This window comes from Camelina sativa, chromosome 10 (genome assembly GCF_030686135.1).
Source record: "Camelina sativa cultivar CO46 ecotype springtype chromosome 10, ASM3068613v1".
Lineage (NCBI taxonomy): Eukaryota > Viridiplantae > Streptophyta > Magnoliopsida > Brassicales > Brassicaceae > Camelina > Camelina sativa.
Genome location: NC_141889.1, coordinates 15,035,781 through 15,177,904, shown reverse-complemented (window position 1 = coordinate 15,177,904; position 142,124 = coordinate 15,035,781). Strand labels below are relative to the sequence as shown.

The window sequence follows — 142,124 nt, the reverse complement described above, 5'->3', positions numbered from 1 at the left end:
ACCTGAACGCCCTTTATATATAGTCTTTCTTTGTGTATAATTATTATATAATCTTCTCAACTTGGGTTCGTGGTTGGCACTTCCAAAAATATATTAGAGGACGTGCTAAGTTGTTTGTTTAAAGATTAGTGGTTTATGGGAAAATATGAAATTTTATTAGATTCTCCTGCAACCTTCAGTTTCATTTGTTTACATATTCTTTTGTTTGATGAATTTAATCGACTCAAATAATTAGAAGAACAAAAAATATATGTTGGTTTATGATTATATAAGCTATAATGAATATATGTTGAATTCATATCTTCAAGTGTCCGCGAGGAGATTGTCCATGTGCGTTGTATCCTCTTATATGTTGAACATCGATATGATATTCATATCCGCGGTATACCGCGAGATTATATTTTTAAAATTTTAAATATTTAAAATACGTATATTACATTTGTTTGTTATTTTGCTGTTGTTTTATTAATTTTTAAATTATATACCTATAACTATTTATTGAATTTACGAGACGATTTTAATGTTCATATATGATTTTAAATAAAAAGGTTAAGTTTTTTTTTAATATAAATGTTACTATGTTATCTAAGTTTTGACCCGCGGTACACCGCTTGATTGTGTTTTTATATGTAGAATAATATAGAAATATGTGAGAAGTAATAGTTATTTTATGTGTTTAATGTATCTAAAATTATTTTTTTTCATTTTCAATTTTTCAATTAAAATTCATTGTTATAAAAGTAAACATATCATGTTACTATGCATTGCATCTATATATATAGATATACTAGGTTTTACCCCGTGGTACACCAGAGATCTATTATTTTTGTTGATATGATACTTTAATCGTTTTGAGGTGCTTGTATGGTTTTGAGGTGCTTGTAGATGGTGAATTGCATCTATATATATACTGTTAACGGTTGTATGTAAAGTTTTGTAGAAACTCTTGATTTGCAAGTTTAGAATATACATTTTACGATTTGGTTAGTTATGATTTAGGATTGAATGATATGTTATTATGATTCTCAATTGATATTATTGGATTAATAGTGTATATTTAAAGCTAATAAGATCTTACGAAATATGCAATCATTTATTAAACAACTTAGATATTTCCTAAGATGTACTCATCTTGAATTAGTTGCTATATCATAGGGATGTGATTAAGAAGACGTGATTACATAATTTGTGTTATCAATTCTTTTTGTCAAACTCGGCCCTAGAAATTCGTCTTGCAAATTAGATCTTTCATAAGATACAATGGGCATTAATTGGCAATAATTGACATTAATTGGATGTAAATAAGTACGCTATGGATTAAAAACGGGCCCAAAATATTTGGCAACCTTAAGGAGGATCCGAATAATTATACCGGTTATAATTTTAGTTAAAAACCAGACCCGAAGTTGGCAAAAAGTGATGACACCCTATTGTACTCCAAAAATGTATTCCGAGCTCTATATGTATATATACTTGTTTGGTTACAAATATAGTAAGACAATTTTAAAAATATATATCCGTTTATAAAAATTCAAATCACATCATATACTGAAAAAATCTAAAATTTTATTAACTTTCTGTATTAAATAACAATTAAAATAATGAAATATAAGATTTAAATAAAAGTGAAAGGAGAATTATATTTTAATCTAACATATAGATTTAAATTAGGTAGATAGATTTTAGGAAATTAATATTATCAAATAAAGAAGATAAGAAATAATTGTGTTTGGTTGTAAGAATTGTAGAGAATTTAGTTGAGACTTATTTGGATACAAAGATAAGAGACGATGACACAAAAATGTACTTCAAAAATGTTAAGATATATATATATATATATATATATATATATATATGGTGTTTAAAAGAGAATAGCAATTAATTTAGCCGAGATAATTTAGGGAAACTATATTATCACCTTCAATAAATGTAGAAAATATTAAATGAAAACTATTAATTAAGCCGAGATAATTTAGGGAAACTAACAGATTTTTCTTTAAAGATCTATTAAAATAGGTTTGAAGATTTTTATGGAATTAAAAATTTAATGTGTAGAGTTATTTGTGAAAAAATTGATATGTATAGATGTTGTCCAGCTATTTATGGCAATAAACGTATCAAATTAGGTAGATTTAAATAGTTCCATTAATTGGGTTTCTATGAAATGTTATTTTAGGAAAATTGTTAGGGGTTAATGTTGTAAATAAAACATATTAAATAAGCAAAACTTGAAGGGCATAAACCAAAATGTATTTCAAAAATAATAATATAGATAACAATTAATTTAGCCGAGATAATTTAGGCAAACTATATTATCACCTTCAATAAATGTAGAAAATATTAAATGGAAACTATTAATTAAGCCTAGATAATTTAGGAAAACTAACAGATTTATTCTCTAAAGATCTATTAAAATATGTTTGAAGATTTATATGGGATTCAAAATTTAATGTGTAGAGTTGCCGTAGAAAAATCGAACTATATAGATGTTGTCCAGCGATTTATGGCAATAAACATATCAAATTAGGTAGTTTTAAATAGTTCCAATAATTGAGTTTCTACGAAATATTGTTTTAGGAAAATTGTTAGGGGTTAATGTTGTAAATAAAACATATTAAATAAGCAAAACTTGAAGGGCATAAACTAAAATGTACTTCAAAAATAATAATATAGATTCTTATAAAAGAAACAAAAAAAGAATGTGACAAACGATAATTTTATTGCTGTATCATATGTTTTTTTTCTTTTAACACAACGGATCAACAAGTTTATAAGATTCTTGTGAGAGTTTGTGAGTTTTGAAGGCGTTTTTGGAGAGATCTTGCTGTGAGAGTGAAGATCCAAGGTTAGGAACGTGGTGGGAAGGTTTCTGTGGTGGTAGCTTCGTCCTTTGGGCTTAGATCTCTTTGTTGGCTAAGGTGAGTGCATGACCATGGCTTATCTAAGCTAATATCTCTGTTTCTGTGATATTGTGTGTTGTTTGGTTGTTTGTTTTTGGTTGTTTATGAGTTTTTCGTAGCTCCTCAGGCTTGCATTTGTTCCTGGGATTGTGTGGGACGGAGAGGAGAAGTTTGGAGGCGAGATTCGGAGGTTCTGTTCGAAGGAAATCACTGCTCGACAGTGGTGTCGATCGACACTAACGCGAGGACGGCTCGGGAACTTAGCGAGTGTCGGTCGACACCATGTGGAGGTGTCGGTCGACACCGTTAGGGTTTCGGAGATGTCGAGCAGGTGTCGGTCGACACCAGATGTCCAGTGTCGGTCGACACCTTCTGGTATCGGTCGACACCATTCTGACAGTAACCGGATCGTGTCGGGTCACTTGTTCATGTTCCTGGTTTGTTTTATTGTTGTTGTTTGTGGCATGAGAGATCTTATTGCTTGTGTGTATAGCCCAGTAGATGAAAGGATTGTCTCACTGAGTATTTACCAAATACTCATGCATCTCAATTTGTGTTTGTGGTGCAGGTAAAGGCAAAGTGTGATCGTGGAATCAAAGCAATGAAGAGGAAGATGTTCTAGGGACTCGATTGGATGTTGTCTGGCATTGCTAGTTGCTAGAGTTGGGTCTTTAGAACTTATTAGGTTGTCGGTTCCTTGGTTTCCTTTTGTTCGACATTGAAATGGTTAGGATTGGTTGTTGGTTATTCTATTATGGATTAATATTGGATTATTGGTTCAGTTGGTTATTGTTATTCCGCTGTTGTTTGTGATTGTGGTTAGATGTCTAGTGGCTATGGGACCACTAGTCATAATTTTTTATATTATTATTATTTATTATTAAAAAAACGGGTCAGGTTGTTTCAGATTCTCACAAAGACCAGGGATAGATTATGAGAAGACATACTCCCCTATGATGGATGCAACGACTTTTAGTTTTTTTAATAAGTCTGGCTATAAGAGCAAAACTTGATTTGCGGCTAATTGATGTAGTGACTGCATATTTATATGGTCCACTGGATAATGAGATTTATATGAGATTACCAGAGGGTATTGAGCTCAAAGATAAGAGTGGTTCTCGAGAACAATACTACATAAGGCTAAACAAATCCCTTTATGGACTGAAACAAAGTGGGCGTATGTAGTACAATAGACTAAGTGAGTACCTAGCCAAAGAAGGCTATAAGAATGATCCCATCAGTCCATGTATTTTTATAAAGAAGTTTGCAAACAAAGGGTTTGTAATCATAACAATATATGTGGATGATTTGAATATCCTAGGAACCTCTGGGAAAATCGCCCAAACAGTTGAACATTTAAAGAAAGAGTTTGAAATGAACGACCTAGGTAAAACTAAGTTCTGTTTGGGATTGCAGCTTGAGTACATAAATGATGGAATCCTTGTGCATCAAATGGCATATACTGAAAAGGTACTCAAGAGATTTAATATGGACCAGGCTCACCCATTGCCTAGCCCAATGGTTGTGAGAATTTTAAATTTGGATAATGATCCATTTGGTCCAAGGAAGGACGATGAAGAAATTCTCAGTCCGGAAGTGCCATACCTCAGTGCTATAGGAGCGTTAATGTTTTTGGCTAGCCACAGTAGACCAGACATTTGTTTTGCCGTGAACCTCCTAGCAAGATTTAGTTCTTGTCCGACCCAAAGACACTGGAACGGTATCAAACATGTGTTGCGTTACCTACAAGAAACATTAGATTTCGGTTTATTTTATACTAACCTTAACAAAGAAGGTTTAGTTGGTTTTGCTGATGCAGGTTACCTATTGGAACCATATAATGCTAGGTCTCAAACCGGCTATGTGTTTATGAACGGTGGTACAGCAATTTCATGACGTTCAATGAAGCAAACCATTGCGGCCACTTCATCTAATCATGCAGAGATTTTGGCTATGCATAAAGCCAACCGTGAGTGTTTGGTTGAGATCGATGACTCAACATATTAGGACAGATTGTGGCATGGCCGATAACAAGGAACCAACCGTCATATATGAAGACAATAAAGCTTGCATCGCACAGCTCAAGGAAGGATATATCAAGGAAGATCGGACGAAGCACATTTTACCGAAGTTCTTCTTCACACATGAAATACAAAAGGCCGGAGAAGTTCAAGTGCTACAAGTTCCGTCTTGCGACAATTCAGCCGATTTATTCACCAAGTCATTACCGACATCGACATTCAAGAAGCTCACAGACCAGATTAGAATGCAGAGACTTAAGGACTTTTAGTGAAGCTTGGAACAGGGGGAGTAATACGTGTTGTACTCTTTTTCCTTCACCATGGTTTTGTCCCAATGGGTTTTCCTGGTAAGGTTTTAATGAGGCAGCATCCCCAAGCGTATTATAGTGATTCCTTAGCATTTGCACGGTTATGTCATCCAAGGGGGAGTGTTGTAAATCAATTAGGATGAATCTCCATAACCGGCCCATTCATATGTCCAAGTCCATAAGGCCCATCGGCCACCTCCTCTTATTCTAAGTCAGTTTAGGAAATCCATGGTACTTAGGACTTTATCCTTTACTATATAATGTACTTATTCGATTGATCATTAATAAGAAGAAGAGAATACAACCTTTTGTTTCTCTAAACTTTAACAACACATTTAACTTTGTTTCTTTGTTTTGATTTGTACAGGTATTGGAGGGAGAAGATCTTTGAGATGGAATTTTAAAATTGAATGTGTAGAGTAACTACATGTTAATCGTCATTAGGTTTTTTCCAAAATCGGTGGAGTGGTAGCAAATATTAGTGATGATATTTGTTATTTTGGAAAATAATTTATTTGTTTAATGAATATTTATTGATTAGTTGTTAGGTTGTTTCCAAAAAGAGGGAAATTAGATATTTTTGAGAAAGGAATATAGTAAATCTTGTAGCAATCGTTGGTTTTGTAAAATTTTGTTTTTATTTTTCATTTTTAAAAACACAATGGCATAATTATAAATAAGTTTCAACTTCAGGATTTATTTGCTAAATGCCTCCAAAAATGTATAAATAGAATGGTGTTTCTGAATAAATTACTTTGTTTGGTGCAAAAATATGAAACTATTTGTTTATATAGATGTGAATGTTTAATATTGTTGGAATTAATAATTAATTGTATAATTACGTTAATCCTCAGCCTAATTTTAAGAAAGTTATCCATTTTTTGTAGTATTATTAATATAAATTTTAAATATGTAAACAATTTTGTAATTTCGAATTTTATTACAAATATACATAGAATTTTCTCATAACTATCTCTCTTTTTTTTTTTTTCATTTTCTTATGATTATCATTTATCATTTTTAATAATATTAAAATAATTTATTTGTTTTACACATGGTAAAATATCTAGTCGAGAATGTTTACATTTGTCGCCATTATGTGAGTGAACTTTGGAAAAAAAATTTATATAATAAGATAACCAAATTTTAATTGTTATCATCGAATAGTAAAACATATATATTAAAAATTTCGAGTCAATTGGGACAAGTATCAAACAAAAAAATTCATAAAAAATAATGCCAATTTATTTTGGTTAAATAAAAAACATAAAAAGATAGTAAAACAAAGGAACAAAATCATAAGAAGCAAGAAAAAAAAAACAAAAAGTAAAATATTAGAATCATATTTATTGTTGATGAAACCATTCAAAATCAATAGTATGGCGTCTTTGAGACATATGGTGGTGGTGGAGACTTGTACGTGACCTTTGGAGAAGGAGAGTAATATGGTGGAGGTGGTGAACTGTAGACATATGGTGGTGGGGGAGATTTGTAGGTGACCTTGGGAGAAGGAGAATAGTATGGTGGGGGTGGTGAGCTGTAGACGTATGGTGGTGGGGGAGATTTGTAGGCAACCTTGGGAGAAGGAGAGTAGTATGGTGGAGGTGGTGAGCTGTAGACGTATGGTGGTGGGGGAGATTTGTAGGTAACCTTTGGAGAAGGAGAATAGTATGGTGGAGGTGGTGAGTTGTAAACGTATGGAGGTGGGGGAGATTTGTAGTCAACCTTGGGAGAAGGAGAGTAGTATGGTGGAGGGGGTGAGCTGTAGACGTAAGGTGGTGGGGGAGATATGTAGTCTACCTTGGGAGAAGGAGAGTAGTATGGTGGAGGGGGTGAGCTGTAGACGTATGGTGGTGGGGGAGATTTGTAGTCTACCTTGGGAGAAGGAGAGTAGTATGGTGGAGGGGGTGAGCTGTAGACGTATGGTGGTGGGGGAGATTTGTAGTCTACCTTGGGAGAAGGAGAGTAGTATGGTGGAGGTGGTGAGCTGTAGACGTATGGTGGTGGGGGAGACTTGTAGTCAACCTTGGGAGAAGGAGAGTAGTATGGTGGAGGGGGTGAGCTGTAGACGTATGGTGGTGGGGGAGACTTGTAGTCTACCTTGGGAGAAGGAGAGTAGTATGGTGGAGGTGGTGAGCTGTAGACGTATGGTGGTGGGGGAGACTTGTAGTCTACCTTGGGAGAAGGAGAGTAGTATGGTGGAGGTGGTGAGCTGTAGACGTATGGTGGTGGGGGAGACTTGTAGTCTACCTTGGGAGAAGGAGAGTAGTACGGTGGAGGTGGTGAGCTGTAGATGTATGGAGGTGGGGGAGACTTGTAGTCAACCTTAGGAGAAGGAGAGTAATAAGTTGGTGGGGGTGGAGAACTGTAAACGTATGGTTTTGGTTGTGGTGTGTACTTAGGACCTTGTCTTCTATATTGTGGTGAAGGTGGTGGGGATGCAGAGTAGTATGGGGAATACTTTTTTGGTGGGTAAGGTGATTTGTGTTCATGGCTTGGAGTATTGTATTGTGGTGCTTGCGGGGATGAGTAAGGGTGTGATGTCACTGTAGCCGCAATGGCACTTAGAACCACAACATAAACCATGCAGTGCCCTAATCCCATCGTTCTTGAGGATCCCATCACTGCTCTTTTAATTTGTTTCTTTGTTTTTTGGTTATGATATACTTGAACCTGAACGCCCTTTATATATAGTCTTTCTTTGTGTATAATTATTATATAATCTTCTCAACTTGGGTTCGTGGTTGGCACTTCCAAAAATATATTAGAGGACGTGCTAAGTTGTTTGTTTAAAGATTAGCGGTTTATGGGAAAATATGAAATTTTATTAGATTCTCCTGCAACCTTCAATTTCATTTGTTTACATATTCTTTTGTTTGATGAATTTAATCGACTCAAATAATTAGAAGAACAAAAAATATATGTTGGTTTATGATTATATAAGCTATAATGAAAATCTGTGTTTCATAACATTAATGTGACATCGATATGATATTCATATTCTTATAAAAGAAAAAAAAAAGAATGTGACAAACGATAATTTTGATCAACAAGTTTATAAGATTCTCATGATTATAAAAATATGAGGCCAAGTGGTTACGAGAACATTGCCGTGTCATGCTTATTGTGTTCAATGTATTAGCATCAAAATTCCACACACAACCAATATGACATTATATATGATTCCCTCATATGTATATACTTTTGAGACATTTATGAAATATATCGTGAAGTTGAAACTTATTTACAAGCATACCATTATTTACAAGCATACCATTGACATTAAATAATTAATTTAATAAACAAATTAATTTTACTTATATCTAACTTTTTTTATAGAAACTAAGTGTTTTAAAAGGTAATAAACATAATTGCAAATGTATACAGATTTTATTTCCTTATTTGATAAGGAGGTGAATGAATAAGTTCACCATTGGAAGCAAACCCGTGAACCCATGTATTGTTCTTTACTTGATAAAAATTTGAAAAATTGATTTGATAAAAAGTGACTTTTAGCCTCACATACTATATTTTATTTTCACGGGTTTCGTCTAATGAGTTTTTGCAAATTTAAAATCTTTAAACATGTTGCATGATTCGACTATAGAACCAACACTAAAACTATTAGTTTATTTTATGTACTATAGATTTGTAGTCATAGTTTGGAAAATTAACTTATAAATTATTTAGTATATGAACTACAAAATATTACACACACTTCTTAATATTCCAAAAAATAAAAAAATTGTATACACATAAAAATATAAACTAACATACCATATAGACATATACCTCTATTTAATTATAAAAACAAAAGTAAGTGTTTTAAAAATTTATATTCTATCTAATAACAAATATAATGTAATTAAATTCTAAATTGTATAAAATATAAGAAGAAGAAGAAAAAACATTCTAAACAAAATTATAAATTAATTAATTGAGAATTTGAAAACTAAATATATTAAAAATTATTATTTAAAATATAATAATTTATAATTTAGTTCTGCGGTGTACCGCGGGTGAAAACAAGTTTTCTGCATTATCTTCAAATAATCTAAGGGTTGGGATTCGAAAAACAACAGTGCTGATCGGAAAAAATAATAAATGATGGCATCCTTTCGCTCTGATGGCGATTTTCTGGGCGATTTTCATCTTCGAATTCGCCCTCCTCCTTCTCCGATTTGGAGTTTCTGTCCGACAAACAAATCTTTCGATGGGAATTGTTTTGGCGGTTTTAATCTGTTTCAGTTAATTGATAACAGTTTTTTCCCGTTTTTCTCGTTGGTTAACTGCTCGGGAAAACCGCCATGGCAACGACCTTATAAATATCGACAACAATCGAAGCAATTGCCACAACCAAATCTCCTTTCACTCGTCCTTCTCTTCTCTCCACCAAGAAATATGAGTGATTACATCCGCAAGAACATGCAGAATCTCGATTTGGGTATCAATGATGCCCCAATCCCCCTTCCACCAGAACTCTGTGGAAACGCAGTAAATTCGAATCGTTTCTCTCTGATTGTCACGATTCTCAATCCGAAGAAGCAGAACCTCCGTCCAATCTCAAGTCAAATGCCCAAGATATGGGGTTTCTCGGATTCGTGCCGTGGCCGTATTCTGGGTAATGGGAAAGTTCTTTTCATCTTCAAAACAGAGGAGACATTAAACCTGGTGCTCCGCCGCGGTCCATGGGCTTTCAATGACTGGATGGTAACCGTTCATCGATGGTACCCCAACATCTCAGATGAAGAATTGAAGTTCATTCCTTTCTGGATTCAGGTACGTGACATACCGGTACAGTATCTCACATCCGCTATGGTTAATTACATAGGAAGGAGAATAGGCCCTGTTGCTGATGTTGATTTTGATGAGAATGGGAATCTGGTAGAGTTTGCTAGGATTTGTATCAATTGGAATGTAGATTTGCCTTTAAGATTCCAGAGGAATTTTCAATTTGCTGGAGGAGAAAACACAGTGCTAAAGTTTCGCTATGAGCGTCTGAAGAATTTCTGTTCAAAATGTGGTATGCTCAACCATGATGCGAAGGATTGTCCCCTGAACCATGATGATTTCTCTGATGACGATGCACCAAATGATGACCCCGCACATGACGATGGACCGAGTGACAATGACCCTGATGACCAGGATCATGAACACAACTACACCACTAACATGTTCGACTCTCCAACAACTACCCTTCAGACAATAGCACCAGACGGTTACATCCCTGGACTCCAAAAGATGAGTCAATCCAAAGAGTTCTTGATCACAGAATCCGATGTATCCTCTTCTCCAAGTGTCTTTGAAGACACTGACTTAACTGCAGAGAGACTTCGCTACCTGCTAATGAAGTTCAATAAGGGTAAGAACATCGCATCTAATGGTGAGGCTTCCGACGTTATGGCTTGTGAGATAGCAATTGGCAATATAAACAAGAGGAAGAATTCAGACGTGGAACTCTACTATCAGCAATGCGAAGCTCAAGAGGATTTAGCGGTCCTGAGCCAGATCAAGAAACGAGGAAGGGTGGAATCTGAGGGATCCTGCAGCGATCAGATGACGAACGGAGCCGCGGGGGGGGGGGGGGGGCCGGTTCCCCCAATGCCTCCATGAGAGTCGTCTCCTGGAACTGTCAGGGCATCTGTTCGCCGCTGACTCAATGTAGATTGAAACGTTTATGTCGTATTTTACAACCCCATGTTCTTTTCTTGTGTGAAACTCTAAACTCTTGTTCTATTGTTCATGACTTTGCTTATGTATTAGGATTTAATAATGTTGTAACTCAACCCCCCGTGGTCGAAGTGGTGGTTTAGCCATGATGTGGGTAGATAATGTTACCTTATCAACCTTGTACAAAGATGATCGTATCATTGATACTCACATCAAACATAATAATAATGCTTTCTATTTTTCTGGCGTTTATGGTCACCCTGTTCCAAGCCAGCGACATCATTTATGGAGTTTGTTAGAAAATATAGGAACAACTAGACATGGCTCATGGTTATTGTCTGGGGATTTCAATGAAATAACTAATAACAGAGAGAAGATCGGAGGACCTCCTAGAGAAGACTGGACTTTCAGGAGATTCAATCACATGTTATCCGTTTGTGACTTGACTGATTTAAAGCACAAAGGTGATCGTTTTTCATGGGTCGGTGAGAGACATCAGTATACAGTCAAGTGCTGTCTAGATAGAGCTATGGTGAACTCAAAATGGATCTCATCATATCCCAATGCAGAGGCTGAATTTTTAGAGTTTAATGGTTCTGACCATAAACCAATACTTACAACGATCAGACCACTTCATCGAATGCCAACCAAACCCTTCCGCTTTGATAAGCGATTAACAGAAATTAAAGATTTTGCAAGTATTGTTGAAAGGGGCTGGAATTCATGTAAAACAAATAATTATTATACAATCTGTGACCAAATAACAAGCTGTCGACGCTCAATGTCAAAAGGGAAACATATGGCAAATATCAATTCAGCAAAAAGGATTGAAACTCTGCAAAAAGAGCTAAATTTAGCCATGGAGAGCACAAACAGAGGTCACAGACGTCACATACCACGATTGCAGGATGCTTTAACTAAAGCTTATCAAGACGAAGAACTCTATTGGCATACAAAGAGCAGGAATCGTTGGTTAAATTGTGGTGATCGCAATACTAGTTATTTTCATGCCAGCACAAAAACTAGGAACGCAAAGAACTACATATCCAGACTTGCAGACTCCCAGAATAATGTTTATGAAGGAGACAAAGACATTGGAGATCATGCTCAAAACTATTTTTCTGAAGTCTATTCTTCAAGTCGAATACCGGTTTCACCTATTGATTTTGGTGATTTTCCTTCTACTGTCACGGAAGATATAAACAATGATCTAACAAGGGATATCACAAATGAAGAAATTTATGATGCAGTCTCATTTATTGGTGATGACCAAGCTCCTGGACCAGATGGACTAACAGCAGGATTTTATAAACACTATTGGAGCATCATTGGTCCGGATGTATGCTCAGAGGTGAAAGAATTCTTTGAGACTTCTTACATGAAAACAGGAATAAATCATACCAATATATGTTTAATCCCTAAGATTACTGAACCCACAATGCTTTCCGAGTACAGGCCTATTGCTCTCTGTAACGTTTTGTACAAAATCATTTCAAAGTGTTTAGTAAACAGGCTCAAAAAACATTTAAACTCCATAGTATCTGACACTCAAGCAGCTTTCATTCCTGGGAGATTAGTAACTGATAATATTATGATTGCCCATGAAGTGATGCATTCTCTCAAGACAAGAAAGCGGGTCTCACAAAACTACATGGCAATCAAAACTGATGTCACTAAAGCTTATGACAGGGTTGAGTGGAATTTCTTAGAAGTAACAATGCACTTATTTGGTTTTTCAACCAAATGGATTGACTGGATAATGGCTTCAGTACGATCAGTTAGTTATTCGGTTCTGATTAATGGAACTCCATATGGTATGATTGTTCCAGAGAGAGGTATAAGGCAGGGAGATCCCCTATCACCATATTTATTCATCCTCTGTGCTGATATTATGAGTCACCTAATCAAAACAAGAGTAGCAGATGGAGACATCAGAGGTGTACGCATAGGGAATGGAGTACCACCAATTACACATTTACAGTTCGCGGATGATTCTCTTTACTTTTGTCAAGCAAATGCTAGGAATTGCAAAGCAATAAAGGAAGCTTTTGAAGTCTATGAATACTATTCTGGTCAAAAAATAAACACAAGTAAATCGCTGATCACGTTTGGTTCTCGGGTTCCAGGACAACTGCAAAATAGATTGAAAGCTATTCTCCAAATTCCAAACCATGGTGGTGGAGGTAAGTATTTAGGATTACCAGAACAGTTTGACAAACGAAAAAATGAGATGTTCCAATACATTATAGACAAAGTACGTGAACGAACATCCACTTGGCGTGGTCGCTTTCTATCACAAGCTGGGAAGGAGATTTTAATTAAATCTGTTGCTATGACTTTACCTGTTTTTTCTATGTCCTGTTTTAAATTACCTATGGGAATTATTAGTGAGATTGAATCTATACTACAAAAATTCTGGTGGGAGAAAGGAAATAAGGATAGAGGCATCTCATGGATAGCATGGAAGCGTTTGCAATACTCTAAAAGTGAAGGGGGTCTAGGCTTTAAAGACTTGGCAAAATTTAATGATGCCTTGCTTGCAAAACAAGCTTGGAGATTAATCCAGCATCCTAATTCATTGTTTACTCGAATATATAAGGCAAGATATTATAAAGATGATCATATACTTGATGCAAAACAAAGGGCTAATCAATCTTACGGTTGGGCTTCTATTTTAGAGGGTCTCAAACTCATTAAAACAGGGTACCGCTATCAAGTAGGTAATGGTGAATCTATACGCATAAATGTTGACAATGTTACGATTACAAACCCACCAAAGCCAATTTATAGTGCATCCTTAAATAGTAATGTCTGTGTAAGTGATCTTATGATATCACGGGGAACATATAAATGTTGGGACGCAGAACACATAGACTATCATTTTTCAGAGGAGGATCAGGAACACATCACTAAAATCTTTTTACCCCGTAATGATCCTCCAGATAAAATAGTTTGGCACTATACAAAGACCGGGGAGTACACAGTAAAATCAGGCTATTGGTTAGCAATGAACAATATCACCGCACCAAACAATCTGCCTCCAAGACCACATGGATCAATATCCTTGAAACAAAAAATATGGCATCTTAATATTATGCCAAAATTAAGACACTTTTTTTGGAGAATCTTATCGAAAGCATTGCCATCATTGACTAGGTTAATGACAAGAGGAATGAACTTAGATCCAATATGCCCAAGGTGCTTCCAGAATGATGAAACAATAGAACACATCTTGTTTTTATGCCCCTATGCTGCTTCAATTTGGCAACAAAGCAATATACAGGCTAATTTCTTATATTACTCTAGTGTAAACACTGACACTCTATTGGTATCAATTTTTGAGTTTTATGAGAACAACAATACGCCATCTAACATCAAGTTCCTTCCTTTTTGGATATTATGGCATCTTTGGAAATCTCGGAATAAGTTTATTTTTGAAGGCCTACAGGAAAATCCAAACACGATTGTCATACGAGCCCGATCGGATATGCGTGAATGGTGCCAGCGAGTACATTTCTTGTCCAACAAACAAGTACAAGACAGAACACGGAGTAGAAGGACGACATGGACAAGACCACCCCCTGGTATAATAAAATGTAATTATGATGCAGCATTTGATCCTCTTACACATCAAGCAAAATGTGGATGGGTTTTACGGGATCATAATGGCAGTACTTATGGATGGGGAGCTACTATCATAGGATACGCTATGTCTCCTCTAGAAGCGGAAGCCAAGGCTCTCCTAATAGCACTCCAACATACATGGATTCGGGGTTTCAACTCAATGATATTTGAAGGGGATAATGATTCGCTCACAAGTATGCTAAACACTAAGTCATTTGATCAATCTATAGAGAGCATCACTCTTGACGTCAAGTATTGGGCTTCACAGATGCAGAATTGTAAATTTGTTTACTCACCAAGAGATTGTAATTCAGTAGCTCATAATTTAGCAAAGCATGGTTGTACATCTAGTAATTTTTACTTTGAACAATTTCTTCCTCCAGCATGGCTAACAAGCTATTTGTATAATGACCTTCACAATTCATTAATATAAATCATTTTTGCTGAAAAAAAAAAAACAACAGTTCTGATCGGTTATTACATTTACAACGGTTTGGTATGAAATTGCTATTATATGGTATTTTAGTAGAGTTGCTTAATCTGTTTATATTCTTTAGGTAATGCAACCGATGGCGACTCGATCGTGAGCAACTATTTTATACTGGTTCAAGACCATGTCCTTTCCTCATGGGCGACCACGTTCACCGAATAGTAAAAAACCAATCAAAATACAACAAATTGCCATGTCATATCATATTTATAAAATAAATCAAAATTAATATAAAAAGACAAAACAAGTTAATAAAACCAATTATGTAAATTTTTTATTAAGGAAATTATGTTGGTTTAGGTTTATAAAATAAGAAAAATACTTAGAGTTTAGATTTTACAATTAAACTAAATCATATGTCGGTTTGGGTTTACAAAAATGTGGTTAGGGTTTAGTTTTTACAATTAAACAAAATTATATGTCGGTTTGGGTTTACAAAAGAGTGGTTAGCGTTTAGGGTTTAGATTTTACAATTAAATGAAATTATATGTCGGTTTGGGTTTACAAAAGAGTGGTTAGAGTTTAGGGTTTAGATTTTACAAGTAAACGTAATTATATGTCGGTTTGGGTTTACAAAAGAGTGGTTAGGGTTTAGATTTTAAAATTAAGCAAAATTATATGTCAGTTTGGGTTTATAAAATAATGGATAGAGTTTAGATTTTACACTTAAAAAAATTATATTTTAATTTAGGTTTATAAAAAGAATGATTTGAGTTTAGATGTTATAATTTAAACTAGGATCGGATCCGCGCTAGAGCGCGGAGGAATATTTATTGATATGGTATAGTTTAATATAAAGATGTAGGAGTATTGAAAACAAAACAAATAATTAAAAAAACTGCAATTCCTAAAAATTACACATTTACTGTGTGTGTTTCGACAGACCTACTTGCAAAAAAATACATTTGTTAAAATATGAAATCTAACCTTCTTTAACATATGATTGTGAATTTTACAAACCACATAACTCTTACAAAAATCATGACAGCAGAATGAGTAATACCAAGAGGAATATTTATTGACATATAGTGGGTACTTACATATATTCTAACATTGTTTGGAGTTAAAGTATGAAAATATATAATACAGACAAACAAAGAAAAATATGATCCATCGCACATACATATTTTTTTCATGTATAGTATTGGTACATTAACTTTGACATTGGGGTTAATTGTTTTTTTTTGTCTTCGTATACTATATATTTTAGAAAGGATTAAACATAATGAATATTATACTCAAAAATTCTAACTAACCAATTCAGATTAAACAAAATGAATGAGAAAATGTCATTTCTATATTACTAACATATTAGAAAGTGAGAATTAGAGCTTGCATATGATTCGGTCAAAACCACCAACTTTGTAATTTGTCACTCTTGTGTAAGTAGAGTATTGCTTCCAACAATGAACGATTTTCACCTGAATTTTCTAGGTTTGTTTGAAAGGTTTGATAGCATTGAGGCTTGTGAAACCATCATTACCAGCCATCTTTTTGTTACAATTTTGCAAATAAAGTTTAGTGGGAAAATGAGAATGATATGAGAGTGGCACAACCTCATGCTAATATTTATAGTTTAGAGATAACCGACTGTAAGTTTAGGGTTTTGAAGATTACACACGTTTGTTAAAATCACATTTAGTTAGTATCTCTTTTGTGTATATATAGGTATTACCCAAATTAAAATGATTTAAACAACATTCCAATTTTAAATAGAATAATTTATAAATAACAAATTAACAACACTCCCATAAATTTTGTTTACTACTGATTTTTCATAAAATATAAAATATTCAAGATCCCTATGATTATGTAATACTTGGATTTTTATGGTTTGACATTTCCAAAATTCATTACATTGGATAAACTTCTCTGATTTTTTTCCAAACTGAATTTGAAAACACAGCAAACCAAAAAAACAGTATATATGAGCGTATATTCCTTTTTTATTAATTTTCTTTATGAAGATATGATATTGATTAGGAATTTTTGGTTGGAATGTTTATTTTGTTATGGCAACTAATTAAGTTACGGTTTCTGCCCATAAATGGTATTTCTATAATTAAAATTTTCGAAATAATTTGTTTGCTATGATAATTAAAATCCACCATGAGTGTTAACTCTAATATAACACTAATTTTGTTAGTTTCCTAAGTTACATGCACCATATATATTCTCGCGGTTACTATTGTTTTGTTTTGGAAAATTTGTTTAAGTTTCATTTAATATTTAGTACATACGATTTAATAAATATATGACCGAATAACCCATCTATAATTTTCGGATATTTCGCACCCGAATCCGAATACCTTGATTTCGGGTTTGTTTTTTTAATTGACCCGACCCGAAAATAGTTTTGTACTTCTCTTTTACTAATATAGAGACTATAATATAATGTTTAGAATTAATAATTTTAAAATTAATTGATATATATAATTTGTTTACTTAACCAATAATTTGTTTTTTTAACTAAGAGAGGGTGAATAAGGAGAGTTCACCCCTGGGGGTGAACCTAAGAATTGTTCTTTTATTAACACTAGGTGCTTCCCCACTCAACGCGTGGGTTGTGGTGTAGTTGGCATTTTCTTCGCAATCACTTGTATTTATACACTATATCTTTATACCATTTCGTTTAGATGTGTACAATTGTGGCGTTTATTTTTTATGAATTATGAGGATGTTGTTTTTTTGCTTTTGAGGATTCAATCTTATCATTGACTGATATTGTTCCCAATACATTTATTGTATTTTAGATTTTCTAATTAATTGCTTATATAAACCCTTCATATGTTGATGTTGCAATAATAAGTTATTTTTTAAAAAATAATTATCTCACATGTAAGTGATTAAGTAATATCAATAAGATCGTTTCTGTTTTTCTTTAATTGGCTTTGAAACCAATTTTGAGTTAAGAAAATAATGGGTCGAATTATGGTGTTAATAAGTAATATAAATTCTTATGTATATATATTGTATATATGTGACTATAATTTTAGCTAACTAAAAAATTCTGTAATATTTAAATATAATCTTAAACATATATATTATATATATATATATATATATTTTATTTGTGGGAGGAATGTATGGAATTATTGGATAGAATTTATTTTTGAGTTAAATAACCTTTTATGCCTTTAAATTGAGTTAAATATTAATAAATTTTTATATTTGTCTTGACTTTTTTAAAAAGGAATACCAAGTGTTTCCTTCCAAATTTGAAGTGACATAGTATTTTAGTTTTCTTATATGATTTTATGAACTTCAATGTAAAGGTTTTTCAAAGTAACTTGATTTTAACCCGCGGTACACCGCGAGCATATAATTTTTATTAGAATTTATATTTATATTGTATCTATTTGTTAAATATTTGATGTTTTGTAAATAAAGAAATAACTAAATTTTCCGGTTGTTGTGCGGATAAATATTTATATTATTTTTGAACCCGTAGTACACTTCATGACTATTTGTTTGTTATATTTAGTTTGTTTTGTTTAGTGTTTGAGATTCTATTTTGATTTTTAGTTATTATAACAAAAAATAAGGGATAAATACATAAGTAATTTATATGCTGTGATTAAGTCACATTTTCCTAATGATTCAATTATTTTACACAATCTTAGTTAAATTAACTTGATTTTATGTTAAATATTCTAATATTAGTAGTGTTGATAAATAATTAAATGAGGATTTAACCTGTGTTAACACAAATTTAATAATATTTTATTAATTCAAATATGTCCTCTTTATAACTCATCTACTATATAACCACATTATATAGTATTTTAAACTTTTTAATTTTATATATTCGTAATAATTTATTTATTTTTATTAAGTTTATATATGTTAATTATAATATTTAAATAAATGTCAATCGAAGTTTTTCTTACGTTAATAATCAAATCTCACAGGTTTTGGAAAACAAAATGGGAATCAAATTGTTGTTTTCTTTGTTTGCGAATGATTCAGATATAGAATATCTTCAAAACACAAAAAAAATGTGTGGTTAAATATATGATAATTTTTATTTCCATATTGATTACTGTTATTTATTTAGTTGGAATGAAATGTAAAATATTTAGGAAATAAAATCTGTAGTAATGTTAGTTTTGGAAATTTTTTAGGGGTTAATGTTGTAAATAACTTTTAAAATAAACAAAAGTAAAAGGGCATAACACAAAATGTACTTCAAAAATGTTAATATAGATAAGTACACTCACACTGATTGAATTATAAAATTTGGAGAAATGCTTATTTCGATTAATCATCTACTCTTTTAAATATATTAAATAAGTATGATGTTTTTCCTACAAATAGAACAACATACATTATAGTTTAACCATGGAGTTAAGCAATAGAAATGGAACTTGTGATTGCAAGACAAAATGCTTATATATATTATGTTACACATTAATCGTTTAAAAATGAATAGGAACATCTAATTCTCAAATAAAGTTGATTTTTTTGTTAAAACCAACATATGTGAATTTAAATTTAACTATGCAAATTTAAAAAATAAATATGAATAGATTTGAAAGGCAAGAAATATTTTATTTTTATATAAAAAAAAAATAAAAATTGAAAACAATGTTAAGTATATATAATACTTTCTAAATTAAAATATAGAATCAAATTATTACAAGTTACAACACATATGAGATATAACAACATTTGATATTGGTGGGAGAGGAGGAGAGAATGATTACTTATAAGATAATAATCCAAATTAGATAATGGAGATGAAATCTTTTAAAATAAGAACAATGTAAAATATATATATCATGTAGTCTCTAAATTTAAAATTTACAATGATATTTTATTTGTTTTCTACAACCCATACAATAAAAATAAATAAAAAAAACAAAAATGATTGGAGGTATTCATCTGAAAATCAACCAATAAGAAAAACCAAAACCTTACTTTTATATATATATATATATATGATGTAATTGCTACAAAGAGATGAATAAATGTACAGCAAAAGAGAAGCCGCTGAGTGAGAAAGAGTGTTTACCTACACTAGCCTCCATCTCTCACCGTCACTGATGACTGTATCATCATCATCGACCTTCTTCACCAACTAAACTAAACTAAACTATGATCATCAAAACTTTGGCTCATCGCATCTTTTTCCCCAAATTCTCATTAACCTTCTCTTCTCATCACTTCCTCAGACTCTCACTCTCCGATAATCGGAAATTCTCAGTGATGGCCGGAGCTGGCGGCGACGACTTCGTCAAAGGAAACGTTTTTCCTAATGGCGTCGCTCTCATCACTCTCGATCGAACCAAAGCTCTCAACGCCATGAATCTTGGTAAAACAAATAGTTGCAACTTGCAAATACTCTCTTTTCTCTCTCTTTGTATGATTGTTTCATATCCCCAATTTGGTGTATCAGACTCATTTTTGAGAAATCTTCTTATCAACTTGTTGGAATTGGATTTTGGGGGATTACAGAGTTTCTCAATTTGGTTATGATAATTACAGATATGGATATAAGGTACAAAAGCTTTCTTGATGAATGGGAATCTGATCCTAGAGTCAAATGTGTTATCGTTGAAGGCAGCACTCCTCGAGCCTTTTGTGCAGGTGATTGCTCTACTTTCTGTTAAACTGTTTCATGTAAATGAAGCTATGTGGTATTTGACCATATTATGGGGAGTGAGTGACCGATCTATGAATGGTGTTTCAGGGATGGATATTAAAGGAGTTGCTGCAGAAATCAAAAAGGACAAAAACACACCTCTTGTGCAAAAGGTTTCTGAATAATTATGCAAAATATACTCTGTCTTTAAACATATAAGATGCTAGAACTATGCAATGTGGTTATTTTTGTTGGTTATCTCCGGGTTGTGTTTGTTGCGATGGGTAAAGTTTGCATAATAGGAGTCGTCTTTAGGTAAGGAAAATAACCATATTAACTTAGTTTTAACTGCTTGTAAAGCAGATTAATAACCTTAGAGCAACTGTCAGATTTAATCCTGGTTCGCTTGTTACTTTCTGTCATTACTCGTTATCTCGATACTTCAGGTCATGCTTTAGAAAAAAACAATACTCTCATTGCCATTAAGCACCTTATATTACAGAACAAGCTCATTTCTTAAGAGCACTTTGATTCTTATAACTGAATATAATGAAGCAAATTGTGTACTAATATGATCAATAGGTATGTGTGTGGTACTCTCTTGGATGTTGTTCTTTAGATTTTCTTACGTTTGGCCCTTCTTTGAGTAGTACCCTCCAAATTCTTAGCATATGTTAACCTCTAGAAGGTAGATGTGTTTAACTTCAATATTTTGCTTCCTTAGGTATTTACAGCAGAATATACTCTGATATGCGCTATTGCTGGGTACAAAAAGCCATATATCTCATTGATGGATGGTATAACAATGGGATTTGGCCTAGGTCTTTCTGGACATGGTCGCTACCGTGTGATAACAGAGGTACTAAAGAGAAAAATACTTGTTCTGCACTTTTTGTGTGGGTAATAACTGGAATTATTTTCCTGACTCTTTTACATATTTTTGATTTCCATTCCAGAGGACAGTTCTTGCCATGCCGGAAAATGGAATTGGCTTGTTCCCAGATGTTGGGTTTTCATATATAGCAGCTCACAGCCCTGGTGGAGGATCTGTTGGTATGTTGATACTCGAATCTTTTACACTGCCTAAAGTTTTAAGGTCGTACTAGGAATAAGGAAAGGGTCAACGCCAGTTAAAGGTCATTCCTAGTTGGTTGATATCTAAGTATGCACAAAACTTTGGTGGAAAACGATGATTGTTCGATCTAAATACTTCTAAGCTGTGCATAGAATGAAATTCACATAGCTGGAAGCCTGTTATTGTTTTTAAAAGCTGAAAGGAAAGATTACTGTGCTATATTGCTCAATGCAACTTTTCTGGCATAAATGTCTACAGGTGCTTATCTTGGTTTGACTGGAAAAAGGATATCCACACCATCAGATGCACTGTTCGTTGGTCTTGGGACGCATTATGTACCATCTGAAAAGCTAGCTTCATTAAAGGAAGCCATTTTGTCAGCCAACCTGTACGCCCTTCTTGACCTCCTTTCTTATCTTTCTGTCAAAACGAAATATTTTTTCTCTGTTTTAGAACTCATACATATCCATAATGCAGTTCTGAGGATCCTGATCAAGACATCCAAGCAACTTTATCAAAATACAGCGGCAATCCTGAATCTGAGGCCACCCTCAAATTGCTTTTGCCTCAAATAGAGTCAGCCTTTAACTCAAATAAGTCTGTCAAGGAAACAATAGAAGAGCTCAAAAAGTACCAGCAAAGCAATGAGCCTTCAGGTATGATTTTCCATGGGAATTGTAATGCTCGGAGCCTTACTGTTAGCATTCAAACTGTTTTAAGGGATAGTTTAAGATTATAGACGAAACTAAGATCGCTGCCTTTTAACTTTGTGAATACTTGAAAATGTTTGGATACAGTTGTAGAATGGGCTAATGAGGCACTCAAAGGTTTGGAAAAAGGAGCACCGTTTTCTCTTTACCTAACACAGAAGTACTTTGCCAATGTTGCATGTGCCAAGGGTAAAACTGTGAACGAATTAACAACAGTGAGTTTCAATTCATAAATTCCGTTATTGTTTCCTCCACTAAGACGAATTTTAACCTCCCGTATAAATTTGCTCTGTGAAGCTTAATGGTGTGATGAAAACTGAGTATCGTATTGCACTAAGATCTGCATTGCGTTGTGATTTTGCTGAAGGCGTTAGAGCAGTTTTGATTGACAAGGATCAGGTTTGTTCATTGCCACTCAAATTTTTCTCTGCTTGATTCATCTTGTGCTCAGATTGATCATCTTAATGTCTTTTGTTGTGACCGGGCATATGAGTTTGTTATCTGCATCGACCTATGGTGTTTTAATGCCAAAGTTTTGTTAATACCAAGGCTAAGTCAATCAAAACTGATTTGCTCTGTGAAAACTCTTTTGCAGAACCCAAAATGGAACCCGGCAAGCATTGAAGAGGTAGACGAAAACGAGGTGGAAGCTCTCTTTAAACCATTAAGTCCAGAAGTGGAAGAGTTAAAAGTCTGATTCTCATTTTGCTTTTCTCTGTTTAAATTGTGTAGACAAAGTATTCTATGAATAAACAATGTGTTAAAGAAGCTTGTTACTGTAAAAACTATTTAATAAAACGGAACCTTTCTTTTCACCTAAATACTTTTTGGGCATTAAAGATTATCTTTAAAAACATGAGCCATTGTATTACAGAGCATGGAAACGTGAGAACATTGAAGAAACAAAAGCAAAAGATGAAATCAAGAAGCAGAGTTGTCGTATGTAGATCCGACGTGGTGGATAACGAATCCATAGATTTTGCGCTTCAGCCGCTCGATCTTGGCTGTCGGAGCCATTGTTGTGATCTGGTTTTCTTGGTTCGACACGACCCGGTCCAACCACTCGTTAACTTGTTTCAGCTGAGACAGAACAGCAGCTATGGAACTACTATCTAAAGATCGCTTTGCTGTGTTTTTGTTGTCTAACGACTCTTCCACGAACCTAATGAACCACATCTGCATTTCCGATTGTAGGTTCACTGCGAATTTAGCCGTTTCCTTCAAGCCATCTATGTCTGTCCACATCCCAACAATGTTGTCTGAAACACCAACAAATGCTAATTACTTAACTTAGAACTCTGCAATTGATATGTAAAGCCATTTTGATATGGAACTTCGTTTTCAGTGTCAAGAACAAACCTGTCTGGACAGAAGGTGGTCCGGGAGAGAGACGAGTAGGCATTGATTTCTTCAGAGACAATGGTGATTCGTGGCTGTTCTGGTTTTTCACTAGTGAGACCACACTGAGATTAGTAGCTAACGCAGCTTCAACCCATAGAGATATTGGGTTTTGTTGATCAGCCGATGAGCTGAAACTGTTTCCTGAGGCTATCTTACTGTATTTCACAACATCTTCATAGATTGTCAAAAACTGGTTGATGATTTGCAAAGGATTCCCCACCTTGGAGGCTAAAGAGAGTTCCGAGAATTTACTGAAACATCCACCAAAAGATAAAGTAACAAAGACCGTACGAAAGTGTAATAAGATTGTTTTGCCAACATTTTTAGGATGGTGTAACTGTATACCTTAAACATCTTATGATGCACTCGTTGGCATTTGCTTCTTCCAACGCCCGAGCTGCAGCTTTAGCAGCAAAGTCTCTTCTTTGCATAGCTTCCTGGAGTAATCAATTTACAAGCCATCACTCTAGTGTCATAATCTAATACAGCTCAAAAAGTGAAAATACAGCCTCATACCTTTCCAAGTATTGCAAGTTCCTCTGAGATGCTATCCAACGAAACACTACCATCAGTCCATTTACGTTCATGATAAGTGATCCCAACTCCTCCAAAGGCTGAGACTTCTTCTAGTATACTAGTCTCTGATGAGCACGACTTGGCTTTCTCTTCACACGCTGAAGATGAAGAATCACTCTTCCGCCTATTCGCATCACTGAGCCGCCTCGACATAGCAGCCTACAACAATTATACAATACCAGTTTCAATCCATCACACATAACAAATCATTCACCAAACACACAAATTTGTTCATCCAATTAAACAAAGTTTTTGTTACCTGAGTACGCAAAATTGCTTGATGATCAGGCTTATTCTTAACACAACTCTTCTCCTTGTGCTCAACTTGAGCATTTCCTTCAGCAGCTAACGGTTCATCCCAATTCTTCCGATTCTTAGCCGAAGAACCACAGGCTAAAGCCTCTGAAGCTTTGGAGATTCCAGCAGCCATCGCAGCCATCCTCTTCTTCCCTGAAGAATCTACAACCATAGGAGACATCTTCAAACCAGTAGAAAGCCTACGTCCAGGTGAGATCGACATTCTTCTTCCACTAGGCGATGGATTCATCTTCCTCCCATTAGGTGACGGTTGCCTATACCTAGACGGCACAACAATCGCTGGCTCTCTTGCAACTCTTCTCTGCTCCTCACGCGCTGCAGCAAGACTCGGCACCACACATTTAGACGGCACCGGAGAAGCAGATCTCCTCCCTTTACCAGAAACAGCAGGCGACGGATCTCTCTCCACCGACGCCGACGCCGCCGCCGTCACACCACCTGAGCTATTCTTCTTCATCGATGAGACTGACCGTTTTGAAGATGCTGGTGACGAGAACCTCTGCGGCGTCGTTTTCTGTTTACGAATTTCGTTTTGGTTCACCGGAGCAAGGGCTTCCCTTTTTGGAACATCTCCGTCGCCGCCGTTGTTATCGTCGGATCTTCTATTGTTTAGGTAAACAGCGATAGGATCAAGAGAGTACTCCGAGTCAGAAACTGGTTGAATCACGAAATCTCGTTTGGATCCGTTACATACACGTGCGATTAAGGGCTCCGGTGTTCCAACGAAGGCGTGTCGACCAGCAACGGGGCGGATTCCGGCGGCGCGTGGGACTGGAGTCGCGAACTCGAGCCGTTCTAGGTAGATAAATTGACCTAGCTGGAGACGGTTACTGAGGATTAGATCTGTGTCTCGTTCAGAGAGAGAGACATAAGTGGAGTTTAAGGAATCCGATATTTGAACGAAGAACCCTTGATTGGGCCATAAATCGGAGCCGGCGAGAGCTGGAACGATTCCGGTGACTTGTAGTGTGGCGGATCTGTGGTCTCCGGTGGGGCGTGTGTTGGAGCTCATACATTGCAGGAGTTTTAGGAGGATGCCGGGAGCGAGTGACGCCATTTTTGAGTGTGAGTTTGGGTAAACAGAGAGAAGGAAGAAGAAGAAGAAGGATATAGAGAGAGAAGGTATTGAAGCTTTGGCCGTTACAAAGATTCAAAATTTGAAATCGAGTTTCTCTTTTCTTTTTGTTTTTTTCTGTATTTTCTTTATTTGTTTCTTGCGGAACTGTTTATGATAATAATGCGATTAAAGAGATAATCAAATTAAATGCTCATTATTCTAAACCGGCAGATTTGGGCCGGACTAACCGTGATTTATCTATCTCCTCTTGAACCTTCTTTAGTACAGTGATAAAAAAGATAAGATAATTAGATTTCTGACTAAAAAAAATAGTTTTTTGTATTGCTCATTTTTAAAAGGGTTGTGATCTTGCTCGATAACCAATTTTGATAATAAAATTAAGAATACACTTTAAAGTGAAAAATAAATAAACTAACCAATGGATCTTACAGAATAACAAAACTGTCCTTCAAAAGCAACACACGCGCATGAAGAAAGCAGGAGAACGCTGGCTTCGGTTTTGTACTTTTGATTTTTTATTTATAATTTAAATAAAGCATTTTACTCCTTCATACTTGTTAGTAATATTTTTTTCAACAAAAATTAATATGAAATCCAAAATTTATGTAAACAAAATATAGTTTTTTTTTCTATACTTGACATAGGTTAAATTTTTAAAATCGGATATAAAATTTTTAAGATGATGAATAGTATTGGTAACTAAAAAGATAAAATTCCGTATAAAAACACATAAAATAGTATAGTATGATACGTATTATTTAAGTATTTAGCACAACTTGCAATAATTCAATAGTAGTGGATAGTTGTGGACGATCGGGTATTCGGTTCGGTTCTGGATATATCCATTCGGTTTCGGTTATTATGGATATAGGAGTTTAGGATCCATTCGGTTAATTTACTATTTTGGTTCAGGTTTGGTACGGTTTCCGTTATTTTCGGTTCGATTCTAGGTGTCCGAAACATTGTAATCTATTTAAAATATATTATTTGAATAAAATTTGATTATAATTTAACAAATATATCTAAAAACTTCCGGATATTTGGTTTATTTAAAATATTTTGGTATTTTGGTCTAAATATAAAAGGTTTTTTAGTTTAATTTTTATTACCTTATATAAATTAAACGGTATTGTAATATCCGAACTTCGACGTGGCGCAGTGGCTACAACACATGATCAAATTTGTAGAGGTCTCAAGTTTGATTCTCGGCTAATACATATTTTTAATATAAGTTCGGTTTGGTTCAGATAACCGAATGGATATCGGTTTGGTTAATAACCGATATCGATGGATAGCTGAAACACTATCCAATCGGTTATTGCCGACTAACCGAATCCGAACCGGAACTGAAATTTTGGTTTGGTTTTGGTTTATTTGCCCAGCACTAGTAGTGGTGGTCGTAGTTGTAGTAATGGTAGCTATCACGACAGCAATTGTGGTTGTAGTAATGACGGAATTGTGATAATGGTGGATGTGGTGATAGTGGTGGTGGTAGCCGTGATGGTAGCGGTGATGAGAAGACCAAATATACATTATTAGATGAAGAATCATGCAGAAAATAAAGAAGCTAACTAATTTTTAGTTAATTACATGTTGAAAAGAGGACGCTATACCCTAGAAGATACAACATAAAGAACCCATACAATATAGACAATCTAAACAATAAATTAAACGCACAAAAATATGCAAATTCTTTAATGATGCAAATTCTATAAAAATAATTTAACTCTAATCATGCAAATACTATAAAAATATATTTACAAATGATTTGATTTAGTTTTTGTAAAAGTATTTAAAGCACATATGATAAAAACAAAAAAGGGAAATAGTAAAGAAAAAAGAGGAAAGAACACATGGTATACATAGACACGTAGGTGGCGTGTGCATGAGAAAGGATCTCATGGCATAGAGGACAAACATGTCATTATTATAGTCTTTTTTTTTGGTAGGTCAAGGGGAGACAATACCTCCCCTTATTTATTAAAAAAACCAAGACTAAATACAAACTTGATGTGGCAACGTAGTATCCCCCAAATCCTCTGCCAACAACAAAACGACAGCATCCGGAACAGACTCAAAAAAATTAAACCCCAAAGGAAGAGAAAATGCATGGTTAGCTAATCCATCCGCTAGGCGATTAGCCTCTCTATACACATGAGAACTACGGACACTCCAGTCCCTAGAAATGAAGCCATAGCACAACCGCACCAGGAAAGACAATGGATGAGCATCACTGATCCCTGTCATGAGAAAACCTACCACCACCTTGGAGTCCACTTCCAACTCCACACGAACCACCCTTATCTCCCAAGCCACAAAGAGCCCATAATAGACCGCCCACAACTCCGCAAGAGGCGCAGAACATACACCAATATGCAGCAAAAAACCGCCCTACCAAGCACCAAACTCATCCCGCAAAACACCACCTGTGGCTGCTACACTGGGGTTCCCCCGTGAAGCACCATCCGTGTTCACCTTCATCCAGTTATTTCGTGGTACAGTCCAACCGATCCTCCGCTCAACCCTCTAGCGACCTCCCCCGCAATATTCTTAAGGAACTGAACTCTATCCCTGCATTTCCCACTCATACCAAATACGTTCCCACATCGCCATTTCCAGCTCCACCAGACTGCCATACCAAACTGTACCGACCAATTCCTTGAATCCTCTCCAAGATTCCTGTACAACCATTCTAACAGCGACACACCAAAAAATTGTTGTAACTTCCCCGATGGAACAATCCTCCGCCAAACACCCGCCATAGCCGGACAATCCCGCAGTATATGCAGAATGGTCTCCTCTCCCCACTTGCACACAGTACAGAGTGATGAATCACTCAAATGGCGTCGAAATCTCTCAGAATTAGTCATTATAGCTTGATTATCCACCAGCCATAAGAAAGCTCTCACTCTTTCAAGTACCATCACATTCCACACCCGAGACCAAAACTTCTCCATATGTTGCCGAGGCACATCACTTCGGGTTAATAAAGAATAAGCAGATTTCACTGTAAAGATACCATCCAAGCTTTCCCCCCAAGAAAGTCGATCTTAAGCCCCTGTAAACCTGTCCACTACCACATCACAAAGCCGCAACCGTATCTCCTCAGTGACATAGGGCGTTATTCGCTCCCATGCCCAACCAGACCCTTAACACCATAGATCACAAACCCTATCAGCCACATGCTCCTCTGGTAACGCTCCATCCAAAAGAGCCTGGATCGGTTGAGATAGCAACCACTTGTCTGTCCAAAAGCGAATGCATCTTCCATCCCCCTGCACCCACCTATGTCCTTCAAGAACCACATCACGGATACCCGTACACATACTCCGCCATGTTGACGACCAGTTACTTTTAGGCACCAACCAACCAATATTATGCGTCTCGCCAACCTTGTATTTACCTCGAAGCACACGTGCCCAGAGACTTGTATAGTCCTTAAGCAACCACCATCCCTGTTTAGCTAACAAAGCTTTGTTCATCTCTGTTGCCTTTCTGATCCCAACACCCCCTCCTGCTTCTGTGTACACACTCTCTTCCAAGCAAAAGTTGTTGTTTCCGCTTCTCGCATGTACTTCCCCATAAGAAAGAGCGAGAAATCTTATCCAAATCAACCAGCAAAGCTTTTGGCATTGAAATCACACTCATAGTATGGATAGGTATTAATGTGAGTACCGCCTTGGTTAGAGTCAACCTCCCTGCAAAACTCATGCATCTGCTTTTCCATCCAGCGAGACGAGAGGATACTCTACCAAAACCTCTCCAAAGGTCTCTTTATTCACCCTCTTCTGTAATATTGGCACCCCCAGATACTTCCCAAGTATTGTAGTGACCCTAATACCACTCTCCTCAGTAATGCTCCTCCTCAAATCTCTTGATACATTATCAGAGAAAAAAATGGTGGATTTCTCTATGCTCACCTTCTGTCCGGATGCAACACACAATTTTTCAAGCACCCTCCGTATCACCCGTATCTGGCCAACCGAAGCCTCAGCAAACAGAATTAAGTCATCAGCAAAACATATATGAGAAAACGATGGTCCTCCTCGAGCCAACTTAATTGGCATCCAAGTTTTAGCCGCAATAGCCTCATCAATCAGGTGGCAAAGACGTTCCAGGCAGAGAACAAATAAATAAGGGGACAAAGGGTCCTTTGCCAGAGTCCTCGAGACGCAGTAAACGGCTCTGACTTCTCACCATTCTACAACACAGTCATTGATGGTCCAGTCACACAACGCATGATCCAACACACCCAAAAATCAGAAAAGCCAGCTGCAATAAGAGTATCTTCGAGAAAATCCCATTGTATGCGGTCATATGCTTTTTCTAAATCAATCTTCAACATCATCCATCCTTTCCTGCCTTTCTTACGCTTCATAGAGTGGACCGCCTCCTAAACCACCACTATGTTATACGTACTCAACCTCCCTAGTATAAAGCTCGACTGAGCTGGACCTATTAGATTAGGCATCACATTCTTAAGCTGCAATCCCATCACTTTCGTCACCACCTTGAAGAGGACATTGCATAGGCTGATAGGCCTAAATTGAGTAATATACTCCGGTTTTCGAACTTTCGCAATTAGAACCAACAAGGCATCATTCGTCCCCAGAGGTAACTCTCCTATTTCAAAAAAGGACAACACAAACTTTGTCATTGATTCGCCGACCACTTTCCAACATTCCTGATAGAAACCCGGTTGGTAACCATCCGGCCCGGGTGCTTTAAATTTACCCATGCTCTGTAGGGCCACTTCTACATCAGCCGCTGAAAAGGGTTTCTGCAGACTCCGTTTCTCATCCTCAGTGAGGCGTTGAAAGCCAGTCCTTGACAACTGTTCAACCACCTGATCAATGTCCTCCATGGAATAAAGACGCTTGTATTAATTCCGAGCTAAGTTTTCCAAGTCATGTGGGTTAGACAATTATCTCCCTTCACTATCCTTCAAGGTTTCTATTCTGTTCTGGCGCCGCCTAATCACAGTAGAAGTGTGGAAAAACCACGTGTTCCGATCTCCAAGAACTGTCCACTTCTCTCTAGATTTCTGAAACCACAAGGTCTCTTCTTGTTCCAAACTTTATCCAACTCCTTCAATAAAACTACATCCTTATCCAACAACACATCCGTCTGAGTGATATCCAACAAGTCTTGTACCACTTTGATCCCCGAAGACCTCCCTGTTCCATTTTTTTAACTTCACGCGAAGCACATTTAACGCTTCAGGTGTAGTTACATCACTCCTCCACGATGAAATTAACAACTCTTAGAAGCTCGGATGACTCAACCATACTTCTTCAAACCGAAAGCTGGACATACAACGGCGAGTAATCAGAGGCCAAAAAAAGAAGATGCGTAACCACTACATCTTGCCATTTCAACCGTGCGTGAGGGCAACACATCACTCGATCCAGACGTTTTGCCACAAAGTTTTGTGCCACTCGACCTCTCTTCCATGTAAACTGACTCCCGCGGAAGCTCATATCTATTAAAGATTCATCTTGTATCCACTGACCAAAAGACAAGGAGTCCGAAACAACCGCCCATTTGCACCAGAGTGTTCATCCACCCTTACAATTGTGTTAAAATCTCCCCCAACTATCAATGGTCTGTCCACTGCCTGGATAACATCATGTAATTCACCCCACAAACCACTCCGTCTGGTCGCTCACGACACTGCATACACAACAATCAAATGCATAGCCTCAGTACCCATTGTCACCTTCGCATGAATAAACTGTTCTAAAGATGCAACAATAACAACATCCCAATCCCTGAACGCCAAAGAAGCCATAATCCACCCTGCTGCCCGACTGCATCTACTCTAAAGGAACTATCGAACCCCAGACCAGAGCAAATTCGGCTAGCTCTATCCCCCGCCGCATGAGTTTCAAACAATGCCAAGATATCAGTATCGAATTTTTTCAATATATACTGGATAGACCGTCGAAAATTAGGTTTATTTGCCCCCGACAATTCCAAAGTAGACAATTCATCGATAATTTACCAAAAAAGCTGAGAACCACCGGGGCTAACCATTAGTCATCTGATCGAGTTGTCCTGTCACCCGACGACCCATCTTCTTGCATATTCTCCTCCCTCGGAACCTCCTGAACAGGCACATCCGCTCGTACGACCATCGCCAGCCTATCAACATCGAGATCCACCACATGGCTAGTATTCCGGTCATCCCCTCTTTCGGTGAATAACCCACCCGGACGCCCTTCAGTCTCCTCCTCAACCCGCATTCGTTTCCCAGTCGCGAGTAGGAGACTTTTCTTCCCTATTGGACCGTAAACAAAACCCCGACCAGGTCGGTTCAAATGTTTTGGATTCGGCCCATTATGCTCCACCTTTTTACACTGTTGGGCCTTCCTCATCTTTGGCCCACTTATTACCAGATCCTTATTTTGTGATACCACGACACTCTCTTGTTCCACAGTGCCTCGTGTGCCACTCTTTCCTTTTTGATTACCAAACGAAAATATTCCATTTTCCTATTCCATTTTCCTTATTCGCGTCAGAGTGAATCCCAACTTCCCTTACACCAGACGCGATCTCACCAACCTCTAATCCTTTGAATCTGTTAGAGATATCAATATTCCCCATATCTTTTAGTGAGATTTCCCGGAGATTTCGTCCTACGCCGGTACCAGAACCACCACCTACCACAGCCGTACCCTTATGCGGCATTGCCCCTTGTTTCCTTCAGCAACCGGATTCCCTGAACTCTCAACCGGACCCACTAGTACACCTGCTCGTGCCGCCTGTGACCCCACCACACTCCTCGGGCAGGCATGGACCAAATGACCATAAATCCCACACCCAAAAGAGGTAGTATTCAGACCCTCATATGATACGAAATATCTTTCACCATTAATCATCACGGTTCCTTTAAATGGTCTACTGAGATTAACCTCCACACAAATCCGTGCAAAACGAGCCCTTTCAAAAGATAACGTAGTCATATCCACTTTGATCGGACGTCCCAGCCCACGAGCCACCATCAATAGGATTGACCGATGATAAAAACTCACCGGAATATTAGACACCCGCACCTATACAGGCGTCGTGACTATCTCATCCTTCATAGGGTCAAACTCCGGTACCCAACCTTGCACCATCAGATAGCTCCCAAATGCCTTCCAGGGACCACCTGTCAAGGCTGCCAAATATTCATCCTCCACGTCGAAACGCACCATGAAGAAACTACTTGAGAGATCCATCACATACATCCCCCCCACTAGGTTTCCACATCTCCCGCAGCTTCCGACTAAGACTCGCTATAGGAACATTCCTACCCAACACCTTTACGAACATACAATTCTTCCAAAGACCATGCATTCCATCTAAGACCTCCTGCCCTATCCATATGACTGGTTCCCCATCCTCTCCATCGGGAAACTCAAGAGTTATCCTTTCGTCTACATAAGCATCGTCCAAGATATCCTCCGGAGTTAAACGCCTACCCTCATCACTACCCACTACCTTCGACACCCATGACTTCCCCAGATCCGGGGGATCTCCCGGAGGACGATCCTTCTCACTCAGATCCATCATGGCGGCATCCTGCTCATTCAACCTTAAACCCTCGAGAGCGCCATACATTTTTCTTTTCAACTTATTATTATAGTTAATACATAGTATATAATAGATAAATAGTTAGAATGATTACTTAGTTAAATATAGTTTTTGATAATTATATTTTCCAAATTCTCTTTTTAAAATATCAAATTAATGAAAATACCTATGGATGGTGTTTCTTAGTTTTTTTTTAATTAAAGTAATCTTGTAGAAGACTCTTTCAACAAAGAAATCTCTCATCTACTTTTTTTTTCCCAAGTCGGGACAGTGTAAAAAATAACAAAATTCGATAAGATAATAAGATAATAATTTTTTTGAAATCCCCATGTAAAATATGGTCCCAATAATATCATAAATTAATAATTATGTAAATTTACATTATATATATGTATATATATATGTGTGCTGATATAGTAAAGTATGTTTCTCTAAAACCTCATATCTATAAAATAATTGTTATGTTGTATCTTCAAACTATAATGATATAAAATACTATAACATTTCATAAAACAGATAAAAAATTTTAAAGTTTTCAATTTCTAAATATGCATCATTTGCATTTTGATAGTTTGATAGACTATTAAAATACGATAATTTGAATATTTATGTCATGTGTATAAGTAAATTTGTCTATAATATTTGTAATTCATTGTCAATAATATTTTTTAATTATTTCAAATTTAATTCCAATACCATAAAATTTACAACATCCAAAATGATAATCTTATTTTGCAAAAATTGTCTCCATTAATAATTTTTTAAAAATGAAACAATTGAAAATATACCTATAAATTAATAATTATTAATTTACACTATAAAATAATAATTATTAATTTATCTATAAATTAATATCACTCTAAATTAATAAAATGTCTTGGTCCCAACATTATTAATTTATAGAAGTTTTACTGTACTTCAAAATTTTGACATGTGTTTAATAATATAAACATATAATTTCACAAAAAGAATAATTAATTTGTAATCTCTTCAAAAGCCCTTTTCCATATGATAAATCTCTCATGTATTGTTTCTTTAACCTTTCTCCAATTCATATATATAATCTTATTTTTACATATGTCACATATTTCACAAATCCAACATTTGTTAATGATATGAAAGTAAATTACAAGATAATAAAAGCACTTTTTCTTTACTTAAGAACACCATACAAAATTTAAAGCACAAAGGTGATCGGTTTTCATGGGTCGGTGAGAGACATCAATATACAGTCAAGTGCTGTCTAGATAGAACTATGGTGAACTCAGAATGGATTTCATCATATCCCAATGCAGAGGCTGAATTTTTAGAGTTTAATGGTTCTGACCATAAACCAATACTTACAACGATCAGACCACTTCATCGAATGCCAACCAAACCCTTCCGCTTTGATAAGCGATTAACAGAAATTAAAGATTTTGCAAGTATTGTTGAAAGGGGATGGAATTCATGTAAAACAAATAATTATTATACAATCTGTGACCAAATAACAAGCTGTCGACGCTCAATGTCAAAAGGGAAACATATGGCAAATATCAATTCAGCAAAAAGGATTGAAACTCTGCAAAAAGAGCTAAATTTAGCCATGGAGAGCACAAACAGAGGTCACAGACGTCACATACCACGATTGCAGGATGCTTTAACTAAAGCTTATCAAGACGAAGAACTCTATTGGCATATAAAGAGCAGGAATCGTTGGTTAAATTGTGGTGATCGCAACACTAGTTATTTTCATGCCAGCACAAAAACTAGGAACGCAAAGAACTACATATCCAGACTTGCAGACTCCCAGAATAATGTTTATGAAGGAGACAAAGACATAGGAGATCATGCTCAAAACTATTTTTCTGAAGTCTATTCTTCAAGTCAAATACCGGTTTCACCTATTGATTTTGGTGATTTCCCTTCTACTGTCACGGAAGATATAAACAATGATCTAACAAGGGATATCACAAATGAAGAAATTTATGATGCAGTCTCATTTATAGGTGATGACCGAGCTCCTGGACCAGATGGACTAACAGCAAGATTTTATAAACACTATTGGAGCATCATTGGTCCAGATGTATGCTCAGAGGTGAAAGAATTCTTTGAGACTTCTTACATGAAAACAGGAATAAATCATACCAATATATGTCTAATCCCTAAGATTACTGAACCCACAATGCTTTCCGAGTACAGGCCTATTGCTCTCTGTAACGTTTTGTACAAAATCATTTCAAAGTGTTTAGTAAACAGGCTCAAAAAACATTTAAACTCCATAGTATCTGACACTCAAGCAGCTTTCATTCCTGGGAGATTAGTAACTGATAATATTATGATTGCCCATGAAGTGATGCATTCTCTCAAGACAAGAAAGCGGGTCTCACAAAACTACATGGTAATCAAAACTGATGTCAATAAAGCTTATGACAGGGTTGAGTGGAATTTCTTAGAAGTAACAATGCACTTATTTGGTTTTTCAACCAAATGGATTGACTGGATAATGGCTTCAGTACGATCAGTTAGTTATTCGGTTCTGATTAATGGAACTCCATATGGTATGATTGTTCCAAAGAGAGGTATAAGGCAGGGCGATCCCCTATCACCATATTTATTCATCCTCTGTGCTGATATTATGAGTCACCTAATCAAAACGAGAGTAGCAGATGGAGACATCAGAGGTGTACGCATAGGGAATGGAGTACCACCAATTACACATTTACAGTTCGCGGATGATTCTCTTTACTTTTGTCAAGCAAATGCTAGGAATTGCAAAGCAATAAAGGAAGCTTTTGAAGTCTATGAATACTATTCTGGTCAAAAAATAAACACAAGTAAATCGCTGATCACATTTGGTTCTCGGATTCCAGGACAACTGCAAAATAGATTGAAAGCTATTCTCCAAATTCCAAACCATGGTGGTGGAGGTAAGTATTTAGGATTACCAGAACAGTTTGACAAACGAAAAAATGAGATGTTCCAATACATTATAGACAAAGTACGTGAACGAACATCCACTTGGCGTGGTCGCTTTCTATCACAAGCTGGGAAGGAGATTTTAATTAAATCTGTTGCTATGGCTTTACCTGTTTTTTCTATGTCCTGTTTTAAATTACCTATGGGAATTATTAGTGAGATTGAATCTATACTACAAAAATTCTGGTGGGAGAAAGGAAATAAGGATAGAGGTATCTCATGGATAGCATGGAAGCGTTTGCAATACTCTAAAAATGAAGGGGGTCTAGGCTTTAAAGACTTGGCAAAATTTAATGATGCCTTGCTTGCAAAACAAGCTTGGAGATTAATCCAGCATCCTAATTCATTGTTTGCTCGAATATATAAGGCAAGATATTATAAAGATGATCATATACTTGATGCAAAACAAAGGGCTAATCAATCTTACGGTTGGGCTTCTATTTTAGAGGGTCTCAAACTCATTAAAACAGGGTACCGATATCAAGTAGGTAATGGTGAATCTATACGCATAAATGTTGACAATGTTACGATTACAAACCCACCAGAGCCAATCTATAGTGCATCCTTAAATAGTAATGTCTGTGTAAGTGATCTTATGATATCACGGGGAACATATAAATGTTGGGACGCACAACACATAGACTATCATTTTTCAGAGGAGGATCAGGAACACATCACTAAAATCTATTTACCCCGTAATGATCCTCCAGATAAAATAGTTTGGCACTATACAAAGACCGGGGAATACACAGTAAAATCAGGCTATTGGTTAGCAATGAACAATATCACCGCACAAAACAATCTGCCTCCAAGACCACATGGATCAATATCTTTGAAACAAAAAATATGGCATCTTAATATTATGCCAAAATTAAGACACTTTTTATGGAGAATCCTATCGAAAGCATTGCCATCATTGACTAGGTTAATAACAAGAGGAATGAACTTAGATCCAATATGCCCAAGGTGCTTCCAAAATGATGAAACAATAGAACACATCTTGTTTTTATGCCCCTATGCTGCTTCAATTTGGCAACAAAGCAATATACAGGCTAATTTCTTATATTACTCTAGCATAAACACTGACACTCTATTGGCATCAATTTTTGAGTTTTATGAGAACAACAATACGCCATCTAACATCAAGTTCCTTCATTTTTGGATATTATGGCATCTTTGGAAATCTCGGAATAAGTTTATTTTTGAAGGCCTACAGGAAAATCCAAACACGATTGTCATACGAGCCCGATCGGATATGCGTGAATGGTGCCAGCGAGTACATTTCTTGTCCAACAAACAAGTACAAGACAGAACACAGAGTAGAAGGACGACATGGACAAGACCACCCCCTGGTATAATAAAATGTAATTATGATGCAGCATTTGATCCTCTTACACATCAAGCAAAATGTGGATGGGTTTTACGGGATCATAATGGCAGTACTTATGGATGGGGAGCTACTATCGTAGGATACGCTATGTCTCCTCTAGAAGCGGAAGCCAAGGCTCTCCTAATAGCACTCCAACATACATGGATTCGGGGTTTCAACTCAATGATATTTGAAGGGGATAATGAGTCGCTCACAAGTATGCTAAACACTAAGTCATTTGATCAATCTATAGAGAGCATCACTCTTGACGTCAAGTATTGGGCTTCACAGATGCAGAATTGTAAATTTGTTTACTCACCAAGAGATTGTAATTCAGTAGCTCATAATTTAGCAAAGCATGGTTGTACATCTAGTAATTTTTACTTTGAAAAATTTCTTCCTCCAGCATGGCTAACAAGCTATTTGTATAATGATCTTCACAATTAATTAATATAAATCATTTTTGCTGAAAAAAAAAAAAAAAATTAATAGAGTGTGTTATTTTAGAAAAATAAAAATAAAAATGAAATGGGAAAATTTGAGATGTAAAACTTTAAAAACTTTAAAATTATTAATAGAAGAGCAACATAGTTATTTATTTCCCTAAATAATGATTAAATTGTTAGATAAAAACACATATGAAAATATAGAATATATATATATATATATATATATTGACATATGTATTAAGGCAATTTTTCTTGTGTAATCTTCTAAGGAAAATATTTTCTATATAATTCCTTTGTTTAGATTGACAAATTATTATTTTTCTGATAGTAAAAAAAGTTTGATCAACAACAAAAAATTAATTTTATGTCTTTAAAATTTTTCTTCTCTTATTTCCTAAGTGTTTAATTTCTTATAAATTTAGCTGAGATAATTCTTAAAAGTTAGTATATTTTATGTAGAGTTACATAGCCATGGGTTGTTTGTCAATAAGTTGTTTGTCAAAGCGTAAAAGACTTGAAAAAATGGAGCAGAAAAAAAAGGACAAACAACCTATAAAGAAAGATGAAGAAGTTGAAGTTGAAATGGATAAAGGTATTCATATCAACCCGAGTAGTGATGATGAAAAAGAAATGGCCAGATATATGATGTTTAGTGATGAAAATCCTAATGCATGTTCTATTTCGTAATGAAATATAGTCGAAACTAGTATCTACCATGAGAAACTTGGAATGATTGTATTTATTTTATTTTACTTTGTTATTTTCTTTACATTGATATGATATAATGTAGTATAAGTTTTATAGTTTCAATACATTCAGTTAATATCATTTGTAGTTAATAATTTTTTAAAAAATAATGAACAATCTATTTCTAGACTTACATTTTATTATTGACGACAATTACATTATATTGTTATATTTATACCAGATTTTGTTACTAGAAAAACTATTACGATATAGATTCGATATGGTACACAGATTAGTTTAATGGGTTTACGACTTTACGTAGTTGAATATTTAACTACTTAATAAGATATTAATATAATTTATTTATAAATTTGAGCTTATTTAAAATGATTTAACATGAGATAAAAGTACTACTTCTAAAGTAATCTTGTAGAAGACTCTTTTCAACAAAGAAATCTCTTATCCACTTCTTTTTTTTTCTTCCCATTCCTATATATATAATCTTGTTTTCAAATATGTCAGATACTTCAAAATTTTGACATGTGTTTAATGATATGAACATATAATTTTACAAAAGGATAATTAATTTGTAATCTTTTCATAAGCCCTTTCCATATGATAAATCTCTCATTTATTGTTTCTTTAACCTTTCTCCAATTCATATATATAATCTTATTTTTACATATGTCACATATTTCACGAATCAGACATTTGTTATTGATATGAAAATAAATTACAAGATAATAAAAGTACTTTTTCTTTACTTAAGAACACCATAGAAAATTAATACAGTGAGTTATTTTAAATAAAAATAAAAATGAAATGGGAAAAATTGAGATGTAAAACCTTTTTAACTTTAAAATTATTAATAGAAGATCAACATAGTTATTTATTTCCCTTAATAATGAGTAAATTGTTAGACAAAAACACATATGAAAATATAGAAAAATATATATCTTTTTGACATATGTATTAAGGCAATTTTTCTTGTGTAATCTTCTAAGGAAAATATTTTCTATATAATTCCTTTGTTTAGATTGACAAATTATTATTTTTCTGATAGCCAAAAAAATATTGATCAACAAAAAAAATTATTTTTATGTCTTAAAAAATTTTCTTCTCCTTGTTTCCTAAGTGTTTATTTTCTTATAAATTTAGCTGAGATAATTCTTAAAAAATTAGTATATTTTATTTAGAGTTAGATAGCCATGGGTTTTTTGTCAATGTAATGTTTGTCAAAGTGGTCACGAAGAAATATTCCTGAAAAGTAAAGTGACATGATAATTTTAATCTTCGTATCTATGTAAAAAAGAGCCGTGTCTTTTATATGTTCTTGTGATGCTACATCTGTTTTCTCTTTGTAAATCTGTTCAGCAATTCAATTGAAGTCGAGTTGAAGATTTGGATGCATTGTGAAAATTGCGAAAAAGATGTTAAAAGAGCTTTTTCCAAATTAGAAGGCAAGCAAACTTGAATATTTAGTTCATATTCCTGATATACTATATATATATATATATATATATATCGTATTTGTGGAACAAATTATACCTCTCACTTCTGCATTGAATTAGATTTTCTTGAATATTTAGTGGTTTTTTATTTTTTGCTGTAATTGATGATTTAAAAATATTTCATGATTTTTTTTGGCTCAGAAAATCACGTTTTTTATCTAATTTCTACGTTTTGCATTTCCTATATATATTTAAAATTTCTTAGAAAAATTATGAGTTGATGGAATTGTAGGAAACCATTTGTCACAAAGCTTTGGATATTTTATAACGTTTTGAACGATCACATATATTATTAAGGATAATATAGTAGCTATGTTATAATTAATAATACATTTAAATTATATGTGATTGCTAGGAGTTGAAGCATATACAACAGATATAGTTAATCAAAAAGTCATGGTCAGTGGTAATTTTAATTTGGAGAAGCTATTGAAAACTCTCAAGAAAAAAACAGGTAAAAAGGCAGAAATCTTGATGGTGAATGAGAAAGCTGATATGGCTGAGAAAGATGATATTGATGAGAAAGAAGATGATGAACCTGCAATAGTTCTGGAAGAAAACGAGGAACATGAAACAATTATAGAGAACAATGAAGATGAAAAAAAAATTGAAACCCCTCAAACAAGGTATATCACTTCGTACTAGTTAATAGTTTTGATTAACTATGAAAGTTCCAAAAAAAAGGAGCATTTGTTCTAACTCTTTGCACAAAAAAAAAAAAAAAAAAAACATGTGTTCTAACTCTTCATGTTTTTTTTTTTTTTTTGTAGCACAACAGAAGTCGAAATTCATATGGAATTTCTATGTGAGGCGTTAGAGGTAGACGTCGGAAAAGTTGTTTCTAAATTTGAAGGTAAATAATAGTAATACTTAATACTTATATTAATTAAATAATAAATACAACAAAATGTGTATTGTATTCATTTCTTTCGAATGGTGTATGAATGGGAGTCAAAACATGTGTGGTCGATATAGAAAATAAAAAAGTTGTAATCACAGGCGATTTTGATAAGGAAAAGTTATTGAAAAAACTTAAGAAAAAGATGCGTAAAAGACTAGAAAAAATGGAGCAGAAAGAAAAGGACAAACAACCTATAAAGAAAGATGAAGAAATTGAAATGGATAGAGATATTTATATCAACCCGAGTAGTGATGATGAAAAAGAAATGGCCAGGTATATGATGTTTAGTGATGAAAATCCCAATGCATGTTCTATTTCGTAATGAAATATAGTCGAAACTAGTATCTACCATGAGAAACTTGAAATAATAATGGATTGTATTTATTTGGTGATACTTTGTTATTTTCTTTACCTTGAAATAATATAATGGAGAAAAATATTAGTTTGGTTTCAATTTCCCTTTTTAGTATAAGCTTTATCTTTTAAATACAGTCAGTTAATATCATTTTTAGTTAATAATTTGAACAAATATTAATAAAAACTCTAATTTCTGGTCCTAGAACACTATTTCAGTAACATTTAGTTGTTAAGATATCGATTCAAGTTTTGATTATACGAAGACTGTCTCCGCATATAAATCAATGAAACCAAAAAGAGTATTTCTAACAAATTCTCATAAATCAATGAAATTAATACAATCGTTTATATCGTTTACAATAATTTTGTGCAATTTTCATTTAATTTTCATTAGTAAAAATTGTTTCAGCGATTTTTTCTGTAACATCCGCGAATCGAAATCCTGGTTTGGGGATGTGCATCGGTTGATGCTGGAGGAGCATCAGTCGATGCTGGAACACTACAAGAAAAACGATTTTGCGATGGAGGAATATGTAGTGAATCCCTCGCAAATCGACAAAAGCGAGAGATTTGCGAGGATAGTCCGTTCCTCGAAAATCGCTTCTCGCAAATCGGTCAACGTCGCAAATCCCTTGCAACTTTTGCGAGGAAAAAAATTCTCTCGTAAACTAAGCGCAAATTGCGAGGACTTGTTTATATAGCAATTTCCTCGCAAAATTGGTATCTCGTAAGTCTCTCGCAAATTTGCGATGCTTTTGCAATTATTTTTTCCGTCGCAAATAATAATATTGGTATAAAAAAAATTTTAAATTTTCATTTTGGTTAGCTTAATTATAATTAAACCTGTAATTAAAATTAATCCTGTAATTAAAATTAAATCTTATAACTTTATCCTGAAATTAAAATTAAACCAAATAACAAAATAAGTTTACAAAACAAGTTTACAAGGTTTACAAAACAAGTTTACATTACACCTAAGGAGAGAAAGAGAGTCCATGTGGTAGGTTCTCCGGTGGTCACTGGTCTGGCCGCTGAATCTTTTCGGGGAAATCTTGCTGCAAAGTCCGGATCCTTCTCTGCAAGATATTCAAAGTATGCATCATAACTATGCATCTTCTCTGAATTTTCTTGCATCTTAACTGCATTGGCCTGTAATTGAGTAGCCTGAGTCGCAAGAACAGTTTCCGCAGCAGCAAGCTTCGCAGCTAGAACAAGTGGATCTTCAGAAGGAGGAGACGGTTGACCAATCTGAGCTGAAGATGCTTCTGCTTGCAAGTTTCCAACCCCATATACCCGGTTCTTTTTCTTCGGAGCAACCTGCCAACAATGAACAATTTATCACTCAAACATTAACAATTAGACAATGAAGATACAAAACACAAACATAAACAATGAAGCATGTTTTACCTCGGCATAAATGTGGTTCTTCACAGTCAGTGATAACCCCCCCCCAGAAGCACTACTCTCCATGTTATCCCCTGATAATAGCTCAGACTCAGCTTGAACAATCTTTGACGATACTTCATTGTACACCTTCTCGGACAGTCCATCAACAAAAGACCCATCATGTCTCCTATGAGTGTCTTCTAGGACTTGTAGGAAATCAGGAAGTGGCTCACCATTCTTCTCAGACTAAAAACAGAGAAATAAAACAACTTGTGTTAAATATTGTAGATACTTGTGTTAATCAACTTGTGTTAACCAGAGAAATGAAACAACTTACATGCTTTCGTGCTCTGGCTTTAAAAGAAGTCTGAACAGACCGGTGCTTATGTATTCCGGTGCCCTCAGGATCACTATAGCGAGCATTGCGGCTATTGATACTCTTTGTTTCTGATTTTGGTTCACACCAAAAAGTGACCAAGCCATCCCACACGGGAGGATCAAGCCACCGCGGCATTGCCTCATTACCTTTCTTCTTCCACTTACCCTTCCACCGAGACACTTGATCACTCATCCGGTTTTTCAACTTAGCTTCAAACTCAGCTCTAACTCTTTTGTTGATGGAGTGGTCCCAGTTATATGTTTGCTTGTAAAAACATAAGCATTAATCAGAATCAAATGAAGTGAGTAAAACACAAAATTTGTAATTTAAACACAATAAGGAACTTATAACTTACCGCAAAAGTTTCAAACCATCGGTCCACAACTGCTGCAGGTGTTTGGGTCCAATTGGCATGAGGTTCTTTGAAATCTCTTTCAAAGATGGCCCGGACAATAGCAGCAACCGAAGAATCCTGGTCAAACCTACAAAACAACAGATAAATGGAATTAGGATCTATGAAAATACTAAACAACAGATAAATTGAATGTTAGATAGAAAATATTCTCACCAGAGAGTACCCGGTGGTCGCTTAGGATCTAGTTTTGTCAAGTTAGCTCGCCCAGGACTTGCAAATAACTCTTCCAAGCTAAAAAATGTTTGAGAGGCAGTTACACCGTTGACACGCGAAGTTGATTGTTGAGGAGGAAGATCATTTTGCTGTGGAGGAAGATCATCTTGCTGTGGAGGAAGATTATTTTGCACCGGAGGAAGATCATTTAGCACCGGTGAAGTACCTTGAGAAGAGGCAGTAGAATGTAGCCTTTGAGCAGAGCCAGTAGAGCGTACCCCTCGAGCAGGGATGGGAGGAGATAATCCTTGTGAAGATATAAACCTTGTGTAATAGTTTTGGTTGACAGATCCGTTTTGGTCTCGGTCTCGAGAAGACATCTGAGAAGAGAAGGAGAATAGGTAAAAATCATTAGAACCCTAAAATTATCCAAAATTAAAAACAAATTGAATCATAACCTTAAACCCAAATTGGATCATAACTTCGAAACCCTAAAATCCCCAAATTGAATCCCCAAATTTGAAACCCTAAAATCGAATTAAAACCCTAATCGAATCATAACCTTAAACCCCATATTGAATCCCCAAATTTGAATCCCCAAATTCGAATTAAAACCCTAATCTAAGCAAACTTTCTAACTATAAAGAGGTAGAAGGGGAGAGGAGGAGACTTACCGGACAAGAGATTCAAAGGAAAAGAGAAAAGAGGAGGAGTAAGGGTCGGAGAAGGTTTCACCGGAAAAGAGAGAGGAGAAGAGAACAACCGGAGAAGAGAGAGGAGAAGAGAACAACCGGAGAAGAAAGAAATCGGAAGAAGAAGAAGGAAATTAGGGTTTGTCGGCTGGGTTTGAGCTTCGCTCAAACTAGGTTTTTTAGTTATATAGGAAATTAACGGCGTCGCAATTCCAATGCAAAATTTGCGAGAGATTTGCTACGTTCCCTCGCAAAAGCATCGCAAATATTAATTAATTTAAATTTTTATAATTTAGAGTTTGTGCGAGCAAATTGCGAGGGAACGTAGCAAATCCCTCGCAAAGTCTTTAGGGTTTAGGATTTGCAATTGTCATTAGTGCCCTATCTTTGATTAAAATTCTTGAATTATATCATTTTAATCATTAATAGGAATGTAATTAGTCTTAAGGATTTAGGTTCAAGGGTTTAACGTTTCTATTTGCGAGAGAATTGCTATGTTTTGTGTTGTTTGCGATGGATTTGCGATTAATTTGCTATGGTTCTAGCAAATCAGTCGCAAATTTGTCGCAAATCTTGAATATCTAATTTGCAAAAACCATCAAAATAATTGTAACAAATTAGTCAAATTAACTTTCAAGTATATTATAAGGTCCAATGGTTTCATTATACTCTTTTCTATCATCAAACTTTCCAAAATTGTCCAATTTTGCATCTTACTCTAAACATGATGATGTTCTACACTATATCACATATATGATCATTACATTGAGACAAATATTTGCCAAATTGTCCAATTCTCTAACAATTTTGTGTTGCACTGCTATCTTTGATTATAAGTTTTGGATTCATCTTTTTTAATCATTAATAGTAATGTAATAAGTCTTTAGGGTTTAGGGTTTAGGGTTAAGGGTTTAGGGTTGTTATTTGCGAGGGAATTGCTATGTATTGAGTACTTTGCAATGGATTTGCGACGAATTTTCTATGGCTCTAGCAAATCAGTCGCAAATTTGTCGCAAACCTTGAATATCTAATTTGCAAAAACCATCAAAATAATTATAACAAATTAGTAAAATTAACTTTCAAGTATATTATAAGGTCCAATGGTGTCATCATACTCTTTTCTATCATCAAACTTTCCAAAATTGTCCAATTTTGCATCTTACTCTAAACATGATGATGTTCTACACTATATCACATATATGTTCATTACATTGAGACAAATATTTGCCAAATTGTCCAATTCTCTAACAATTTTGTGTTGCACTGCTATCTTTGATTATAAGTTTTGGATTCATCTTTTTTAATCATTAATAGTAATGTAATAAGTCTTTAAGGTGTAGGGTTTAGGGTTACGGGTTTAAAGTTTTTTTTTTGCGAGGGAATTGCTAAGTTTTGAGTAGTTTGCGATGGATTTGCGACTAATTTGATTACTAAAGGGAATTACTGAGTAACTTAGTAAAATTGAGATAACTGCTATAGATGGTCCAATACTAGACTCGAATCCATTAGTATGGAACATTTTCTTTTCCAAGTGAAATCCCCTAGTATAGGAAAGAGTGAAAAAGTGCTTTCGTTGTTGTGGAATAAGAAGCTTTCGTAGACGAAAAAGATTTATTTGATATTATGGATGACTGGTTACGGAGGGACCGCTTCGTTTTTGTAGGTTGGTCTGGTCTATTGCTCTTCCCTTGTGCCTGCTATGCGTCTAGCAAATCAATCGCAAATTTGTCGCAAACCTTGAATATCTAATTTGTAAAAACCATCAATATAATGTTAAAAGTTAGTAAATTCACCTTATGAACACATTCAAATGTATTTCAGAATAATTCTATTAAGTTTTGTAATATTTATAAAAAATTATTATCCTAACTTTGCAATGGATTTGCTATGGCTTTCGCAAATCACTCGCAATTCCATAGCAAATTTGCTATGGAGTATGTTCTCGCAAAATCGTCGCAATATTGTCGCAATATTGCGATGGATTTGCGAGGAAAGGAACCTTCCCAGCGAATTTGTCATAAATGCATCGCAATTGAGCAGCGGATTTGCGACGCCTGAGTTCCTCGCAAATTTGCGAGGGATGTGCTATGGTTTTTTATTTTCTAGTAAATCCCTCGCAAATCTACCGCAAATTTGCGAGATCTGTACTTCGTCGCAATGTGTCGTCGCAAAAGGCCTGTTTTCTTGTACTGGAAGAGCATCGGTCGATGCTGGAGGAGCATCGGTCGATGCAGGTTCAACTTCCTGCGTTTGGACTTAAGTTAAACGCTGCGTTTTGGGCAAAGGGAAAAAGAAACCCCTTAAGATCGTTCTTTTGTCTCATTAGACGATTTTAGCCGTTTTTGAGAGAAAAGAGAAGAGTGAAGAGGTTCTAAGTGTTCTTGGTGAGTTTTGAGAGATTGGAGGCGTTTCTGTAGATATCTGTAGTTGAGATCGTTTTAGGAGCTTCCTAGGAGTGTGTTCTTGCTTGTTTGTGGTTTAGAATCTTATGTGACAAAGGTAAATGCATGACCATGACTTATCTAACCTGGAGATTCCTCTGGTCTGTTTGTTTATGTGTTGTTAGACTTGTTAGAATGTTATTTGAGGCTTTAGGAATCTTTCTTGTGGCTTGGGATCGAGTCTTGTGGTTGCAGGAACGAAGATCTAGCGAGAAGCTTCGGGGAAAACGATGCTCGGCATGTGCATCAGTCGATGCATTATGTGCATCGGTCGATGCTAGTGCTAGGACGGCGCGGATTGACCTATGAGCATCGGTCGATGCCATGTGGAGGCGTCGGTCGATGCGATTAGGGTTTCCGCGTGATGTCGAGCATGCGTCGGTCGATGCAAGTGGAAGCATCGGTCGATGCAAGTGAACCCTGTGTCGACTGATGCATACCCAGTGTCGGTCGATGTTGTTTCCTGTTGGTGTCGGTCGATGCAAGCTTTGTGTCGGTTGATGTAGAGTCCGGTTTGTTGTTGATTGTTGTTTGATGGTTAGAGTATCTCTATTGCTTGTGTGTATAGCCCAGTAGATGGGAGGATTGCCTTACTGAGTGTTTATAAAATACTCATGCATTGTAATTTGTGTTTGTGGTGCAGGTAAAGGCAAAGTGTGATCGTGGAATCAAGGCAATGAAGAGGAGGATGTTCTAGAGACTCGTTTGGATGTTGTTTGGCATTGCTAGGTTGCTAGAGTTGGATCATTAGAAACATTGCTAGGTTGCTGAGATTCCATGTTTTCTGATAATTTTGTTATTGGATTATTGTTATATTGGATTATTGGTTATTATTTATTGGATATTTATTGGTATTGGATATTTTTTTTCTCCAATACTTATATATAGTCTTATTTTTACATATGTCACATACTTCACAAATCTGACATGTTTTAAATGATATGAAAGTAAAAAAAAAAGATAGTAAAAGTACTATTTCTTTATTACTTAAGAACACCATAGAAATAAATAACATGAGTTATTTTAGAAAAGAAAAATTAAAGGTGAATATTTGAGATTTAAAAGTTAATATATATATATATAGATATTAATAGGAAAGCAACATATTATTTTTCCCCCCAAATTATAATTAAATTGTTAGATACAAACAAATAAGAAAAGTATATGTTTTTCTTACATCTGTATTAAGGCAAATTTTGTGAAATCTTTTAAGGAAAATATTTTCTATATAAGTTCTATGTATATTTTTATCTTTCTGCTAGGAAAAATAAATTGATCAAAAAATAATTTCTTCTCTTATTTCTTAAGTGCTTAATTTCTTCCAAATTTAGGCTGAGATAATTCTAAAATAATTAATATATTTTATTTAGAGTTAGATAGCCATGGCTTGTTTCCCAAAGCGGTCACGACGAAATATTCCTGAAAAGTAGAATGACATAATAATTTTAGTTTCTTTATATCTATGTAAATTAAATAAGAGTTATGTCTTTTATATGTTCTTACGATGCTACATTTGTTTTCTCTTTTAAAAATATGTTCAGCAATTCAATTGAAGCCGAGTTGAAGATTTGGATGCATTGTGAAAATTGCGTAAAAGATGTCAAAAGATCTATTTCTAAATTTGAAGGCAAGCAATATATATATATATATATATATATATGTTATAGATCTATAGTTCATATTCCCAATAGACTATATATTTCTCTTTTTGCATTGAATTAGTGGTGTAAAACTATCTTTTTGGTTTTAGTTTTTCTAAAAAATATAGTTTTTTGCTGATTTTTTTATCTATTTTTAACGTTGAACATATTATAAATTAAATTTTCCTAAAAAAATAATGAGTTAATGGAATTGTAGGAAAAAGTTAAAATATCATGATGAAAAATGGTCACAAAGCTTTGGATATTGTTATCTTTGGACCGATCACATATATTATTAAGGATATCATACTAATTATGTTATAATAATAAATGTAAATTATATGTGATTTCTAGGAGTTGAAGCATGTACAACAGATATGGTTAATCAAAAAGTTATGGTTAGTGGTAATTTTAATTTGGAGAAGTTAGTGAAAGCTCTCAAGAAGAAAACTGGCAAAAAGGCTGAAATCTTGATGGTGAATGAGAAAGATGTAATGGTTGAGAAAGAAGATGATGAACCTGAAATAGTTCAGGAAGAAAATGAGGAAGATGAGATAATTACAGAGAATCATGAAGAACAAAAAAAAACTGATACACCTCAAACAAGGTGTATCACTTTACTTCTCGCTAGTTAATAGTTTTGATTAATTACGAAAGTTCCAAAAAACTATTTTCCTAGGATATTACAGGTGTTCTAACTCTTCATGCTTTTTTTTGTAGTACAACAGAAGTCGAAATTCATATGACATTTCTATGTGAGGAGTTTGAGGTAGACGTCGGAAAAGTTATTTCCAAATTTGAAGGTAAATACTTATATTTATATTAGTGAAATAAGAAATATAACAAAATGTGTATCGTATTCATTTCTTTTGAATGATGTATGAATAGGAGTCAAAACATGTGTGGTCGATATAGAAAATCAAAAAGTTATAGTCACGGGTGATTTTGATAAGGAAAAATTATTGAAAAAACTTAAGAAAAAAATGAGTAAAAGGATAAACAAAATGGAGCAGAACAAAAAGGACAAAGAACCAATACAGAAAGATGAAAAAATTGAAATGGATAGCGGTATTTACATCAACCCAAGTAGTGATGATGAAAAAGAGATGTCCAGATATATGATGTTAAGTGATGCAAATCCTAATGCATGTTCTATTTCGTAATGAAATATAGTCAAATTAATATCTATCATGAAAAACTTGATATGATAATGGATTGTATTTATTTGGTGATACTTTGTTATTTTCTTTACCTTCAAATAATATAATAGAGATAAATAATAGTTTGGTTTCAATTTCCCTTTTTACTATAAGCTTTATCTTTAAATGCATTCAGTTAATATCATTTATAGTTAATAATTTGAACAAATATTAATAAACAATCTATTTTGTCGTCCTACAACTCTATTTCAGTAACTCTTTAGTTGTTAAGATTTCAATTCAAGTTTCAACTACACGAAGACTGTCCCCACATATAAATCAATTTTTTTAAATCACATTTCTGAAAGGAGGGTGTCATCATTCACTCTCACTAACATATCGTAACATCTTCATTGCACATCAACACCGTCACCCCTTGACGGTGTGAGTCCACCCAACTCCACACTCGGCTAGAGTTGGCTCTGATACAAAATTGAAATAATTCGATCCATTTTTTTTTAAATATATAATTAACTAAGCATCATATAATACTTAAATTGAAAAACAGCCTAATCAACATTAACCAACAATAATAGCAATAATAAACCAGCATCCAATAACCACCATTAACATGCACAACGAAACATATAACCATTCTTTCCAACAACCTAGCATGCTTCTATACAAGGTTTCAACATTAATAACATAACCATCTACACACAATCAAGACCCTAGATCACCCTTTTCTTCATCGCCATGATTCCACACTACAGACCTGCACACCACAAACAAAAATTAAGATGTGTGAGTATTATAACAAATACTCAATGAGGTGATTCTCCCACCTATTGGGCTATACACACAAGCGAAAAGACAAACATAAACCACAGACCTCTAAACACATGTGTGACTCTATGACTTTGCATCGACCGACGAACTCTTTGCTTCAACCGACGCGACGTCGTTGCATCGACTGATGCACTCCTTGCATCGACCAATGCAATCTCTAAACCCCTAGCTGCATCGACCGATGCAAGGAGTGCATCGACCAATGCACTCCTTGCATCGACCAATGCACTCCTTGCATCAATCGACGCAGCCTAGTGTCTTCTCCAAATCCCTAACTATGCCGAACGATGTAGTCGCGCAAATCATCGCCGAACACGATCTCTCTCAATATCTCTCAGCTCCAAACGTCCCCACAACATCTTTACGCCAACTGCGACCTCAACAGGACACAATCACCACGACAACCCGACTAGTTTTTTTTTTTTCAATAAATAATAATAGATAATGATAAGAATAAGAAATAAGAAATAATAAATAAATAACTCAAAAATATTTATTTAAATATGTAGAACTCAAATCACCAAATAAGCAGCGAAAAATACCAATAACTAACCATAATCATAAGCCAAAAACTAGCAACTTAGCATAAAGCAAAACATAACAACTAAGTCCCTGGAACATCCTACTCTTCATTGCCATGATCCCTCGGTCACACTTTGCCTCTACCAGCACCACAAACATAATGAGATGCGTGAGTATTACCTGAAATAACCAGTGAGGCGATCCTCCCATCTACGAGCTATACATACAAGAAAATCAAGAGTAAAACTACAAATAAAATATAACAAACCAACCATTAAACAGAACAACCAATAACACTTTCACCACACCTACACATCATCACACAAAATAAGTCATACAATCCAATCGCTTAGATAAGCTCATGGTCACGCACTCACCTTAACAAGTGATTCATGTAGATAACTACAACCAAAAGAGAGGCTCTCCAATATCCAAGAACAACCAAACTCGCTCCTACAACCAATCACAACAACAAACAAACATTGAAAACAAACTACCATAGAAAATCAGAAAAAAACAATCTCACAAATGAAACCACGAAATCAAAACGAACCGTTAACTTTCCAATTCCTCCAGTGAAAAAGAAAGGTCTACACGTCCAGAAGATTCCCACAAATATTCAAAACGATCGGATCTCAGGACAAAACCGCAATCGATCCTGAAACACCCGCTGGTCTCAATCCGCGACTGAGACGAAACCCCCAAAAAGGAGAGTGTACGAAAATCTCTTAGCTACAACTCTACCAAAAATCAATACCTTAAGAAACGATTTGACCTGTAGGATCCTCCTTCTCCCAAACCCTGACAGTTCTGTTTCTCTCTTTAATCTGAGGAAAAAGTTGATCTCCTTCTCCTTCTCCTTTACACCAAATAACCAAGAGTTATCTCTCAATCTCTCCCTCCCTCTGACGACAATTTCGACAAAATCACAAAAGAAGAGAGAGGAGGCGTGACTTTGAGGGAGATTAAGGGTTTTTGGTTTAATTTGGTTAAAACAGGATTAAATTAAACCAAAAATCAATTAAAATCCACTCCTTTGGTTTACTCAACACATCCCAAATTTATTCCTGAAACACGGATGTTACAACAACCAAACACAAACAAGCACACCAGCTCACACAAAAGACACATCTAATCGCTTAGATAAGCCATCGTTACGCGATCACTTCTAAAACAACCATATCTGACTCTAAGACGATGAATCAGCCCCAAAAATCTTCATAAACAAACACCATTCTTAGATCAACACTCTAAAGGCTAGAACTACCAGAAACAGACACCAAACTTAACAGAAACTCACTTGAAACCTTTATCTTCTTTCTAACTCTTTTGGAATGACAAAGAGTTCCAACCGTACATATAATTGAGCCCAAGGTTTCCATCAACTAAACCAAACCAAACCGGAGAAAATAGAACTAACCCGAGCACAAACCGTACATATTCATCGATCGATGTACTCCCTTGGTGTCGCTCAATGCACAAACCGTAAATCCGGTTCGTGGGCGTTATAATTCTCCCCCACCAACAAGGATTCTGGTCTTCGTGACGGTCCTTCGGGATGTGTGGCCTGTGTGGCAGTCCTATTTAGGACAATTGTTTGGCCTTTGTGGTGGTCCTGTTTAGGGCATTTGTTTGGCCTTGGTGGCACATTGTTTAGACATTTTGGCCTTTATAGCGGTCCAGTTAGGACATTTGTTGGCATTAGTGGCGGCCTTTGTGGCATGTTGATGATCCATGTGTGGACATAAGATATTCTAGTGAGGGAATATGTGGTTGGTAGGACATTTTTATGTTTTACGCAAACCACGGGAAGGGAACCTGGTTAGAAGATAGGACTCAAACATGTTCAGAATTGTTTTCTCTAAGGACGGTTGGTCTTGATAACTCTTGGAGGACTTTAGTTCTCCTATTACCGTCATATTCTGAGACTTTGTGGCTTGAGAATATGGCTGGTATATCGACTTTGGATAATGATCTGGGGGCGTGTTGTTGGGCGGCAAACCGATATACGAATAATGGAATTCTTTTTTATATTATGGCATGCCGGCTAACGCCTGATGAGGAGCCAATAAAAACTCAAGGTTAAGACCTATGAGTAAAGGAAAGTCCAAAAGTTGAGAGCAAGTAATGTCTAGAATGCGAGTCCATCACCTAGAGGTAACCTTCGTAGATCAGTCAGAGGAGGTGCGGGCCATGGACACGTTCACACGGATTCTTGGCTGAAGGTTGTTCGAGATTCGAATATGGATCTATGTTGGTGGGGAGAATTGTAACGTCCGCAAACCAGAATCCCAGTTTGGGAGGTGTTTCGATCGATGCACATGGTGCATAGGCTGGTTTATCGAGAGTCGACTTAAGCGAAACGCTTTATTGGTTGCGTTGTGGGTTAGGGAAACCCTTTATATCGAGCATAAAAAGAGTTTTGTCGTGTTTTGGTCGAGTTTAGCCGTTTTAGAGAGAAAGAGAAGAGTTAAGCATGCTTGAGCTGGAGTAGTCTCAAGATGGGTGAACTTCCGGGAAGTGATTGTCGGAACTGTGGAAGTGAGGACAAAACACAAGGAAATATCAGGTGGTGATTTGTAGGGACGGTAACAAATTTTTTAAACCTCTCGGACGTAGCAAACCAGCAGTCGGATATAGAGGAAAGTGGGGCCATGGAGTGGGATTGGATATGGGGCCCACTAACAGGTAGCGGTCGGAGCGTTACAAGTTGTGACACCCCGGCTTGCGGAGAGGTCTAAAAGAATTGATTTGGACACCTATGTCACCAAAGGGCACTCATCTTTTCGGTCAAGGGTCCTAAGAGAACTCCATACTGTAGCGCGCTTATATTGGAGTAGTCTGAGGATGGGTGACCTTTCCCAGAAGTGACTGTCGGAACTGTGCGAGTGAGGACAAAACACAGGGAAAGATCTTGTGGTAATTTGTAGAGACGGTAACATGTCTTTAAAGCCTCTCGGACGTAACAAATCGGCCCTCGGATATGGATGGGCTTACGGGCCTAGTGAAAGGACATGAGACCTATTAAGAAAAGTGGGGCCATGAATTGAGATTGGACATGGGGCCTACTAAGAGGTGGCGGTTGTGGCGTTATACTTCTTTGGCAAAGGTGAGTTCATGACTACGGCATATCTAAGCTTGAGATTTCTTTGATTTTTGTGTTTATGTGTTATGTGGTTGTTTCCTTAGATTGTTAGAATGTTTTGTGTCACTTGGGACTTTGTGGTTGTTGATCTTATTTTGATTGTTTAGGAACAGAGATCTGGCGAAGAGCTTAAGGGAAGGCGATGCTCGACATGTGCGTCAATCGATGCACTATGTTTGTCGGTCGATGCAATGCGAGGACGACACGATTTAACCTAGGAGCATTGGTCGATGTTATGTGGAGGTGTCGATCGATGCAATTAGGGATTTCGTGTAATGTCGAGCATGCATCGGTCGATATTGTGTTGGTGTCGGTCGATGCAGTTCAGGCTTGCATCGGTTGATGCAGGCTTGCGTCTGTCGATGCAATGGTTGGTGTCGGTCGATGCAGTTGTCCTGATTTGTTTAATTATTGTTGCTTGTTGATTAAAAGTTATCTCAATTGGTTGTGGGTATAGTCCAATAGATGGGAGGATTGCCTCACTGCGTGTTTACAATAATACTCACGCATCTCATATGTTTTGTAGTGCAAGTAAAGGCAAAGTGTAATTGTTGGTTATTGGTTATTAATTAACGGCATATTTATTGTTTATTGGTTATTGGTTATTAATTAACGGCATATTTTGATTATTTTTGTTATTTGGTTAATTGTAGTTATATGGATAGTAGAAATGTGATCACTAATTAAATAATTTTATATTTAACAAAAAAAATATGATCAAGTCGTTTTATAAATCGTCGTTTATCTATTTCCTCCTTACACTTCTTTTCTTAGTTACCCTCTCTAACCACAACGATTCAGCAACCCACAATCTCCAAAAATCCTTGACCAACAAAATATGAATATATGATTATTGGTCAAGGTGTTGTGTGATTATTCGTGAATATATGAATATTTATAAATACATAACCAACAAAATTTTGATTACAATATTAGTACGGCTTATTTTATAAATTTTAACATATCTAATAATTTTTCATAATCGTAAGTGACACACACGAAAAAACTCGAAGCCAATAATGGGTTTATGAAGATGAATTTTCGACTCCATAATAAGACATTAATATATTTTATTTATAATATAATATTGAGCTTATTTAAAATAGTTTAACATGAGATAAAAGGTATTATTACTTATGAGATTACGAAATATAAAGCAAATTTATGTTTAAAAAAAAATATTGGATTTCAAAAACAATTTTGTGGACATTTCATTTTTTATATGAAAATACACCCAATTAAATATATCAATTACAACGCCTAATAAATAAATCAATGCAACGAATACAATCGCTTATATCCTTTATAACAATTTTTTGGACTTTTTGTTTAGTTTTCATCGGTAAAAATTCTTTCAACGATTTTTTTCAAACAATTGTGAGATTTTCACCAAAAAAAAAAAAAGATAATTAATTTGTAATTTTGTCGAAAGACCCTTTTCATAATAAATCTCTCATTTATTGTTTCTAAAAATTTTCTCCAATACTTATATGAAGTCTTATTTTTACATATGCCACATATTTCACAAATCTGACATGTTTTTAATGATATGAAAGTAAATAAAAAGACAATAAAAGTACTATTTCTTTTTTACTTAAAACACCATATTTATAAATAAATGAGTTATTTTAGAAAATATAAAATAAAATGGGAATATTTGAGATTTAAACTTAAATATTTATTAATAGGAAAGAAAGATATTTATTTCCCTAAATTATGATTAAATTGTTAGAAACAAACAAATAAGAAAATGTAGAAAAGTATATGTTTTTCTTACAACTGTATTAAGGCAAATGTTTTTTAAGGAAATATTTTCTATATAAATCATTTGTAAATTATTATTTTTCTGCTGGCAAAAAAGATTGATCAACCAAAATTTTCTTCTCTTATTTCTTAAGTGTTTAATTTCTTACAAACTTTGGCTGAGATAATTCTAAAACAACTAATATATTTTATATAAATTTAGATAGCCATGGGGTTTTTTTTCAAAGCGGTAACGACGGAATATTCATGAAAAGTAGAATGACGTAATAGTTTTAATTTCTTCATATCTATTTAAATTAAATAAGAATTGTGTCTTTTAGATGTTCTTATGATGCTATCTGTTTTCTCTTTTAGAAATATTTTCAGCAATTCAACTGAAGCCGAGTTTAAGATTTGGATGCATTGTGAAAATTGCTTAAAATATGTTAAAAGAGCTATTTCAAAATTTGAAGGCAAGCAAACTATACATATGTTATAGATTTATAGTTCATATTCTCAATATACTATATAGATCGTATTTGTGATACAAATTATACATTTCTCTTTTGCATTGAATTATATATTTTTAATAATAAATTAATACTATATGTGATTTCTAGGAGTTGAAGCATGTAGTTGTACAACAGATATGGCTAATCAAAAAGTTATTTGGAGAAGCTGTTGAAAACTATCAAGAAAAAAACTGGCAAAAAGGCAGAAATCTTGAAAGTGAACGAGAAAGCTGATATGGTTGAGAAAGAAGATGGTGAACCTGAAGTAGTTCAGGAAGAAAATGATGAAGATGAGACAATTATAGAGAATAATAAAAACCAAAAAAATGATAAAAAAGACAAAAAAAATCGCTAGGCGATTGTCGGGCGGTTGGGGTGGGCCTAGTGCATAGCAATAAAATTTGAGATTAAACGCGAATTAATCGGGGACTAGTTGTAGGATTATTTTATTAAATAAATAATAAAATAAAAATATATAGTATTAAATATATGTATAACTCTATTTATGTTAAAAGAATATATCAAATAAAATATAAAACTATAGTATTGTTTTTAAAATTACGGTAAACATATAAAATCGTAATTTTAAGATAAACTTTTATAATTTTTATTAAAAGTTTGTACATTAGTTACTATAAAACATCACAAACTCTTAGTTTAGATGTCTAAATAAAAAAATATTTGATTTATATTTAGCTCAAAATATAGTAAATAATGGATTATAGTATCCCCCATGAGAAACATGGCATGAATAATGGATTATATTTATTTGGTGATGCTTTGTTATTTTCTTTACCTTAATATAATATAATGGAGAAAAGTAATAGTTTTTGGTTTCATTTTCATTTTTTAGTATAAGCTTTATCATTTAAATGCATTCCATTAATATAATTAAGAAAATACTAATAAAAAAACTATTTTTTCTGTCCTATAACTCGATTTTATTAACTTTTACAGATTACAAACCATCTAATACCCTCCCGAATATTACGTTTTTTGTTTTATTTCATCCTAACAAATGCAATATAGAACACTAAAAGAACTTGAACCCAATAGACGATATCACACATCAATCTATAAGTGTTTGGACTTTTCCCTTTTTTTGGCTCCAATGATCCTGATACGTCTTTATCTTTCTTCTGATGATAAATCAATACAATAAAATTTCGTTGTTATTCAGCTTTTGTATTGAAGCAGAGATTGACACATCAGTTAAAATGAATACCCAATTAAAACAATTAATATATATCAGATTTTTTAATCCTAGGTGGACAGAAAATACTCGTCGTTTATATGGTGGTCCGACTGTGCGTTTAATCAATTTATGAATTATTTTTTCTTCTTCGTCGCCGTTTATAACATGACCCGAGTGTGCTTGTGCGTTTAATCAATGAATGGTCGGTATCTTCTCGCTGTCTATTCAATGGTCTTCGTGATTGGTTGGAATTAGGGGTTTATTCGATTTGATTGATCTGATTACGACTCTAGGGCTGGGCGTGCATCTTCACATATCGCCTACCATGAGAAACATTATGAATTCGAGGAGTAATGAGTTTATCCATTCGATTTAAGTTGCAGCTCGTCTCAGCTCTTACAGATCTATCTTCCACCGCCACCGCTTCCTCCCTTAAAAATAGTTTGTAAATTTATTTTACATCTAAGTTTGTTCGATCAAGGGTAAGCAGATAGTTAATTTAAGTAATTTTGATTTGTTGAGTTTGATCCTTTGTACGACTATCTCAAGAATTTGAGTGCCGGTTCGACTAAGATTGTCGTAACAAGTAAGAATCGTGTATTTGAAAATTGTGGCATGTTGATTGCTGAGCTTACACTATGTTACGTCTACATGCAGATTCCGATAAAATCCCCTTCTTATCCATAAGGTAAACTATTATAAATCTGATTTGAAATCAATATGTGAGATAGTGCCTGCAACAAAGAAGTTCAACCCGATTTTACAACATCAAATAAGATATTTTGTTCTAACATACGTGAGGAAGAGATAGTTTATGTTAATAATAGTTTACAATATTGTTAATCGTTCTTTATATTTTGCAATCTAAAATGCTCTCTTTATTTACTTTAGTGTATGTGTATAGGTAATGTGTGTAGAACATAATTTGTATTCATTTTTCTGTATAATCTGAGTATGCACAATTCAACGAACTGAGTGTTCTCTGTTTTGTGTGTCAATTATCCATTTGCTGAGTTAAATCTTGTAATGATCTTTTGCTTGTTCTTTGCAGCGAGCCAGAAGAATATATCACCAAATATGTGATCAACAAGGTATTACTCAATTTCTGATGATGAATCTTTGTTTCTTATTGTTCTATATTCCAAGGTTGATTACTTTTTTACATTGATTTGTGCATAGGTGAAAGAGGACACTCGAAGAGTTTTCATTTCTAAATGAGAACATGATGGTAAGGATGAAACTAAATTTCAGGATTGTTGGATCAAGAAGAGAGTAGAAGAGGAATGAGAGCTTAGATATTTGATTGTATGATCTGAGCTCAGTTTTTCAATCTTTGTATAGAAGTTATTTTCAAGTGAGGAGATGATTGGTGAAAGGTTTGCTCTGTTAATGTTCTGGGGAACTTTTCATGTTTCAGTTTGACCTCTTGTTATTTCCTCATGATCTGAAGTTTGATGCATTTGGTGTTTTAACAAGTCATTGTTTTGTAGTTGGGTGATAGTGCTTTTCTGGATTATCTTTTGTAGGGCATTCACATGGACAAGAATGACTATTATGATGGAGAATCAACATCGCTTTTTCTCAATCAGGTTCTTCTTTATAGAATTCTTTTAAAGGTTTGTGGTAGTTTAAGGGTTTTCTCTGTTAGTTTAAGCTATGTGTTTGAAACTTAAAATTACTATGAATGTTGGTGAAGAGTAGAGTAACGATTTTAACTGAAAGATTTAACAAAACCCCCAACTTTGTGATCGAATTCAATACCCTTTGGCTCTCACAAATCACTTTGGCTCTCACAAAGCTTTTGTTTTTCCCTTCCCGTAGACCATAGAATCTGATAAGAGGACGGGACCCGCCCAACAACGATAAAGAAGGCACGCGGAGATGATCGTTAACATAATCGTTGTTAGAGTTAGGTTTAGGGAGCAGGAGGAGCAAGGAAAATGGATTAAGGTTTGTGGGTATGAAAGAGAAGAAATAGAGAGATAGAGGAATCAAATAGAGTAATGAAGAGAAGAAGGAGAGAGATGGGTTTGGGAAATTAAGCTTTGTTGATCGAACAATCGCCACTGTTGTCTTGTTCGCGATGAAACCCTTATACATCTGAATATATAGTGGATCGTTCTTTCACAAATAAATTAAATTCAACTAGCTTAGTTATAGGCAAATCCATAACTATATGAGAACCTTTAATCAGACAAAGAGGAGATGAACCTAACCTCACTTAGTTGACCAACAAAAAAAAACTAACTTCACTTTGTTAATCGATCTTCTTGATCAATTCTTTACAGATTCGATCTGCCAATCATAATCAAACTACCACCATCACATCAAATTAGAACATGAATCAGTAGAATCGAGCACCAACGATTCCAATCAACTCACCACGAACGGGAAAAATAATCAAAATGAGGTGGAAAAGACTTTTCAAATTCGTTATTTCAGATTCGTAAAGCAACCCATTTGGACCATATAATATACGTATAGCAATTTGTCTTATTTTGCGTTATCGATATCACTCCCTACTTTCTTCTCCTTTAGACCATCTCTAATGTATATCTCTATTTTTTCTCTAAAATAGAGTAACTAAAAAATAGAGCACTATTTTTCTCCAATGTATTACTCTATTTTCAAATCTAAAATAGAGTTAGTGTAAAAAAATAGAGGTGAAAATAGAGTTGTTTTATATTTAGAGCAATCCTATTATTTTCTCTATTTTAGAGTAAAATGTATAGTAGGGTTGGAGCAAATATTGCTCTATAATAAAGTTTTAATTCTAAAATAAAGTGGGGTTGGAGATGTCCTTAGTGCATGCATTAGAATCTTCCCATAACTTTTGGATATCACAAGGGCATATTCAGTATATTTTTCTTTATAATTTAGAGGTATGGTTTCCTTATCGGCGAAGTGATAAAATCTAATAAGAAAAGCGAAAGCTACTAAGGGACTCCGAAAAGCCACTAGAGAGAGTTAAAAGCGTGTAGCCGTGTAAAAGAGATTAGACTAGCAAATTTCTTATTGTACTACTACTAGTAAGTAGTAAGAGTGGCCCTCTTCAAACAACAGACAGCCACGTCTCCTAACTTTTGTCTGAATGTAATTCTTTTTCCTACACTATCCATTCGTCCCATGAGGACTCGAAAGCGACGTCTCCATTTGATGATGGACCCGACCATGGTAACCGGATTCCAAAACCCTTAACCGACCCAAAATTAATATATAGACCAAAATTCGTAGAAGCAAAGAACCGGCCGAGTGTTATTGGCTCGGTTGTGTTTTAATTATTTTGGTTTTACGTTTGGATATTGAACCAAACACGTTCACGGTACAGAATCCAACTCCAAACCAGTTATTTGTACTTTCTGTAAAGTTCTTCTATATGGTTCAAACTAAAAACCATATTTTAAAAATCAAATTCACTCCTAACGACCTAACGTACTAATTTGGTGAGATTGTATTTTATATCTTACACCAATGGAATCGTCATTTACAGAGTGAATTAAAAGGGGAGGGTCCTATGGTTTTGTATCGTAGTATTTGTTGAGCAGTTTCTCTGTATATTCTCCAAACGTCAAGACGCTATCAGAGAGAGTTAACTCTTCATGGATTGTAACGTCCTGTGGGAATGTAAGCTTCTGATCCCTACAAACACCCCATTCGCATTTCTTTTGTTATCAATTCTTGTACAAGAAGATTTTTCTATGTTAACTTAAATCAATCAAAAGTTCTTAGTTCAGAATAATATACCAGTCAGGTTGCATGAACAATGCAAATGTGGATCGCTCTAGACCACGAGCCTCCTCTCCTTGTGGCGCCTGAACACAAACAAGAAACCATGTATTAGTTTTGGTGTAAAGAGAGAGAGAGAGAGAGAGAGAGAGAGAGAGATCCAAAACTTAATACAATTGAAAGTAACCATCCATGATGAACTGATTTGTTGTTCTATTCCAGGAGCCATATCTATCCGTAAAGGCACAAAGAATTTTTACCCGTACGCAATGAGGTGTAGCACAAAGATAACCCCTTGATAGAATTGCTGTTGTCTCGCCTATTTGGTATGCTATTTCTTCTTCCCCATAGACAACCTAGTTAAATGTAGAGGAAGCAAATTCTTAAGAAAATTATTTATTATAAGTAAGCAAAGCAGCCTGGACAGTGGACAAGTTGCATAACAGAATAAATTTGGTTTCGCTCTTAGATACCAAATAGGCTCCATTGAACTATGCACAGTCACCAGGAAAGACCAATATACTTTACCTTTACGATCTGACCAGACCGTGTTTGTATGTATAAGCCAGAATCAGGATCTGGACAAGGTACTTCCACTGAATCTCTAGAAAATATTGCACGAGTAAGACCTGTGGATAGTCGTATAAGGATACAGTTACATCAAAATGTTTCTACATATCATCTATACAGAGAGAGAGGACGATGAGTATGCTATTAAAAAAAGGATCCAACTAAACGTTAGCGAACATTAACAACTCAGGAAAGCAAGAGATAAGAAAAATCTGACACCTGTGAGTGAACCATGGTCCGTATGCCATCCACACCAAGACGAGATGGAATCGTTGTCATGCACAGTGCTGAATGGAAGACAATATGTCAATATCTCAGACAATTAAGTACCTTTATCGCCCAAATGAAAGTTCTACTTTCGAAGAGGCATAAATATCATGAGTTCAACAAGTAATAACCGCTAGGGACCGAACTACAAATATTAGTCAGTAGAGAGAAAGAGCTTGTGAAGAGCCGGTATCTAATTTTACCTATCTTGTGCAGGAAAATAATAAAGTAGACGGCCTTTGTGACACCGAGAGTCAAGTAGTATCTTTTCAAGATTTTGCTCTTCATGTTGTTTTATACCCTTTGACACTGCAAATCATGGATTGTAAAAGGCTTCACAAAACATACAATGACGTAATCATGAAAATTACTAGCACCATGAAAAAATCTAAAACCAGAGTCATGTTAATACACTACATCCGTAATGCACAATATAAAGACCATGCCAGCAGCCAGAAAATAGACTGGTTTCAGTTATTATACCCACCTACTTATACTAGGAAAATTAACTATTCATCCCATTTTAAGAGTAATAAGTGAACTAGGATACTCCACAGACACAGTCACGGTCACACAGACACAGTCACATAATGTATCGTGTTTTACCGAATAATAATACAGTGAAAATTTCTGCTTGTTGGATGACATTTCATAAGAGAGCTTCTGCTTTCTAATCAATTCCAAAACTATCTTTGCAATAGAGCTTCAACGTCTTAAGGATATGTATTCAATAAACCCAATAAAAGTAATTACCATATTGATCACAGTGGTAAGCTACCATAAGCCCAACTTTGAACATCAGACTACCAAGAGCTTTGAAAGCTGTCATGTCATGAAAGGAAAACACTCAGTTAACTGGAGGAAAATATTAAACTTGAGGAAAATTTGAGAAAAAACAGGAAATTCTCAAACTTTATGACACTGATAAATGCCATGTATGATAAAAATAGCTATGCATTCTCAAAGCTGAGACACCAAAACTTTATTACCGATTACACAAACTAACGACACCCGAAAGTAAAGCAAGTATCACCTAGTTACCTCCTTCGAGCTCCGGTAAAGAATTCCTTGGCCATATGTTTGATCCACAATATGATGGATACCTACATCATGATGTAAGCAAAATGATATGAATATGAAATAACGAATCATAGAAGAAAAGTAGTCTGTTACATTTGCCAGAACACATAGTTCATGTAAACATAAACACTACAGAATACAAGTAATTTTACACTAGAGAATCTGGAAATCACAAGAGTTCAGTAGGGCATTCCATATTTCAACACATTACAAGAATGCTACATAAGCCAAAGACTTTCCAAACATAAAAATGATGTTATTTACCGCTGTATTTCATATGGATTACTTGTTGGTACATCTTGTAGAGGATTAGCATAGTAGGAACCCTTCAACACGTCTGCACAAACAATAAACGAACTTTCTTTTTAGTACTTTCATCAGAGCAGGCCAGAGATATAATACAGTCACAAAAATTACATTTCAACTTCTTCTATACAAGGAGCGAATATAAGATATATCTAAATAAGTTCTTGCAGTTATCTAGCAATATGTAACCGAACCAAACAAGATATTAAACGAAAAGCTTTACTTAGCCAACTATCTGCAACTACGAAATCTCGTTTTGTAATTAGACATAGACTGGGAAATTTCATCTCGTTCTGAAGCAATAAAAGAAAAGTTTATATAAGCTCACCAAGCTTCCCAGATTCAAGTTTCTCTTTGCCATGACTCCAACCAAAATTGTATCTAAGAAGAAACAAAGCAAAGAGAGTAGTTATTTGGAAAAAAATGAAATAGAAGATCATAACTAAAACCAAGTTAAACAAAAGAATCGAATAATTCACCTACTATGAGCATCTTCAAGCTCTCTCTTCACCTCTTCAGGAAGACCAGCTAACCTTTACAGCGGCATCACATAAACCCTTGTTAGATATTTCCAAAACATAAAAATCTAACCTTTAATTGAACTAATCAGCTACACACAAAAAAAAAAAAAGAATCATTCACCTAGGTGCAAGCTCAAGTAGATTCTTTCGTAAAGCTGGGTACCCTGGAACCTAAAAACACAAACTTCAACCTCAAATTTGAAATCTTTACTCCTAAATCAACACAATTGAGATGAAATATAACTATAAAACACAAAGTTACATGCACAAATTTCAAAAAAGTTATGTATTTTATAAATCTTTAACCAATTAAGAACAAAGAAACAATGATAGTTGCTGTAAGAAGTGATACATACATCTTTAACCGAGAGTATTCCAAGACCGTTAGGTCCAAATCCTTGTTCAATCCTCTCAGACAAATCTATGTTGCTCTGCTATAAAATTGAAAGATAAAAAGAAAAGTTAAGAAGACAAAAACAGAACACAGAGAAGACAAAAATGAAGACAGCAAGTTCGGGATCAATCTTTACCTTGAGCTCCGAGTAAGATACGGTGACCGTGGAAACAGATGGCACGGTGGCGTCCGACGCGAGAGACATTTTTGGCGGCACGTAATCAGACCAGGAGAAAAGGGTAAGGACGGACGACGTCTGAGAGCACACCGGAGACCTTTTTTTTTTTTTTTTTTTGTTCTCTGTTAAAATAAATTTATCTGAGATTTTTTATTTATTAGTATTAATATTTATAATCCATTCATAATACTCGGCAGTCGATGACTTGACCACTTGATCAATGCTCTCACGTTCTTTTTGGCGACTTTTTTTTGTTATTATTACTGTAATAATATATATTTCCATTCATAATGTACCAAGAAAGAATTTATATATCAAATTAACATCATGCTAAACAAATGAATTCACACACTTTTTTAGCATGAGAATGCTTATTGCATATATATACTTGAACTTGATTGTGATTAGAAGATTCTCTAGTGAGTCATGTTAAGTTCCAACAAAGCTGACTCCGGAGATGAGAAAAGCAGTGGCTTGCATGAAGAGATATAAATATAAAAATGTGTTCCCAAAGGCAAAGTCGTAGCAGGCACAACATAATATGTATATACCCATCATCACTTCCTTCATATTTACTCTGCGACAAAACATTTTCTTGCACTCATTAGTACATTTTCTTTTCTTTATGGACTCATTCTAATACATGCAACAAAAAAAAAATTGCTAGCCTGATACCGGATAAATCACTAAACCAAACACACATGAATAAATTATGTAAGAACGTATGTTAACTAATTGATTTTTGTTTTTTTTTTGCATTCTTTTTGATTAGTTTTACCTTTTGAGAATTTGTCCATTCCTGGGAAGCAGCTTAGTCTTAAGAGTATCTCCCAGTTTTTCAGTGACAACCCATTCATTGACTCTTTTTCTTTCAAATAAGCCAATGAAAGTTCCTTTGGTCCGGTGCATAGCCATTACATTTTCAAACAAAACCCAAAAAACCACGAGGTAGAATGATCTATACACATATACCAATAATTCATAGTAAAAATGAAATTAAGGTAATATATAGAGTGAATAAATGTGGTCTGTAATTATAGTACTACTAACCTTGGAGTGGCGATTACTCCGAAGAGGGTGATGACAGAAGGACCATATATAGTTGACCAAGTAGGAATTTTGACTTCGGGAAGGAAGACACTTGTAGGAAGAATAACACAGTAAAAGAAGAAAGTGAAGAAGTGGACTATGATCTTCCGTAGGAAAAAGAAGCTATAGATCACGTAAAACTTCTTCCAAATCTTCACTCTCTGTTTATCACAAGTTTTTTACTATTAGATTAATTAAGGTTATCATAAAGCATACTATTCTTGAGAAAAAGTACAGAAATAAAAGAAAATCTCAATATTTGGTTCCACTTTGGCTTAACCAAATCGCAACGTTAGGTTCCACTTGATAATTCTAGAACATACCTAGAATTTCTCATGTTTAAACCAACAAATTACTAGATATCAAATCAAGTTCCATACCGTGATAGTTAAAAAAAAAGAAAACCATACAAAACCGATTAACTCAGCATGACCAGAAGTTATAACTACGTATCGTGTCCCCATTGATAAATGATAAGTTGGTGACCAATCATTTTACTTTTTGTATTTTTTTTTGGTTTCTAGTGGTTAAAAACTTGTCCTTTTTTCAAACTGTCGCTAAAGATGCGCCAGCGAAAATATAATTCGCACGTGAAAACTTTGTCTGAAAAGTGAAAATGAAATAAAGTAAAAGACCTTATTGTGAATAATTTCCATCGTCATTTTGCGGAAGAGATTGGCTGGACCGCACGACCATCGATGTTGTTGGAATCTGAAAGCCTTAAATTTGCTTGGTAGCTCGCTTTTCACCTACAACCACGGTTAATATTTTACAATCATGATAAGTACCTAAATTAGACATAGCCACATGCAAATGCATACAATATATGTTTATGATTAGCCTTTTCGTTTACATTTTTCTAGAAACAAATAGTACACATATACATATGGAATGTTAACTTTTGGAACAAATGTTTTGCATGTAAACGTTAAAAACAAAAACAAAAAATTACAAATTGTGGATTACCAAACAAGTCTAGTCTTACAGAAACAACATTCTAGCAATATAAAATAAAATAAAACAAAAGATATAACGTACCTCAAGGTCATTGATGAAGACAAATTTCCAGTCGAGAAGACCAACACGAACGGCCAAGTCCATATCTTCTACGGTCGTCCGATCTTTCCATCCTCCGACTTCTTCCATCGCCGCGATTCTCCATACTCCCGCGGTTCCTGCATATATAAAACACTTTTTCTAATCATATATTTTATATAGATAGATGTTATATAATATTGTAACGATTCATTCACCATTAAAGCCAAAGAAAGCATGTCTTGTGGATCCAGATTGTTGCTCTGCCATGAAATGGTAGTTGAGAGTCATCTCTTGCATCCTTGTCATTAAGCATGTGTTCGCGTTCACTGCATGACCAAATCATATATGTTCCAGAACCACATTCGCATTAAGTTTTATGTCAAACTCATTAATATGCAATGAAGATAGTTTACCAATGATTATGTAACATTTTATTTCTTTCATTGTCAGATTTTGTTAATATGTGCCACATCACAAATGGGGTTGTATCTTACATTCTTCTCTACTCATTGCCAAACGAGTTCAAGTTGGAACCATAATTCCAAAAACAAATTAAATGCCTAGGAATTTTGCTTTGTTATTATATATATAAATATGTACATACCAAATCTCCATCGAGCTTGGACAAGAGCGATCTCAGGGTTGTGAATTAGAAACGGGATAGCGCGTTGGAGATAATCTGGCTCCGGTTGGAAATCAGCATCAAATATGGCCAGATAGTTACACAGCTTGACGTAGCTGTGCCTCATGCCATGCTTAAGAGCTCCAGCCTTGTAACCATTTCTGTTGTCTCGCCTCTGATAGTGTATGTTTATGTCTTTTGATGCCCATTTTGCACACTCCATGCTCACCAGTTCCTGCATGAAATTTTATTTACTAAGTGTATGTATACAATCGATTCAATAAAGCTATAATTAGGTCATCATGGTATTCATATGTTTTTTTTTCGAAACTGTATTAGCCCACTCTGTCCTCGGAGACTTTACTAAGAACTGACCATAATGGCTGGATCGGTGGAATCGTCTAAAATTTGAATGATTAGGCGGTCAGATGGCCATATTAGTCTGCATGCAGCACCTATAGATAATTCGAAGACCTGGAGATTTAAAACTATGTTGTCAGTATATATTATATTTTACTTTTACATATCCATCACACATAAGTATTACCAAAGTAACAATAACCAAGTTTTAATATCGTTTTTTTTTTCATCTAAATAGTTGGTGATTTTCTGAAATGTACATAAGTAATTATATGTAGGATATTATGACGGATTTTGGTTTATGCATGGTGTGATACCCGGTATGACGTAAGTGAAATCAGTATAATCAACATCTATTATTAATTTCTACAAATATATTAAACTTTCTGTCGAATATACTTTTGTCATCTTAGTAATATATAAATAAGCTTTAGACAAAAATGGCAGACAGTTTGGATAAATTCTGCCAGTCCATTCAAATGGTGGAGCCAACTTCTTCAGAAAGATATGTTCTTTTTATACATTGTAACTAGAGATGTAATTTATAAAAAAAAATATATACTATTATTCTAGTTAGCGGTATTTTTTTTGTTGGACAGACATATTATTCTAAGCTCTTACTTGTCAATTAATTTATAAAAGATATCATAAAGAGATAGGGAGTAAAAATTCAACCTCTCGTTCGTTGTACATGGGAATTTGGACAAGGACCATTGGGTAGTTTTGATGAGCAAGCTCCATATCTTCCTGCATTGCCTCCCATTTGTAGACTTTCTCAGGTTTGCGGTTAGACAACTTGACGTAGAGTACTACAAGGTTCATGTAAGCACACTCTACGAAAACTAAGAGCCAGATGATCAAACACATAGCCACTAAATACTTAAACATTGGTATTATGAGTGTAGTCTTTGTTTCTTTCCACATAGTGTTCATGCTTATCCCCACACCATCCACGGATGGTTTACGACCTCCTCCATGGAACTTCTCATAATAGGAGTACACAAAAAGAATTAAACTATGCTTAGTGTAAGCAAATTACAGAAGTACGTACTATATTGGAAAAAATAGTTCTTAATCTATTTGTGTCGTTTGACCTTTACATTTACAATAGACAAATAATGTTTACTAATATTTAAGATGTTAAGTTGTGCTCTCGATCTTAATTAATAGATTGAACATGGGGAAATTAAGAAACCAACGAGGTGGAGAATCTATATAAAAAAATGTTAAGAATCTAATACATGTAACCGCAAATGTATATATATATATATATATAGTTTATTTTGATCGGCTTTATTATTGAAGAATGCTATATTAAGGTCAAAAATTTGAAAACCTTTTACGAAATAGAGAGACGATGACTTACCATTATTGAGAGGAGGGCAAGAAATGAATCTTGTAGGAAAAGGAGAGGCTTCAGAAGCTGTAACATGTTTTTTTTGGGTTCAGTGACTGAGTGTTTTTCTTATGCTGCCTTCTTTGATATATTTAGGTAAAGAGAACCCCATGCTACCATTGTTTTATATATATATATAAATATAAATATATATATATATATATATATTTGGTATGAGAATATCACAACGTGGAAATAATTCAATACCTAAAGTAAGTAACAAAGATGCAGGAGAAAATAAGGAAAATAAAATGATAAATAAGAATAAAACACATTCTAATTGCAGATAAACATTAAACAACATGGAGTTTGAAACAAATGACTCTGAGTCGGTCAAGATTATACGATTATTCGTGTTTATACGATTCAATCAGTTTCTGAAATAGAATACTGAAAAAGATAATCGATTAAATTTTAGGATAGATTGTTTAATTAATTAGCTTGTTACCAAAACCAGATTTGTGAATTTTTAAGTTTCTTTTTTAATTTAAAAGTTTGGTGCCAAAAAAAAAGTTTTGTAGTGTACACATATAAAAATATGATTTCTATTAAATCCTAAATGAGAAGTGAGAAAGTTCTTTGGCCGAGTTTCTCAGACCCTTGTGCATTGAGGTTTCTCACTAATGTTAACAATAAAAATAATAAAAAGGTGGAGAGATGAGAGAGAATCGTTTTCCATTTGAGAAATCATAAGAAATTTGGTGAGAAATTTAGCATACACATAGCAATATTCTATCGGTTATACTAAATCTATTAAATAATATATCTGAGAAATTTTTACCTGTTGTACGGATGCATATGCGTTCAGAAGCTTTTATTGGGTAAGTAATCCGAGGCAAAACCCTAGAGTACATGTGGTCAAACATGTGCAACCCTTTGTTCGAAGTAAAATTTGAACCCAAAACCTCTCCAGAGTTTACCACCTGAAACCATATATAATCTAGTGAAATGCTCAGGTTTTTAAAGAATATAGCTATTGTAATAAATTTTGAAGTAATCATATTATAGTATTAAAAATAAAAATAATAATGAATATTAATAACATAAAATAATAAAGCACAAATTTTAGAATTTTTGGTTTTAATATTTTAGCTTTGCCTTATTATATTATTATGGCATGTGTATTAATGAAGAAAATTTCCGTTAAATCTGTTCTCATAAATAATAATGACATCTCTAATTTCCATTAGAATATGTTTTTATTATTAAAAATCATACTATTATCAAAATTAGTTGTATAGTTAAACATAATTTTACATTTAATATATATGGCTCTAATAATAAAGATGTGGCATGAATAATTTGCCCGGCTCTCTCCACAATATGAGGTTAAGATTTGTTATCTCTTAAATATGCTTTTTGAAGTGTATAATATGTTATGTTTATAAGAGTGTAAAACGTGGGAATATAATATTATCTAAAGCCACTTATGAAGATGCGGAAGATAAAAATAAGAGAATCTTGTGTATGCAAATGCAACCCAAAGAATTTAAGGAAGAAGGTTTTTGTAATATTAATAATACATATTTTTTTTTCAAAATTTCGAAAACGAATCAGAAAAATTTAAAATAAAAATAAAGCATTGGCAAATATGGCTTGTGTTGCTGTTTTCATTTGGACCAGAGGAAATGGTGTAGAACAAAACAACATGAGAAAACTAAATAAAAGTAACCAAAAATAGTAGAGGTGTTTTTAATAGTTTCTTTTGATCTATTTGAATTAATCTTTCTTAAATGCAGAAATTACTCAAATTATTTTATTAAATAACCCATATGGCCATATATGATATACCAAGTTTTTAAAAATAACAATTGTTTTCTACTACGTTAAAACAATTACATTACCTTACCAAATCGCCAATATAGATTTTACTTAGAATGACCACATCAGCTCATGTCCTTGAATGAGTTGGGACGATATAAAGAGATTTACAAGAAAACATAGTTTTTGAAGGAAAACCAATCAGCTCTGAATCATATCCTACAAAAGAGGAAAATAAACACCCCCTCTCTAGAGTACTACATGACACCAAATATTTAAAAAATGCATACATCTAATATTTTATTTTATTCTACTAAAGAAGTAAAGTACTGTAAAATACACATGCTTTCGGGATTATGTATAAAACTACAATACCCAAGTTAATCATACTTTCGTGTTGGGCAAATGATATTGTTGTATACATGAACATAACATAAAGTTTTTACTCTTATCAAAAAATTTAAAACTGATTGGTGTTTGAATAAAGAGAGTTTGAACGTGGAAAATTCAATGTATTAGTTAATGAATGTCTTGGAAAATAAGAGAGACATTTTGACCATGGCTCTTGGTTTTCAAAATAATAAAAACACCCTCCAACCAAGATCTTTACTTTGATAAGTTTGCAAGTTTCCAAGAAACTGGAGCGTGTCGATCTTACGGCTAAAGGGGAAGCAATAAGTGCCCTATCTACTCCATCAAATTTATATTTATTAAATAACCCATATATGATATACCCAAATTCTTAAAATAACAACTATTTTCTACTATATTAAAACAATTACATTACCTCACCAAATCGTCAATATAGATTTTACTTAGAATGACCACATCAGTTTATGCCCATAAATGAAAATTTCTGTGAATCAATCATTACATTATTAAAATAACAACTATTTTTTACTACATTAAAACAATTACATTACCTCACCAAATCGCCAATATAGATTTTACTTAGAATGGCCACATCAGCTCATGCCCATAAATGAAAATTCAATATTGTTATACCCATATATGATATACCCAAATTCTTAAAATAACCCATATATGATATACCCAAATTCTTAAAATAACAACTAACTCATATATGATATACCCAAATTCTTAAAATAACAACTATTTTCTACCACATTAAAACAATTACATTACCTCACCAAATCGCCAATATAGATTTTACTTGGAATGGCCACATCAGCTCATGCCCATAAATGAAAATTCAATGTATTAGTTAATGAATGTCTTGGAAAAATAAGAGAGACATTTTGACCATGGCTCTTGGTTTTCTATGAAAATAATAAAAACACCCTCCAACAAAGATCTTTACTTTGATAAGTTTGCAAGTTTCCAAGAAACTAGAGCGTGTCGATCTTACGGCAAAGCAATAAGTGATCATATTGCCCTATCTACTCCATCAAATTTATATTTATTTATGTTCAGTCGAAAGGTCCAAAACTACTTCACGTTGACATTATTTATTCATTTCTTCACTTTGACATTTTGTTTTCTCTAAAAATGTCTTCCTCTTACGTGCCTTTGTTGATGAAAGATGAAGAGCCGAGAAACTGGGCAGAGCTTCCGTCGGAATTGACGTCTTTCATACTCAATCGACTTAGCATGATTGATATACTGGAAAACGTTCAGAAAGTGTGTAAGCCATGGCGTCGTGTATGTAAAGACCTTTCAATGTGGCGGAAGATTGACATGAGCAACCTCGGAGACTTTGCAACGAAGTACGACCTCATGATCATGTGTCGTCATGCAGTTGATCTTAGCCAAGGTGGTTTGGTTGATATTGATATTTGGGACTTTGGTACTGATGATCTCCTCTATTACATCGCTGAAAGGTTCTGTCTCTTTCCTTTTTTCTCTTCCTGTGGCTGTGACTCAAAAGCACGTCAATTAATTTCAGCTTATGATTGTTTTTGAAGGATTTTGTGTCAATTTTATAGGTAGATTTGTCTTTTCTCTATCGTTATATTGGTTCTCTGATGAATGCAGTTTGGAAATTGAATAGGTTTGAACATTTACATCTTATTAGGATTGTTGTCTTTATAAAGTCTTAATGTTTGGCTTCGGGTTGTTAGTGTGCTATAAAAAGAAACTATTTGTCTTTGTTCTGTTATATTTTAATTTTTCAAACGATTACTTGCAGGTCAATTAATCTGAGAAGCCTTAGATTTGCATACAATAAAATAACAGATGAGGGAGTTATGAAAGCTGTTGTGAAACTACCATTGCTTGAAGAGCTTGATGTTATTTTATACTGCTCACTTTCAGGAAACTCTATGAGAGTTGTAGGCCAGTCTTGTCCAAATCTGAAGACATTGAGGCTAAACCATAGCCCTAAAGTTGAGTATTTTGGTTGTGATGAGTCTAATAGTATTGCCACAGAAATTGCCGAATGCATGCCCAAGCTACGCCACCTCCAACTTATTGGGGATGGACTCAACAACACAGGCTTGAACGCCATTCTTGATGGTTGCCCCTACCTGGACCACCTTGATTTACGCGAGTGTTCTAACATTAACCTTGTCGGGGATCTCGAGAAGAAGTGTTCTAAGAGGATTAGTGTTTTGAGATGCCCATATGACTCAACTGCTGATTTACCATTTCAAACCACATTGTATGACCTAGAATGGGATTTTGTTTCTGATTGTGGCTTCGACAATGATGTTGACTTTGAGTTCTCTTGTACTAGTCCAAGTGACTACTATCGTTGGTACTAGACGTTGAAGTCTTTGTGGACAAAGGAGAGACATGTTGTTTTGCTGGACTTGTCAAGCTTAACCCCGTGTGGCTGTGACTTAATAACTCGTTCTTTTTTCTTTTATTTTTCCTTATTCGGGTCACCAACTTATGAGCTCGTGTATGCACTATTTACTCTAAGTTCTTCATTTTAATATCTATCTTTTTGGGTTTTGTCAAAAAAAGTCTCTAATTAATTTTTTTCTGCAACATAATTCCTCATGTCAAATAAGTGCAGATAAATACTGCAATCTCGAAAGTCACCGCAATATAACTCTTTCCTGATGTGGCAGTTGAAAATCTTTTTATGTTTTGAAAACTAAAACAGTAAGACATTGTGATTTTCTTTTCTAGTAAACAATTAAAGAAAAACAAAATCTAATGTTTGTCTTCATCTTTTTTGATAATCATAATCCAGAAAATGGTCCTCCATATGCAGCTGGATAATCCAGATTCCGGAATACCCGAAATCTAATCCGAATAACGGCATGATTTAAATGGCTCAGTCAATGAAAGTTAGCTATTTAATAAAAAAATCAATGAAAACTTTATGATTTAAATGACATTTCTAAAATTTATGTTTTTTTGGTCCCAAATTTGAAAATTGGAAACTTTTTTTGACATTTTCCCTATATATATATATATAACATATATTATCTAGTGTGACAATAATATTTTTCTGGCAAATCAACAATATATCACGTGATAACAAAAAAATACATAAATACAAACATCTAGTAAAAATGCAAACATCTAGTATTTTATTTTACTCTACTAAAGAATACTGTAGAATACACATGCTTCCGGGATTATATATGAAACTACAATACCCAAGTTAATCATACTTTTCGTGTTGGGAAAATGATATTGTTGTATACATGACAGAACATAATGTTTTTACTCTTACCAAAAATTTAAAACTGATTGGTGTTTAAATAAAGAGAGTTTGAACGTGGAAAATTTAATATATTTGTTAATGAATGTCTTGGAAAAATAAGAGAGACATTTTAACCATGCATGGCTCTTGGTTTTCTAAAATCACCCTCCAACAAAGATCTTTACTTTGAGAAGTTTGCAAGTTTCCACGAAACTCGAGCGTGTCGATCTTACGGCTTAACGGCAATAAGTGCCCTATCTACTCCATCAAATTTATATTTATTTATGTTCAGTCGAAAGGTCCAAAACTATTTCATCTTGACATTATTTATTCATTTCTTCAGTTCGACATTTTGTTTTCTCTAAGATGGCTTCCTCTTACGTGCCTTCGTTGATGAAAGATGAAGAGCCGAGAAACTTAGCTTCCGTCCGAGTTGACATCTTTGATACTTAATCGTCCTGGCATGATTGATATACTGGAAAACGTTTAGAAAGTGTGTAAGCCGTGGTAGAAGATTGACATGAACAACCTCGAAGACTTTGCAATGAAGTACGACCTCGAGATCATGTGTCGTCATGCAGTTGATCTTAGCCAAGGTGGTTTGGTTGATATCAATATGTGGGACTTTGGTACTGATGATCTCCTCTATTACATCGCTGAAAGGTTCTGTTTTTTTCCTTCTTCTCTCCCTATGTCTGTCACTCAAAAGCACGTCAATTAATTTCAGCTTATGTTTGTGTTTGAAAGATTTTGTGTCAGTTTTTTTAGCTAGATTTGTCTTTTCTCTATCCTTATACACAACTGTAACATAAGAGATTATAAAACCCATCAGTAAGTTTTAACTCAGTCATCACTAAATCATAACTCAGTCATTACTAAATAATAACTCAGCTATCACAAACCATAATTCAGCCATCACTAAATAAAAACTTAGCAGTTACTATACTCAATAATAACTCAGCCATTACTAAACAATCACTCAACCACTAATAAACCATATCTCAGTCATCATTTAAACAATAACTCAGCGAGTAACTATCATAACACAACCAAAACCTTACCTCACCAAGCGCTTTGATCTCTTCAGCAATTACCAATTCCATCGTTGAATGTGTATGGTTTCCGCCCCTTCGAAGCAACGGTATGCCACCATTTTCAGCTGATGCATTCCCAAATCGATCTCCAAAGAATTTAACTGACTCATACGCCTAAGCCTGTAACACGGGTGTAAAACCACTAAGGGTGTACGACTTTTCCGTAGGCCTCAACATCTTTATACCATCAACAAGAGCTTCAAATGCTGACCGACCCCATGGATAAGTCTTCATGGCTTCATCATCAAAAACTCTTTTCGCACTTTCAAATGGTATTCTAGAGTTATGATGCAAGACATAAAGTCCAATGGCTTGAAGAACAACAGGCCCAACCATTTACGTTGGGGCAACAACCATCCCCGTCACACTTTTAATCCTTCCCTAAAGTTCATCTAACTTTTTACCTTCCCCACCAGGCACCTTCAAAAGTCTGAAGAACGCTTTGTAGTCAGCTTCAGGTTCAAAATTTTCTATAGGCATTGGGTCTATGTTTAACCCCATCATATGAGCAAATTCATTCAAGCCAAGCCTGATAGGTTGACCACCGACGAGAAACCAAATCTCCCTCTTATGTATTCTTAACAGGTTACACAGTAAGAAATGTACAGTTTTACCAGACCAAACGAATTCACTATCAACTAGCTTAGCAATTATTCCAAAAGGTACATCCTTCGTTTTATCCCACGCATCCTGTCTTATTGATTCCCTAATCTCAGAGAAATCTGCCATCTTGAAATTGTTATTAATGAGTTTACTCTTTAGAGTAGACTTTCCTTCAGGGTAAAGTCTTGGGGGGGGGGGGGGGTTATCCCTTGCTTGTTCTTCTGAAATAACCTTCATTGACATCTGATAAATATAATTCATCAGTAAATCATAAAATAAATCAGCCATAACATAAAACAAAATCAGACACAAAGCATAAAATAACTCAGCCACAAATACATAACTCAGACACAAATACACAAATCTAAACATATGATAAGGGGAACATTATCGTTCATCATTGCTAGAAATCATCCGCATTAACGCCCTACAAGCATTCAACATTTTACTCTCACTGTCTTTGGTTAGTTGTCCCACGATGCTATCTTAGCAATCAATATGCCCCCTAATCATATGTTTAGATTTGTGTATTTGACGACCTTACACTTGATCGCCAGATCGAAGACATACATGAGGATAAGTTTGTTAAAGGTTTTTGGGATGTGAAGGGGAGTGATAAGAAGAAAAAGCTAAAAGCTAAAGCATTCGTTGAGTCTGAATCTCCTCCCGTAAAGAAGCAGAAAGTCCAGAAGGTGAAAGTTTCCAACAGTCAGGGTGGGGAATCTAGTGAAGGAGCTGCAAATGAGAAGAAGAAGAAAGGAAAAAAGGTAAGTGAAATGGTGTATATTTAGTTTTTATTTTATGTAACCTTTTCGTTAGCTTGTTTACGACGATTTGTATTTGTTTTAGTATGCTAGTGAGGAGGAAGATGCTGGGTAAGATGTGCCGGTTAGAACTCTTGTTGCCTTGGTGTCTAAGATAAACTCAAGGTTTAAACCATTGATACAAATATTGCAAATATGTATGTGAATCTGGAGAAGACGATTGGAGACAGACTAGAATTGAGGATGGATAAAAGGTTTAGCCCAAGGATGACCGACGTTGAAACCCGGCTTGGATTTTTTGAGAGGGAACTCAAACAGATGAAAGAGCATGTGCTTTCCATGGGTGTTGGGCAAACTGACCAAAACATGACTGATGCGTGTTCAAATTTCAAAATAAAGAACCTGGTACCAAATGACCTGGCACAAAAACTTTGGACATTAAAAGTTCCACCAAAAGTTCCAGGAAAAATGCAACAAAACTACTCTGTCAACAGTCCTCCGGTAATGTCTGATTTATCTTAATTTTATGGCTGATTTTTCAGAATGTTTAGGTTGAGTTATCATTATCTTAATTGTCTTCGCTATGTTATACAAGAAAAGAAATCTGTTGGTGACAGTGGTTTGGCTGGGATCAGTAAAAATATGATTAATGAGTTTGATGATCCTCTTGGTTTCGTTGAGAAGTCTCTAGTTGCTAAGAAACCAACTGATACGAAAACATAACTTTATACAAGGAGAAATGCCAAAGAGTTAGAGGCGGCAAAGAAGGCCAAAGCCAAAGATTTAGAGGCGGCAAAGACGACCAAAGAATTAGCGGCAAAGAAGAGAAGAGCCGATGAGGTTGGAGATAATCAGAAAAATAAAAGAGCTAGAAAGCCTAGAAAGCCTACTATTGTTAGGCTGTTGAAGTTTGTACTACCTGTAGGTTTGAATAAGGGTGATAACTCTCTAGTTTGCATGTTTTAAGCATCCCTTTTTGTCCATATCTTGCATTGTTTTTACCATAACCTTTGCATTTTTAGGTCATTTACTGTAGGAATCCACATTTAGGCTATTTAGGGTGTTGCATTCTTGCATTTGCATATTTTGGATGAAAACAGGTGCTTAAGAGCCGAAAATGGGGAGAAACAAGGTCAAACCCGAGCATGTACCCGAAGGAGCTATGGAACAGGAAGAACAGCCCGAACGCCAACCCGATCGAAGAGGATCTAAGAACAGAAAGAACAATCCGAGAGCTTACCCGAAGAGCGACCCGAGCACATCCTCGTGCACCCCATCGAGCAGACCCTCGGGCAGGACTGGGAAGCTAGGGTTAATGAGTTTCCATATATAAACCCCCTCTCTTCTTCCACTCGCAGGAGCACGCTCCAAACCTCAAACCAGAGAGCGAGAGTTTCTGAGAGAGATCTTGAGCGACTCAAAACTCTTTTCACTTTTGTTAGGATTTAGTTTACTTCTTTTTTGTTATTCTTTTAGATTTCTACTCTATACTCTTCTACTCTACTATATTTTTTAATATAATGCAATTTTCTTTCATCTATGCTTTTATGTTTTCTGCAATGAGATCTGAGTAGTGTAGTAAAGTTTCTAGGGATGGGATAGACGATTTTGTGTTCTTGATCGGTTAGGATGTCTTAGCTTTGATATTTGTGTTTTATAAATTCCCTTCTAGATTGGTGTTCTTAATGCTATCAACAGACCGAGAGGTTGAAATTAGATATAAGGCATTTTACCACCTGGAGGTGTAGATGAAATGCTTGAATCAATCAATGCTAGAGATTTACTCACTTAGCCTAAGATATTAGATGAGTAAGAGGTTTATTGACAATAATGGATCGGTTCGTATTGCCTGCTTGGTAATGTTTCTCCAACAAGAGTTGGGTAGGGAAGTGATTAAGGTTGATTGTTTCTATCACGAGAGTGTTTTAACAAGATTTTAGAGATTCATTGTCTAGGGAATATTTGCTTGAGGCATGTAGGACATCCAAATTGGTTAGGAACACTTAGGAGTCGATTACCCCATGTTTAGGAGCTTTCGTATTTAGATTGTTTGCATTTTTATTCATCACTCGATCCCTTACCCGAACAGGTACACGATCACCTGCTTCGAGAATACCTTCGAGCTGTTCTTGTTTATCTTATTCACTCGATCACCCCACCCGATCCTGTACTCGAATGCTTGCATCGAGTGCTTAGGTCGTGTGGTTCTTGTTTACTTATTTTCTTTTAATCATTTTAGGATTGTTAGATCAAACCTCACTATTGCTTGGCTTGACTTGCATAGTTCTGATCATATCTTATCTGCTAGCATAACAACCATTTGGATTGATAGCCCTTTGTACTACAACTGCATAGGGAATTGATACCCTGGGTGAAAATCCTACTATCAATTTGACGCCGTTGCCATTTGGTTGAATTTAATTTTCTACGTTTGGGATTTCAGCACTTGCTAGATCAAGTTCTATCTACCATTTTGGTTCGGTACTGACTTGTTTACATTCGTGTTTGCTTGTCTTGCATTTTAGGTACAACCCGAGTACCCACCCGACCCGTCACTCGATCAACTGGATTGAGTTGACCCTCGTGCACTCACTCTGTCATCTGTTTGTGCATGCAAACACGATCCAAAGGTCACCAACACTTGAGTCCTTTCATCGACAATATCGACAGACCTAGGCTACTACGTCAACAACAAGTCCAGCAACCACAACCAACAACAATTGAGGAGGAGATGAATAATCAAAACGGTCCATCAGCTCCTCAAGAGAGTACCCACATAGGAGAAGGAGATGCTCCATCTACTCACAGTCAAAGACATGGCATTGTGCCACCTGCTGTCCAAAACAACAACTTTGAGATCAAGAGTAGTCTCATTCAGATGATACAAAGCAACAAGTTTCATGGATTACCAATGGAGGACCCGTTGGATCATCTAGATGAGTTTGATAGGCTCTGTAGCCTAACCAAGATAAATGGAGTTAGTGAAGATGGATTCAAGCTCCGGCTTTTCCCATTCTCATTGGGAGACAAAGCACACATCTGGGAGAAATCACTCCCCAAGGAGTCCATCACCACCTGGGAGAGAACATGGAGGTGAGCAATGAGGAGATGAAGTCCCTATGGCTGACAATAGGAGACAAGCTCCCCTATAAGTCTACAAGTTCCAAATCTGCTCAAATAAGGAGCCATATTTTGAGGTACTTTCACAAGTCTCTAATTTGTACCTTATTCGCTAGGAAGGAGACTGGGAATGTGAATGATCATGAGCTCCATCTGCTAGATGTTGCCTTGTGTGGAATCTTAGACAATGTTAGGGATGGTACACCACTAGTAGGGGATGTTGCAGACACTAGCATGGTCTTTGTGCTGCTCGATCAGTTCCTCCACCCTAAGTCTTCGACAATGAAAATTGAGAGAAGAGATGGAGCTGGAGAGATCTCCATAGGAGAATTGGTCACACCAATTTTGGTAGCTTGCGATGTGCCCCTAAAGGGAGTGGTTCATGAACCGAGGTGGCTAGACGTCGACTACCTCACATTGGCGAGGTTCATGGCTTATGAAAAGCCAAAAGACATGCTGCTTTTCAAGTTTGTCCATCCAACTGCCGGAGCCACCCAAATGATCCTACCCAACGTCGTGTGCACCAAAATCCGGCTAGGATATAACATAGATTTTGCACCACCATTGGAGGAGCTGTACGATCCAGAGGAGGAGTCCAAGGCAGGAGAGAGAGAGACGACTGGGCAAGAACAGGGAGACCACTCGGATGAGTATGATTTTGAGGAGTATGTTTGCTCTCAAAAGCAACCTGTTGGGGTGAGGGAAGCTCACAAGAGGATCAGCTGGCTGAAGAGGATGAACAAGTTCCTAGCCAAGAAGTTAAAAGACCTCATTGGCTCAGTGAAGGTAATGGGAGGACAGATCAAGGAGTTGCAAGACAAGGCAAGCTGTGCCTTAGCTTCCACTTCGTCTTATGCACCCACATGGATGGGGAGAAGCGGACCATTGGGAGGAACCCGAGGATTAGCACCTCCAGAGCCCCACAGGGCATCCTCCTACGAACCCCAAGCAGAGGAGGGTGTCACAAGACCTGAAAGATCGCGGAGAAGCCACTCAGACGCCTATCCGATGCCTGACACGATGGGGTACACGATGCCTTATCTGATGCACCCATCGAGTACCCATCCGGGTGAGTACTTAGGGCCTTACCCTCCGCCTTACCAAATGCCGTATCAGATGCCCTACTCGATGCACCCTGCAAGCGGCTATACGGGTGACCATTCCGGACCTCTCCCACCATATCCGTCGTACTACCCGATGCCCTATGCGAGCACTTACCCGATCAACCCCTCGGATGCTGGTCCGTGCATGTCATCCGTGCGCATAACCGAGCTTTCTGATGAGCGAACCACGGCGCCTGCTGAAGCCGGTGGCAACCCTGGCTACACGTTGGCGAGTATGGAGGCTGCTACAACCTCCTTCTTCACCAACCCATGAAGGATACCTGTTTTTTTTGTTTTAGATAAATGAAAATATGGGAAACAAAATAGAAAATAAGATAAAATAAATAAGTAAGAATTAAGACAAAATAAAGGATACCTTTGGGACTTACTCCCAAGTGAGCTAGTAGGATTTTCACCCAGGGTATCAATTCCCTATGCAGTTGTAGTACAAAGGGCTATCAATCCAAATGGTTGTTATGCTAGCAGATAAGATATGATCAAAACTATGCAAGTCAAGCCAAGCAATAGTGAGGTTTGATCTAACAATCCTAAAATCATTAAAAGAAAATAAGTAAACAAGAACCACACGACCTAAGCACTCGATGCAAGCATTCGAGTACAGGATCGGGTGGGGTGATCGAGTGAATAAGATAAACAAGAACAGCTCGAAGGTATTCTCGAAGCAGGTGATCGTGTACCTGTTCGGGTAAGGGATCGAGTGATGAATAAAAATGCAAACAATCTAAATACGAAAGCTCCTAAACATGGGGTAATCGACTCCTAAGTGTTCCTAACCAATTTGGATGTCCTACATGCCTCAAGCAAATATTCCCTAGACAATGAATCTCTAAAATCTTGTTAAAACACTCTCGTGATAGAAACAATCAACCTTAATCACTTCCCTACCCAACTCTTGTTGGAGAAACATTACCAAGCAGGCAATACGAACCGATCCATTATTGTCAATAAACCTCTTACTCATCTAATATCTTAGGCTAAGTGAGTAAATCTCTAGCATTGATTGATTCAAGCATTTCATCTACACCTCCAGGTGGTAAAACGCCTTATATCTAATTTCAACCTCTCGGTCTGTTGATAGCATTAAGAACACCAATCTAGAAGGGAATTTATAAAACACAAATATCAAAGCTAAGACATCCTAACCGATCAAGAACACAAAATCGTCTATCCCATCCCTAGAAACTTTACTACACTACTCAGATCTCATTGCAAAAAACATAAAAGCATAGATAAACGAAAATTGCATTATATTAAAAATAGAGTAGAGTAGAAGAGTATAGAGTAGAAATCTAAAAGAATAGCAAAAAAGAAGTAAAATAAATCCTAACAAAAGTGAAAAGAGTTTTGAGTCGCTCAAGATCTCTCTCAGAAGCTCTCGCTCTCTGGTTTGAGGGTCTGCGGGTATGTGATATGACAGACCAGTTTATGGCTGAAACCAACTTCCTTGAACTTGAATATGAGGAAGATGCTAAGGAAAAGATTAGGCTTGATAGAATTAAAGCTATAAGGCTGGATAATGTTAAGCTATCCCTGGATGGGAGTGCACTGAATACACAACAAGATCATCCAACAAAGATTTTTCTTTATATTGGAGACAACGGACTGACGTGCATGAGGAAGAACTGTGTACCTGCAGCTGGAATATATGAACCTCTGGCACCGGTTGATCCGGTCAAGTTGCAAGTACTTTTGGAGTACCTAAAGACAGCCGAGTATGACCCTTTAGACCCTTTTTCTTAACAAGGTAAACACAGCTTGTTAACATTATATTAACCTGTGTTTATTTGTTTGTTGGGAAAATTCCGTTTGGCGATGCAATAGCCGAAATTGAATTCTATGAGGTTATAATCACCGAACGAAAGGACTGGCCAGTGAACCCAGAAAACTATGGGTGGCTGTCTGATGAAGTAAGATAACTTTATGGCTGAGTTATTATTGTTTACGGCTGAGTTATAATACAATATGTCTTATGTATTGTTGTCGTTGTCTGAGTTAGTTAATACATAATAGTTGAGTTGTTGTACTTTACTCAGTTTTCTTTTTTACAGCAATTGGACGCGTTTATGAGACTCCTCATGGTTAGGTACAAATGAGATCCCTTCACATTCCACAACAAACACATTGTGTTTATAGACCCGTGGTTCACCATTACGATGGTTCATGACTATGCTCAGTTCACCATAAAACCGAAAAGGTTTAAATTCACTGGCAATAGTTATGAAGAGTTAGTTAAATGTTTGATTCATAATATGAACTGGATAGAAGATGTGGATCACTTGTATATTGCTCCACAAATTAGAGGCGATCACTGGGCGGCGCTGCACGTGGATCTGATTAGGGGGCATATTGATTGCTATGATAGCATCATGAGACAAGTAACCAAAGACAGTGAGAGTAAAATGTTAAATGCTTGTAGGGCGTTTACGCGGATGATTTCTAGCAATGATGAACGCTAACGTTCCTCACAAATATCTTACATCTAGTTTCAGTCAGTTTACCTTCAGGAGGAGGAGTGTCTCCAAGGTCCCCCAAAGCGTACATGCTGGTGACTGTGGCTTGTACGCTTTAAAGTTTATAGAATGTCTAGTGCTTGGTGTGTCTTTCGATGGCATCTGTCATCAAAATATCCAGGCTATACGTGTTAAAATGGCAGCATAAATCTACGATGAGGCACCTGATTTTATGAAATAGTTTATGTAAAACATTTGTATTTCTTTTGGTAGGACTTGTACTGGGATATGTAAAACATTTGGATTTCTTTTGGTAGGAATTGTACTTGGATAAGAAAGTCCTTTGTTTTGTCTCTTTTCAATGTTGTGGCTTATTTACAGTTAAGTTACGGCTGAGTTATGTACTTCACGCGGCTGAGTTATGAGTAAATATTAAAAAAACATATATGTTACGACTGAGTTATTTACTTTGTACGGCTGAGTTATGTGGTACGGCTTAGTTACGAAACGATCTTCTCAATATTATTCTTTCTTACGTTGGTCTTTCGTGCCTCGATATTACAAAAAGTGTTGTTAGGGAAACCGAACAATAATTATGTGCCTGCTCAAATCCACACGTGTAATAAATTCAAAAAGTCAGCTTTTCTCACAATATATTATTCAAAATAATAAAAAAAATTTGAACTCAAAATTCGAATAAAACAAAAAAATCCCAACAATTGACTAAGTTATGGCTAACTTATTGACTTAAACGGCTGACTTAAGAAATATTTGTAAATTAACATTATTATAACTCAAAATTTAAATTTAAAATAGAAAAATGAATATTATTATAACCAATAAAAAATAATAATTAGAGACGAAAAGTGATTTAATTACATTATGATCAGAATGTGTAAGACATTCAAAACATGACATTTAGGGGTTAGGGTTAGGGTTAGAGTTTGAGGTGTAGGGTTCAGATGTTCTACAAAAAAAAACATGTTCTACAAAAAAAAAAGAACCCGTTCTGTTCTACAAAAAAAAAAAAAAAAAAAAAAAAATCGGATCTGTTCCAAAAAAAAGAAAAAAAAAACTTTGTTCTATTCTATTTCATTCCATCAGTCTGTTCCATTCTATTCCTTTTCGGTAACAAGTTACTGAAAAACTTTGGTATCTCATTGAGTTGAGTGGGATTAGTTTTATTGGAAACTTGGAAAAAACCACTATTGTGAAAACGTTTTTAGAGATTGAGTGAAACACTTGTGGGAAACACTTGAGAGAAACACTAGTGAGATATTTTACTACTAACTGTTTGTTCAGTTTTGTAGGGAAAAATGTCTTCTAATGAAGGTGATAACTCCAACAACCCAAGAAGAGAACAAGTGGCAGGTCTTTCGCCTATCCAAATGCAGGCTTTGACGGGGCATTTTACTCAGTTTTTTCGCATGGAAATGGAGGCTATGCACCAGCAGATTGAGAGAGCGCAACAGCCTCAACAACAGCTTGAAGGGGAACCCGATCGGAGGGGCACAGATATGAAGAAGACGACTACTACAGCCAAAGAGGCAATTCGTCTAGTGAGGGTCAAAGGCGTCCAAGGCGAAATAGAGAGGCTAGGGGGAGAAATGATGATGATTTGAGAGGAATCAAGTTGAAAATACCACCATTCTATGGAAAGAATTATCCAAATGCTTATTTTGAGTGGGAAAAGAAAATGGAGGTAGTCTTTAGATGTCAAGACTATTCAGACCGCAAGAAGGTTCAAGTAGATGCTACCGAGTTTTATGATTATGCTATCAACTGGTTACTAGTAGGATGCGTCGACGTGTCCAACCTATTGACACATGGGATGAATTGAAGACAGTTATGAGAAAAAGGTTTGTGCCCAGCCACTACAACAGAGAGTTGCATCAGAAATTGAGACGTCTAAGTCAAGGAAGCAAGAGTGTAGAGGATTACTTCCAAGAGATGGAGTCTCTTATGATTAAAGCTAACATTGAAGAAGAAGGAGATGCAACTATAGCAAGGTTTCTAGGAGGATTGGTCAGAAATATTCAAGATCAAATGGAGTTACAGACCTATGAGGACTTGGAAGAGATGTTGCACAAGGCGATTCTAATTGAGGAGCAACTTAAGAGAAAGAGCAATACTCGACAAGTTGTTGGTTCTAGTTTAAAGCCGAGTTACTACAAGGAGGATAAGTCAAGTTTTCGGCCTAGGATAGACGTCAAACCAAATGTGGGAGCTAAGCCAACTGTTGCTGGACAAGAGTCAAAAGGAAAAGCTGAGGCTACTCACACAAGGAATCGAGATATCCAATGCTTCAGATGTCATGGGATAGGACACTATGCTAGTCGATGTCCAAACTAGTGAACCATGACATTGATGGAGAATGGAGAGGTTGAAACCGAGGAAGAGAAAGAATGTGATTCCACTTCATCTTTGCAAGAACATGAGGTTTGTGCTACAGAGGGACAATTGTTGGTTACACGAAGAGCTTTAGTGATGCAAGACAAGATCCAGGAAGTACAAGAACGAGAAAACTTGTTCCACACAAGGTGTTTAGTGAATGATAAAGTGTGCAGTCTTATCATTGATGGAGGAAGTTGTACTAATGTTGCAAGCACTATTTTGGTGTAGAAGCTGAAGTTGGATACAAAGAAGCATCCCAGGCCATATAATCTTCAGTGGTTGAATAACCAAAGGAATATGAAGGTTAACCAGCAAGTGTTGATTTCCTTGTCAATTGGGAAGTATGAAGATGAAGTGTTGTGTGATATATTGCCCATGTAAGCAAGTCACGTTCTGTTGGGAAGGCCATGGCAGTTTGATCGCAAGGTTAATCATGATGGCTACATCAACCAACACTCTTTTGAGCACAAAGGGAAGAAGATCACACTAGTTCCATTAACACCACAAGAGGTCTACGAAGATCAGCTGCAACTTGGAAAGAACAATGTGAGTGAACCCCTAAACACTAAAAACCATAAAGAAGAGAGTGAGAGTTTGAGAAAAACCCAGCAAAAGGCCTTTGAGAGTACCCCGTGAGACAATCTAACTTCTTTGTGAGAGAAAGTGAGATTAAGTGAGATTAAGAGAGCTTTTTTTTGAATCAACCTATAATTGTGCTTATGTACAAGGAAGCTCTCATGAGTTTGACTAATCTTGAGCCGGAACTTCCGAGCAATATTGTTTCTCTTTTGCAAGACTATGACGATGTTTTTCCTGAAGAAAATCCGGATGGTTTGCCACCAATTCGGGGAATTGAACATCAAATAGACTTTGTCCAAGGAGCTTCACTTCCAAATAGGCTAGCCTATAGAACCAATCCTGTGGAGACAAAGGAGCTGCAGAAACAAGTCAGTGAGCTCCTGAAAAAGGGATACATTATGGAAAACATGAGTCCATGTGTTGTGCCGGTGTTACTTGTGCCAAAATAGGACGGTAGTTGGAGAATGTGCGTTGATTGCAGAGCCATCAACAATATCACTGTAAAGTATCGTCACCCTATCACTCGCTTAGATAACATGTTAGATGAGTTACATGGGTCATGTGTGTTTTCTAAAATTGATCTTAAGAGTGGATATCACCAAATTCGTATGAATGAGGGTGATGAGTGGAAAACTGCATTTAAGACTAAGCATGGGTTATATGAATGGCTTGTGATGCCTTTTGGGTTAACATATGCACCTAGTACTTTTATGAGGTTAATGAATCATGTCTTGAGAGCATTCATAGAAGTTGTTGTGGTTGTTTATTTTGATGACATCTTGATATACAGTCGAAGCCTAGATGAACATGTAGAGCATTTGAAAACTGTTTTAGAATTTCTTAGGAGGGAGCAACTGTTTGCCAATTCCAAGAAATGTATTTTTTGCACAGATAACCTTGTTTTTCTAGGATTTGTTGTGAGTGCACAGGACATTAAGGTCGACGAAGAGAAGGTAAAGGCAATTCGAGAGTGGCCTAGTCCAAAAACGGTTGGTGAAGTCAAGAGTTTCCATGGTCTTGCCGGCTTCTACCAGAGATTTGTGAAGGATTTCAGCACCATTGCTGCTCCTCTCATAGAAGTTATCAAGAAAGAAGTTGGATTTAAATGGGATACAACACAAGAAGAAGCATTTCAAATCTTGAAACAAAAACTAACTTCTACACCTCTTCTTTCTTTACCAGATTTTAAGAAAACTTTTGAAATTAATTGTGATGCTTCTGGTGTAGGAATTGGAGCTGTTTTGATGCAAGAGAAGAGACCAATTGCTTATTTCAGTGAGAAACTTGGAGGAGCAACCCTCAATTATCCAACGTATGACAAGGAGTTGTACGCCTTAGTTAGAGCTCTACAAACTTGGCAACACTATCTTTGGCCGAAGGAGTTTGTGATTCACACAGATCATGAGTCTCTAAAGCACTTGAGAGGTCAACAGAAGCTAAACAAGTGCCATGCTCGATGGGTTGAGTTCATAGAGACATTTCCATATGTCATTCAATACTTTCAGCATGAAGGATTTCTATTCTATGAAAATCGTTTGTGTGTGCCTAATTGTTCTTTGAGAGATTTGCTTGTCAGAGAAGCTCATGAAGGAGGATTAATGGGACATTTTGGAGTTGCCAAAACGCTTAGTGTTATGCAAGATCACTTCTACTGGCCGCATATGTAGAGAGATGTGGAAAGAATTTGCGGAAGGTGTGTCACTTGCAAGCAAGCCAAGTCTAAAGTACAACCCCATGGTTTGTATACTCTTTTACCCATTCCTACTGAACCTTGGACTGATCTTTCAATGGATTTTGTGCTAGGACTGCCTAGAAACAAGAGAGGTAGAGATTTTGTCTTTGTGGTTGTTGATAGATTTTCTAAGATGGCACACTTCATTCCATGTCACAAAACGGATGATGTTTCAAACGTTGCTAATTTATTCTTTAGAGAAGTTGTTCGATTGCATGGCAGCCTAGAACTATTGTTTCTGATAGAGATACTAAGTTCTTAAGCTATTTCTGGAAAATTGTGTGGTCTAAGTTAGAGACTAAGTTGATGTTTTCAACTACTTGTCATCCTCAAACTGATGGAGAAACTGAAGTAGTGAATAGGACTTTGTCTACACTTTTGCGTGCTATCATTAAGAAGAACATCGAATCTTGGGAAGATTGTTTGCCTCATGTTGAGTTTGCATATAATCATTCAGTTCATTCTGCTACTAAGTATTCCCCTTTCCAAATTGTTTATGGTTGTAACCCTTTAACACCTTTGGATCTAATTCCTTTACCTTTGAGTGAAAGAGTTAGTATGGATGGATAAAACAAAGCTGAAATTGTTAAGCAGATTCATCAGAAAGCACGACTCAACATTGAAGCAAGGACAAAGCAGTATGATAAGCAAGCAAACAAAGGAAGATGACAGCTGGTTTTCGAAGTGGGAGATCTAGTGTGGATACACTTGAGAAAGGAATGTTTCCCAGCTGAAAGAGACTCTAAACTAATGCCAAGGGTCGATGGTCCATTCAAAATCTTGACGAAAATCAGTGACAATGCTTACAAGCTTGATTTGCAAGGTAAGTACAAAGTGAGTTCCATAGAAATGCATACTTCTACCGCAATTGAACAAGACGAAGGTGTATTTGAAAATACCTCAGGTGCATCTGGCCAAAAATCTACAATGCATACTTCTACCGCAATTGATCAAGACGAAGGTGTAAAGTCTCATGCAACTGTTTCAGAAGTCCGTCCACATAAATCTCCTATGAAGACAAATAAATAACCGGGAAAATCCCCAGTTAGGAGATCTGAGGTAATTTTTCTTTGTTTTAGATGATCTGAAACTGATATAGTTTACTCTATGACCTTTAGTAATAACTTGTATTTTGCAGCGACACAATCCACCTATAGTTGTTAAGAAAATCAGAAGTGCAAGCGGGTTGTTGCCGAAGGACGCTGGGCTTCAAACAACCCTGACCAAACTGTCCACTTTGTTCCCTTGGGGAAAAATGCAGTTAGAGTTTGGGTAGATATTGTGAAGGTGAACAATGCTGCAGTTTGGAGGCTATGTTCAGAAATATAAAGTATGGAAGATGCATTAGGAACATCTATCACATGGCCAGAAGACAAATTCATCATGTGTTAAACATGAAATACTTTAGTAGCTTGTTATGTTGTGTGTTTTGGATTGACTGTGACATTGTGTTGAATGCTTTTGGTTGAATGAATGAATGGATTTAGAAAACAGGCTTTTTGGTTCAATATTGTCCACTTTCAATAGCATTCATAATAATGCCATAAAAAGTACTAAATCTTCAACAGAAAAATATAATAGTCATGAAAACACATATAATAGCATACACAGTACTGCAATAAATACCAATATAGCAAAAAACAATTTTGCCATAACATAACTTATTACAGCACACAAAATCCTGCTATATATTTACGGATAATGACAAAATATTAAAGCTATGGAAGAAGTTACTATATTATAGCGTAATAAAAAACTGCAATGGTAGATTGAACCTATAATAGCATACAATAAAAAAAAAGCTATAGTATATGTCAGACCTAAGATCGCTGTCGAGAACATAGCGTTTATGAAAACACCGTTAAACATCTATTATAACGTTAATTGTATGCTATTAATAAGCGTTTTTCTTGTAGTGGGATGAAGTGCTTCAATCTCATTGAAAGCCTCATTAAAATCAGACAGCCTAAAACACCTTGCCGCTTTTTTCACCAGAGGGAACAAATGTTTTCCTTTGAACTTCACCAAAATGTTCTTATACAAATAGTAAGTGCAAATTTCACGGAAAGCCAACGGATACACTTCACCAATCGCTTTCCCTATTGACTTATGTCTGTTGGAGATTATCACAAGATTATTTTCATCAGGAATGGCAACTTTTAGTTGTGTAAAAAACCAACGCCAACACTCATCATTTTCAGTGTCAACAACAGCGAAAGCTATTGGGAAAATTTGAAAGTTATCATCCTGAGCTAGGGCTGTTAGAAGCGTCCCTTTGTAACTACCATGGAGAAACATACCGTCGACAACAACAACTCCTGTATCGTTTTCCTACAACAATTTTTAGCGTTGAAAACTGCAACCTAAAAGCCTCCGGCTTCATAGTCGATCCGACAAAGTTATCATCTTTATGAGGTCTCTTCTTAGGTGGCAGAGTCGGTGAGTCTTCCTCTTTATTCTCAGATGACGCACCATCGGAGTCGTCGAAAACATCAAATCGGCTTGAAAATTCATCGTCTTCTTCTTCGTCATCTGCTTCTTCGACAGCTTCTTCTTCTTCGTTTTCTTTGTCTTCGATCTTACTATAATCATAACAAGTGCCTTCAAATCCCCCACCGTCCACTTCGAATGTAGATTCTACTTTTGAGTCAGAACTGCTTGGTCGTTTCATCGTTCTTATAGCTCCACTAGTTTATGTAGACTCGTTGGCCGAAAACTCCACACAGAGACGTAGTTGATCGATTTTCCATAGCCCCAAAAAACATTGCAACTGTCGATCATAGGAGACATAAACTGGTGGATTATTATGCGCCATATGTTTCAATGTCTTGTTCGAGAACATTTAGCTCAGCTTTAGCTCATGGCTAAACGCGTCCAATCCGTAGTCTTCAAGAACAAGCTCCACAATCTTGTCGTGTGTTGTGCCTGCATCTATCTGCACAATTATACACCCTCTATGGTTGGTGTTAAATACATATATGTGTTTCTTTACCCAATTACCGGAAACAACTAGTACCGGAACTGGATCCATGAAAGAAAATGAAGAAAATGGGTGTAATTAAGAAGATGAGTGTAATTAAGAAGTGAAGAACTTAAGAAGTGAAGAACAAGCAGAAAAACAAGGTGAAGAACACTTTTTACTCAGTTGAAGAACAATATTAAGAAGGAACGACGTTTCGTATTTCCGGAGAAGATGATGACATGGAATGCTGACGTGGATGATGCATTATAACTCATCCACCAAACGAACATGTAAATCAGCCTAATTAAATCAGCCATGAAACAAATTATAACTCTGCCGCAACATGAATAACATTAGAGTAATTAAAAAGCAACAAAATGGCTTCCAAATTCAGCCGCTTAATGTCATAAATCAGTCATATCGTTTAATAAGTCAGCCATAACTGAATGATATACTAGTAATTAATCTTTTGCTACTAAGTCAGCCGTAAAATGGCTGAGTTGTAAGATAAGTCAGCCTATCACGGCTGAGTTATAGTTTTTAACCATAACTCAGCTGTAACGACATCTCATAAGTCAGCCGTTTTTCATAACTCAGCCAACCGGAAAAGTTAATTCAGCCGTAACGTTAATTCAGTGGTGATAACTCAGCCAAAAATTTGAAACCTCAACCATCGGGTGAAAACTCAGCCGTAAGGACGGCTGAGTTAGAGCATAACTCAGCCATATTTCACTAAGTCAGCCGTAACGCTTGGCTGAGTTATGCTCTAAGTCAGCCGTCCGCTCTTACTCAAATGTTTTTCCATAACTCAGCCACAACATATCTATAACTCAGCCGTCATTACCTCTGTAAAAGCGTTACGGCTAAGTTATTTAATACACGTCAACGATTTCTGACGTGACGTCTGACGTGGCAATGACATTTTTGTAATTACGTTTTTCCGATAAGATAAACCAAGGGCACGCTGGACAATTTGAAAATATCCGAAATATCTTAGTAATAAATAAAAGATTTGTTGATTCTGATAATATTACTTATTTTGAGTACATATGAGTAAATCTCTCTTTTTATATATACTTAATGAAGATGGAGGATAAAATACAACACATTATCGATCAGAAAACAAAGGGTGATATTAGTTACACATCACTAAAAATTAAAGCAAATACGGGAGACAGATTTATTTGAGGCACAACTGCTCACATATAAATAAAACACACGCACGCACACCACAAAAGGCAAATTCAAGAATCTTATAACTCATAAGTCATACCAACCTTGAGAAGCTTCGACCTTGGTATGGCAAGTGCTTTGTCTCCTTCCCGACAATTCTTCTTCAAGAAATTGTATGCATGGTTCACTATAAACTTCTTAAACAAAGAAGAACTTTTCTCAGCCGTTATCTCTGTCTCTCCCATCAGATAAACCATTCCTTTCTCTCTCGCTCTGTCCACCAGCTCTGTCTGACCCTCCGCTGATTGCACCTGCACCACTCTTGCCGACCTAATCTTGTTCGACGAAGATGAATGCGAGGAACCGATCCTCCCTGATGAAGGTACAGAGCTAGACAAGGGAACAAGTGTAGTCTCAACGTTCGCTTCCTCTTCTTTGTCCATCTCATCCACATCTCCTCCTCCGGACATGAAGTACTCATGATGGATAAACTCCTTTAAGTAATGAACAAATTGACGCTCGAACTCATCAGGCTCTTCAATGTCCTCCTTGTAACCATACCTCACAACACACCGAAACATCCCTGAATCCTTTGGCCCAACATAACGGAAAAAAAATCGTTCTGATGATGCCACACGGTTTATGGGAAGTGACTTGATCGATATCAAGACGAAAACCGAGTGGACTGAGGAAAGATTTGAGATATAGTGAGAGAACAATGGAGTTATACCGTGAACAAGCTCCGTGTAAAACAAACCAATCCCCGGAACCCGGTTTACATCAGGATTTGTAGCCATTTGTATAGCGGTTTCGCCAGAAATCTTCTCCCTTAGCTCATACCGGTACTTGAGGACATGAACGTATTGCCAAATCGCCATCATCGCCATCAAAACGATAGTTATCGCAAGAGGTAAATATCCACCACTCGTAAACTTGTACATGACTGACGATAAGTATAACATCTCTATAGAACCAAACACGACCAAGAACAAAGCGATCCACACTATGTTGGTCTTCCAGATAACCAGCATAATAAGAGTCACCATAAAGGTCGTGATGACCATGACGGTTACAACAGCGATCCCATAAGCATGGCCAATCTTCTCAGTGGTTCTGAAGGCGAGGGTAACAGCGATGCATGCAAGCATGAGTACGTAGTTGATCTCGGGGATGTAGATTTGTCCCTCGTACTTAGCCGAGGTGTGAATCACCTGCACCCTAGGGAAACAACCCATACGTAGAGACTGTGAGATTACTGAGAAGGCTCCCGATATCATAGCTTGGCTCGCAATGATCGATGCTGCCACTGCCACCACAAATGTTGGCCAGTATATCGGATCTGATATAAGATGCATCCAATTTTATATTGTTAGAGAAAATATATATTTAATTTAAGTAGGAATATGTAACAATATTTCCTTCATTGATTGATCCAGTTGACTTTGAGACGAAGCGTTATTAACTTTCACATATATTTTAAAGAATGTTTAAGAACAATATAAGAAGGCATGTAACTTTTACTTTTTCCAAAATGATATAAGATGAGAGTTAAAAGTAACCTGGGATTGAGTCGTAGAAAGTATTTGAAACGTTAGAGGCATGTTTAGTGAGGTACGCAGCCTGCCCGCAATATATTGTTACTAGCGCTGGATATGCAACACATGAGAAACTAATCTACGACATCAAAATTTGACAAAATTGGGTCAGTTTCTATATATATGTTCTAGGGTTTGATATTTTTTCCTTAAGAAAAAAAAATCTTTAATTAGGGAATATTAAAGTGACCTGTACGGCTCGGACGCTGAAATGACCTAGATCAGCAAACATGGCCTCCGTCCCTAATTCCACAAATTACATTTCAATCATTTTGGGAAGTAAATATATATATATATATAGTTATATATTGCTCTAGGATTATAATATAAAAGAAAAAAGTATAAAAAAGCAATTGAAGGAATAATTATGGATTCTCTATCTCACCAGTAATGCAGAGGAATACACCTCCGAGTGAAATCCAACCCTTTTTACCAGTTCTTCTAAAGTAGTGAATGATATACAGTGGATTAAGTGCCCTTAAGACGGTGATGTCATGCTTGAACAGATTAAAGAGACCGATTCCGGTAAGAAATGTGAACCATACGAGGATGATCGGGGCGAAGGAGAATCCAACTTTATCAGTTCCAAACCGTTGAAATGCGAATAGTAGTATCAAGATTGCAACCGAAACGCCCACCACCGTGTCTGCACATTTATATCACATGTATGTACGTACGTTAGTGCATTGTTGTGTATATATCATGTTAATAAACTAGAATTGGGATGCGGTGAGAATTACTTTGGCCTAGCGATTTGATTCCACTAACAGCTGAAAGTACTGTTACAAAAAGAATAAGCATGATGAAACTGTCAGTTATACATGAATATGATTCTAAAGAACATGACCGTCTTTTCATATTGGAGCACTAGGACCCGATCCAAAAAATATTATAAATATTTAAATTTTTGATAGACAGGTAAATTGGGGCCTGTAAAAATAATAAAATAGAACTTTTTAACATATATATTAAATATACTTATAACTAAGAGTTGTAAAAGGGTCTAGGTTTGATAAGGTCATGATGTTGGAGAAGGATAACGAGTAATGATTTTAGGCCTCACCTGAGATGGAAGGAGTAAGGATTCCATCACCAATGACCATGGAAGTGCCCATAATAGTGACGAGGAAGAGTATGATCTTTGCAAATTTTGAGTTCTCGAGCTTCTCTTTGATCATATGGGCTCTTCTTAGCTGTGTGGTTGGGAGTTCAAGGGTATAGTTTGAGAGGTCTCTGTCTTCTGGTTCTTGGTTTGGAATTAGTCCCGTTTTTGCATATCGACATATCAACGAGTACAATGCAAATGTTCCTCCTGCGTTCAAAATATTTTACGTGTAAAAACGTCATTATTATTTTGAGCATTGACATTAAAATATTTTCCGGGGGTAAATAAGCTCTTTTTAGTCTACATATAAACTAAAGAATGAATACCGCATTATGTAGTACTACTACCTTCATTGAGATTATTCTATTTCACCAACAAAATAATTAAACTTATTTTTTTTCATTCATATGATTTTTGATAGGTTTCTATGTCAATTATCACGACACTTCTTTATTAAAGAATTTTTTTTTATGATGACACTAATCTATTACTATATTAAACATTTCACCTAAAAGCACGCAATACTAAGAAATTAAATACTTCGTCAAAAATCAACTTATATAATAAACGACAATGCAGAATTATAATACAAATTCGTAAAAGTCAACCAATAATTTAAAACAATATATTGCATAATACAAATCGTTATAGAGTATCCACTAACTATTTTTGCATAGAAACTTAAGAGAAAAAAAAAAAGATTAAATAAAAGCATACAAAGTACATGTAAAACGGTTATAAAATTCAACTTAATGGGGGGGGGGGGGGGGGTACCTTGTATTACTAGTTCATAAATCATAATGACACGATGAAAAAGTTTATAAACAAAACAAATATGCAGAATTATGAAAATCAACATTATTACCATATTGGTTATAATAAAAAGTAGATATTAGTGTTTGACATTAAAACCTAAAATGACAAAAATCTCTATATATGATGTAAACAAAGAAAATAACAAAATTCAATATAAAAAGTTAATAATAAGTCAACGTCGTACTCGAATGAACTTAGGAAACTAGATTACTTTACGTTTATTGGATCGCGTGAATCGCATCACACTTGACACTAGGAGTATTTTAAAGATTTGTTCAACATGCGACATCGTACTTCGTACATATATAACGTCCGTCTAAGGTAGCGAGGACGTGCGTCACATAATAAAAAGTCAACAGTAATAATTCTGTTTATTGTTTAACTATATTATAAGAAAAAACTAATGAAGCTTTGATTCTTGATTAACTCGTTCTCGTTATAGATCTATTGAATCCCAATGACAATGGTGATGGTGGATCCAATAAAAGCGCGATCATCGTGTGTGTATTTATTTTTGTACTATAGCATCTTTTTCTATTAACAACTATATCATATAGTAAAAACGAAAAAAAATATGTCATATAAATATATATAATACATATATGTATCTTGCTTGCTCCATAAGTTTACAATTTACAGGAGACAAATAAAAAAGGTTTACAAGTTCCATTGATCCTAATTCACTCATTATTTAGAGAACAAGTAAAGTTGTATGTTACATATTTTTCTTTCTAAACCTTACATTTAGGGGTATTGTCGAACGCATGAATTTAATTGTATTTGAAAAAATAAAATTCCATATGTACCTAATATTATCCAATTGTGTATTTTATATAGATTTTTAAAAAATTCTGTTGTTATCATTTTATTGGTTTTAGAATTCTATAAGATAGTTTTAATGGTGTATTCTTTCCCAATCTTGGGTGATCCAATGAACAGTTCTATGTTCCATAACAAGTCCTTACGAATTATTTTATTTATTTTACAAATGATCATTTTATTGTATGTCTGTGCTATCACTATACTTAGTTTTACAGAGAACAAAGTGTTTTACTTCAATATTGAAAAATGGAAGTATCACAATATAGAAATTTAAAGTATATTAATTAAAAGAAAACCTTAAAAAGATATAAGTAAGGAATGGTTAACTGTCCGGTACCTTCACCGTTGTCGTTAGCCTGAAGAACAATAAAGACGTATTTGAGGAGCGCAACGAGAGTGATAGTGTAGATGATGAGCGAGAGAACGCCAATGACATCATCTTTCTCATGGATGCCTTCAGTGAAAGTACTTGCGTACACATACAACGGCGACGTCCCGATGTCTCCATACACCACTCCTAGGCTTTGAAATGCCAAACTCAACGTCGTTCTCCAGCTCATCTGTTTCATATTTTTAAAAGGTTAAATGTTTTTATATACAAACTTATGATCGTTTTCTTCATCAAATATACGAAGGATTTTAGATACACACCAATGAGGGATGATTGGTATTTTTTGGAGTTTTCCCCGCCTCTATGGTGAACGAATCGGGCCGGTATAGTTTTCCCCATGATTTCTGATGAATATCCAAACAAATAACAACAACAAAAATAGGTGTTGAGAAATATGACTGATGGATGTATATAAACACAATCATTTGTATTCACTCATGGTTAAGCTTTGGTATATATGACTTTGATGGACGTATATAACCATTCATTTTATCTTTATTCATCATGCAATCTATGTTGTTCCAAAGCGCACGATTCTGATTGTTTTCTTAGTAGCAAGAAAAATAACTTATGGTTTTAGATAGAAACTGGTATATGAAAAAAGGCACCTAGATGACCAAAACGACCTATATTTCTTGGTAAAAAACAAGATGATTCTATGAAACCGAGCTATATTATGAACTATATGTATGCACACTTTTAGAAGTAGATAGAATCGGAGAAATTAAAGATGAGAGATGATCTAAAGAGTCGACTAAAATCATGATCATACCTTTTTCTCATTCAACTTGTTCTCGTGGTTATGAACTTCACCATCTATTTGCTGTTCCTCACCATCCATTTTTTTGTTGTGTATTATTGTGACAGTGGAAAGAGATGGGCTAATTTAGATGTGCTTTTAACTGTTCTTTTTCCAGTGGCCTTTATAGGCGTATAGTTTGCTGACTTGTGTTTAAACAAACACCAAAAAAAAACACTCAACCAGTCTGTGGAAAGTAGAGTTGTTTAATGTGGTGGGGACGCGTCTCAAACACGTATTGCCGGCTGTTGAAACTTTTAAACTATTTTTGAGTCTACTACATTACAATTTTGATGCAAAATATTTGGGAAATGAACAAACGACATCTCCCGAATCTTTTTCCTATGTAGAAGTCTGAGATTAATTACATATTTAATAAACTATAAAGAAGGTATCCATAGTTTCAAATACAAAGTTTAGTTGCTTGCACTTGTTTTACCTATTTTTCATTAACAAATCTTGTCCCATTTACTCTTAACACGTCCTAATGTATCCCTGTATATTAGAATGAGAAATGAAGCCAAAGAACTAAGGATCCCAAATTTATGTATTACCAATGGACCCATGAAATTTTACAAATTCTAAAAAGTTATTATTATTTTTTTTTTCAAAATTATAATTTTTTTTTTTAACTAACTTTGTTAATAACCAACTAATAGAGATGCTCTTAACCAATGTTGTTCCATTTACTCTTAACACGTCCTAATGTATTCTATCGTCCCCATTAGGATCATCAAATCTCGACATAGGAGTTAAAGTATTCAGGTCAGTTCTTATTCCGTTTCAATCTTTTGGTTCTTAAATTTATGATCATATAAGTTTAGAAAAAAATCGGTTTGACTCCAGTTTACATCAGGTTTAGATCCTCTTTTTTTTTTTTCTTTTTTTCTGGATCTAAGGATCTATTAAGCTATTTTTGGGTATTTTCAAGGCTATGAATGGTAACAGGTTTTTTTTTATTGCTTTTTACTTTTTCGTTTTTAGATTTTAGTTTTTGGATTTTGGTTTTTGAAAATTTGGTTTTTAGTTTTTGCAGTATATTTTAAAATTAATAAACCAAAAAAAATCAAAACTAAAACATTAAGTTGAATATAAAAGTTTTCCACAAAAACCTCAAATTATGGTTTTTAGTTTCTGTTTAAAAATTGCAAAAACTACTCAAAAGCTAGTTTTCCTAAATTTTTGGAAATCCAATTTTTAAAATTCTTGAATAATAAAAAAATAGATTTTCAAACAATCCAAAACCAAAATTCACCTAAAAACTAGTAACCATTCAAGGCCCAAGTATTTTTCAGGTAGTTTGATATTTTTCGCTATATCTAATAATTTTGTTAGTTGAATTAAAAATAACAAAGATTTTCTATATATAATTATTTAGTTTTTTTCGAGTATTCGAAATATTTCGGTTAAGCATCTGTTCCGTTTAAACTTTTTAAGTTTTAAAATTTAGGATCCATTCCCATATTTTAATTCTATGATTCAATGTTAGTTTGCTTTTTCTAGGTTCAATTTCGATTTGATACTCTATACGGTTAATTTTGCAAAAATCTTATAATATTTCTGTGGGCTCCTAATCCCAAGTCAATTGCCCCTCACCAATTCTAATGTTGCCTCTCTAATATACCAATATTAAAATACGTATTATTGGAGGTTTAATAATTTATTGGCATTATTGAGGGTTAAGAGTTTAAGACTGTATATTTCTCTCTTGTCAGCTTTGCTAATTCAATGGATTTTACCAAATATATTTCCTTTCTCTAACACAAATGTTTCAACGGTACTATAATCTTCTATATATTTTAGTTCCTAGAGAGAGAATTGATTGACTTAATCATGGATTCCATTATTGGAGTTTAATACATTATAGAACTTAAAAAAAATATCTATATCGGAATTTATATATGACAAACTTCCAGCAGTTGCAAACCACAAAATAAGAGCCAAGTTTTAACCAAGTCTTCAATATTTTACTTTGCAACCAAATCACTGGTAGTGTCATGAAGATATTAGAATATGAGCATTGACTTGTCTAACTCTCTCTCTTTCTCTTTTTATTATTACTTCAAACTCAAAACATAAAAATTTGACAAAGTTCTCGAAACTATTAAAGTCCAACAGGGAAATAAAGAAAATACATACATATAGGTCACAATGCCCATGCTTTAACGATGTTGTGTCGACGATGCATAGCATATGATTTTCACAGAAAGACATTATATTAGCCTACTGCAAGAACTCCCTTGGGTCAGTGACACGGCCGGTTAAGGCCGAGGCTGCAGCAGTGTAAGGAGAAGCTAAGTAAATCTGTCCTTCTTTGTGTCCCATCCGTCCAGGGAAGTTCCTGTTCGTGGTTGAGACACACACCTGTAATAAAACACATGTCTCTGTTAGTCTCACTACATATAAATCTCCACGTTTCCCATATACTAGATCAAATTTCTTAACGGTATAAAGTAAAATACTCAATTATAACAAACTTTCATAATGTAGGCATTTCTCTGTTGAACAAGAAATGCGACAAAATAAACGTCTTAGCCATATTGAATACGAATTGCAACTACAAGACGCAAATCAGCTAATTCAAGTGGATCAAGCATATGCAGAAATCCAAGGGAAGGGGTTGAAGTGATTAATTTTTTTTGGTGGTGATTCAGTTTTTACTGAGATATCGATTTATTAATTTTCAAGAATAGGTGAAGCACAAAATAATTGAATAAGTAGTGTAAGAAACGGGTGCATACTTGAGGTTCATTCAAGCGAGCGTAAGTGTCTGCTGGACCACCAAGGCAAGCACCGCAGCTAGGGCTGGCTGGAGTGTCACAGCCAGCTTCTTCAAAGATCTGTGCACATGTCTTTCCACCTGATCCAGGTACCGGGAGAGCATACACATCCATCCACACCTGACGAGTTGACAAGATAGATACAATGCATTTGATATTGGTATTCTGTGATAAAACCACTTGAAATAGTAACAATGTCGAAATGTAGTGCTAACCTTCTGAGTAGCTGGGACAAGGAAAGTTGGGACTTTGACCTTCTTTCCCTGGAAATACAAAGCAGAATTAATGTTAGGCTAAAACACAAACCAAATCGAGGAGCTAAAGAAGAGAAAACTTAGAAAAAGTTTCAACAACTTTTTCCTTATACCAATATAACGAGGAGACTCATCCATACAAACAAAACACATACTATGCTTGCATAGAAAAGAATTTAGAAAAGAATGCGTGGCTGACTCGAACATTTCAATGAAGTATTTGCTTCAGATCAAAAACAAAGTACAAGATATCTTCGTGTTTTGCAAGTTATGATCATAGTTTCTTGCCTAAAATCGAGTAAAACAGTGGTAAGCATGTCTAATAAGAAATAGACAACAAGTGGAACTTACTGCTGCGTGGAAAAGCTTAGCTGCAGCCATAAAATCCTCTGTCTTCCCACCAGTACAAGAACCGATGTATACTCTGTCAATTTTCACATCTTTGCATTCTCTTGCTAGAGCCCGGTTGTCAGGAGAATGAGGCTGAAAAGAAGAATAACAATAGCAAATAAATTAAAATAACCTGAGGAGGCGGAAAGAATTCAATGTTTTAAATTGGTAACTATAGTAAACCAACCTTGGCTACCACAGGCTCCAGCTTCGACACATCAAATCTATATTCTGCGACAAAGCTATGGAAGAAAACAACAAACAAAGTATGATTACAAAAAGAAAGGTTAAGCAACAGAGTGATAACCGCAAAGAGCAATCTGTAATGCCGGTAGACTGGGTACTTTCATAATCCCTAACCGAAAATTACTCCCAACCAAAAGACGAAAAAAAAAATACTTAATAGTGTGAGACCATTCTGTCAAGTTGCATTACTCGTATGCAGAGTAGGTTCGAAACACATTTTACATATCCAGAGTACTGAAGTTATCCCGTTGCACTAATAATTCAAATAGAGATAACGCAAATCCATATTTATTCTACTCATTCTTTATAAAATTTAGGGTGCCATGTGATTGTACCTTGCATTTCCATCACTGTATACTGGTTCAAAGGGGACAGATGTCCTATTCTGCATTTAACATAAGAAAAGGAATAAGCATATCTCAACATCATTTCCATTTGGAAAACACATAATTTACTAGAAAAAACCGCATGCAAACCTCCACATAATTTAATGTTGTCGCATCAGGAGGGATGACACCATTCTTTCCCCCAGCTTCCACAACCATGTTGCATAGTGTCATTCTTTCTTCCATCTAGCAGCCAAAAATGATGAAGCAACCACTTATAAATCAACGAAAACATCATACCAATATTCTTTTTTGTTCCCATAGGAGAAGGGACCCATGATGTAGGAAACAAAATAATTTCTTACACTCAAACTTTCGATGCATGTACCACTGAACTCCATCGTCTTGTAAGTTGCACCAGCAACAGATATTTCACCAATGATCTACAAAGTTGGAAGCAAGTTCAAGATCCAGATGAAGGACGCCAGATACAATCCCAAAAGAGGACACATAAAATAAATAAACTATCAATTTAGAATGGAAATGACTTCACAAAAATATGCAATTTGGTAAAGACATGACTAGAACACATAAAAAAGATGGAATGGACTTCATACTACTGTCAATAATGATCTGTAAAAAAATTAGGAAGCTGGGAAAGGAAATAAAAGCTATAGAACATATCACACTCACTTGCAAAATCAAATCCTTTGCTTGCAAGTAACTGGGCATTTCCCCATCCAAGATAAACCTCATTGTTGGTGGAACCTGCGAATTCAGGATATGAGCTTCAGAAACTACAGTTGGATCATACAAACTGGAGAGGGGGAAACTGTTCTATCAAGTTTCAAGTTGAAACGGGCATCACTGATTTCCTTTTAACAGACTGAACATAACTATAGCATAGAGAATCAAAGGAATAAGCTTTATACAAACCTTAAGGAGGATTTTTCCAGTTCCTAACACAAAGCCTGCATCAGTGTTTCCAATCCCTGTAGCAAATTGACCAAATGCTCCGGCAGTACAAGTGTGTGAGTCTGTTCCTAACAAAACCTATAAAAGGGAAGCACATCATTTAGAACAGAATCGAACAAAGCCAGGTTTAACAAGAAGAAAACCAATCATTACCTCTCCTGGCCTGCAATGACCTTCTTGTGCAAGTGCGACATGGCAAACACCTTTGTAGTCAGGATTAGCCTACATATGAGGGAAAAAAACATTAAGCGTCATCCGAATGCAAGCAAGACAGAATCAATAAAAACAGGCAAGTCACAATTTCATGACAAACCATCATAGCATACCTTAAAATTTCCAAGGTCGGTGATATCATAGAAATACTTGATGTTCTGTTCCTTGCAATGTTCCCGCATAATGTCAACATTACGGTTTGCACGCTTATCAGCTGTGAATATATAGTGGTCTGGAATAACAACAATCTTCTCTGGGTCCCAAACCTTGAACATGTAAGTAACAATCACAATAAGTAACGGCGCAAAAGTGATCAAGCAAGCGTAAATACAGAATTTACACAAAGCTTCTCAAGTAGCTGAAAAAAACAAGACAACAAAGCAACATAATATAATCATAGCACGATTCCAACCTATCAAATTCCTTAAATAGAAAAAAAAAAAAAAAAAACAAAAAACCAATCATTGTGATTAAACATTCACCAATTCATCAACCTATCAGCTCCATAGTAAACCAGAAGCAATCACATCATTTCCTGAATTCTACTAGATAGTATAAACAGAGCTTCCAGGTGGATTGTGATAATACCTTAGCCTTTTCACCAAACTCTCTCTTGAAAATACCAAAAGCACCAGGTCCACAAACATCATGAGTCATAAGAACATCAACATTAACCCAAATGTTATCACCAGGAACCACTAATGACTTCTCAGCCGCCCTCGCTAGAATCTTCTCCGTCATCGTCATCCCAGTCTTCACCTGCAAAAAATCCCACACAACAGAACTATATAAGAAATCGAACTAGAATCAATAAAACGAATGCCACAAGAGAGAAGAAGAAGGTGCAGACCGATCCTGTGGTGCCAGGAGACCGATCCTTCTGGGGAGCCATAACAGAGACAATCTTCCGAGAAATCGATTTCTTCTGACATCGATGAATCGAAATCTGCGACGATTTCGTAAACGACGAAAACCCCAAATCCTTCTGCTCAATTACAAAAAAAAAAAAAAACCTATAAGGAAATTGGGAAAACTCGAAGATTGTTGAAAAAAATGTGAAATCGACAATAGAGAAATGGAACCTTGGAGGATTTGCAGACGAAAGGAGAGGAAGAGATTACAGAGGACGCCATGGTTGGTTTCTTCTTCAAGGTCTCTCTCTGTGTGCGTGCGGAGGAGGAGTTGTAGAAAGAGAGTTTGAGGCGTGTGTTGTTTTATAAACCTAAGGGTTATAAATGTGGGGGTTTGTATAGGAAGGACACAAGTGTGTGTGTGTGTGTGACACAAACGTTGCGTTGACTGACTGAGAGAGAGTCTATAGGTTGGTGACAAACATTAAAAAAAAATGAAATGGTCATTAGGTTGGTGCCATTAACAAGCTTAATCACGTGAAACTTCTCTTAATTAATCTTTTCTTTTTTGCTTTCACAATAACAAAAATATTCGTTCTTTTTTACCAATTTTTACAAAAAAAAAAAAAAAATTCAAGTGAATATAAAATTTATTCAAATTAAAAAAAATGGTTTTTATATCAAGTGATTTGTATATTTAAACGTTTAGAAAGTTTTTAAAACTTACTTATGTATTCCTTGATGCGAACCTAATTAATCTGAAGAAGTTCTCTGTATTTTTTGTTTTTAAAAGTTGCAAATTGATGAGATATTGTTACTTGAAGCTTTTTACATTTTTGCTTCAAGTATAGTTTATTATATACTGTAGTTAGAATTCTTATAGGGATGTTAAAGATTTTAAAATATAGCTAACAAGTCCAATAAGGTGATCAACTCCTTTTACCATTTCTCACATGAGTATTCCAATTATATTACTACCATTTCAATTATAGTTGGTAAATAGTATATATTAGTTAGAGAATTATTTGATTCAAACCATATACGATTTCAGTCAAATGTGATTCGGAAAATAATAATGAATCGTATATCGCTAAGTACCTTGAGGTTGTGTATGAGTGGATGAAGTTTAATATTTAGTGCGACAGACTTAGCTATGATGACATGTTATATGTGATGGACATCTCGATTCTATCCTGTGTTATATAATCATTGTGAGTGATCTTTTTGATCTTTGTAATAGGCATCTCGAACCACATATACACATATCTCAATCTCATATCTGGACTTGAGACTTATCTAGTGTGGCTCCACACATTAGATTTTTAGCTTTATATACTTCGTTTCCAATTTCAATCATATTTGCATTTAAACCACTATAACTAATAGAATCCATGCAGCCAATGATCGCACCTGTTCAAATGTTGTGTTTAGTACATTTTTATGCACTTTGATGCTAAGAAAAAAAAAGCTAAGATAACTGTGTTAATTTCCTTAACAGTCGAAGTTGATATCACGATTGACGACGTCATTCCCGTTTGTAAAACTTATGCACCATCACCACAAGTTGAGAGAGAAACTAAAGTAAGCTAGCTAGGTTATATAATACATGGAGCCTTTTCAGTGGGATAATGTATTTTAATTGATACCTTACATGGTTGAGTCTTTAGGTTGGCGGAGACATATACTCGTTTACAACGTGATGTCAATATCTTTCAAAATTTACAATGTCGAAACGGAAATTTTTTTTCGTCAATCAAAAGCTATTTTAATTAGAGATGATTGGCAAAAATATATATTTTGAAACTTAATTTGAAAACCATGCATTCACTATTTACAATTAGAAAAACCCACCTAAACCACTGTTCAGCTATTTCTACACCTCTATTTTGCCATTCAAAATCTTATTTAATTACATCTCATGTTATTATTCCCTTTTTCTCTCCTTTTCTTGATTTTTTCAAATAATTGTTAATATAATTTTTTTTACAAAACTTCTTCGATACAAAAAGGTTTGATATTTTTTTCTTTATAATTTGATATGAATTTTGTTTAATATTTTTTTAATACATTATATACATCTTTGTATCCGTACACTTTTTTAAATGTACAAATGTTTATACATTTTATTAAATGTACAGATGTGTGTACATATTATTAAGTGTACATATGTACTTTTTACAAAACCATTGCAGTACAAACATTTAAAATCCTAAAAATTAAATAAATTACATCTCTACATTTAATAATATATACATATATCTGTACATTTAATAATGTATACAGACATCTGTACATTTAATAATGTATACAGACATTTGTACATTTAATAATGTGTACAAACATCTGTACACTTAATAATGTGTACAAATACAAATATTGTTGGATAGTTTGAATCTATCCAATAAGTTGGAAGGTTTAAAACGTACTCAAATATTGTTGGACGTTTTAAATCTATCCAACATGTTCGATTGTTTAAACCCTACTCAAATATTGCTAGATACTGTGAATCTATCTAACATGCTGGATGGTTTGAACCTTACACAAATATTGTTGGACGAGTTGAATCTATCAAATATGCTGGATGGCTTAAACCATACACAAATATTGCTGGACGACATGCTGGATGGTTTGAACTGTACACAAATATTGATGGATGGTTTAAATCTATCCAACTTGCTGAATGGTTTAAACCGTACACAAATATAGATATTTTGAATAAAATTATATTTGAAATCATTAAAACAGAATACATATCAAGTTATAAAGAAAAATACATAGTTTTTTTGTATATAGAAAAAAAATTGAAAACAAAAAATATATTAATAAATATTTGAATAATTAGGAAAAGGGGATTGTGATGAATAGAAAAAGAAATAAAAATATTAATATATATAGAAAGAGAAAGAGAAAGAGAAAGAAACGTAAAACAAAAAAAAAAAGACATTCAAACAAACCAAAAGTCCCACCCATTTTCTTTCTTCTCTTTCTCCTTTTTCTTCCCTCTCTCCTCTTTCTTCCCCAAATAAATCGATCAGTGCTTTTAAGTAAAAATCGCCAAATGCTCATGACCCACATAAATTTCTTTCTCTTATCACTTATATCTCTTAAAACCCTCTTTTTGCCATTGTAAATAGTGACGGTATCAAACCCACAATTAAGTTTCATAAATGTACTAAAACCCTAACAAACCCTTTAAATTAATGCTGGTTCGGTACAAGGGAGAGAGACATTAAATCCGATTTGGCTGCCTCATCAGCTTCTTTGTTTTGCTTTTTTTTTTGACAAAATATAAAGAACATTTAACAAAATTACGAGAAAGATGAAAAATGTCGTGTAGAATTCTATCGAGCTCTTTCAATTAGGGCGGCTATGCATAAATTGCTTTGATTAGGTGTTGCGAATTTGAAGCAAATAAAATAGTTTGGATGCCAATATCTAGGGCCTATTGGAGGGCAAGTAGAAGAGCCAACACTTTTGTTATCCAATAATACAACCAAGACCCTATATCATCATCTTCCTCATCGCCATGATTTCACGCTACACATGCATTATCTGCACCACAAACACAATGAGATGCGTGAATATTATAAAAAATACTCAATGAGGCGATCCTCCCATCTATGAGCTATACACACAAGCAAATCAAGAATATAATCACAAATAAAACATAACAAACCATCCATTAACCGAACACCCAATAACATATTCACCACACCTACACATCATCACACAAAACAAGTTATACAACCCAATCGCTTAGACAAGCTCATGGTCACGTACTCACTTTATCAAACTGATTCTAACAACAAATACAACCAGGAGACTGTCCTAATGTCTGCAACATCCCAACAACACCCTACAACAAGCCACACAACCAAAAACAACCGTAAATCAAACTGGACAGAAACAACACAAAACTATAGTCTTAAAGGCGAAACCCTAAAACAAAAAACCAACCCTTAACTATCAAATTCCTCCGGTGAAAATCTAGCCATAGACGTCACGAAGCTTCCGACAAAATCCCGTGCTGATTGGATAAGAGAAGAGTCCACGATCGCACTTACAATCTCCACTGGTCTCAATTCGCGTCTAACACGAAGTACCTCATGAAACTGCAGTTATCTCCTAGATTATTGACTCAAATCTAAATCCATAAAAAGAAGAATCTAGATACAAGGTTTATGTATTAATCCACTAAATTTCATTACCTCCAGGTACTATTTGCTATGTCGAAACCTCTTTAACCGAAAACCTGACAGTTCTGTCTCCATTGCTTTACACACAAAAAACGAGCCTCCCCTTCCTCACACCTCTTCTCCACAAACAAGCTCTTTTTTTTTTCTCTCTACAAGAACGACCACAACCACCAAAAAAGAATAGAGAGGCGTGAGTTATAGAAAAATCTAGGGTTCATTGGTAATTAAATTAAACCAGAATTTATCTAAACGGATACGAAACCGATTCCACCCAATTTCTGATATAAACCCCAATATTTCATTATTTTCTGGGACGCGAATGTTACAGAGGGTTCCTGATTTGTGGTTTATGAAGGGGCGAGCGTGCTCTCCTCTTTTTTTGCCAGAGCAACATTAACATCTTGGCTGTCGGAAGGGTGACTAGGCTTGCCGTCAACTGACTTGTTTTCTTCATGCTCAATGGGGCTCCTCAGGTGAGCTTGCTTACATAATCTATCTACCTCAATAAAATGGTTTTCTGTCTCAAGTGTTAAACCTCTTGATTCTCCATGTATAACTCTGCATTTTCTGGCAGCACTCTCAGTTGGGTCAGCACAACTGATGTATTGAACTGTAACATCACTGAGCTCTACCATGGGTTCTTCTGTTATAAGTATAGGAGGGGGTGGAGGTGTGACTTCAGTTGCCGAAAAGGATCGCTCAAGGGGAGATCGTCTTGTCTTGGACGTTTCAGAGCTATCAAACCTTGGGTTGATCATTGAGGTATTTTTTTCCCGCCATCAATAATTTGGTTCTCGGGAGTTAGAAATATCCCTATAAGAGACTTTTTTAGATTCTTCCATTGAAAGAGCATGAGATCTTGCCAAGTAGCTTATTTAAGGTGGGTATCTACATCCCTTGGGTTCTTCATAGCATTGAGGGTGATTTCGGGGTGGGTGTTCCTCGTAGTTTATTATTGATACATGGTATCTGTCCAGGGAGGGCCAATGGGGTGATCTTCTGCTCCGCCATGTAGATCATAGTCTCCTTAGGGTATTGGCATCTTCCTTGGACCGCTCATTTCTGCCAAAGGATGCTTCTTTGCTTATGGGGGCTAGGAAGTTGTCACTGGGTAAGTAGTAATTTCTCTTAATCTCCTTTGGCTTAGTTAAGTTCATTGGGGGAGCAGATCTTTCTAACTTTCCGTTTTCTGCATTGGAGCCCGGAAAGTTTCTTCTTTCATAGGATAGTCTGGAGCAATTTGAGTAGTCATTCTTTAAATTTTTATACTCTAGGCTCACCAAAGCTTCACTACCATCAGAAAATTCCACTATTGTTTCCTTTGTTAAAGGTTGAAGGCCATTTATGATTATTTTTATCTACACTGATGATCTAGGTTGCACTGAAACGGGTACGGGAACAGGAATCGGGTACGGAAACGGGGACGGAAAACGGTGAAGTAAAGATTTATAGATACGGGTACGGTATGGGTACTTCAATAAACATATAAGAAAATATACCCATACCTTGAATAAGAGGGGATTAGTAAAGCTAATGGGAAAAGGAGAGAGGGGAAAAGAGTCTAGAAAGTAGAAAAACATGAAGAAATGAAAATATGCTTATGATAAGAGTGCTTTGAATGAAATGAAATGGATGCAAATATAAAAAAATTCGATGTTATCTTCCCCTAAAGCATCTAAGGCGTCCCCGTAGAGATTCCGTCCCCAACATGTCCCGGTACGGGGACGACTACCAAATAGACGTACCCGTGCATCATAGCTGATGATCTAGTGGAGTCCATTAGTTCACCAAACTCTTCTCATATGGTTTGCAGCATAGTGGATTGCCAGTAGTGCTTTGAAAACCCTCGGATCTCCACCCATAAGAGAATCATTGAGGGAAAGGAGTCAGAGATGATAGGCTCCCATTTCTATAAGATAACCATCTATTGTTCATAATGGTATGGTCAATTCTCTAATACATTAAGTAGGTCTTCCTCAATTTCAAATCTGAATTGGAAACACCCCCTGCCTAGGTCTGAACTAGTGGCTTTGCCTTGTAGGTTCCATCGGTTGGAGAAGAAGGGGAATAATGTCCAGAGTCTCCGGACTTAAGGATTGGTTAGGCGTCCAATCAAGATGAGGGTGTTTTCTTCAATCAGGGTTGTTGTGTCAAGTTTTGGTGATCTGATTCTCTTACAGTTTTGGTGATCTGATTCTCTTACATAACACAGACTATGTTCAACCATCCGTTGTATTCTAGCTGGTCAGGATACTCGGCTCTCATCCGAGAGACCCGGGTTCAAGTCCTCGCAACGGAGATTTTTTTTTTCCTTTTTTTACGTGGAATCCTTATTAGTGTTTCGACGAAGCAAACAAAGCTTAAAACGTCCAACCTCAATAAGTTCTGTTTATCCAATAGATTTTTTTTCTTTTTTATTTTCTGACTAGGTGTGGAGCTGAAAATGAAAGTGTTGTTCATACTAGCAACATAAGTAAGATTCTTTTTGTTGTTGTGTGTTGAATGACCAAATTGACTCTAGGTGTTTATTTTTGTGGTCAGTTGTTTGTAATTTTGTGAAAGATTTAATTTGCTTGATTGAGCAGTATGTGTGTGTTTTCCTTTTCTTATAGTCCATTTCCGTTGAAACCATATTGACAACTATCTTGAGTTATATCAACATTGCTAAACCATTTTGTTCCATTATATTGTTTCAAATTAGGGAAGCTGTAGCCTGTACCAAAAATTACTGATGCTATTATTTTGTTATGCTTGTTATGTACACAAGGCTTTTTTATTTAAACACATCAGCTGATGTTTCATGTCGGTAAAATAAACTCTTTCTGTGAAGGATATTTTCTAACATCATGACTTTTAATGTTTCATTCTTTCGTGCATGTCTCTATCATTGCTGCCAATATTTACTGATATGGTTATGCTCATATTCATTTGTAGACGAATCCACTTTCTACAGTGCTATGTCACGATGTAATTGACATGAACCTTAAAAGAGCAGGTTCTATAAGATTACTCTGATGTTTGTAATAAAGAAAAGCCTTCCGGGAACTGTCAATAAGTTAATTCTCATTGTTGGGTTTCATTTGTACGCATGTCCTGTTATTTTGTATTTGTTGTCTCAAAGCGTATATGAATCCGGTAACTGCAAAATATTTGCTACTGCTGCCATAAATGGCTGGAAATGAAGCAAATACACAGAAGCATGACGTATGTTTCTTTTTTCTTTTCCTTTTCTTGTATACAATTATTACAGGTCCTAAAGTTTTTGGTACTTGATGAGACTAATCAAAAGCTCCCATTGTTCTTCACAACAATGATATATGAACATATTCTTCTCTCTAGATTCTTATACATCCGTTTATTTCCCATTGGTGTCATTAGCCTGTCATGTGTTAGATATTTACAGCCTTACGTTTACCCACACTTTTCAAAGTGGAAAAAAACACAACATATAAAAAGAACACTTCATTGCCAGAGTTTAGAGAGATGAGAGGAAAAGAAAACACTTGAAGATTCATGAGTGGGGGAGGTAACCTTTATTTTATCTTCATAATTTTTGTTTTCACAGCATTAAGCTACGTGAAAGCATATAAAAACTGACTAGGTATATATGATCATGCCAAGAGCCAGAAGTTCTTATGTGTCTTGGTGTTTAGAACATAGCCTCCATTTTGACCTTTCTTTTGTACCCCAACACAAGTGCATTTACTGTTCTCGATTAGATATTCCGCTGTGTCTACTCCTTTTGAACCTCTTAGTGACCCTCCAGGCCGCCTAGATCTGTCAAATTCAAAACTATCCTCAAAAATGTAAAGAGACCAACGTTTGTATATAAAGAACATTCATAAGCCAATCGGTATATGATTGTTCTTAAAGGGATCTATGGAGATAGAGAGGACATACCCTAGAAGGGAAGATGAGATTGTCCTCCGTTGGCCTATAATGATAACATCAACGCCAAGCTTGTCACCATGAAGAAGAATCGCTATAGCTTTGAAGCCTTCCATAGCTATACACTCGGTGTGTACACGTACCTTAGGCTGAGCTATTTCACATATCCGTTTCATCTGTTCAAGAAAGTTCCCATCTCCTTGACCTATCTCAGAGGCCAAAGCGCTTACCGCCGCAGCGTTAGAAGCGCTTGCGGTAAGGTTAGAAGCAGGAGAGCAGCCGCTGCTAGAGGAAGAGATGGAGCTTGGTAATCTAAGAAAACTTGAGAAAGCGTTTTTCCAAGAACCACCAGAGCTTTCAACATGTACAAGGATAAGTTCGTCTTGCTCGAGCACGGCGTGTGAAAGAGCGTATTGAAGAGCAGCTGCTGATTCACGGGTTGGGTCAGCGATCACCATGATCTTACGTGATTGTGGTGTTGAAGATGATCCTCTTCGACCCTCTTCCATGCCCTTACCTTCTTTATTTTTTTTTTCTTTTTCTTTCTTCCTTGTTCCTTTTTGCCTATATCATCACCATTTTTGATGGGTTTGTTTTACTTTTGATCAGAGAAAATTAGGGTATCAAAAAGCTCAAGATTTGTTGTCACGGTTTGTGTTCATGTTTATCTCTTGAAAAAAACTGTTAAGGAAAAATAAAAGCCACTTAACCGTTGTGTGTTCTACGTTTAGAAAAAGAAGAAAAAGAAAAAAGGTTAATTGTGGTGGTGGTGGTTAGTGTTGCTATTTTTGAGGAATACGTCACTTTTGTTTTTAATTTGGTTATTTTTAGGCGTTACCAAACTTCCGACACAACAGCACATTCCCCACCAATTCTCTCTATGGTATTGTTTGTTTTTGATAAACTTTCACATGACTTCTTCTCATAAAATTTTTGATATTTTGAAACAAGATGAAGACAATATATAAATGAAAGAAAAAAACTACAATTGCTGAATCCTTGGGTTGATAAATGTTGATTTTTTTACTATTTAGTGAGCAAAAACAAACACATGCATGCATGATTCTGAAACTTGTTTGTTTACATGAGAAGTAAATTATTATTGACTTTTTATGTTATTCTGTATTATGCGGGTAATTACACTCACTAATTACAGGTAAAGCAATATGAATCCTTAATATATATATCTTCTGTTCTTCTATAAGATGTTGTTCCAGTTTTGCAACTTTGGAGTTATTTATATTAAATTACTTATCAAATCACAATCCTTAAACTCTTTATCCTCACCAAAAAAAAACCTTAAACTCTTCATCCTCACCTAAAAAAACCTTAAACTCTTCAATGGCTGAGATAAACAACCCTACATTTGATTTTTTAACTGTTCCCTCGCCAATTGACTTGAGTTACTTTCACTATCCTATTCCAATAATTTGGTGATAATTTCAAATTAATACCCTATTAATTGGAGAGAGAGGTGGTTAACATTTCTTAAGTACGAGACAAACCCGAGAACAAATCAGCACAGACAAAACAAACATCTTTTGAGTTTTGTACACTATAACCCCCCCCCAAAAAAACCTCAAGACTCCCAATTGTGCAAAACAAAGATACCCAAAATTCAAAATGGGAGAAGTGGGGGTCTCTTAAACTTTAGCTTCTGCACAATTCCTTTCCTTCTGCACAATTCCTTTCATGTCCACCAACTAGCAAACAAACAAACAAACAAAAGCAAAGCATTCAATCTCAGCCTGATTACAATATGCAAGAGAAACCGATAAATTATCGAATTCAAATGAACATGATATGACCAACATCAAGACCACATCTTTGGTTTTCTCAATGCAGCATATAGACCAAAAATGAAATCAGACACCAAGTTGCAGCATTTCTCTCACAATCCATACAATGTGCAACACGACTATGCAAGAAAGCAAACCTATACAAGACCCATTTGCAATGTTTCTTGCTGATGCTTTTCTCAAAGTTTAACAAGAATGATACTAAAGGCTTATTAACCATTATTAACTTAGTTTTACCTGGAAAAATATGGCTAGGATCCACCCATTTAACAAGGAGATTTTTAATTAGAAATGGCAAGCTTGGCAGTCCAATCATCAGCTACTCCATAATCAAGGCTGAGCTCAGTCATGGGAGGGATGTTCTCTGCAGCGAAGAGCATGACTCTAGGGAACATCAGACTGTTGTGATCATGGAGTACTAACTGGACAATGACATTTGGATCAGTACTGTGGCTTATGTAACAAGCAACATTCCTCATCTTGGACACATCCATGGCGAAATCAACAGGAGGTATCTGAGGATAAGAAGGCTGCTGGTAACCAGCGAGGACCTGAGACAAATCTCCCCATTCTTCCCATCTTGCAGAGGAAAACCGAGCAGGATATACCAATGTATCACCGTTCATGGTCATAATGTTGGCTTGTTCCCTTGTCAAAGCAACCCCAGCATACTCACAAATAAAAGCACCAGCATGCAATACATCCAAAGACCGCACTCCCCAACCCGTTTCAAGTGACCTAAACACTTCGAGCCTATTCTTCAAACCGTTTTGAGTCACACGGTTTCGGCAAGTTGGAGGGCACTGACACGCCGGTCCACATTCATGTATCAATGGTTTCAATCTTATCAACTTCCCATGGTAATCATAAGCAAACTCACCTGAATTCTTGGCTTCACAAATGCAGCCACTGGTACAACCTGTGATACAGCTGCATCCACTTGCACTACCACTCCCTTGAATGAATAAGCCAGGGGGAAATGAAGCTTTAGCAAGGTACTCATAAAACAAAGGTTCTTGATCACTGTCAATGTCATTAAACAAATAGACAGGAACATTCTCTTTCCTATTCGAGATATCGAAACTGATGTAACCTGTCGGCCTAACAGACAACGGGTTGTTTTTAAGAGTACTAGCAAGCTTCAAAATGGAGCTACCCATCTCAGCCTGCCCATCAATTCTCTCCAGCCTAAATTTATACACACCAAAACCAGATATCCCAACATCGAACCAAGAATCAACAATCCTAAACAACCCATCGTAAACATAAACTCTGCTAGAAACAGAGTTCTCATACTTCAACCCTCTAATCACCCTGACTTCAATCCCATAGTACATACTCCGTTCCATGGCAAGATTCCCACCTTCCAGCTTCTGATGTTCAGCTTGCTTTCCAAGCTTATCCTGCCCACCATGTCCTGTATATATGATCACATCTCCTTGATCATCATCATCCTCATACCCACCAGAAACAATCACACTAGTAGCAATAGGCTCTCCATTAGAGCTAAGACTCCCTGTAAGGTAATCAATCCCAGCTTGAGTCTGCCCATGTAAACCCATAACACACAACTCAAGCCTAAAGAAGAAGATGTCACCAACTTGAACACCAGGGATCGAACCCACGATTCGTTTATCACGATTCAGCCACAAGAAACAATCTTTCATCAACGAAGCAGCTTTACTATCAGGTCTACCTTTCCTAGTTCCTCCAAACCCTAGACGCTTAGCTTCTTCCATCATCATATAGATCCTAAGGGAATCATAAACCATCCTCGTCCTCCTCACATTTTCACGAAACTGTCTCTCACCATCAGGTCCAACATCAGTGATCCTCACAAGCTCCGACGAACGTTGCTGCGGCTTCGGCCTACGGGTAAAAACACCCGACGGTGGTGAAGCGTCAACCGGAACCGACTCAGGGTTAGGATTGTCCTCAACCGGTACGATTGCTCCGGTTAAGGAATCAAGAACCGTAACATCATCGTGACGTCGAAGCCGTTGAGCGAACGCGGACCTGAAAGTCTCGGCGACGTTGTCGGAATCTGAGTTTGAGGGTTCGTTGGATGATGAAATCGGGGCTTGTGGGTTTGAGTTTGGGAGTTGAAAAGCCAAGTTTTGGGTTGATTCAGTGATGGGTTCGAGCTTTGGGATTAGTGTAGGAGACGGATTCAAATGCGGATCTTGAAAAGGAATGTGAGATGAAGAACCCATCTCTTCAAAAATGGGTTTTTTTTTGTTCTCAGAGTAATCGAAGAGATGGGTTTCTTTTAAGCTACATCCATGGCGAAAGCAGGAAGCTTTCTTCTTACTCAAACGTTCCTCCTCCTACTCCTATATATACAGGATTTACTCGAACGTTCTTAAGATTTTGCTATTAGCATAAACATGACAAATGATTTAGTGTATTAACTCCAAAAATTTAGGCAATAGGAAAAATCAAAAATCAAAAATTTCATACCTCTTTTTTTTTTTTTTTTTGGTTTTGAAGATCTCTGGAGATGAAAATACAGAGAGCTCTCTCCTTGGGGAATCGTGATGTCTTTTTGTATTGGTGTGTTTGTTTGGTGCATATATTGAACCAAACCAACCATACCATAAGCATTTATTTCTTATTAGTAACACTTAAGATTTTTTTTCTAATTTTGTGTATTAAAATAATTGGTATTTTTTAATTTTTTCTATTAATGTATTAGTTTTATTATAACTTTATTCTATAATTTGATTTCTTACTTTTCAAATTAAATAATTTCTTAACTTATATATAAAATCATTAACACATAAGATTTACTAAAAGTATTGAATACAGAAATAAAGGAAATATACATCTCTCCATATTGGAAATTTACTTTTCTTAATATCTATTTTTTTTCTATTTATTTGTAGTCAACTAAAATTTTAAAGTGATAAAACATTTTAATTAAATTTCATTAATTTTAATTTTTATAAATATAATAACACTGAAATTCTTTTTTTATTATTTTTCTATCTTACTTAGTTATATACAAATTTTCGTATATACTAATATTACTTTTTATAGAGAAACATTTATCTTTTAAAATAAATATTACGAGATTTGTTAATAAAAATACATATATATAAGAAAAACAATCAGAAAAACAACCTTTTATATATTAATTGAAAAAACCTATGAGACTAAAATTTTGAAATTTGAAGAAAAAGTCATAAGAAAGAGTATAAAATATGAATGCAAATTCCTTTTCATATTTATTTGTCTATTTATAACATAAAAATATTTATTTAGTTTTATATATTAACAATATACTGACATGTGGTACCCCAAACTCCTACTATCAGAAATTGACGTTTTGGTACCTAATTTGGTACTTTTCTTCATTTTGTAAATAAAGTTTTTCTTTGAAAAAAAACAATTTTAAGTGCATGACGTAACTCCAGATTTCCAAAATTAAAAACCTAATATTAAATGCATAAGATTTTACATATTCCATGTTGATTACATATCTCATATTCATGTTTTGATAATTGAATTCTATTTTAAACCTAATATTGAATGCATAAGATTTGCATATTCCAGGAACATTACATATTCCATATTCATGTTTTGATAAATGGATTTCATTATATATAAAAAGAAATTGAATAAATGCACCATATTTGACTTCATCATAATACTTTCCATAATTTAAACATTCATATGTTTCAAAATATAAACTGCTTTAACTGAAAGTACACAGATTAAATATATATATTTTAAAATATTCATGAAAAAACTATAACATAAAAAACATAAAATACTAAATTAATCTGTAATCTTTTCGTAATAATACGTATTAAAACTAAAAAGTTGAGAAGCGACTAAAAAAGACAATATGTTCTCTCACATAGGCAGTTTCTTTTCCACTTTCTCATCGATGATTATCGCCACGTTGAGATTCACGATCCAGCGTGATGCCCTATCAATGGTTGCAAAATTTATCCTATATATTCACCGGATTATGAATCCGAAAATCATAAACAATATCCCAATTTCACTAGCAAATTTCTATCCTTTTCGATTCTACCATACCCTTTTGAAAATAGATGATAATTTAGGGCGAGCAGTCGAAGATATCAGTCTCGGTACTAATGACAAACCCTTTCACCCTGTTGGGATAATCAACCAAGCGGTGACCGAGAATCACTTTGTTCGGATAGAGCGTCATGTCCTCCCTAGAAGACAACACATTCCTATAATTGTGGCTTCATTACCACAAATTGCATTGATGCGGGTGGTCAATTCCAATTCATATACTCCTCTGAAGAAGAATTGGAGATGGTGTAGAGATGAAGTCCCTGGGGTTTCAATGATCGCATTTCTGTTATGCAACGATGGTTTCCACATCAACCACTGATCAACTTCATTTTTTCTAGATTCAGATCTGAGGAATACATAGTACGAGTTCAAGGAGACGCAATGAAGTTGTGGAGGAGCAACATGTACGAGTTCAAGAAGACGTAGTAAGTGAAGATGAAAATTCTGAGGAACCTGAGTTTTTATAGATCCTAATCATGATTGTCTTACTGAAGTTTTGGATGATGAAGGTCACTACAACATGTATTATATCGAATTAAATACTAGTGAGCTTTTTAATCGAGTTCCAGTTTTTGATAATTTCACAGGTGATATCTTAGAGAGTGCTAGTCGTTGAGCCTATTCAGATAATATCCATCCTTTTTAATTCATGAATTTTCCAAGTCTCAACAATTTGGATGCAGTCTCTTGTAAGGATCATGGAAAGCGCAAGCTCGATGATATGCTGGATACTTCAGAGAAAACTGGTTCCCTTAAGTTGCATATCAGGGAACGTGGTGAAGGGAGTGGCTCAATTTCGTCATAACCTGTCTTGCCCAGAGGTGTTGTGGGCCCTAAACCACCACTGCCTCCATAGATCTTACGGTTTGACACCTCAATGGGATACGTAATAAGTATCTCCCAAAAAATGATATGCCTTCTAGAAACAAAACAAAAGGACGATAAAATCTGGGCCTGTTGCTGTGAGTGAGGTTATGATTCATGTGTAATAGTCCCACCAAATGGTGTAAATGGTGGGATTGCTTTCTTTTGAAAAAAAGTGTTTCTGCTTCTAATGTTTTTTAATCTTCTAATCTTATAGATATGCAAGTTGAATCAAGTGGTTTTTTCTTCTACTTATCTTTTATCTATGTTTATCCGGATCCTTTTTTAGAAATGAGTTATGGAAAAGTTTAGAGAGAATATCAACAACAAGACACACTCCTTGATTATTAATAGGTTATTTTAATGAAATAAGAGGGAATGAGGAAAATCAAGGTGGCTCTGGACAACCAAAGAGATCTTTGCAGATTTCCAAAGAATGATTGGTACTTGTGATCTTAATAATTTGAGATCAGTGAGTAATAGATTCTCTTGGGCAGGTATTGTCACTCTACATATGTTCAATGCTGCCTGGACATGATGGTAAACTCTCAATGGTTGACGCATTATCCTTCTTCTCAAACATCTTTTCTCCCGTTTGAGGGCTCAAAGATGTATTGAGTTCAGTTTCATTATGATAAAATATATTTTGATAAAGTCATAAAGAGGGTTTCAGAGATTCAGTTTTGGAAAGTTGGTTTGATTATAATAGCGCAACAATCCCTTTAAGTAGAAATATAAATAGCAAAACAATGAAACTACTTACCCGAATATAACCAACTTCATATAAAAGCTATGTTTTTGTCGATATTCGAACCTAATACCTCTTCACTTTTGAGCGAGTGTGATACGACAATGCCACGTAGATATTTTAACGATTTAATTCATTTTGCATTGTACAGTAAAACCTCTACAAATTAATAATGTTGGGACCAACACATTTTATTAATTTATAGTGATATTAATTTATCTATAAATTAATAATAATTATTTAGATATATTTTTAATTGTTTAAATTTTTTAAAATTATGAATTGGAACAATTATAGCAAAATAAGATTAAAATTTCGGATGTTATAAATTTTATGGTTTAGGAATTGAAATTGTAATATTTAGAAAGCATTATTGACAATAAATTACAAATACTATAGACAAATTGACTGATACACATGACATACATAAATTCAAATCTATGAATGATAATATCAATTCTCCTATTTTAATTATCTATCAAATTATCAAATTGTAAATGATGCATATCTAAAAATTAAAACTTTAAAATTTAATTATTTGTAAGACATGTTATAAAATATTTTAGAGAAATCATTATAGTTTGAAAATACAACATTACAATTGTTCTATAGAAATGAGCTTTAGGAGAAACATAAACTATTATTTACAAGATTATTAATTTATGATATTATTGGGACCAGATTTTACATGGAGATTTCAAAAAAATTATTATCTTATTATCTTATCGAATATTGTTAATTTTTACACTGGCCCGATTTGGGACCATCAAAATTTATTAATTTATAATGTTTATTAATTTATAGAGTATTAATTTATGGAGGTTTTACTGTATAAGGGACAAAAATTAAGGTTGAAAATACCAAAACCGGAACAACCGTTATCATATATATTTAGATCAAAATACCAAATTATAGTAGATAACAAAAATTTCAGAAAATTTTTAAACATATTTCTAACGCCCGTGAACTAAAATCTCAGTTCGGGTTTTGCATCGATCGATGCACCATTTGCATCGATCGATGCAAGGTTCACTTTTGTGGGACGACTTAAGTTAAATGCTCGTTTTATTGCGTTTTGGGTTTGGAAAACCCTAAGGATGAATATAAAAGGATAAGCTCGACGTTTTAGAGGGGTTTAGCCACTTTTTTTGTTCCCGAGAGAAAAAGAAAGAGAGAAAAACTTCTAAAAGTTCTTGAGAGCGTTATTGGTTAGTTCTAAGCTGTTTTTGGAGAGATTTGTCCATGTGAGTGGAGATCTGAAGCGGAGGACGTGAGAGAAGCTTGCTAGGAGGCTGTTTTCGTGGGTTTTAGGATCAGATTTCTCATTCTCAAAGATGAGTGTGTGACCATGGCTGATCTAAGCGATTAGATGTTTGTTTGTGTGTTTTTGGGTGTTTTTGGCTTATATGCTTGTAGGTGAATGTTTGTTGTGAGTTTTGTGGCCTTTGGATTCGGGTTCTGGCATCATGGAGCCGAGGAGAGTTGGAGGAAATTGTTCTCGGTGTTGTGTCGTGTGACTGCATCGATCGATGCAATTAGGGATTTGACGGAGACGCGAGAAATTGCAAGGAGTTCATTGGTTGATGCATATAGGGATTATGAGGATTGCATCGATCGACGCGAGGAGAGCGTCTGTCAACGTAAAGATGTTGCATCGGTCAACGAACGTCAGAGTCGACGCGCTTGTTCAGAGTTGTCTGGTTTACTTGTTTTTCTTTGTGTATTGATTGTGCTTGTCTCTTCGCTTGTGTGTATAGCCCAGTAGATGGGAGGATCGCCTCACAAAGTATTTATGATAATACTCATGCATCTCATTTGTGTTGTGGTACAAGTAAAGGCAAAGTGTGATCGTGGAATCAAGGCAGTGATGAGGATGATGTTCTAGAGGCTCAATTGTGTGTTTTATGCTGCTTTTAGGTGGCTAGAATGGAACATTGTGGTCTAGAAAAGTAGCCTAGGTGTCAGGTCATTTGATTCATGATATTTGCTTCAGAATTGTTAATTAGGATTGTTGGATGATTTAATATTGCTTATTTAGTTTATTGGATTATTGTTGGTTAATTGATGGTTTATTGTTTGTTATTTCTGCGGTTTGATTTATATGATGTTAGGATGTTAGTGAGTATGGGATCACTAGTTATTTATTATATTAAAAACAAAAAATGGGTCTGTCGTTTCAGTTTGGTATCAGAGCCCTTACAGTTCTAGGTACGGGTTCATTAGGCTTTGCTTTTGATGTTGTAGATTTACATGCTTTGATTGATAATAAATCTCTAATTTACATGTTTTAGACAAACAAATTTTTTGTCCATAATTTGTATTATAAATACCCTAACCTTAGCATTTTTAGGTCACTAACTGTAGGAATTTACATTTAGGCTACTTAAAGTGCTGCATTGTTGCATTTGTGCATTTTGGATGAAAACAGATATTTTAAAACCTAAAAAGAATAAAAAGAAGGGTTAAAAAGTTGCAGCTTTCACAAGGAAGGAACTGCTTACATTTATAGGATTTACACAGAAGCATCAAGAAGGAAAAATGAGGCCCCCGACCATACCACCCGATAATTGCCACATAGAACCTGATCGAGTTTATGACGAGACCTTCAAATATCGACTCGAATGAAGATTTTACGGTGGGATGCAGCTTCTGAGTTCTTCTTCAAAGTTATAGGAAATCGAGTTCTCTTTCCAAAGGTGGTGATTTGAAGCCAATCGGATGTGCGGTTCAAGAGTTATTCCTGTTTTAGTGAGCGTATATACATCTAGATCGAAGAATGGAACCGACCGATCACCTATCCGATCATGCATCCAAAGTGGAGCTCGAGTTACACCTCGTGCAGCATGGTCGTATACCTGCTGATGTGGCTAGGTCAACCTGTTTTCTTATAATTACCCAATCCTTATGATCGTGTGGTACTTCGAGTTGTTCTTAATTTTTGTTCTTTCTGTTTTCTTATTTTTGTTCACCTTAGGTTGATAGATAAAACCCCCATTATTGCTTGGCTTGACTTGCATAGTTTTGATCATATCTTATATGCGAGCATAACAACCATTTGGATTGATAAACCATTGTACTACAACTGCATAGGGAATTGATACCCTGGGTGAAAATCCTATTATCAATTTGGCACCGTTGCCATTTGGTTGTTTTTTTTATTAAATTTAGGATTTCAGCACTTGCTAGATCAAGTTCGTTTTATTATTATTTGTTCTCGGTACTGACTGTTCGCTTGTGTGTTTTGGATCTTAGGTGAACCTACGCGACCCCCTACCTGATCCACACCCGAACCCTTACCCGATCCACAACCCGAACCCCTACCCAAACCTGTCTACCCGAGCACCTGCTCGTGTGACCTTTCGGATTCTTGATTGGGTACTTGTATACACCAACCGTTTGCCAAGAGAACCAAGACATCAAAGGACGGTATCATAGTAGAACAAGAAGAAGTGGGAATGGAAAACCCACATGATCAAACTGAACTTCAAAGGAGAAGGAAAAATTGATGATAGCGATGCTCCCACTACTCATACTCAGAGGTATGGGAGAGTGCCTCCTGCTGTCCACAACCTTCACAATCAAGAGTAGTCTGATATCAATGGTTCAGAGCAATATATTTCATGGACTGCCCACTGAAGACCCCTTGCACATCTTGATGAGTTTGACAGGCTCTGTAGCCTCACCAATATAAATGGAGTTAGTGAGGATGCCTTGAAGATGAGATTATTTCCCTTTTCTCTAGGAGATAAAGCCCATCAGTGGGAGAAGACTCTACCGCCTAGAAAAATCACCTCTTGGATTGATTGTAAGAAGGTCTTCCTTGCAAAGTTCTTCTCTAGTTAAAGGACTGCACGTTTGAGGAACAAAATTTTAGGATTTCTCCAACAGAATGGCGAGTCTTTCATTGAAGCATGGGAGTGCTTTAAAGGCTACCAAAGACAATGCCCACATCATGGATTCAACAATGCATCTTTGTTGAGTACTTTGTATAGAGGTGTTATTCCCAGTATCAGAATACTTCTAGACACAGCCTCCAATGGAAGTTTCATGAATAGAGATGTCGCTGAAGGTTGGGAATTAGTATAGAATCTTGCTCAGTGAAATGGAAATTATCGTGAGGAATATGATTCCAGCTCAAGGCGCGGTGTTGATTCTGACGAAGGGCATAGAAAGGAACTAAAAGCCTTAAATGAGAAGCTTGAGAGGCTGGATAAACTCCTTCTAACCCAGCGGAAGAAAGTACAAGTTGTTTGTGAAGATGAGCAGTTTATGGTCCTAAACTATCCACCACAACAACCCAAGCAGGCTCCTGCACAAGATCAGGACATGAAGAGCATGCTTCAGCAAATCCTACAAGGTCAAGCTATAGGAGCTATGGAAACAAGTAAAAAGCTCACAGAGGTGAATAACAAGATAGACTGCACATATGGTGCCCTTAATATCAAGATTGAAGCTTTAACTTGCAGAATGCTTCACCTAGAGAGCAAGGGTGCATCTCCTTCTTCTGGACTATTCAATGGGACTGCAATTAACAATCTCAAATATTTTGTCACTACCCAAACTATATCTCTCAAAGAACTACCTACATGATCAGATAGCTGATCGGGTGGTTTCATTCTTCGATCTGGATGTATATACGCTCACTAAAACAGGAATAACTCTTGAACTGCACATCCGATTGGCTTCAAATCACCACCTTTGGAAAGAGAACTCGATATCCTATAACTTTTTTGAATAACTCAGAAGCTGAATCCCACCGTAAAATCTTCATTCGAGTCGATATTTGAAGGTCTCGTCATGAACTCGACCAGGTGCTCTGTGGCAAATATCGGGTGGTATGGTCGGGTGCCTCCTTTTTCCTTCTTGATGCTTCTGTGTAAACCCTATAAATGTAACCAGTTCCTTCCTTGTGATAGCTGCAACTAGTTAACCCTTCTTTTTGCTCTTTTTAGGATCTAAAGTACCTATTTTCATCCAAAATGCACAAATGCAAGAATGCAACACCCTAAATGGCCTAAATGTGAATTCTTACAGTTAATGACCTAAAACTGCTAAGGTTAGGGTATATATAATGCAAAATATGGACAAAAAAAGGTGCTTAAAACATGTAAATTAGAGAGTTATCAGCTTGTTTTTGTGAATTGTTTGTGTTTATCTATTCGCTTGTGTGTATAGCCCAGTAGATGGGAGGATCACCTCACAGACTATTTGTGATAATACTCATGCATCTCAATTGTTTTTTATGGTGTAGGTAAAGGTAATGTGTGATCGTGGAATCTAGCGATGAAGGGGAGAATGTTCTAGAGGCTCGATTGATTGTGGTCTGGCTTTTTTAGGTTGCTAGAGTTGAGTCGTTAGAACATTGTTAGGATGCTGGTTATTTGCTTCTTGACTTTGTTGGATTATTATGAATACCTCGTCCCACGGACCCCACTAGCCCACCGTTAGTTGCCCCAATGGACCCCAAGCTGGCCCTGCAGGGTATCAATCCTAACCCCTTACTGTGGAAATCCAAATCCAGTAGTAGGTTATTGGTGCTCTAGGCGTTCCTCGAACCCTGGTCCCCACCCTTTAACAACCTTCCCACAGGACAAGCTGTCACCAATTGATCTGCAAGTCAATTGGTGACAGCTTGTCCTGTGGGAAGGTTGTTAAAGGATGGGGACCAGGCTTCGATGAACGCTTGGCGCACCAATAACCTACTGGTGGATTTGGATGAATAGTTCCTGTCCACCATGAGGGGTTATGATCGATGTCCTGCAGGGTCAGCTTGGGGTCCGTTGGGACGGCTAGCGGGGGGGCTAGCGGGGGGGGGGTTTGCAGGGCCATGGACAGTCCATTGGGACAGCTAATAGGGTCCACGGGATGGGTTGTCATAATTAAGAAATTGTTAGACTTTGGTATTTGGTTATTTATTGGATTATAGGTATTGTTGTGTTATCCAATGTTGTTGATTGTTGTTAGAGTGTTAGTGAGTATGAGATCACTAGTTAAATGTCATGTTAAAAGAAAAGAAAATGGGAAGAGTTGTTTCAATCATACATCACACCTTTAGTTGACTTTGACAAATGTTAATTCTTCCTCCACAATTGAAGGTCAAGAAAATATCAAAATAAAAGCTATATTTTCTGACCGTGACCCAAATTTGATTACATTCTTCTAAAGGCGCTCTCTACTATTCAAACATTAATTAGCAATCACGTCTGATATGTGTATATTTTACACTCTTTCATCATGCATTTCTCATTCATTTTGTTCTCTTAACTCATTGTTTTGCATTGTTTTAAGTATCTTTTGCATAATATTCATATTAGATAGTCTTTGCATTGTTCTTGCATGCATCTTGCATATTGGAGTTGTTTCAGGTGTTTTAGGAGATGTCCAAACAATCAAAAGCAAAAATGGAGTAGGAGAGCAGTCCAACGATCCAACCTTCCACGTCTTTGATCGAGTCGAGTGAAGATTACTTTGGGATTCAGCTTTTGACATCTTCATCTAAGTTGTAGAGAATCGAGTCATCTTTCCAATACCGTTGTTTTCAAGACAATCGGAGGCGTGGTTCATAAGTTATCACTGTTTTAGTGGATGCACGTACGTTATGAATTCCGACTAGACCTGCACGCAAAGGAGAGCTCCCACTCGATCGGATATGTTAGCAGCAACTCGACCAAGACATCTCAGGAGGGCTCATGAGCACCCTCAAGGCGCGACTCGATTAGCAGCTCCTAGACGACACTTTTCAAGCTGCCTCTCGATCGATGATTTCAAGCTGCCACTCGATCGACGTTCTCAACCCGCCATTCGATCAAACATCCTAGACCCCGACTCGATCGACACTCTCAGGACGCGACTCGATCGACGCTATTAAACCAACGTCCCAATTTTGTTCTGAAGACGCGTCCGAGAAGGGTTCCTGAACCGACCTTTTATCTTGTCGTTTTATGTTTTAGGGCTTTCCATGTTTTACTATAAATACATTTTGTTAAGTCTCTACCCGAGACATATCGATTTTCCTTAAGGTTTACTAGCCACCTAAAACGTTCTCTAATCTTGTAATCCAGGTAGCTTTGATTTTATTGAGTTTTTGCATTGGATTACTTATACAAAGTTGTTCACCTCATTTTTATCTACCTCATGATGCTTGATTCAATGCTTTCTGAGTTTGTGTCCTTGATGATGATTTCCGGATCTGAGTAGTGTTAGAGTTCTTGAGGATGGGATAGATTAGGTGGAGGATCTTAGTATGTAGGGTGTTTAAGTTTAGATTCGTATACTCTCTTCTGGACTAGAGTTAGAAATACTAGTTTCTCTCTGATCAATTGGAACTAGGTCTTAGACATTTCCGCATCCAAAAGGTGTTTGATGAAATGTCTTACCAACTTGTGCCAAAGACTTGCATTCCTATCCTAAGAGATTAGTTGTCTAGGGTGTTCGTTGACGTGAATGAACTAGTTCGTCACGCCTGCTCGACCATGTTTCTCTAGCGAGAGCTAGGTTTGGAAGTGTTCGAGTTTGAGTAGCTTCTGCCAAGAGATTGGATTAGCTAAGTTATGATGTTCATTGTCTAGGGATAGTTTGCTTGTGGCATGTTAAACACTTAGTAGACTAGGAGACTCCGCCGACGTCAATTACTCCCATCCTTAGGACTTCTATCTTTTTGATTGATATTTCATTTCTGTTCTTCCTATCTAGTTCATGTTCAAATCGTTCTCTGCTTTTACTCATTCAGTTTCGCTTCTTGTCATGCATGTACGTTTCTAATCTTGTATTTCATTTCCGTTTTGCATTTCTATCATTCTAGGATTGTTAGACATAAACACTCTCTTTGAATTTGCTAGACTTGTAAGATCCTGATTGCATATTGAGTGATAGTAAAGTTTCCCAACTAGATTGACACCTTAAGCATTACAACTGCATAAGGTTAATTGAACGTACTAGGACATACAAAAATCCTAGTATCAACGTCATTGTTATTTTTCTTGATTAATTTGTCACCTACTTCTTTGTTCTCTAGGTGTAGAGTATTTAAAGGTGACTATTTCTATTAAACAAAATAAACAAAAGAAATTTAAATTAAAAATTATTTATAATTAAAACGAATGATTCCATTGCTTACACAAATCTTTCACTTAAATGTGTGTTAGATTTTTATCTAATTCTTTTGATTCTACTCAAGTCCATGTCAACCCATTGTTCCCTGAAGGTGCTTTTCTTAACAAGCGTACCATTCTCTACAATTACAATATTATGGGATTAAGTTATACCTTATTTAAGTTTTTTGCTTAATGCATTGTTTAAGACTTATCCCTTTCTGGTAAACATTGAGAAAGAGAACATATGGAATGGTAAAGATACCTGCAAGGTGTCGAAAGTTCTCTTGAAAGATGGCCTTAGTGAAGAAAAACTGTTGTTGTAACATCCTCGAGGGTGTTGGTGGAAACCAACAATTTTTGTTTCAACCGGTTTGTCTCAAATCGTTGATTTGGTTCGGTTTGGTTTAAGTGGAATCTGTAAACCAAGGTATTTAAGGCAGAAGTCGATGTTTTATGGGAGAAAAACCTATTTGTCGCCTCCTTTAGCCTTTTACCGATCTCCAAAAGTTCGAGAGAAGTTCTTGAGAGTTTTGGGGAGATTGTTGGACTTTTATAGCTGTTCTTGAGAGATCTAAGGCTAGGATCATGTTAGGAGCTAGTTAGGCGTGTGCTTTCATCAAGTTTTTGTCATAATCTTCTATGAAAGAGGTGAGTGCATGAAAAGGGCTGATCTAAACCTGAGATTCCTTTGTTTTGCTTGTTTTATGTCTGTTTTTAGTGTTATCGTGCATGCTTTTGGTTTGTTCGGGTTCCCATGAGTTTTTATGGCTGTTGGGTGAGTTTCAGACGATTTTGAGGAGTTGAAATATGGAAATTCGACTTTTGGCTTCGAACATAACGTGTCTGCGGAGTCGGTGTAGATCGACACCAGGTGGGTATCGGTCGACACCAAGGGGTTGACGGCGCCGAGTCTTGGCGAGTGTCAGTAATAGGGTTTTCAGGTCAATGAGGGGTGTCAGTCGACACCAACCTGGTGTCGATCAATGCCGACTCTGCAGACATGTTATGCTCAAAGCCGTTCCGTTTTCCTGGTTTGTTTGTGTTTGCTTGTTGCTTGTTTGACATCGGAATTCTCAGTTGCTTGTGTGTATAGCCCAATAGATGAGAGAATTGCCTCACTGAGTGTTTATGACAATACTCATGCATCTCAATTTGTGTTTGTGGTGCAGGTAAATGCAATGTGTGATCGTGGAATCAAGACATTGGAGAGGAGGATTTTCTAGACGCTTCATTGTTTGTTCTATGCTGTTGTTAGGTTTCTACAATGGAATGTAGTGGTCTAGAATGGATGTTTAGTTTGCTGGTTCCTTGTTCTATGACGTTTTATTTTAATGGTTTTGTTGGATTGATGAGATTGATTTATTCGTCTATTTAATTAATTGGGTTAATGTCTGGTGATGTTCACATATTTTACCTTGTCTTACCTTAGTTTATTTACACATTTTGCATCTTTTACTAGCTTGTTAGGTCATCATTGAGTAGCTTTAGGGCTGTTTATGCATTAGGGTAGATTTGCATTGCATTGCATTGTTTCTTGCATAAACAGGTGATTTAGGACCCAATGGAGCATGGATAAGTGCTGAGGGAGAGTGAAGCCATCAAGAGAAGCAGACAAAGGAGCTAGAGCAGAAGAGAATCAAGGTCCGGGAATTCACTCGACCACCACACTCGACCAGACACTCGACCGTGTGCTGAGAGGGACTCGACCGACTGAAAGGAGCAGAAGAAGACCTGACTCGACCGAGCACCTGGTCGAGTCAACCGAGCCGCCTCTCTATTTTGTCCTGTAGCCACTTTACAGGGGAAGAATATCACAAAAACCTAGTTTTTACCCTTTTTGGGATTTTAGCTTTTAAGTTTACATCATCAACACTTTTAAGCTTTTTCCTTTGATTTTTGTACCTTGTTGCTTCTGTAACTTTTTGGGTATTGAGAATCTAAGTTTATTTCCTTGAACAAAGTTGTAGATCTTCATCTTATTTTTCTAATCATGCAAGTTTCATTGATTTCTGGGTTTATGATTTTGTTCATCATGTGTTGTTCATCTGAGTAGTGTGTTAGGATCTTAGGGATGGATTAGGCTGGATGAGAGTTATGGTAGTTTAGACTGACCAAGCTTGATTGTTTAAATATCTCTTCTGGATTAGGCATGCTCTATGTTGTTCTTATATCTGAGGGGGTAAGAACAGATCCAAGGTTGCTTAGCATCATACCAATGTTTAAGCTTCTGGATAATACTAATGCTAGAGATTACTGCTCCTATCCCAAGAGATTGGTTGTGTAGGAAGGTTTTTGACATGTGATGATCTGGATCTTTATGTCTGCTTTTATATGCAATAGCTAGTGAGAACTAGATCTAAGAGTATCTAAGCTTGATTGTTATTGTCATGAGAATGGATTAACAAGTATTGGAAGATCATTGTCTAGAGATAGCTCGCTGTTGATTGAGGTTTGTTGGTCAGTTTAGATTAGTATAGCTCAAGTCCAGCCCATGAATCAATCCCTAGGACCTTCTGTGTTTATTGATTTCTCTAGTTGATTACTGTTACCCGCTTTCTGTTTGATTTACTTTCAACCAGCTCTGTTTGATTGTTAAGTTCTGTTTCTGTTCTTCGTAGCTTCCTACTCGACCCAGTACTCGATCGAGCATACGATCGAGTGCCTGCTCGAGTATGTGTCCCAGTTCTTGCTTTATGACCTGCATCCTTCTAGTTTCATTCCTGTTTCATTGCATATCTTAGTGTCAGTTATTACCTTGCATTTAAACCGTCATCTTAGTAGTTTTACATTCTGCATTTACATTTTTTTCATCAATCAGTTACACCACAACCACTTCATATTTGGCTTAACTTAGATAAGTGTCTACATCTTGACTGCTTACATCATACTCATTATGGATTGACATCTCTTATACTGCAACTGCATAAGAGAAATTGAAGCCTCTTGCATTCCACCTTATTCCACAAGTTTAAGATTAAGTTCTATTGTTACACTTCATCATTACTGATTTGAATCTTCATCTGCTTGGTTGTTTTGAGTTTCAGGTACCATCTCGACCCTGCACTCGACCTTGCACTCGACCGTCTGCACGTTCGAGTTATCGATCAAGTCACCAAGACATATTCAATCAGTCCTCCAGTTTCAGTCAATTCGATCCTCAACTCGAGCCGGTGCTCGACCAAGTATCCGTTCGAGTGGTTGATCGAGTCACCAACAAAGGTTCACTCAAGCTAGTGCTCCACTGTCTGTCAGTTCGAGTAGGTGATCGTGTCCGTACATGCAAACCTGATCGAAAGGAAACAAGAACCTTGAAAGATACATTGAGCACATCAACCGTTTATCAAGAGATTTGAGGCAACAGAGAACCAGAATCCTTCCAGAACAAGAACACCAGCTGCTCATGGATCCACCCATACAGAGACCAAGACAGATTGGAGCAGGTGATGCTCCAAACACTCACACACAAAGGACAGGAATAGTTCCACCTGTAGTAGCAAATAATAATTTTGAGATAAAAAGTATGCTGATTACTATGATTCAGGCAAATAAGTTCCATGGTCTGGCTATGGAGGATCCCTTAGACCATCTTGATGAGTTTGATAGGCTCTGTGGCCTGACCAAGATTAATGGAGTAAGTGAAGACAGTTTCAAGCTCAGACTCTTCCCATTTTCACTTGGAGATAAAACTCACTTGTGGGAGAAGACTTTACCAACAAGAGCAATCACAACCTGGGATGGCTGCAAAAAGGCTTTCCTGGCCAAGTTCTTCTCTAATGCAAGGACTGCTAGACTAAGGAATGAGATATCTGGTTTTGCACAGAAGAATAATGAGACTTTCTGTGAAGCATGGGAAAGATTCAAAGGCTACCAAACCCAATGTCCTCATCATGGGTTTAGTAATGAGTCCCTACTTAGCACACTGTACAGAGGAGTTCTACAAAGATCAGAATGTTGCTGGACACTGCATCAAATGGGAACTTTCTTAACAAACATGTGGATGAAGGATGGGAACTGGTAGAAAACTTAGCTCAGTCAGATGGAAATTACAATGAAGACTATGATAGGACTGTCAGTTTGTCGAACCTGCCCAGGATGAGAAGTACAAGAAAGATTTGAAGACTGTGCATGAAAAATTAGACAAAATTCTCTTGACTAACATTCACTTTTTTGCTGATGAAAATACAACAATCCAAGCTGGGGAGAATGAAATGACTGAGTTGTGTTATGTTCAGAATCAAGGTGGTTTCAAGCCTTACAACCAGTTCAAGAACAACAATCTGTCTTACAGAAGTACTAATGTGGCAAACCCACAGGACCAGGTTTATCCAGCTCAACAGCCCCAGCAACATAACAATTATGTACCCAAGCAGCAAAACCAAGGTTTCCAGGCTCCAATGTGTCCCCCACCAGGGTTTCAGACTAATCAAAGCCAGGAAACAGATTTAAGAGCTATGATGCAGCAAATGCTACTTGGACTAGCAAATGGGCAGCTTGAGACAGCAAAGAAGTTAGCTGAGTTAAACCAGAGGCTAGATTCTTCTTACAATGATCTGAATATCAAGTTTGAGAGTTTGAATTCTAAACTCAAGTTCATGGAGAGCAACATAGCTTCTACATCAGCTCCTAAGCCAAACCAACTCCCTGGTAAGGCTGTTCAAAACCCAAGAGAGTTCACAACTAAAGCAATCCATTTCTATGAGGAAGCTGTCACTGAGGACAGTGAAGTTCAAGCTGTGGAGGATTTGTCACAGGATAAAGCTCAGAGTGAAGGTTTTACACAGCAAACTGAAAACAGAGTACCACTCGACTGTGTACTCGACCACTCAGACGATCGAGTGCGTGATCGAGCTGATCCCATAGAAGTTGCTAAACCTGTTAGATACATCCCTCCTGCTTACAAGCCTCCTCTGCCATTCCCAGGGCGTTTCAAGGAACAAAAACTCAAGGAACTCAGGGAAATAATTGAAAAAAAGGAATTGATGGCTTTGAAAGAAGAGTTTATCATTCAGTACAAAAAAGAAGAGAGAGGGTCTGCTTTGGAACAGTATGCTCCATACCCTCTCTACCAAAACATGCTACTTGAGATATCACATCAGAAGGCTCAGAATCAGAATAAGAAGGATCTTGAGGAGATTGAGAGAGCCATCATTCCAACCAAACTTGAAGACCCAGGTCCATTTGATCTACCTTGCTCATTCAGCTATTTGCATTTCAACAAATGCTTGTGTGACCTAGGAGCATCTATCAGTGTAATGCCCTACTCCATTGCACAGAAGCATGGGTATACTGACTTCCAGCTTAGTAATCTCTACTTGTGTCTAGCTAATGGATCACATAAGGATGTGGTTGGTAAGATGGAAAATTACCCAGTCAAGATAGGCAAGGCCATAATTCCCACTGACTTCCTCATTATAGACATGGATAAAGAGTTGGAAGACCCTATCATCCTAGGAAGACCATTCCTAGCCACTGCTGGAGCTGTAATTGATGTCAAGGAAGGGCTGATAACTTTGAACATAGTTGAGGGTCTGATCATGAAATTTGATATTAACAACCCAACCAACTTGCCTTCTAGAGGCCAGCCCTTTGTTCTTAAAGACAAAAGAGATCATGAGGTCTCAAGTGAAGTGAGAACTCCAAAGGCTAAGTTCTCTTCTGATGAGGATTCAGTTGAAAAGCTCAAGGGCTCAGTTCAAGAGTTGACTAGCTTGGTGAAGGAACTTCAGGTTCAGATCAACAAGAGGTCTTTGAAGAAAGCAAGACTAAGGTTCAAGCTTAAGCAGAAACAGGGTTCAAGTTTAAAAGGTGAAGTGATTAAGAATCAGCTTCACAGTGATCAAGTTACACCAGGGAGGATCTCATCACCTCCTTGGTCTCCAAACCAACCCTGAAAAGGCATCAAAAGTCAAGCTCAGTGACTTTAAACAAGCTCACTAGGGAAGAAGTCCCTAAGGTATCATTGTTCATAAGTTTTATTTTCCTTGTAGTTTTGATATTTTTCTTTCGAACTTTTGTTGGACAGGCCTTTATTAGAGAGAATAGATGGGTTTAGGAAGGATTGAACTTGTAGAAAGGAGTTTTTGGAGCCACTCGACCAGCCCACGAGGGGTACTCGATCGAGTGACTATAGGCCCAGGCCCACTCGGTTAAATTTCTCTTTTGCTCGATCGAGTGGAGGGAGAAACAATTTCGAAAATTTGAATTTTGGTCAAGCACTCGACCACGTGGGGTCGAGTGGTGGGGTCAAGTGACATCAAAAGTGAGTCAAAGAATCCCAATTCAAATTTGAATGGTATGGACGCTCCACTCTTGTCTTCTTGTCCTCTCTAGCCTCTTTAGAAGAAGCAAACTCGATTTTAGTCTCTCATACTCTCTCATTTGCTAAAAAACACTAAAAATCTAACTTGAAATCTCTCACAAGTTTTATCTTCTTGCTCAAGCTTAGTTCTTTGGTTTTTGGGTTACTAACCTATTAACTTTGAGCTTTGAGTCTAGCCTTTCAGTTCTCTTTGCAAATGTCTTCAAGGTCTAGAGAGACATCACAACAAGCTGCCATTCGTGAAGCTAAAGGAAAGAAGGCTGTTGATCGATTCATGGATCGCCGTGATGCATCTTTGGTCACATAGAGAGAAACTGGTGAACGCACTCGACCGCGTACTTGAGGAGGCAACCGACCGAGTGCTAGCTCGAGTAGGGGGTCGAGTGGCTTTTCGAAGAAGAAAAACCAACTTGTTGAGGAAGATCCAGAGCGGACAGAGAGTGATGAGGAGATGGAGTTTACTCTTGAGGAGCACATAAGAAGACATAGGGCAAAAGGGAAGAGGCCAGCTCAAGAACACCAAGAAGAAGGGAATGTAATTGAAGAAGAAGAAGGGAATGTAAGTGAAGAAGAAGAAGAGATGGAAGAAGAAAATGGTTCTCAAACCCCAAGCCAACTCAATGAACCTTCATGAATATGGGTTTCCAAGGAACAAGATATCCCCATAAAGAAACCATGGAGAAGCTGGGTATGGCTGAAGATATTGAGTTTCTGTTTGAGAAATGCAACCTAAGCAAATTCATGGGATTGTGCTTGGAGGGGTATGGGGAAGAGAGTTGTGAATTTCTATCCACCATCAAGCTTCATCTCTTCACAAGTATGGACCAAGACATGGGAGCTGGTTACATTGACTTCACCATCAAGGGCAAGAAGTATGAGCTGTCACTCAAGCAGCTAGCCACACTTTATGGGTTTGAAGTTGGAAGTGAAGAGGACATTGTCATACCCAAGGAGGAACTTTTTCTGTTTGGGAAACAATTGGAGACAACAAGCTTTATTCTTTTTCCAAGACCAAGAGTTCAAAGATAAGGAGTCCAGTCCTAAGGTACTTCCACAAAGCTTTAGCAAACACATTCTTTGCTATGAAGGAAACTGGAAACTTGAATTAGGGAGAGCTTAAGATGATTGATGTAGCACTCTATGGAATAATCACACAAACAAGAGATGGGATTGTTGTCCTTGGGAGCAGGGTGGATACAGATTTGGCTATGGTCCTCATTGACCAATTCATCTATTATAGAAGCTGGGTTAGCAAGCTGCACAAGAGGAACTCAACTGGAGTTCAAACCATTGGAGGCATCATCACTCCAATCCTTATAGCTGCAAATGTACCACTTCAAGGAGAGAAAGCCAAACCAAGATGAATAGACACCCAATATCTCACATCCACCCTCATTCTAGCAAAGGAGTTGCACCATGGGAAGCACCTCTTCAACTTTGAGCATCCAACAGTGGGGAAGACTCAGCTTGTTCTACCTAATCAAGCACTCACCACCATAAGAGAAGGGCTGAACATTGACTTTTGGCCAGCTGCTGAATTCTTGTTTGAGGGTACAGTCCAAGTAAGAGAGGATCAAGCTAGAGATGTGGAGATGGCTGATGGGGAAGAACAGTTTTATTTTGAGGAGTATGAACCAAGCCCAAGAGATAGTAGAGGGGTTAGAGAGACAAGCAAAAGGGTAACAATTTTGCAAAAGTGGAACAAGTGGCATAAAAGACTGTGGATAAATTGAAGAAGAAGATGGGTAAGATGGCTAAGTCCATAAAGAGTTTAAAAGAAAGAAATTGCTGAGCTAAAGAGTGGAGATTCATCACCAGCACCATCAAGACCTTTGAGGAGGAGGAGCTCAACTAGAGCATTGTCCAGAGCTGAAAATCCAGTGTTACCAGCTAGAGCTTCACTGCACAAGCCAATTCAGAGGGAGAGAGGTTCAAGCCGCACAGAACTTCAGTTTCTGATGCACTCGACCGGTGCACTCGAGAACCCACTCGACCGAGCGCCTCCGATGTACTCGACCGAGCACCTGCCCAATCCTTCCTATGGCTTTCCAGCTCCAACAGGTTATCCACCTTATCCCTATGGTCCAGCTTACCCACTCTTTCCACCTCAGTACTTCATAGATCCAGCCCTTCTGCAACAATACTATGAGCACCAAGGTCAACCATTCTATCACCAACAGGCCACTCGACCACCCAGCTCGACCAATCACTCGACCGAGCACTCGGTCGAGCACTCGATCAAGTTGCAACAGATGGCCATAGTCGAGTATCTTGTTTCTCCACTTCCAAGTCAGGGCCATGACCCCAGCTACACATTTGACAGCATGAATGAGGATGTGGACAGCTTCTTCGAAAATCCATAAGGTACCAATTTCACCTTTACCTTGTAAATACCATTACATTTCTTGTTTTGTTTTGTTTAAAGTCTTGAATCCTCTTTCAAATTTCTCTTACACAAGGGACTGTGTAATTTAAGTTTGGGGGAGGGTTTGAGATGGCATTTGACATTGTTTTCTATTTTTTTAGTTCAAATTTTTAGCATTATCATATTAGAATTTGCATTTCATCTAAGGCATAGAAAAAACAAAAAAAATTGAATTTTTTTCACAAAAATCTTTAAAAAAACAGAGTGTTCATGTAGTTTGCATTGCATATGAGGATCTTGATTAGCATGTTTCATATAAAACTGTTTCATATTTGCATTAGGGATCTATGATGAGCTTAGCCTTGTTAACTTGTTTAAATTCACTAAACTAGGATCAATGCCCAAGTTAATAGTACTTTGATGCTAGTTGAGTGGTTAGAAACATAAGATTGAACCAAGTCTAGAATTCCTATATTGCATTCTGTCTAAACTGAAGCATGTTGTGAGATGAGACTAATTCCTATTTATAAGGACCTAATATTGACTATTAATTATCAGTTTTTGCATTGTTTTAAACTCATGGATACTTTATACATATTTGGATCATCTTTCCCATTTTCACCACTCTTGTTGATCCAAGTAGCTGATTTCATCATTGAATCAGTTTTCCCCCACCCTTAACCAACCCTTCTTTCAAGCCATGTTAAATCTTGTGTGTGTGAGGCCTGTTTTGGGATTGAGCTTGGTAGAAAGTGTTAGGTTTGAACTGACAAGAATAAAACCTTGTGTAGTTCTAGTTAGCATTCTTCAAACTAGATAGGACTAGGTGGTTTAATTTCTGGGTTTGGGACTTGGTGAGTTCAAAAAGAAAAGAAAAGTGTGAAAAGAGAAAGGAAAGGGTAAAGTCCTTAGGAGGGAAATGTTTTAAAGAAAATCCAAACTCTAAGTGAAAGAATGGGAGCATTAAAAGTTCTAAGTAAGATCCTGGTCAAAGAAAAGAAAGAAAGAAAAGAAGAGTCTAGTGAAAAGCTTTATGACTTGGGAAACAAGTAAGAGTAAGAACCTTAGCAAAAAAGAAAGAAACTCCACTCCACTAAGAGAAATCAAGTAAAAAAAAAAACCCCCCTCCTAGGACAGAAAAATAGAGAGAAAAAGGGCAAAAGAGAAATAATGAAGTTAAAGGGTAGAAATAGGACATCATGAGTTTAGAATGATTAGGAACAAACACTTTGGGTGCCTTTGGGTAGACAAGGTTCTGTTCTTGTATGTGTCTAAGTGATCTTACCTTTAGCTTTCTTTTAAAGCTCAATCCACTTTTTGTGAGAGAACCCTTGTTATTGATAAGCCCCACTTAAAAGAGAGACCATTTTTATCTCTAAACCCTTATTACCAAGCCAAATGAGTTTAAGCATTGCATAATGAATGTTAAAGGAAATGGTTGATTTGAATGCATATGGAAGTCTAAGGCTTGAATCAGTTAATGTTGTGAAAGGCTTGTCTAAAATCTTTGAGTACAGCTCATTCACCTTGCATCATAGTACTAGTAACTTGGACATTGATTCTAGTTCGTCTATTAGCATGTTTAAGGTTCTGAGATCCCACTTTCAAACTCCACTTTCCTACTCATGTCTTGTTTGTTTGCTTGAGGGCAAGCAAAGACTAAGTTTGGGGGTTTTGATGTTCACATATTTTACCTTGTTTTACCTTAGTTTATTTACACATTTTGGATGTTTTACTAGCTTTTTAGATCATCATTGAGTAGTTTTAGGACTGTTTATGCATTAGGGTAGATTTGCATTGCATTGCATTGTTTCTTACATAAACAGGTGATTTAGGACCCAATGGAGCATGGATAAGTTCTGAGGGAGAGTGAAGCCATCAAGAGAAGCAGACAAAGGAGCTAGAGCAGAAGTGAATCAAGGTCTGGGAGTTCACTCGACCACCACACTCGACCGTGTGCTGAGAGGGACTCGACCGACTGAAAGGAGCAGAAGAAGACCTGACTCGACCGAGCACCTGGTCGAGTCAACCGAGCCGCCTCTCTATTTTGTCTTGTAGCCATTTTAGGGCTTCCCTACTTTTCTATATATACCCTTTGTACTCTATGGCCGCTGACAAGCCACTTTACAGGGGAAGAATATCACAAAAACCTAGTTTTTACCCTTTTTGGGATTTTAGCTTTTAAGTTTACATCATCAACACTTTTAAGCTTTTTCCTTAGATTTTTGTACCTTGTTGCTTCTGTAACTTTTTGGGTATTGAGAATCTAAGTTTATTTCCTTGAACAAAGTTGTAGATCTTCATCTTATTTTTCTAATCATGCAAGTTTCATTGATTTCTGGGTTTATGATTTTGTTCATCATGTGTTGTTCATCTGAGTAGTGTGTTAGGATCTTAGGGATGGATTAGGCTGGATGAGAGTTATGGTAGTTTAGACTGACCAAGCTTGATTGTTTAAATATCTCTTCTGGATTAGGCATGCTCTATGTTGTTCTTATATCTGAGGGGGTAAGAACAGATCCAAGGTTGCTTAGCATCATACCAATGTTTAAGCTTCTGGATAATACTAATGCTAGAGATTACTGCTCCTATCCCAAGAGATTGGTTGTGTAGGAAGGTTTTTGACATGTGATGATCTGGATCTTTATGTCTGCTTTTATATGCAATAGCTAGTGAGAACTAGATCTAAGAGTATCTAAGCTTGATTGTTATTGTCATGAGAATGGATTAACAAGTATTGGAAGATCATTGTCTAGAGATAGCTCGCTGTTGATTGAGGTTTGTTGGTCAGTTTAGATTAGTATAGCTCAAGTCCAGCCCATGAATCCATCCCTAGGACCTTCTGTGTTTATTGATTTCTCTAGTTGATTACTGTTACCCGCTTTCTGTTTGTGCTTGAGAGACACACAAAGTTAAAAAGGGAGAGATGACATAATACAACAAAGTGATGCGGATGTAAAACAAAGAATGACATTCTCATCTAAGCAATAAGTATGTGTTTTGGTTCTAAAACTCAATCATCAAGGGGGAGATTGTTGGTGTTATGAAGATCGAGTTTTAGATGCTGCAGAGATATTTACTTGGAGATTAAGGGAGAGTTTGGAGATCATCAAAGTAGTAATTGAAGCTTATGTTGTGTGAAGCTTGGATTGTAAAACTCAATAAGAAAGGGAGAGATTGTTGATGTATTCTTAACTGAGTTTTACAACAAAATGAAAAGAAAAAGAAAAAGACATTTATGAAAGGCAAAGATGAAGATGAATATGTTGATGCAGTCGCTGCATTAGTTCAGAGTACTACAAGAAGTAGTTCAACGAAGCAGATAAGATGGATCTGAAATAAGGAAATCAGCTAAGGCGATTAATATTCAAACCCTGAAAGTTATGAAGACTAGAAGCTTGAAGAAGAGTCTAGAAGCATGAAGAGTTTCCTTTTTAGTAGAAAAGGAAACATGAAGAAGACTTTCCTATTCCTTAAAAGAAAAGGAAATTTGCAAAGAGATTTGGCAATTCCTATTAGGATTAGAATAGGAATTTAAGCTTGTATGGCTACGATCTATTGTGTATAAATAGGGGGCTAAGCCTTTGTAGAGGTTAGCACAAAAAAAAGCAAGAGAATTCTTAGACATTAAGGTTATGTAGGTTCTTGTAGGAAAGCATAACGCTTAAGGGGACTAAAGAGAGAGAGGGCAAAAAGTCAATTACCTTCTCCAAAAATGCCTAATCACACAAGTACGGGTAAAAATGCTTTATCTCAAAATTTTAACTCACAAAATACCTAATTCTATAAATATCCCAACTACATATGTATGATAACTTCACCAAACAACTATATATACATTAAGACTAACTTTAATAATAGATATGGTAAATGCCTTTCTCGAAGAACTTTACTAAAAACTATATCTTTAATGATTTTGCAGAAGAACTATACATGCACATATAGAATTGACAAATTGTTTTAAGAGAGTTTGATTAGATAAAGACTTAATAGGTAACAACCCGTACTATGTGCGGAATAAATCGATTTAAAGAAAATTATTATAAGTAAAATTATTAATATAGAACCAATATTTGTTTGTGTTAAATATTCTATGTAACTAAAGTTTTTTATTTATTTATTCAAAGCTGCGTTTTTCGTGTAAAAAATATGTTTCACCCGTGAAATAATTAAATGTGCAAGAGAAAATATTGATAAAATGTTACTATTTATTGCAACATTTCTTTTGTGTGGTTTAAAAATCAAATTCATATCTTTTATGTTTTATTTTATAATCATAACAATTTTCCATGTTTATTATGTAACCATAACAACATATACTAAATTACTCGGTAGTTTAATTAATTAATATTATTATATGTTAGTAACAATCGGATTCTAAACTAAATTTTCTGAACATAATCTAATTTATTGATTTAATATTTGTTATTAGGCTATTTAAATCTTTTAAGTTAGTCAGTTTGTTAATATTTTCTATATATAACGGATTATTACCAAAAAAACTATTACGAACAAATTAATGAAATTTCAAAATCAACGTATTCGTGTAAGAATACATTTCACCCGTGAATTATGTGAACGTGGTAAAGAAAATATTTATAAAATGTTACAATTTATGGAAATATATATTTTTGTGTGCTTTAAAATTCAAATTTTTTTTTTTTTGTGAAGTGATTTTAGTGCAGTGGCCAAAGGTAAGTCTTTAATGCACAAGGCACCATCACACCCAGGGATCGAGTCCCGCTCCCTACGAATATAGGGATTAGGCTAATAGGACGGCTTGTTGTGACCCAATGATTGACAAAAAAAAACATTCAAATTTTTATATTTATGGTTAATCGAGTAACTATAACAATTTTTCATAATCTAATAATCACTCATTTAAATATATTATGATTTTGTTTGGGGTACTAAGTTTATTTATAATGAGAAGGGTTATTGTCTCATTCTTTTTTAATAGCACATAGATTAATGTACAATTAAAACGTATATTCCTATTCGGTTATCAATATTTCTATTTTTTAATAAATAATCACACTAAATATTGGGATTAATTAGTTTAAATACTTAGATATATATAAATAATCACACATCGTGATATCTCCTAATTTGTTGTCATTTTTATATTTATTTATGAATATATATAAATCTATATTTATTGAGAATTATGTTTTCTTTAATAAGTTGGAGGCAAATTGTTTTAAGAGAGTTTGATTAGATGAAGACTTATATATAAAAAAGAACCTTACAACATAGTTTAATGAGTTAATTGGTTGTCTTTTTTCTCTTTCTTTCCATCAATAGCAGGCATCATACCGAGATTGGATCAATGTGGTATCGATGATACAATAACAGACTAATTTTTTATTAAAATATAGAAGTGTGTAAGAAACTGTTAAGTGATAATGAACGTGGTATCGATGAATTAGATGGTTATTTTAGTCCATTTAGATGTTTACGATGTAAAATATGATAAGAAAAATAAAACAATCTGACCCTTTTTTATTTTTATTTTATTTTTTATTTTGTTTGTTATTA

General features: G+C 35.8%; 13 protein-coding genes, 2 non-coding genes and 1 pseudogene across 25 annotated transcripts; 5 read left to right on the top strand and 11 right to left on the bottom strand.

The window, feature by feature from the left end:
- Positions 1-6,452: 6,452 nt before the first annotated feature.
- On the bottom strand, positions 6,453-7,901 carry LOC147936172 (uncharacterized). Its single transcript, XM_087470750.1, has one exon. The coding sequence runs from the start codon at positions 7,849-7,851 to the stop codon at positions 6,601-6,603; it is 1,251 nt and encodes a 416-aa protein (XP_087326876.1). The 5' UTR covers positions 7,852-7,901; the 3' UTR covers positions 6,453-6,600.
- Positions 7,902-19,969: 12,068 nt separating this feature from the next.
- On the top strand, positions 19,970-23,203 carry LOC104719121 (3-hydroxyisobutyryl-CoA hydrolase-like protein 3, mitochondrial). The gene is made up of 10 exons (XM_087468192.1): positions 19,970-20,327; positions 20,501-20,602; positions 20,706-20,770; positions 21,322-21,456; positions 21,554-21,650; positions 21,931-22,060; positions 22,150-22,328; positions 22,470-22,597; positions 22,680-22,781; positions 22,978-23,203. Exons 1-10 carry the CDS (start codon positions 20,111-20,113, stop codon positions 23,077-23,079), a joined length of 1,257 nt encoding a protein of 418 aa, XP_087324318.1. The 5' UTR covers positions 19,970-20,110; the 3' UTR covers positions 23,080-23,203.
- On the bottom strand, positions 23,188-26,112 carry LOC104719122 (protein CORTICAL MICROTUBULE DISORDERING 3-like). The gene is made up of 5 exons (XM_087468191.1): positions 24,619-26,112; positions 24,300-24,518; positions 24,129-24,220; positions 23,742-24,034; positions 23,188-23,641 (listed from the first exon to the last, which is right to left on the bottom strand). Exons 1-5 carry the CDS (start codon positions 25,732-25,734, stop codon positions 23,304-23,306), a joined length of 2,058 nt encoding a protein of 685 aa, XP_087324317.1. The 5' UTR covers positions 25,735-26,112; the 3' UTR covers positions 23,188-23,303.
- Positions 26,113-32,787: 6,675 nt separating this feature from the next.
- On the bottom strand, positions 32,788-33,360 carry LOC147936171 (uncharacterized; annotated as a pseudogene).
- A 6,364-nt stretch (positions 33,361-39,724) lies between these two features.
- Positions 39,725-41,662, top strand: LOC104719120 (heavy metal-associated isoprenylated plant protein 18-like). 4 transcript variants are annotated; one of them, XM_087470167.1, is made up of 5 exons: positions 39,725-40,063; positions 40,171-40,256; positions 40,663-40,933; positions 41,078-41,160; positions 41,307-41,662. In XM_087470167.1, the coding sequence occupies exons 2-5, from the start codon at positions 40,202-40,204 to the stop codon at positions 41,528-41,530; spliced, it is 633 nt and encodes a 210-aa protein (XP_087326293.1). In that variant the 5' UTR covers positions 39,725-40,063; positions 40,171-40,201; the 3' UTR covers positions 41,531-41,662. The 4 variants fall into 4 exon arrangements, with proteins under 4 accessions (XP_087326293.1, XP_087326294.1, XP_087326295.1 ...); XM_087470168.1 differs by having other exon boundaries at positions 39,839-40,063; positions 40,762-40,933; XM_087470169.1 differs by lacking the exon at positions 39,725-40,063 and having other exon boundaries at positions 40,070-40,256; positions 40,762-40,933.
- A 6,606-nt stretch (positions 41,663-48,268) lies between these two features.
- LOC104719119 (heavy metal-associated isoprenylated plant protein 18-like) lies at positions 48,269-49,977 on the top strand. Its single transcript, XM_010436968.3, has 5 exons — positions 48,269-48,457; positions 48,573-48,658; positions 49,026-49,278; positions 49,392-49,474; positions 49,560-49,977. Exons 1-5 carry the CDS (start codon positions 48,414-48,416, stop codon positions 49,832-49,834), a joined length of 741 nt encoding a protein of 246 aa, XP_010435270.3. The 5' UTR covers positions 48,269-48,413; the 3' UTR covers positions 49,835-49,977.
- Positions 49,978-61,125: 11,148 nt separating this feature from the next.
- LOC104719118 (uncharacterized) lies at positions 61,126-65,077 on the bottom strand. 5 transcript variants are annotated; one of them, XM_010436967.3, is made up of 14 exons: positions 64,777-65,077; positions 64,603-64,680; positions 64,368-64,417; positions 64,205-64,258; positions 64,054-64,106; positions 63,684-63,756; positions 63,381-63,442; positions 63,093-63,161; positions 62,543-62,648; positions 62,292-62,359; positions 62,031-62,131; positions 61,763-61,858; positions 61,521-61,588; positions 61,126-61,415 (listed from the first exon to the last, which is right to left on the bottom strand). In XM_010436967.3, the coding sequence occupies exons 1-14, from the start codon at positions 64,843-64,845 to the stop codon at positions 61,289-61,291; spliced, it is 1,074 nt and encodes a 357-aa protein (XP_010435269.1). In that variant the 5' UTR covers positions 64,846-65,077; the 3' UTR covers positions 61,126-61,288. The 5 variants fall into 5 exon arrangements, with proteins under 5 accessions (XP_010435269.1, XP_087324311.1, XP_087324312.1 ...); XM_087468185.1 differs by having other exon boundaries at positions 64,368-64,410; positions 64,777-64,962; XM_087468186.1 differs by having other exon boundaries at positions 64,368-64,410; positions 64,603-64,677; positions 64,777-64,960.
- A 32-nt stretch (positions 65,078-65,109) lies between these two features.
- Positions 65,110-69,421, bottom strand: LOC104719116 (putative glucomannan 4-beta-mannosyltransferase 15). 2 transcript variants are annotated; one of them, XM_010436964.2, is made up of 10 exons: positions 69,294-69,421; positions 68,603-68,908; positions 67,943-68,041; positions 67,550-67,802; positions 67,161-67,271; positions 66,946-67,082; positions 66,543-66,656; positions 65,869-66,068; positions 65,597-65,776; positions 65,110-65,395 (listed from the first exon to the last, which is right to left on the bottom strand). In XM_010436964.2, exons 1-10 carry the CDS (start codon positions 69,357-69,359, stop codon positions 65,248-65,250), a joined length of 1,614 nt encoding a protein of 537 aa, XP_010435266.1. In that variant the 5' UTR covers positions 69,360-69,421; the 3' UTR covers positions 65,110-65,247. The 2 variants fall into 2 exon arrangements, with proteins under 2 accessions (XP_010435266.1, XP_010435268.1); XM_010436966.2 differs by having other exon boundaries at positions 68,603-68,674; positions 69,294-69,386.
- Positions 69,422-72,542: 3,121 nt separating this feature from the next.
- LOC104719115 (putative F-box/LRR-repeat protein 23) lies at positions 72,543-73,949 on the top strand. The gene is made up of 2 exons (XM_010436963.3): positions 72,543-72,925; positions 73,234-73,949. The coding sequence occupies exons 1-2, from the start codon at positions 72,594-72,596 to the stop codon at positions 73,805-73,807; spliced, it is 906 nt and encodes a 301-aa protein (XP_010435265.1). The 5' UTR covers positions 72,543-72,593; the 3' UTR covers positions 73,808-73,949.
- Positions 73,950-92,575: 18,626 nt separating this feature from the next.
- On the bottom strand, positions 92,576-98,406 carry LOC104719114 (potassium transporter 5). The gene is made up of 9 exons (XM_087468184.1): positions 98,200-98,406; positions 97,688-97,771; positions 97,374-97,596; positions 95,357-95,605; positions 95,034-95,072; positions 94,679-94,939; positions 94,484-94,536; positions 94,258-94,372; positions 92,576-94,037 (listed from the first exon to the last, which is right to left on the bottom strand). The coding sequence occupies exons 1-9, from the start codon at positions 98,266-98,268 to the stop codon at positions 92,779-92,781; spliced, it is 2,352 nt and encodes a 783-aa protein (XP_087324310.1). The 5' UTR covers positions 98,269-98,406; the 3' UTR covers positions 92,576-92,778.
- Positions 98,407-100,251: 1,845 nt separating this feature from the next.
- Positions 100,252-105,436, bottom strand: LOC104719113 (3-isopropylmalate dehydratase large subunit, chloroplastic). The gene is made up of 15 exons (XM_010436960.3): positions 104,493-105,436; positions 104,261-104,395; positions 103,999-104,169; positions 103,524-103,676; positions 103,351-103,419; positions 103,159-103,275; positions 102,916-102,990; positions 102,588-102,665; positions 102,373-102,468; positions 102,232-102,281; positions 101,838-101,892; positions 101,612-101,743; positions 101,222-101,269; positions 100,968-101,126; positions 100,252-100,590 (listed from the first exon to the last, which is right to left on the bottom strand). The coding sequence occupies exons 1-15, from the start codon at positions 104,541-104,543 to the stop codon at positions 100,450-100,452; spliced, it is 1,530 nt and encodes a 509-aa protein (XP_010435262.1). The 5' UTR covers positions 104,544-105,436; the 3' UTR covers positions 100,252-100,449.
- A 6,200-nt stretch (positions 105,437-111,636) lies between these two features.
- Positions 111,637-113,116, bottom strand: LOC104719112 (uncharacterized). 2 transcript variants are annotated; one of them, XM_010436959.3, is made up of 2 exons: positions 112,358-113,116; positions 111,637-112,234 (listed from the first exon to the last, which is right to left on the bottom strand). In XM_010436959.3, exons 1-2 carry the CDS (start codon positions 112,852-112,854, stop codon positions 112,069-112,071), a joined length of 663 nt encoding a protein of 220 aa, XP_010435261.1. In that variant the 5' UTR covers positions 112,855-113,116; the 3' UTR covers positions 111,637-112,068. The 2 variants fall into 2 exon arrangements, with proteins under 2 accessions (XP_010435261.1, XP_019086497.1); XM_019230952.2 differs by having other exon boundaries at positions 111,637-112,249; positions 112,358-113,097.
- A 669-nt stretch (positions 113,117-113,785) lies between these two features.
- Positions 113,786-116,729, bottom strand: LOC104719111 (histone-lysine N-methyltransferase family member SUVH9). 2 transcript variants are annotated; one of them, XM_087470152.1, is made up of 3 exons: positions 116,605-116,729; positions 114,382-116,517; positions 113,786-114,048 (listed from the first exon to the last, which is right to left on the bottom strand). In XM_087470152.1, exon 2 carries the CDS (start codon positions 116,355-116,357, stop codon positions 114,426-114,428), a length of 1,932 nt encoding a protein of 643 aa, XP_087326278.1. In that variant the 5' UTR covers positions 116,358-116,517; positions 116,605-116,729; the 3' UTR covers positions 113,786-114,048; positions 114,382-114,425. The 2 variants fall into 2 exon arrangements, with proteins under 2 accessions (XP_087326278.1, XP_087326277.1); XM_087470151.1 differs by having other exon boundaries at positions 114,382-116,716.
- A 6,932-nt stretch (positions 116,730-123,661) lies between these two features.
- LOC147936170 (small nucleolar RNA R71) lies at positions 123,662-123,768 on the bottom strand. The gene has a single exon (XR_015569773.1). It is a non-coding gene; the product is annotated as a small nucleolar RNA R71 (small nucleolar RNA).
- A 7,534-nt stretch (positions 123,769-131,302) lies between these two features.
- Positions 131,303-134,528, top strand: LOC109126858 (uncharacterized). Its single transcript, XM_087468616.1, has 5 exons — positions 131,303-131,746; positions 131,830-131,970; positions 132,135-133,330; positions 133,478-133,774; positions 134,429-134,528. The coding sequence occupies exons 1-5, from the start codon at positions 131,303-131,305 to the stop codon at positions 134,526-134,528; spliced, it is 2,178 nt and encodes a 725-aa protein (XP_087324742.1).
- Positions 131,690-131,796, bottom strand: LOC147936169 (small nucleolar RNA R71). The gene has a single exon (XR_015569689.1). It is a non-coding gene; the product is annotated as a small nucleolar RNA R71 (small nucleolar RNA).
- Positions 134,529-142,124: the final 7,596 nt, after the last annotated feature.

Coding starts and splice junctions, on each gene's coding strand:
- LOC147936172 (XM_087470750.1), bottom strand. CDS start 7,851: ATGGGATCCTCAAGAACGATGGGATTAGGGCACTGCATGGTTTATGTT.
- LOC104719121 (XM_087468192.1), top strand. CDS start 20,111: ATGATCATCAAAACTTTGGCTCATCGCATCTTTTTCCCCAAATTCTCA. Junction 20,771..21,321: donor ACACACCTCTTGTGCAAAAG/GTTTCTGAATAA, acceptor TTGCTTCCTTAG/GTATTTACAGCAGAATATAC. Junction 22,329..22,469: donor GCAAAGCAATGAGCCTTCAG/GTATGATTTTCC, acceptor GTTTGGATACAG/TTGTAGAATGGGCTAATGAG.
- LOC104719122 (XM_087468191.1), bottom strand. CDS start 25,734: ATGGCGTCACTCGCTCCCGGCATCCTCCTAAAACTCCTGCAATGTATG. Junction 24,221..24,299: donor AACTTGCAATACTTGGAAAG/GTATGAGGCTGT, acceptor TGATTACTCCAG/GAAGCTATGCAAAGAAGAGA. Junction 23,642..23,741: donor ACCACCTTCTGTCCAGACAG/GTTTGTTCTTGA, acceptor TTGGTGTTTCAG/ACAACATTGTTGGGATGTGG.
- LOC104719120 (XM_087470167.1), top strand. CDS start 40,202: ATGCATTGTGAAAATTGCGAAAAAGATGTTAAAAGAGCTTTTTCCAAA. Junction 40,934..41,077: donor ATTGAAACCCCTCAAACAAG/GTATATCACTTC, acceptor TTTTTTTTGTAG/CACAACAGAAGTCGAAATTC. Junction 41,161..41,306: donor AGTTGTTTCTAAATTTGAAG/GTAAATAATAGT, acceptor TTGTAATCACAG/GCGATTTTGATAAGGAAAAG.
- LOC104719119 (XM_010436968.3), top strand. CDS start 48,414: ATGGCTTGTTTCCCAAAGCGGTCACGACGAAATATTCCTGAAAA. Junction 48,659..49,025: donor ATCTATTTCTAAATTTGAAG/GCAAGCAATATA, acceptor TGTGATTTCTAG/GAGTTGAAGCATGTACAACA. Junction 49,279..49,391: donor ACTGATACACCTCAAACAAG/GTGTATCACTTT, acceptor TTTTTTTTGTAG/TACAACAGAAGTCGAAATTC.
- LOC104719118 (XM_010436967.3), bottom strand. CDS start 64,845: ATGTCTCTCGCGTCGGACGCCACCGTGCCATCTGTTTCCACGGTCACC. Junction 62,360..62,542: donor TATTTTCCTGCACAAGATAG/GTAAAATTAGAT, acceptor TCTTCCATTCAG/CACTGTGCATGACAACGATT. Junction 62,132..62,291: donor GGACCATGGTTCACTCACAG/GTGTCAGATTTT, acceptor GACTATCCACAG/GTCTTACTCGTGCAATATTT.
- LOC104719116 (XM_010436964.2), bottom strand. CDS start 69,359: ATGTTACAGCTTCTGAAGCCTCTCCTTTTCCTACAAGATTCATTTCTT. Junction 66,657..66,945: donor TCTTCATCAATGACCTTGAG/GTACGTTATATC, acceptor CCGTGGTTGTAG/GTGAAAAGCGAGCTACCAAG. Junction 65,396..65,596: donor AATGGACAAATTCTCAAAAG/GTAAAACTAATC, acceptor GTTTTGTCGCAG/AGTAAATATGAAGGAAGTGA.
- LOC104719115 (XM_010436963.3), top strand. CDS start 72,594: ATGTCTTCCTCTTACGTGCCTTTGTTGATGAAAGATGAAGAGCCGAGA. Junction 72,926..73,233: donor CTCTATTACATCGCTGAAAG/GTTCTGTCTCTT, acceptor GATTACTTGCAG/GTCAATTAATCTGAGAAGCC.
- LOC104719114 (XM_087468184.1), bottom strand. CDS start 98,268: ATGGATGGTGAGGAACAGCAAATAGATGGTGAAGTTCATAACCACGAG. Junction 95,073..95,356: donor CCTTACTCCTTCCATCTCAG/GTGAGGCCTAAA, acceptor TTTTTGTAACAG/TACTTTCAGCTGTTAGTGGA. Junction 94,373..94,483: donor TCAGCGTCCGAGCCGTACAG/GTCACTTTAATA, acceptor TTGATGTCGTAG/ATTAGTTTCTCATGTGTTGC.
- LOC104719113 (XM_010436960.3), bottom strand. CDS start 104,543: ATGGCGTCCTCTGTAATCTCTTCCTCTCCTTTCGTCTGCAAATCCTCC. Junction 104,170..104,260: donor CTCCTGGCACCACAGGATCG/GTCTGCACCTTC, acceptor GATTTTTTGCAG/GTGAAGACTGGGATGACGAT. Junction 101,127..101,221: donor TTGTCCCAGCTACTCAGAAG/GTTAGCACTACA, acceptor TCAACTCGTCAG/GTGTGGATGGATGTGTATGC.
- LOC104719112 (XM_019230952.2), bottom strand. CDS start 112,854: ATGGAAGAGGGTCGAAGAGGATCATCTTCAACACCACAATCACGTAAG. Junction 112,250..112,357: donor ATCTCATCTTCCCTTCTAGG/GTATGTCCTCTC, acceptor TTTTGAGGATAG/TTTTGAATTTGACAGATCTA.
- LOC104719111 (XM_087470152.1), bottom strand. CDS start 116,357: ATGGGTTCTTCATCTCACATTCCTTTTCAAGATCCGCATTTGAATCCG.
- LOC109126858 (XM_087468616.1), top strand. CDS start 131,303: ATGGATCCACCCATACAGAGACCAAGACAGATTGGAGCAGGTGATGCT. Junction 131,971..132,134: donor ATGAAGACTATGATAGGACT/GTCAGTTTGTCG, acceptor TGTTATGTTCAG/AATCAAGGTGGTTTCAAGCC. Junction 133,775..134,428: donor AGGATCTCATCACCTCCTTG/GTCTCCAAACCA, acceptor AATGTCTTCAAG/GTCTAGAGAGACATCACAAC.